The sequence below is a fragment of the Gopherus flavomarginatus genome, chromosome 1 (genome assembly GCF_025201925.1).
Source record: "Gopherus flavomarginatus isolate rGopFla2 chromosome 1, rGopFla2.mat.asm, whole genome shotgun sequence".
NCBI lineage: Eukaryota > Metazoa > Chordata > Testudines > Testudinidae > Gopherus > Gopherus flavomarginatus.
The window spans coordinates 158,439,712-158,566,345 of NC_066617.1; the positions used below are offsets into that span (position 1 = coordinate 158,439,712).

The window sequence follows — 126,634 nt, forward strand, 5'->3', positions numbered from 1 at the left end:
GTGTTTAGGGCATCTAAAGGTCTTAATCTGGCCCTGGGTGGATTCACAAACCTGGTAACTCATGGTCATGTTATGAAAAAGCTACGATGTGGGTACAAGTTAACCACATTTGTTGCAACCAGGTCAGCTGTGTGTCTCACAAACTGGTTATCGAACCAGGGTTTTACTTGTACTGTGGATGGAGTCTTCGAAAATCAGAAGCTGCTCTCTCTGCAGCCTTCTAATGTGGCTAAAATTAATTTTCTGGCATTTAGTCATATATTATTTTTAGTTTGCCTTTGTTACACACAGGTGGGTCTGTACCTTCCATATGAATAATGTGAAATGTGCAAAGACGAGAGTGCACATTTCAATTAACTCAATGTTTGCACCAGATAGAATTATACTGCTGCACTTGATTGAAAATTCAGGGAACACTTGACGGATGTTAGTTCCTGAACTGCAAGTCCTAGTATTTAACATGAGCCAGGAAAAAGACCTTTTTGGCAAGAAAACTGCTGCTGCTCAGACTGTTAATGCATCTTAATCCTCAACAGAAAATGAAATCACATTGGATTGCTGCCAAACAATACAATGACTTTTCTCTGACTTCAGGGAGGAGTTCTTCTTAAGCAGCCTTTCTAACACGAAGTAAAATTTAAACTGCTAGGACTTGATTCTGCTCTCACTTTACATCAGTTCTATACTGGTGTGACTTCAGTGGATTTACTCCAGATTTACAGAGGGAAGGGAGAGCTGAGTCACTGTTATTTAGTGTCTGTGTTATGGTTCAGGCCTCACATTCTCCATTGCTGAACCTGGGCTTTATGTTTGCAGATGAAAAGGACATTTTTCTCCCCTCCTGTTTGGGCTTTTTAACTTAATTACTTCTCATCTGCATCACTTGCTGATCCATTGATAGTGCTGCTTGCAGGGAAAAACATCTATTGCAAGCAGGGGTGCTAGAACAATTTGTGTAGTGGGGGGTGCTGAGAGCCATCGAACCAAACTGTAAAGTTTGTATATGATGGAAACTACTTCAAGCCCAGGGGTGCAGCAGGACCCCCAGAACCCTAGTTTCCGCACCTGTGCTTGCAAGGCAGAAGGCCTGCTGCAGTTGCTAAGGCACTAAAACCAATCAGAGACATGCAGCTCAAGCTCATCACCTCGACTTTACTACGTTCAAGTTACGACGAATGGCACTTATGACCTTTATAAATTGACATCCTGTTTCCACTTTACAACGTCGATTTCGACTTTGACGCTCAAGTCGACATTGTTCCTATGGGAAAATCTAGTTATGACGTTTCAACTTAAGATGTGATTTTCAGGAACCAATTGTGTCATAAGTCCGAGGACTGCCTGTATTTGTAAATAAAATTACAGACAGCTGCCATGTCATCCACAAACCCCATCTTTACAGTGGGGATAACAGCACTTCCCTGCCTCCCAGGGGTATTGTGAGGGTAAATTATATTAAAGATTGTGAGGCACTCAGCCACTATGGTAATGGGACTATATAAATACTCACGGTATAGTTTCTGGGCCATTTCAAACATGTTCTGTGCACCATGCAGACACACTTCATTGGTGTCTCCTCTCAGAGCATAATTATTCAGTTCCACTCTCCCAATGAGGATGGAAAGTAAGGAGTAGGCCGGGGGCGGGCATACTTTTTGGCCTGAGGACCGCATCAGGTTTCATAAATTGTATGGAGGGTCAGTTAGGGGAGGGGTTCATGGCCCGGCCCCCACCTCCTATCTGCCCCTGCCGCCCCCAGGACCCCTGCCCCATCCACACACCCCTGCTCCCTGTCCCCTGACTCCCCCCAGACCTCCTGCCCCTCACTGTCCCCTTCCGCCCCATCCAACCTCCCCTCTCATTCGTGACAGCCCCCCCCAGGACCCCTGCCCCATCCAACCACCTCTTCTCCCTGTCTTCTGACTGCCCCTGCCTGCCCCCTGCCACCCCATACAACTCCTCCTCCTTCCTGACTGCCCCCCAGGACCCCGGCCCCCATTCAACCCCTGTTTCCCCCCTGACCATCATCCACATCCCAGCCCCCTGACCACCACCCTGAACTCTCCTGCCCTCTATCCAATGCCCCCTGCTCCCTGCCCCCTTACCGTGCTGCCTGGAGCGCTGGTGGCTGGCGGCACTACAGCTGTGCCACCAGGCTGGAGCTGGGCCACGCTGCTGCCACCACCACCATACAGCACAGAGCACCGGGTTAGGCTGGGCTCTGCCGCTGCACTGCCCCAGGAGCTCACAGCCCCACCACCCAGAGCATTGCACAGTGGCGGAGCGAGCAAGCTGAGGCTGTGGGGGAGGGGGAACAGCAGGGGAGGGTCCGGGGGTAGCCTCCTGGGACAGGAGCTCGGGGGCCGGGCAGGACAGTTGTGCAGGCCAGATGTGGTCCGCAGGCTGTAGTTTGCCCACCCCTGGAGGAGGCTATAGAGACATGCTGCAGCCAAGTGGGCAGACACAGGGGGCTGGACCAGCCAAGAAAAGTGGTCAACGTCATCCAGACTGCTGTGGAGGTCCTGGAAGAGCACTTGGTAGTTGAAGGGGCAAAAGACAGTTCTGACACCTCAAGACATCACGTGTCTCACTGGGAAGGTGGCGTGTTCACAAAGTCCTGAGTGGCTGGGACGGAGTGTCTCCACAAAGCAGCACATCTTGCTCACACGTTCCTTATATGAAGGAGGAGTACCCACATAACTCTGCTTCCCTGAAAGGGCCCCTTCAGCCTGGGATTCCTAGCCACTCCCGGTCTCTGAGCCTGTGAACACTAGTGTTGTCTAGATACCATTGACTTCAATGGAGCTGTGATATTTACATCTGGTATAGGCTCTGAGCAGCATTCACTCTTGTCTCTCCCCTTCCACAGGCAATATTCTTGGCACAGCCACCCAGAACCTGCATCAGCTTTCTAGATGCCCTTCACCTGCAGGGAGCAGAACATGGCCATGCTCGTTCCCAATATATCTGTCCTGTGCTTTCTGATTAAGATAAAGCAGTTGACTAAGGAGACCAAATACATGGCCATTGGATTGTTAATCACAAGTGAGGGGCCTCACCTTAACTTGTGATATTGACCAAAAACCCCTCATACCTCCATTGAGAGCATATGCAACACAGCAGAGTCCCGTGGCACCTTATAGACTAAAAGAAGTATTGGAGCGTGAGCTTTCGTGTGTGAATACCCACTTCGTCTGCGTGGGTATTCACCCACGAAAGCCCACACTCCTATACTTCTTTTAGTCTATACAGGGGTCAGCAACCTTTCAGAAGTGGTGTGCCAAGTCTTCATTTATTCACTCTAATTTAAGGTTTTGCGTGCTGGTAATACATTTTAATGTTTTTTAGAAGGTCTCTCTCTACAAGTCTATATATTATATAACTAAACTAGTGTTGTATTGTAAAATAAACAAGGTTTTCAAAATGTTTAAGAAGTTTCATTTAAAATTAAATTAAAATGTTCATCTTACGCCGCTGGCCCGCTCAGCCCGCTGCTGGTCTGGGGTTCTGTTCACCTAGGCCGGCAGTGGGCTGAGTGGGGCCTGCGGCTGGGACCCCGACTGGGAAGGGTCTGGGAGCCAGAACCCCAGACTGGCAGCAGGCTGTGCAGGGCCGGCAGCCAGGACCCCAGACCGGCAGTGGGCTGAGCGGCTCAACCCACTGCCGCTCAGGGATTCCATCCTCCTGCTCCTGCCAGCCGGGATCCCAGCTGCTGGACTTGCTCAGCCCAGTGCCGGTCTGGGGTCACAGCCCTGCCCACATATGGTGGGTACCTACCTTCTCCCTGGTTCTGGCCCATTCTCTTCCTCTCTCTGCACTGAGCTGAGGGTGGGAGTGCACTGAGCACAGGGCTGGGGGTGAAGGGTCTGACCAGGAGCTAGAATGAGGGAGGGGACTCAGGGTTGGGGCAGGAGGTTTGGGTGTAGGGGCACTTACCTGGGCAGCTCCCATTTGGCGTGAGGGGTGCAGGTGAGAATGTAGGAGCTCTTGTTTGGTGCTCAGGGTGGGGATGGGGATGTGGGGGGGATGGGGATGTGGGGAGCGCAAGAGTCAGGGCAGAGGGCTGGGGGCATGTGAGGGGGGTTCAGGTGTCAGGGTAGAGGGGCTGGGTATTGTGGGGGTGCCAGAGTCAGGGCTGGGGTCATGGGAGGGGGTAAAGGAGTCAGAGGGCTGGGTGGTACAGGGCTCAGGGCAGGGGCCTGGGGGTGTGTGGGGCTGCAGGGCTCAGGGCAGAGGGCTGGGTGACTGCCCCCCCCAGAACCCCCAACCCCCCCGGCTCCTTGTCCCAACTACCCCCTCCTGGGACCCCACCCCCTATCTAAGCCTCCCTGCCCCTTGTCCCCTGACTGCCCCCCTAGAACCCTACCCCCTACCTGTCCCCTGACTTCCCCAACCCTTATCCCCACCCCCGCACCCAGACAGAACCCCCTGGACTCCCATGCCTATCTAACCGCTCCCCAGCCCCTGACAGGACCCCCAGAACTCTGGACCCATACAACGCCCCCCTGTTGCCTGCTTGCCCAACCCCTCTTCACACCCCTGCATCCTGACAGCCCCCCTAGAACTCCCGACTCATCTAACCCCCCCAGTTCCTTGCCCCTGACTACCCCCTCCAGAGACCCCCCCCACCTTAACTGCTCCCCCAGGACCCTCCTTGCTCCCTGTCCTCTGACTGCCCTGACCCCTATCCATCCCCCACCCCCTAACAGACCCTGGGACTCCCATGCCCCATCCAACCCCCTCCCGCTCCCTGACTGCCTCCTCCAGAGACCTCTGCCCCTAACCACCCCCCTGGGATCCCACCTCCCCATCCAACGCACCCTGCTCCCTGTCCCCTGACTGCCCCAACCCCTTATCCAACCCCCTCACTGTACCCGGACCCCTCACCACGAGGCTCACCACTGATCCGGAGCCCCACCACTGCGTGTGCAGCGCTCTGAGGAGCGGGGCGGAGCTGCACGTGGCGGTAGGGCTCCGGATGAGCAGGGAGTATCTTTCCCTCCCCACGGAGTCAAATGCTGCCCCACGGGAGCATGCAGCCCCAACCCCCAGAGCACTGTGCGTGGTGGCAGCGCGGCAGGGCTCTGGGGGGAGGCAGGGGAGGGGCTGATGGCTTGCTGCACTGGGCCCAGCGCTCCAGCCCAGGAGCGCAAACCCTGCAGCTAGCCGCGTCGGCAGGATTTTTAATGACACACTGGGGTCTTGGCAGGCCCCAGAGTGCCATTAAAAATTGGCTCATGTGCCATCTTTGGCACGCGTGCCATAGGTTGCCGACCCCTGGTCTATAAGGTGCCACAGGACTTTTTGCTGCTTTTACAGATCCAGACTAACACAGCTACCTCTCTGATACTATGCAACACAATTACTTTGATAGCCTTGGGTTTTTCATCTTAACTTGCACATTGAATCACATGGCTGCCTTGTAATATCATGCTGACTGCTTGTTCCTGCAGTAATTCTTGTAATTGTCCTGCCACTTACAGTCTCCCCATCCCTAGGCCCAGATTAACCAATATGCACTTCCACAAAGCTCCTTTCCTTAGGGGAGTTCCTGATACCACCAGGAAAAAAAACCCCATACCTCTGCCAACTCAAATCACCAATACACATGCATCATGTTTACTTGCATTTTAATAAAAATCATAACCTAGGACATTCTGCTATATTCATTTTGTCACAAAGCTTTCAAGCCCCTTAACCTTTCTACCTTGGAAGCTGCTATGGTTTGTTTAACCTTAACGTACATAACTGCATATAGTGCACATCACACACACACACACACACACACACACACACACACACACACACACACACACACACACACACACACACACACACACACACACACACACACACAGAGAGAGGCATGTACACTATAGGTAAGTTCATTTATTAATTTTATGTAAGAAAAGGCAAGTTGGAAATACATGAGCAGCTCCTCTAAATGAAAATTAATTTAAAATAGGAACTGTGGGATAGAGTTACTTAGCAAAGAACTGAAACTGAACAATTTTGTAAATCAACTGGTAACTCATAGGGATGGTGCAGTTGAGAGAATGCCAAGTTTAGCCTGTGATGCTGTAGAAGGCCCAGTACAGTCTGAAGCAGAACCAGTTGAAGGCTCCCTTTCCCCCCAGCCACAGATATCCGAGACTGAGATGGATATTAGTAAGCTAATCACACAAGATATTGTTTCGCAATCACCTTTATCATCTTTATTGTTACATCTGTCTGAACAGCAGGTAATTGATGATAATGTCTAAAAGTACGGCATTGATCAGGGCCCTTTGTCAAAGTCACAATGCAGATTTCAAAACATCTGAATGGCAGTACAAACACATGGGTGGTCAGTCTTACAGTTGTTATCCTTCCAAAGTTATTTTCACTCAAAAGTCAGTCAACAGAGAAACAGTCACATGGGAATGGTTGTTGTACTCAGCTTCAACTGGCGCTGTGTTCTGTTTCACGAGCAAGCTTTTTCGGACAGACACCATGTTTGTGGTGGATTTAGTGATGAGATTACAGTTTGAATTAAGAGGTATGAGAGTAGCACTGATCACTTATGTTAACGTGTGATAAGTTAATCAGTGTACTGATACCTGAACTGTCAAGTTAATCAGTTTCTAAAGGAGACACAGTACTGGTGAGAGGTGCTAAAGTGAACTGTGAAGGTAATCACATTTCTTGCTGAAAGAAGGTTCTTGCTTTGTGAGGATGATGAAAAAATGGATCTATTTACAATGGGAATATTTGGGGGATTTTATAGCTAATTTTCAAATCTGATAAATTTCTCAGAAATCATATTGTGAAGTTCAGTATTGCTGGGCATGGTAAACCATCATATATTTCCTCCATTATCTGCAATGAGGTTTTGCAACTGAGGGGGAAGAAAGTTCTATCAGCAATACAGCCAAGTATTACTGTTCAGTTGACAGTATTCCCACAGTTTCTCATGTTCATCAGCTGGCATGCACTGTTCATTTTGTTAATAAAAGCAGAAATTGCATCAAATGTTTTTTGAAATTTGTGCCCATTTACTGTCATTCTAGTGAAAGTCTTGCAGAGAACGTGCTGTGTACTCTAAATGAGCTATGATAACGTTGCCAACATGTCAAGAAAGTATGCCGGATTTCAGACACATATTAGGCCGATTAATTCTTTAGCAGATTATGTTCCTTGTGCTGCATATTCTCTGAACCTCTGGATACCATAGTTACCGATGTGCTACCTGCAAGCAGTACCTTTTTTTTTGGCTTCCTCCAGCAACTCCATGCCTCACTGCTGGATAATCCTTACAGAGAGGCTTAAAGGAAATGAAAATAATTGTCTTTCGTTTCTGAAATCTCTGACTAGCACCTGTAGATCCTGCCCCCCAATCCACAAAAGCCCTGTGCCATGATTGTTTAAATATATGAGAAGCTCTGGATAAAATCAGCAAAGACATCACTGAATATGGAACTACACAAACAGAAGCTCATTTCTTGTGAGACAAGATGGGTTTTCTGGAAACTGCATTTATGCAGTGCTATGGAATCATATCTTCTAGCAATTTCAGTCAACAAGTTCCACACTTTAAAAAGCAAAGCCTGGTTCTGCTGTTCAACTCCTGCAGTCACTGGCTGATTTTGGGTTTGGTTTTATCGCACCTGAGGGATCAGATTGATGACATGGACGCTCTTGCAAAGTCAAAGACATCGACTGTATCTCAAACCTACTACAGTGAAACTCATCAAGTCCCAAAACATAAACAGCAGGCATGTGAATCCAATACACCAAATGTGGAGCTGCGAGGGCCAGAAACAGTTAGAGTAGAAACTTTTAATTTCATAGTTGATCATTTGCAAATGTCTCTGCAAAATCACCTGGAAACTTATATTTGTTTATATAAAGGATTTGGGCTTCATAACCAATTTTAACACTGTGCCCCACTCTGAGATTCATTCTGGGCTTGAATTGCAAAATATCCTTGAGATTTTGAGGCAAATTGAGTTTGAAGTGTTCTGTTCTTTTACAACAAATGAAAATTGTAAATTGCCTTTCAAAACAGCGGAAGGCTCTCTACTTGGAATCCACTTTTCCAGACCTAGATATCGCTCTTTGCATTTATCTCCCATTACTGTTTGCAAATACTGATGCACAACTGTCATTCTCCAGAATGAGCAGAATTAAAAGCTATGACCACTCAATGATGGGGCAGTCCACAATGAATGCCCTTGCCTTCATGTCCACAGAGTATCTTGACACGAAGCCTGGACTATAGTGACATAATTGAATTGATCACTGGACTGGAAGTTGGTGGTTGCCTAGGAACCAGTGAGCGTGACTTGATTACATTCAGTGTGGGCAGAGGATAGTCCCAACCAGTGATGCATATATTTGGTGCTCCAAAAGGGCTAATATCCCCCAAATAAGGAAAATTATGAGTGAAATTGATTGGGCCTGCAGCCTGATGGCCAGGAATCTGAGCAGCCTCTTGAACATGTTTGTCCTCCTTCAGTCTCCAATTATGCTCAAGGAACCATGCCACCATTCTCTCCTTCAGTAGGGCTGTCTCCCTCTGAGCTTTCTGCTCCTCCTTCCTTCTCTGGTACTGCAGCCAGGGCCGGCTCCAGGCCACAGCGTGCCAGGCACATGCTTGGGGCGGAAGGCTGCGGGGGGCGCTCTGCCGGTTGGTGGACCTCCCGCAGGCATGCCTGCGGAGGGTGCTGGTCCCATGGCGGTCCACCGGAGCCACGGGACCAGCGGACCCTCCACAGGGATGCCTGCGGGAGGTCCACTGGAGTCGTGGGACCGGCGAGCGGCAGAGCATCCCCAGTGGCGTGCCGCCATGCTTGGGACGGCGAAATGGCTAGAGCCGGCCCTGACTGCAGCTGATCTACCTTGCCCACAACGTCCTGTAGCATTTAGTCCCTGAGCCTGTTCCTTCTCATACACTGGGAAGCACACACTCCCCAAGAGTCCTGGGTAGATTCCTCAGTCCATCTGAGGTGGAAGGGCCTACCAAGGCAATGAAAGAGCACACTGAGGAAAGAAAAGGAAAGAAGGAAGAAAGAAAACCTCCCCACCTGACTCCTTTTGTGTTCAGCATCATGGCTATAGGTTGATATTTATCATCTTGTTGTTTTTTTTTAATTCGTTTTTTATATTAGTCTGTTAAGAAGCTCTGGCCAATCACATTGCCAGCCCAGACACATTATAGTAAGAATTACATTTTTTAAATTGTTTAATAAAAATCAGCCCTTGGCTTGGGGGCAGTGGGGGATATGGTGGAGGGAGGGAAGAGGAGCTTCCTTCAAAGAGCCTGTTACTAGTTTGGTTTTCATGTTATTGCAGGCAGGACAAGCTTTAGAAGACAAATTTGCTAGAGGTGCCAGACTGGAAAGAGGGACTCCTGTCTCAGGCCAGCCGAGGAACACCAACTCTATGCAAAGGAACTTTTTTGGTATCTGGTGACTGAATGGCATATCAGTGAATGGAAGGGGCTAGTGAACTAGAGGAAGCTGTTATAAGTCAGCTCTGCCCTGGAATCTGACCCACCATCTAGAGTTTTTATTGCTTGAAAACTTTTCAAGCATCACCAGCCAGGAGCAGGTGAACATTTGGGCAAATATAAGATGCTGAACTAGGATGCAGACATTTACCAGCTGTGGAACCGACCCTTCTCCCTCCCTCCCCACACCCTTGACAGCACAGGCATCCTGGACAGCATGCCACAACCAGAAGCCCAGCAAACGAACTGTAGTCACCCACAAGGACCTCTGTTTGCCTGCCCCAGCCATTGGGATATATAATCCTGACAGCTTGAAAAATGCAAGCAACAGTGAAACTCAATACAGAGTTCTGGCATGACACAGTTAGAAACAGAGCATTATATGCAGAAATGTGCACTTGTGCTTGCTGAGGCTGTGACCCTAATCCCCTTTTCGAAGAAGAAGCATGCATTTAGAAGAAAATAATTGATAGCTGTCTGTCTGAATCCTCCCCTGGTCCCTCTTGCTTGGAATCCATCTTGGACCCCAAGTGGCATGGGGCCAGGAAATAGCTTGGCTTCAGCCCTTAACAGAAGCGAAATACAGCCTCCTGCATGTCATTTCTTCACAAACAATAATTGCATTGGTCAGAGCCCAGCAAATTCTCCCATTAATGCTGTGATTCCAAAAACTAAATATAGCAGGTGCCACTTATCAGGATCTAGGTCCTGCTGCATTGCCACATCCTCACCAGCCCCATCCCTAAACAGGTCTTCTGAATATGGGCCCCCAGCCAATCTGCCCACATGGCCTGGGGTCCACTCCTGAACCTCCAGCCTCTTTGCCACTAGGTTCTCCTCTGGTGGTGTCCCAGTTCTTTCTGCCTCTGCTCTGAAAAAAAATACTGTCCCAACTCAGGAGATGGTCACACCTGACTGGGCTCTATGCTGGGGGCAGTTGCCAGCATCTGGCTGAATTCCTCATAGTAGGGCAGGTAGCTGGGAAGTTCCCAGACTTACCATTCCCATTCTTTGCCCTGTGATAGGTGGCACTGAGGTGTTTAATCCTCTCCCTGCACCACCCAGCAGTTTTGTTGATCTCCAACACTGCTGGGCTCTTGGAGATTGTCATAGAAATGCAGGTTTCTGCTGATTCTACCAAAAGTCTGTGGAGATTAAAACAGACTGATTCACATTTAGCTCCCGTGGAATTAAGGGATAGATCCACTCTTCCTGTGCCTCTGTGGTTAACACAAAGGCAGTGATGGTGGCATTGGTAATTGAATATGAAAAATTTACCAGCCTCCACCAATCCTGATGTCTTTGCTCAAAAGGAGTAGTGGAATTTTCCCAGAGAGCTTTTCTTATCTCTACCTTTTAAACCTTCTCTAATAAGTTTGTAGCTACTCCTAGGACGCAGTACTGTGCCTGGATACATAAAAGGGCCATGGATACATTTGACTGCAACACATTGAGAGCATTAACGATGTGAAGATGGTCTACCTGTTGCACCTATAACCAGCCAGGTAATACGTTTGCTATCTTGTATTCCTTAATGCTGAGCTGATTGAAAGAAGTGGTTAAGGGATGCAATAAGGGATGCAATAAGAAGGCCATATCTTGACCTGTCGCCCCAATTTTACTTGCTAGAACCTCTTTACTTATGGTGTTTAAGACACTCAATCCTGTGCCCACCAGTCCTAGAATGGTAGCTACTGTATCCCTCCTCTGATATTTGGGCTGCTTTGGGAGTACACTATCTAGCCAAGCATACTACCCAGCATGTAATGTGAATACATAAGATGCACATTTGGGCTGCACTAATGACAAATCTAACCGCAGAGGCATAATAACCTTTTTCAAGGCATACCTGGGATTTACCATTAACAACTTTTTCACATCACTTTTTACCACTACAGGCCCAGTAATACTTTTCTATGGTTAAGGAACCATTACAATTTCTTTGACTATTGTAGTCCCATATAGACTTGTAACTGTCCAGTTACCAATGTCATTAACATTAACATTGATTTTAACATTTCCAGTACACTTTACATGAAATGTGACATTTTTTCTGTCACAAAACTGGTTTAACCCTTTTCAATTACCTAAACAAGTTGTATTATGCATTACACATTGCAACTCACTTTCATGGCTCTTAGTGAGGTTGACCAAATTAATTTCAATAGATTCCAAGTAATACTGCAGGCCCATTACTACACTGATATTTCTGGCTTCTACCCGAATCCATTGACCAACCTTTGGAGGAGTTTGCTGTCATTGTCACAATAGTGCAATTATTCATAACATTGTCATTGAGGAACCAAATACATTCAGCATCAGATTTTTGGATAAAGGGGAATACCTCTTCATTACCCTCTGACACAGTTACATTTTGTTCCTCTTCTTTCTCCGTAAAGTAAAGTGGGCGCTTTTTTTTTTTTGGCTTAATTGGCTTGAGAGTTGCTTGTTGGCTAGTTTTTGGATTGTAGCTTATTGCTTGTTTGGCTTGTAGCTTGTTGCTTTTTTTTTTATTATTGGCTCCCAGCAAGCAGGGGCAAAGGGGGGCAAGCAGGGGCAAGAGGAGGAGAGAGTCAGGGGTGCACAGCAGGCCCACCACAGTCCCAGACTGCACACCAGGGGGATCTCGTCATATAGAGTGTTGGGGTTCTTAGGAATTGGCTTGTTTTGAAATGGGATTAGCTTGATTTTTGGCTTATTGTGAAAGTTGGGGTGCTTATTTACTGCATGAAAGTTGGCAACTGTGCCTTAGATCCCTGCTTTAAGCAATCATCCTGTCACAGCAGTGAAATCAAAACAAGAAACATTTATTGACAACAGTACTTGTATTACAACATCATACACGGTATACTCTATGCTATATTCTATGCTCAGGTTAATGTCACAAGGCCCGAAGTCTGGACCCAAATTACCCCACCAAGGGCCACAAACCTTAACAATAACAAGGATTTCTACCACTTTATTTCTGTGTGGGATACCAGGAACAGAAGCCAGACAACAGGAACCAGGACTGGAACTGGACCCTCAGGAATTAGGAACACAGGCAGCACCAATAGGAGCCAGCAGCCAAGAAGTTGCCAACAGGACCAAAGATCATCTGGAACAGGTAAGTCTTCATCTGTGTCTTGATCAGGTGAGCGGAGATGGTGCACAGGCATTGCCTGCCACAAAGATGGACAGCACGGAGCAACATGTGCTGAGTCCTTATATGCACTTTCTGTTACCAGGCAGATTACATGCTCAGGTCACATGATGTTTCCCGCCTTTTGGGTTGCCAGGCAGACTACAACTGTCTCTGAGCATTTTTCAAAAGCTTTTCGCCAACTAAACATTAGCACCAAAAAGAGCGCCAACCATGGCAACAAGAAGGAAGTCCACGATGGACTATGAACTGACTGCAGCCTAAACAAAATTGCTAAACCAGGTGACACCTATCCCATGGATGAGCCAGGAAGCCCATGTCCTAAGGACATACAGGCAAGTGTCTGAGGACTGTAAGTATGGATGGAAGATCATGGAGGATAGGAGGTGGAGATTGGAGCCTAAATTGTGTCAGACCCAGGGCCGGATTTTCAATTAGGCACAGTAGGTACACGCCTAGGGGTGCCTAAAAATTAAATGTGGGTTAAAAGTTAAAAAGTCAATACATACAGTTACCCTGCGGGCGGCCAGGCTCCTGGCGCAGGTTGGTGCCCACTCAGCACGTGGGGCTGGAGATGGGTGAGCATCTGAGTCAGCCTGCCTGGGGGCACTGTGAGCCAGATCTAGGTGGGGTGGGTGCTGAAGGGGCTGGGAGCATCCCAGCCCCTTCCCAATTTCTGCCACCTCCCTGCATCCGCCCCATGCTGGGGAGGGAGAGGAAGGGGCATGGCCGGTGCCCCATTCACTTGCATGGGCAGAGCTGGAGCATGGCTGCCATGCCAGGTTGCAGGAGGGATGGAAGGTACCCAGGGACTGCTCATGTAGGGAGAAGTACAGTCCCCACCTTGCACCTCACCTATGACAGGTGGGCTGCGCCGCAGCTCTGGGTGGGACTGCTGTGCATGGTGAAGGGTCTTGTGCCTTCCTGGGGAGGCTGTGTTTATATTTCTTTTCATTTAATGTTTTTACAGAAAACATGAAGGTCAGCTGTAGGGAGGGGTGGCACTGAAGATGCTGTGCCTAGTGGCACATAAGTTGTAAATCCGCCTCTGGTCAGACCCACACTGTAGACATACCTGAGAGCAAAGTCAGTGTGTTTAAGAAATTTGTTTGCTAAGCCTGTGTTCTCTGCTTTCCTGTCACATTGTCCTCAAAGGGTTTTAACTAGAAGCCCAGGTGCCAGCAGCCTAGGTGGAACTCTAGGGGAGCATGATTAAGTAACTGGGGGACTTGGGAGGTCTGAGACACTAGTTTTGGCATGTAGGGTGGCTGGACAGCAGCATCTCACATCTCAAGGAAAGGTGTCAGACAAGAAATCTGAGCCTGAGAGTGCCTTAGAGTTCCAGAGCTAGAAACAGTGGCTAGACTCTACATGGACCCAGTTGGCTTGGACACATGTGGGACCCAGCAGTTGGGTCCACTTGCAACAAGCTGGTGATCTTACAAAATGGGGTATTTGGCCAGTGGTGAATTCTCCATCCCTTGCTGTCTTCAGATTAAGACTGGATGCCTTTCTGGATGATGCGTTAGTCAAGCACAGGTTACTGGGCTCAATACAGGAATAGCTGGGCTTAAGGAGAAGTTTAGGAAAATATGAAATGTCAGTCAATAGAGATAGTCAAGATGTCCTGGCCTCCTGGTTCTCAGTGCGGTGCATGTTCCAGTTAGCCAAAAAAATTATTTTGAATATATATTTGAGGGAGACAGGGTGGATGGGCAAAGAACCTACCATGTAGTCCATCAGCAAGTCTTACTGTGTCCCATTTGGAGTTTGAGCTCCATGGGAAGTGCTAGAGCGAGCCACAAAGGCAGTACATGCACAGTGCTATTGAACTGTAAAGATCTAGTGACATGCTGCCAAGACTACAAGCTATCCTCTGCAAGGCAGAGATGGGGAGCGGAGATTTTTGACATTGTGTAGTTCAGCCCAATCTGAGTAGATTTTTATGAGACCACCCAAAGGTACCCTCTCTGCCAAATTTCAGTCTTGATGCAAGTCAGGAAGTCTCAGAGGTTTGGGGGGTTGTTTTTTTAAAACAACAAAAAAAGTCATAAGAATTTTTAATCAAAGGAATGTGTTAGGAAGTGACCGACTAAGTTGCCAACTCCCCTGTAAAAACAGAGGCGCTTGAAAATGGTCAACTGAGTTGTGTTCATACGCCACCAAAAAAGAGTCATATGGAAGGAGCGCACAACAATCAGTACATTCCGTCAGTAATCCACAATCCAAAGGTAATTGGTTTTAGTGCAAGTTAATCAAACTATAGAAATTCATGAAGGGCCCAGCACATGGAGTTTCACTTCCGCCCAGATTCCAGAAGTAAACAGTCCAAATCTTCAGGCTGCTGCCCACCCTCACACTCCCAAAAGTGTGGCTTTCAGCTCAGGCTTCAGTCTCTCCTGATAGCCTCACAAAGAGACCTACTCACTCTCAGTCCATCCACCCACATGCTTCCCCTTCAACATCTGATCCCTTTTGTCTCTGCCACATCCTGATTGTCTCTTGAGCAATGAAAGAGGTGTTAACTGTTTCCCTGCCAGCCCAGACTTGGGTCTGTGCACCTCATCATGCTACTATAAGGGGAAAAATCATCTTTGGTATATCTGACCACTGAGGCCTTAACTGTTGCACTAGAGTCACTTAAACTTGATCATTAAACATGTAAAGGAGAAGGGAGACAATCATTAGAATGAATTTGTACTATGGAAGCTAGAGAAAAACAGGAAATGGAGCAAAATATCTATGAAAAAAGACACAGGAAATACATCAATTAATCAAAAATACAAAGGGAACATAATTTATTAGTTGAATAGTCCTTGTGATCTCAGATGATTTATCACAAAATGTTACTTTGTGATTGGTTACTATGAGTCAGCATTTCTGTTGGAAAAATGGGATTAATTGCACAGGCAATATTCATTCAGGCATTACCTAACTTTGGAATGCTAGTCTTTTGCAGACTTAATGTTCTGTTAACACTGTTTTTTATATCTGTTTTCCTAGGTTATTAAAATATGCAAATTATCTCATGCAACTGTAGCAACCCACCACATGCCTCATCAGCAGGTTTGAACAGGACCTTCCTCACTACAACACAGATCTCTACCACTTCCTCTGAGGGGCTAATCCCATTACCTGGCTACAGCAGTAGACTGTTATCCTCTGTAGACCAGCTATTAGTGGGAGATACTGTACACAGCACATAAACCAGTGAGTTATATCCACAGAAATTACCCCTTTTTCAGGCATCATTCCTAAGCATAAAGGTTTGGAAGGTTCTTTCTAGGAGCTGGTGTCCCAGATCCACATAAGAACTCAGGTGCCTAAACCCAGTTTTAGGCACCACTGCGATCCACAAAAACCCAGCTTGGCTGCTGCCTAACTTGTAGGCATCTAAACTCACTGTGTGCCTACATTTTTCCAGCACAGGCTCTCTGGGCACCTATGTTTCTGCCCCTGAGCATGTGCACTGCTGCCTCACTCTAGGCATCTAGATTCCTATCTCATAGTGCAAGCCACAGACCAGGGGAAGATAGGTGGAGGAGCACCTGTCTTGTCTGCAAGACACTATCTGGTAGCTGTGTTCTGAACATGCCTATCAGACTGGGTCCCATTCAAAATCCAGCTGGAGGAGGCATTTCCTTTATAACATTTAGCCCAGTGGTTAGCATGCTCACTAAGGATGTAGAAGACCCACGTTCAATTTGCTTCTCTGCCTGATGGGGAGAGAGGATGTGAACAGGGTTCTTCTACCTCTCAAGAGAGTGCTTTTGCCACTGAACTATGTGTGGAACTCCCTCAAACTCTTCTGTTGAAGCTGTCCCACATTTTATAAATATTTAAATAGTCACTGGGGCACAGAGTAAGAGAACGAACCTATAGTCTGCTGTTTAGGGTGCCCACGTTGGAGCTGGGAGATAGTGGGTATGTCTATACTGCAGCTGGAAGCATGCCTCCCAGCTTGGGTGAATGGGCTTGTGCACCTCAGTTCAGACCCACTTGACCCCCTGGGTTTGAGCTCGGGAGGCTAGTCTGAACCTCTGCCTGCGCCACGACATCCACTATTTTTAGTGAGCTAACACATGTCTGTCACCTGGGTTGGGAGGTATGCGCCAGCTGCAGTGTAGATACCCAATGTTTCCCACCTCCCAGCTAGGTCCCCTCAGGCTCCAGTCCCCCCTGCTCCACTGACTCTATTTATACAAAGTGGAACAGCTTCAGCAGGACAGATTAGGGGACATCCACATCAAGTTTGGCAGTTAGAAGGAATTGAAAATGGGATTATAATAGGGAGTGCCCAGCAACTTCGATGTAGGGCACTACACCTGTAGTGATGTTTATTAAGGAAGTTACTATTCCTGCTGAGTCAGTGCTGTTTGATGCATGAATACCCCCAGGTTATTATTATGATGGAGAGGTAGCAAAACCATAGCTAAGGTTGTCAGATAATTGTGTTTAACAGATTCCCTGACCCCTTCCCTTCGCTGCTCCCGGCCCTCCCAGCTCCCGAGTCCTCCACAGACACACTCTCAAGAAGTAATTCTGCCTCAATGTTGCAGAGGTTGCCCTTGTAGACAGTGTGAAAGCAGCAAGGAATGCAGGAGATTTCCCTTGTAACTTGTGGTTTCTATACTTTTAAGATTTTGAACTGAAGGGGTGCCTTGGTGCAACCTGTCTGTCTCTAAAGGCAGGTTTTGTTTGTGTTAAGGCTGCATTCCCACTATGGTTCACATTAGTTGTCATTTTCCATCAGGAAGGGTCACCAGAGGACAGTACAGAAAATCTACCGCTATTCTGAAGGATAGACACTCCTCTGTCTTTAGAGAGCTCATTACACCTATTACACAGTTCACTCTTGGTATATTTCCATGCACAAAGAGTAATGTATTTTCATTCTAAAATAACTTATTTTATATGAGAGAAAGTCAGTAATAAGAAAGAGTAAAAATAAAATCTCCCTGAGAGAGAGAGCAAGAGAGAGAGCTCATGGAGTGTGTGCATCACCACACCACTGTACCAACTTGCAGCCACTCTGAGGAAAAAGGGGCTTGATCCAAAGCCCATCGAAGTCAAACTTCAGTGGGTTTTAGCTCAGGCCCAAAACAACTGAGCCGTAAAGGTACAGTGCACAGAAAACAATGGCAACACGGTTTCAATAGCGATATACTGACTTCTACACAGAGGACTGCCTAGTAAGCACCTTCTACACCTTTAGAGGTTCTGCAATCTCATGGTTATATAAAGACCATTGTTACTCCAGGCAAGTCCACACTACAGCGCTATGTCGGCCCAGCTACTTGCCGACAGGAGAGCACTCTCCCATCGGCATAATTACTCCACCAGGGCGAGAAGTGGACGCTATGTTGGCTGGAGAGCATCTCCTGTCAACATAGTACCAGTGTGGACAGTGCGAAACTTGCATCCCTCAGGAGATGGGGAGGTTCACGCTCCTGAGCATCGTAAGTTAGTGTAGACCTACTCTCAGTGTCAAGTGCATCAGCAAATGTAATAAATATTCTACATGTGAGAACATGTCCCACCCCTCCCACTCCCCTATAGTCTGACATCAATTACAGTTAAGAAATCCTGTAGGGTGGGTCAATTACATAGGAAGGATTAGAAATAGAAACAGAAATAAAAAGAATTATCTAATTTTCTTCCTTCGATCACAAAAAAGGGACTTTTATGTGAACAAGAAAAGCAGGCAGAGACAACATACAGCTGTGTGTATTGACTCAATGGAACTTATCTGTATCCTGTGAATTAGGGAACAATACTCCGTTTTGCCATTTTAAAAGAAAGCTGGCAACTTTTTTTATTGCGAAACTTGAGTGTCCTCGTGCTTCGGAAGATGAGCTTGAAAATTGGCAGTGAGATGGCTTTTGTATCAGGGATGTGTTTTTTGCCAAATTATAAGCCTTTATCTTATAACTTGGATATTAGGAAAAACTATTTCACCAGGAGGGTGGTGGCGCACTGGAATGGGTTACCTAGAGACGTGGTGGAATCTCCATCTTTAGAAGTTTTTAAGGTCAGGCTTGACAAAAACCTGGCTGGGATGATTTAGTTGGGGTTGGTCCTGCTTTGAGCAGGAGATTGGACTAGATGACCTCCAGAGGTCTCTTCCAACCCTAATCTTCTATGATTCTATCTCAGTTCACACATGCTCAGTAGAGACTTCTTTGAGTTTAGCAGCTAAAATCTCTGAAGATTTTGTCTTCACTGAGCATGTTCCAACCGCTCATAGCTCCTACATCTACCTGGATTGCTCATGCACCATCCCCACAGAGCCACTGAGTGTGTTCAAGTCCCAGGCAACAGGGGCAAAGCAGGACTTTCCCTATAATGGCTGTGCACAAGCTGCTCCTGGTCACAGTGAGGTTGGGCACTGGCCCTGAGAACAAGTAGTCTGTCTCTCCTCCGCTCTCAATAACCCCATATTTGCTCTCAGACAGCATGGAGGAGGAAGCTGTCTGATTTGAAGGGGACAAGAGCCGGACCTGTGGGGAATGGAGAGAAGTAGATTTGGGCACAGAGTTAGGTGAAGCTGGGACAGGAAATGGGTAAAAAAAAACCCACTGTGATTAGAAAAGTGGTGTGGGGAGAGACTAGGCAAGGAGACTGGAACTGGGAACCAGTGGGGTGGAAATGGGGTGGTGGGTGGAAAAATACATCCAGCAAGGAGCTGTAATGCAGAAGAACTGTTGCTGGCTGGACTAAGAGCCAGAGAAGGGGTGGGTGGATGGGAGACTGAGATTGGATGAGGAGGCCATGGAGGGAGATTTGAACTAGGAGCCAGTAAAGGGGGAGGAGGGGGAAAACACGGGTAAGGCGGGGATGAGGGTCCAGGGGAACAGAGAGTTAACTTAGACAAGTAGCCCGGAGTGGGGATACTGGGACTGGCTGGGCTGAAAGAATAGGGACAAGGAGTAAAGGACAGGGAGAACAGGGACTGGCTGGGTTTGGAGACTAGGATTGGAGAGGGAGACTGGGACTCAGACAGGGAGCCTGGAGGGGGAGCCGAGGACTGGCTGAGCAAGGGGACTAGGATGAGAAACCTGAGGAGTAGAAACTGGGCCTAGGTAGAGAGAGATAATGGGACTGGGATGAGGAGCCAGCAGTGAAGAGGAGACAAAACTGGGACAGGGATAGTTTGGAGGGGACAGGGCAGAAACGATCAAGTTTGTGAGGAAGAGGCAAAAGCATCTGTGGTCACCAAAGCACACTCCTCTCCCAAGCCTGGAATGGAAATCAAGATTCCTGTCTCCTCTGCTGCCAGCAGCTATTTGTGAAACCCACTGGCAGACCGTGTCTCATCTAGTGCTGTTCCATACAGAGGATGACAACCTACTATTGCTATCCCTTACTCAGGTAGCTCAAGTGGCAGAGGTCTGTGTGGTGGATCTAAAGGTTCCAACCCTGATGATGACATATGAGGAAAATTACTCCGGGAAATTACAATACTGTGTTTAAAGAACATTGTTAAGTTTTCAAAGTCAAGCACTCCAAAGCTATGAAATAACAGAATTAAGGTTGCCTGTGCAACTTCTATTCAGCCTCCTCGTGTGTATGTATTGTAATACAGGATCACGTACTATGTTTTCCACAGGTACTCCAGATCAGATATTACTATTCCAGCTTTCCTTTCTCTTTCTTTGTCTTCTTCATGGGCGATTTGTCTCCTTCTAACCTACACACTCATCTTCCATACTGTACGGTATGTCAGAGGATTCTGTGTTTCCATATCGTGGACTAAATAACAAACTGTTACCAAGCCAGCCTGTAACACTTGTGATTACAGCATGCCCTCTGCTGTCTTGTTAGTTGTTTAGGTTAGTCCAGTGTTTGAGCTTTATGAAAGCTTGAGGAAAATTAAAAGAAATGTAACCCCTTCCCCCCACACAACCCCATCATGTGTTGTTAAAGGCCTACTCTTCGTAATGGATGCGCTTTCCATGCTCCTGTAGCAGGCACTTCTTGCCCCCTACACTGAGAAATGCTGGTGTTTAGCTCTTCCTGATATGACACTTCCTCTTCTTCTTGATATGCTGTGATGAGCAGTGAAATAGTTAACCTTTCCACTTCAAGCATCATTACTGGCACCCACTGAAATGAATGAGGCAGATTCCACCTCAGCTGTTGTTTTAGACTCTGCAAATTCAGGCAGAGGTCTCCACATCAATTATACTCCCTTAACATTCTGATTTTTCCATCTTTACTCACATTGGTAGTCCTGAATGAGTTCAGTGGGGATTAACAGGACCACTCATGTAGATACTACTCAGCATGAGTGAGGGGGGCAGGATCAGGGCCTTGGTTTGTTTTTATAAGGACTAGTGATTAAAATCAATTTTTAAAAAATGAAAATTGCAAAGAGAAAAGCAGCACTTTGGATAGATCATGTGCAATCTTCAATACACAGGTACTCATCTGTTAACTACTCTCTTGGTTCACTCAATATCACATGTCTGCTTGTGGACAGATAAAGCCTTTTTCATCCTTCACTTCCCTTGACTCTTATTATCGTTACCCATCCAGAACAGTCTTTGATATATTCCACTATATGTGAATTGTTAGTTTATCTGCCTTAGTCTGGCATGGTATTACTCAAACATCACGTTTTCTTCTTTTGTTTTTCCTCTGCTCTTGCTTTTTCTTTGCCATGATCTAATCTCTCTCCCTGGGCTTCCTATATCACTGTTTAAATTTCATTGAACTGACAACTGATCTATGGCCTGCTTAGCGGAGTATCTCATCCATTCAAAAAAGACTTCAATAAGTTGGCATTCTTAACAGCAAGGGAAAGGTCACTGTTGCTTTGTGGAAACCACCTGATCTTCATTCTGGCTTTGAACAATACAGCTAAAATGTTTTTAATTTTATTTACTGTTGCAATGTCTTGTTGCAGGGGATGGATGAACCAGATATATCCCTGGAGAGGAAAGCAAATGAGCCACGTGAAGCACTGTAACATTATTCTTTAGATAAACAGTCAGTTTTTCCTGTCTTCAACTTACCAATGCATGAAAAAGGGTTGGGACCTGTAACCCTGTTCTCTTCATACCATGTTCATTGCATGAGGAAAACAATCCGTGAGAATTTATGTGTCTGGGTGTGGTGGGCTATATCTTAATCCACTATTAATGAGCCAAAACACAGTGAAGGAATTTAAATAATAAAATTAATGCAGTTATTCATGTGTTTGGAGGAAACATTTTTGGTTACTTTGAGGCTGTTTAGACTGCAGAACACTTACAGTGTCAGGGCCTTAATGTGCAGTTTTAGGATCAGTTGTAAATAAACAGAGCATACTTCCTTTTAGGATGTGAGCCTGTGAGCTTTCCACTGACTGTCTTAAGGGAACACGGTTAGTTTTGTTTACAGAAATTGACAAAATAGATCACATTTCATGAGCCCTTGAACTGACCTTTAAGGCCTGAAAATCCTGCATCCTTGACCTACACTGTAGAGACCTGCCGGTGGAAAAGCTGATCTGCTCTTTCCCCGAGAAAAGATTTCAAGCCCTTTGTGGCAAAGAGGGTATGTCTACACTGAAAAAAAACAACCAAACAAAAAACACCAAACAAACACAGCAGCAAGTCCCAGAGCCCAGATCTACAAACTCAGGCTCGTGCTATGGCACTAAAAATAACAATATAGACATTCCCACTCAGGCTGGAGTTTGGACTTTGAGGTCCACCCCTCTTGCCAAGTTTCACAGCCCAGGCTCCAGCCTATGTAGAAACATCTACACTTCTAGCGCTGCAGCTCAAGCCCCACAAGCCCGAGTCTGTAGACCGGAGCTTTGAAACTCATTACCATGGGTGTTTCTTTGCATTGTAAACATACCTGTAAGGCCTTGAAAATATAACTTAATTGCCGGCATGGAAGGTTTAACATTGTGATTTTTTGGGTAAAGCTCAAAAGTTGCAGCCTCTTACAGATGTCCAGGACAGGCTATTGAAGCCCAGGAAATCCACAGTCACTGGCCACGTGAATTTTGAGGGAACTGCAGACTACTTAGCAGGTGTGGAGAATAGAATGATGCTACCTGGGTTACTATTAATTATATCAATGGGCACTGGATCAGAGCTCCAGGCAAACGTCCCTCCTCAAAGTGATCCTGACCAAGAGAATCAGATTAAAAAAGGAAGCTATGAATTGTTTTTATTTCCTTCTTATTGAATTGCATATTTGAAGCAGACTGCACCTTAACTCCAGACATACAAATTAATCCCCTGAGTATGTTTTTACTTTCAACATTTAATATGCCTGGATATTCGTTAATGCATATAGTTCACTGATCATTAGTTTCAAGATTAAAAATACAGGCTTAAATAAGTCCAGTCAAGCCATTAGTTTAAATTGTGGAAACCTGCCCTTTCTTTTTCCTTTTCAGCCAAAGTCCCAGAGTACTTTGCAAACATGCATTAAGGCATCACAAATTCCCTGTGAGGCAGTGTGACGGGGTGTGTCTACCTCACACTGGCCCCACAGGGGTTAACTGTGCATTGCCAGTTGAGGAAGCCATGCCCCTCTGTCCCTGCTGGGCATGCTTAGCCTGGAGACAGAGTATTAAGGGAAGCAGCCCAGCTTAGTTGGGCTGGACTGCCAAGGAGGACAGACTGTATTGTGAGCTCCTTCCACAGAGCTGTGGGAGCCCCAGTACGCTGAGGCCAGGCATGCCAAACCCTAGGTGGACACCAGATGGCCAGTGGAGACCTGGGAAGAGAGTGAATCACTGCAGACCTTGCCAGCAGATGACCCCAGCGAGCCAGAGGACCCATGGATTGCTGCACTGGGAGACGAGGTAGGATCCTTTAATCTGCCCCATGCACATTCTACTGTCATTCTGCACTTGCTGAGCCTGTTGTTGAAGCGCTCCTTGCTGCTGTCAAGGTTTCTGGTGTAAGGCTTCATGAGGCACGGGAGTAAAGGGTAGGCTGGGTCTCCCAGGATCACTATGAGCATTTCAGTATCCCCCACTAGCATCTTTTGGTCTGGAAAGAAACTCCCTGAATGCAGCTTTCTATACAGGTCAGTGTTCGTGAAGATGCGTGCGTCATGCGCCTTCCCTAACCACCCCACATTGATGTCAGTGAGACAACATCAGTGATCCACCAGCACCTGCAATACCACAGGGAAGAAGCCCTTTCTCTTGATGTACTCCATCACAAGATGATCTAGGACCAAAATGGGGATATGCGTCCCATCTATTGCCCTGACGCAGTTAGGGAATCCCATTTCTGCAACACCATCCACTATTTCCCACATATTGCCCAGAGGCACCATCCTTCTTAGCAGGAGATGGCCCTGCACACTTGCATCACTGCAACCCCCACAGTGGACTTCCCAACTCCAAACTGATTTGCGACTGACCAGTAGCAGGCTGGAGTTTCCAGCTTCCACACAGTGATCGCCACTCGCTTCTCCACCATTAGGGCAGCTCTCATTCTGGTGTCCTTGCCCTGCAGGGAAGAGGCAAGCTGCACAGAGTACAAGGAAGCTGGCTTTATGCATATGAAAGTTCTGCAGCAACTGCTTGTCATCCCATACCTGCATCACAATTGGATCCCACCACTCGGTGCTTGTTTCCTGAGCCCAACAGTGAAGGTCCACCATGTGCAGCTGCTCCTTGAATGCCATCATCTATGTTGAATTGTTCCTTTCCATGGCCCACAGCATGGCAGGCAGCACAAATTCCTATTCAGATTTGTAGCTCATGAAATACTGCAGCATCAGCCACCTTGTGTTCATAACGCTTATCACAAGACTGATGAGCAGTGAAGGATCCATACTTTCAGGCAGAGATGGCAGGCGCAAAGTTTACAGAGGCAGTTGAAAAATGGCACAAAACACAGTCAGAAGCCCTTGGAATGATGGGATGGAGAAAACTGCATCATGGGGTGATGATTCCACCCCCATGATGCACTGCGATCCATTCCCTGTACTCCTAGGAGAAGGTGGCGAGTAGCACAGTGGGATAGCTACTCACCATGCTCTGCTTTCTCTGCTAAAGCATGAACTGTGGACACATCCCATTGACAGAAGGAGCGTTGTGTGAACATGCATGAGTGAGGTAATTACAGTGGGTTATTATCATTGATGTAACTTAAGTCGACTTAACTCTGTAGAGTAGATGTGGCCTTAGTTCGTTTGTACTTAAACTGATTCCTAATCAATTTAGGCTAAACTGACCTGGTTTAAACTGAAATGTCCTCACAGGGGCTTGCACTGCTTTAATTAAATGGGTTTAAAAATCACACCTTTAGTTAAATTGGTGCAACTTTCTCATGTGCATAAATTTCCATGTGGAATCTGGGTGGGAGGTAATACTGCTGCTGTGAAGTTGAGCAGGGGTCAGCCAATGGCTGTGTGGCTTCCTTTGTAACCATGCTACTAGTGGAAAGGGAATGCTCTGATGCTCTGTAGTTGTTTTCTGTTTCTAGCCCAAAGTCTGTAAGGAAGAGGGGTGGGAAGGGGTGCTCCAAAATCCGTTTCACCCCAAAATAATCCTTTCAGCAGAGAGCATGTTTCAAGGAAAACTCAGAAGGGAATCTTACAGAATTGCCTTCCCCTCCCCAGACCTCTCCTGCAGGTTTTCCACAAGAGAGGGCAATCTGGCCCTAAAAGAGCAAGGAGTCATTTGATCTCACCAATTATAAATAAGTCTGATGAGAGCGGAACAAGTGCTCTGTTGTGGTAGATACAGCAGTGCTAATTATCAGTCACAATTGTCCCCAATCACGCTAGTGTATTTTGTGCAGTATAATCATACCGCTAAGCAGAACTGATATGCAGTTTCAAAGAATATACAATGTATTCATGTGAGTGCCAGCTTCCCTCGAGTAACTTTTCCAACTGTTACCTTGGAAGAAGAACTCAGCAGTTTGGGTGGTCTTGCCTACATTTTGCAGTACAAGCCTTGCGAGCAGCCTAGAAAAGGGTCTCTCTGACCAGATCACTGGCTCCTTTTCTCAGCCTGTGATCACAGAAGCCTCTGGAAAATGGATTGGAGGACTAGAGGCAGTCTTGGTAATGGGAAACATCTGAAGTATTTGAGCGCCTGTTTGCAGTCTAGACTAAATGCTGCCTCATTTAGAAAAAAACAACAGAACTACAACTTTCATTCATTTTGTTAAATGAACATACACAATTTCCTTTGTGGCAGCAGGGCCAGGTTTGCTGCTGTTAGGGCTGGGTAGCCCCAGCCTGTGGCATAAATGGGTTAAAGGTACATATATGCTATTTTAAGTTTGTGACTTCCAGTTGTTGACAAATGGTTTAGTCGATTGCTTAACCACACTTTGGTTCATTATGAAATATATTCAAGAGATGAAATAACCAATATCAGTCAGGTTTATTGCAATAAGCCAATAATAATATAGTACAGGAAAAAGGTTCTATATGATGTCAGTCTCCGGGAAGCCATCTTGTTCAGCAATGTTACATTCACCTTACGCAGAAAGTGAGCTCCCAAAGTTACAGAATTCAGTTAGGACTAGTTATAAGATATTTGACAAGTTATAAAACTCTTTATGCATCACTAAAACACAACCCATCTGTGCATCCCAGGTCCCTGACTTGCTGCTCTGTTCCTTTCCTTATCTTTGTTTTAGATCACGCCTACACAACTTGTAAAGCGGCGAGGGCCATATTACTCCAAAGAAAAAAACTGAGGGCCGAACCCCCCCAGCCCTGCTGAACCCCCCCAACACAACACCCCCCCAGCACCGCCCAGCCCCCCCTGAAAGAAACCCCCTCACCCCCAGCACTGCCTGCCCCGCGAAAACAAACCCTCCTTCCCCAGCGCCACCCCACTGAAACAGCAGGGAAGGAGGGTTTGATTGAACCTTGATAATATGTTATAGTGGGCCCCTAAGGTAGTAAAATTAAGGTAAAAGAAAAATGTCTTTTTGCTAGAAGTAGAATAAGATTTTCTCCCAACGTTGTAATCAATTGCCCTGTTGAATGAATGAGGTGTGACTGAGGAAGGTGTGGAAGGTAGGCACCTCCAGACAGCTGCAACCCTTGGAGAGGGGATGGGAGCCAGACCAGATCAGTTGAACAGGTCAGCCACTGACTCCTCGCTCGCCTCCTCAGACACCTCCCCGCACGCCTACTCAGTCCCTGCCACTGCCTGCCCACTCGCCTACTCAGACCCCCACCCCTGCCACCGGCTCATCTGCCCCCCTCCCCACTGCCCGCCCACTTTTTCAGCCCCCCTCCCTCCCCACTGCTTGCCTACTCATTCCATGTGGGCCGCACAGTGAGCCCATGCGGGTGCATGTTGTGCAGGCCTGTTTTAGATACTAGCACTGCAGGTTCTGTCTGTGAAGGTACCACACTAGCTTGTGCTAAGACAGAAAAAATGTATCTTGGTTTTTGCAAGTTTCCTATTTGTTTGTGCCAAATGCTGAGCTGTACTACTGCAGGGTATTGTGGGTTGTAGTTTAGCATGAGTGAACAGAACTCTAGGAAGAACATAGGCCAATTCAGCTCTTATAACTCCCAGACATTTGTATAATGTGTTATATACTAACCTAACATACGTTTTGGGTAACAGGTCCCCAGTTGTCACTCTATTATTATATCAGGGTGACACCTTTGCTAAATTCTTATATATGAAGCAGAGATAAGAACATTTGTTTGGAAGTTATACTCTTTTAGCAAAATGTGTAAGAAGCTGTATGTAATTAGTACAATTAAAACGAATATTTTTTGTAAGATAAGCAAAGCTTTAAATGCAACTTCTATCCACATATGGTAAATTATTTTGAATTTTGGATTTATTTTGAGAAAGTGGATTAAGCATTATTATAGTCTTACCCATAATGCTACCTAAATGAGGAGTGAAACAGAAATTAGTGACATTACAAGCGAGGTCTTTATATGTAAATTTCTTGTAATTAGTAACTACACAGGTCTAACCATATTATAGGTTACCCTTACTGCTGGTTGTCACCAGCTAGTAAGCTTCGCCAGGCAGGAGACAGGAGCAGCTAGCTTCTGTGTCTCGTACTAGTCTGAGTCATTGTGGCCACACACTGGAGTCTCTGTGTTGTAAGTATCACATTGGCCTACATATCAATATCCCTTAATGGAACATCAAACCATGTGTGGTATCCTTTAGGTTTGCATTGTTGAGTGATACACCAGTAGCTGAGGTAGATCCCAACATTCCTTGGAGATGCTATCCATTTGGTAGCAATTAAACATAAGTTAAATATTTGAAAGCATGAATTGTAATAACCAATACCTCTTTTTTAAACATAGCACAAAGGAAAAGAGTATAAAATTAAAGCAAAATAAAATTTAAATGTAGGTTTATGCAAATACTTGAAGGGTAATAAACTTTCATGACATTTGCTTGTGCTTGTCAGTATTCTGGACAGTCTATGTCCCCTGGCTGACAGTCCAAACCAATTATGGCTTCTCACCTTCTGGGAGTAGAGGACAATGGTGAATGCCAACAATAGTTAAAACCTAGACTTGGGGCTGTTATCAAGGTAGATGGTTCATCTTGTACAGAAATATATGACTGTGGATCTAGCTGGCGCGGCTCTATGTATTTTGCTGCCCCAAGCATGGCAGTCAGGCGGCTTTCGGCGGCATGCCTGCGAGAGGTCCACCGGTCCCACGTCTCCAGCATACCCACCGCCGAATTGCCTCCAAAGCTGCAGGACCGGCAGGCCTCCCGCAGACATGCCACCAAAGACAGCCTGACTGCCATCCTCACGGTGACCAGCAGGCCACCCACCACGGCTTGCCACCCCAAGCACGCACTTGCTGCGCTGGTGCCTAGAGCCACCCCTGGATCTGGCCAACTAAAGTTAGATATGAGCTTGTGCAAGGTGAAAGACTCAGACATCTGGGTCTCGTCAGTGGGGACGCAGTTTATTCACAGCGCAATTATGTCCTAATTTTTCTGGGCACTAAAGGGGCCTGTTACTATTAGCTAAAGGACATTGCTGTAGTAGAAAATCATGGTACAGCCTGTTGAACAGTGTACTTATTGGAGGTGTGTCCCCTCATGGCTGGGCATGGTGTAGTGACTCTCATCCTGCTTTGGCAACCTCTGCTGACTGATGCTCCGGCCCCATGGTGGTCTGCCTCTTCCTGTGTCTTGGCCCTCCAGCCTGGTCACTCTGTGGCAAGTGACTTGGGCTAAGGGGCTGTTTAACTGCGGTGTAGACTTCCAGGCCTGGGCTGGAGTCCAGGCTCCAGGACCCTGTGGGGTTGGAGATCCCAGAGTTCAGGCTTCAGCGCCAGCCCAGAAGTCTACACTGCAATGAAGCAGCCCCACAGCTGGAGCCCCGCGAGACTGAATCAGCTGCCATGGGCCAGCCCTGGGGTTTTCTTTGCTCTGTAGACATATCGTTTTAGTCCGGCCTCTTCCAGGGAAACTTGAGTCCAACACACTACTGGCCTGGCAGCACCATAGCAGGGTTTGGTCCAACCTCAGGCTTTTGGGCCTGCCAACCACTGGCTTCAGGGTCTTCACACCCCAGCCCTAGCGGCCAGTAGGGGAACCCAGATCAGCCATCTACACTGAGTTCCAGCCCAGGGACCCTGTATGAAGCAGAGGAGATCTGTTTGTTCAGACCCTCTGCTGGATCCTTGGTCTGCTTCCTACTGTGGCTGGCAGCTAGGCCTTCCTCACAGTCTCTTCCCCAGCTGACTCTTCTAATTAGTCCCAAAACAAAGGGGATCCGGACTAGTTAAGAGAAAAAACAAAGCGGCTGCACAAGGCCTACCTGTCCCAAGGAGGCTCTGACCCTTAGGAATCTCTAGTTAGGCCCTGCCCCAGCTGATCCTTCCTCCCAGGCAGCTTCAAGCAGTCTCTGGTTAGACTCTGGCCCCAACCAGGCCTTCCTTCACAGGGCTGTCCACAAGGTCTTTCTCTCCCAGTCAGTCACCATTGACCTGGGTTTTCCTCTTTTATCTCCTCCCCCAGGTGTGACACTTTACACATGTGTAATGGCATGGGCCTGACAGGATCTCATTAACCCCTTCTTGGTCAGTGTAAGTCTGTATACCCCATCTTCAGACATTTCAGTAAAGACAGAGACTCAAGTTCAATGAACCCTGTGTTCACTTTCTGTGCTATGGGGCTAGAACCTGTGAGTTCAGATGAAGTTCTACAGTTGGATCTAGAAAAGGGAGCGTTGCACTTCTACTGCAAATAGTTGCCCTACCTCAGCCTTCCAACAATTGTTAGGCCCCATCCCAATTTTACCTCTGTAACCTGTCTGCCTTCCTTTTCAGCCCTCCTCTTGGGAGGGCTCTTTCATTATTGCCTTTCACTCCTGTTTTCCTTCCTCCTCTCTTCCAATCTGTTTAGCTGTCAGAAACGTTACCTCTCCTCTCCCTCGTCTAGTTGTCATATGCTTCCTGGAACATCGTGCTGACCCTGCATTGTGAGCGTCATATTAGAAGTCCCCTTCCTGCAATGCCTATTCTCTGATGGCAACTTGTCCAATTTGGAACTGCAGCTCCTCATCTGTATTACGTCCTGTCACCAGTGTTTCCAATCCAAGATGCTGGCTGCAACATCTTCATTTTCTTCCACAGTTGGAAGCTGTGATATTTTTTTCTTTTACAGATATTTGCTCTGCTCTCGAGTTTAAATGCTCAACAAAATCTGTGACTGTCCAGTCTGATTGATCAGTCTGACTGTAATAAACAAAGGCCACCAATTTCAAATGGGGGCTGTCTAAAGTTTGACTCTTCATCCATTCTTAGCCCCCTAAATAAGTGGCCTGATTCCAGATGTGCTAAGCACCTATGGTTCCCAGTCCCTTTAGTGGGAATTGAGGGGGATCAGCATCCCACAGGATGAGACCCTAAATAACCTTTCTGACAGCACCAAAGAAATTCCTTCAGGGATCTTAAGTTTGCAACTGTACCTCTCTATGGAAAAAGAGGAAGTGATATATAAACCTTTGGCTTTCACTGACCTACATGGTGTTGGAAGGAAACATTATGCTTTCCTAGAACTGCTGAGCAATGACAGATACTTGTCTCTTGGGTGAGCTGTGTTCACGCACACATTTCCCTGATTAGCAGTGGCCAGTTACCTGAACATTTTATAACTGTTAATGTGCTAATACACACAGTCCTAGACTCATGTAGAGGAGTCCTTGGGTTTCAGTGCTAATGGTTCTGGGTTCTGCTGATAATCCATGGGAGGGCTGCGGACAGTTATCATACGTGCACAGTTAAACAACAGGCAGTGGGGAGCCTAGAGCAGTGGTCCCCAACCTTTTTGTGGCCAGTAGCACATTCATGTTTTCAGAAGAGTGTGGGGGCGCCAACAATTTTTCAAGGCTTATTTTGTATTTGTACATTAAATAATACAAAAAATGTCATATTTAATATTACATAATATATGAATCCATAAGATAGAAAGGGTAATTTTACATGTAAAAGTTATTAATTCAATTATTTGGCAATTACTCTTTCACCTTAGCATGTGAATTTGCTCTTTTTTATCTGTAAGAAAAATTAAGGAGTTTTTACAAAATAAATATCATAAACAGTTTTCATCTTATTTATTTTAAAAAAGTAAAACATTGTTGAACTGCTGGTCCAAATATATTTATTATTCTTACTTTAACATAGAATGAAGCCTGCAGCCCTGGAGTTATCGGTTCCCGGCAGGTGTGGGGCCGCAGCTTCTCTCCCCTGCTGGACACTACGCGGGCGCACATAAATGCCCCGGCGGACGCCACGGCACCCGCGGGCACTGCGATGGGAACCACTGGCCTAGAGTAACAGTCACGGAAGCTCATTCTGACAGTAGTGGTAGGTGTAACAGTAGCTGGGACTTGTTACAAATGTTCGATCTTTGTGTAGTTTCTTTTTTGGCTTGTTTTTCATCATTATATACAGTTCCCTCATGCAGTCAGTTTGAGAAAGTTAACTTCCCTTGGCCAAACTATCACCATTATACCATGGCCCTGCCCCTCCTCTCAGTCTGCGCTTCACTCCAAGGCCCCACCCCCAGCCCTCCATGCAGCTTCTTCCCCCTGAGGCCCTGCCACTGCTCACTCCTTTCTGACTCCTCCCCACCTTGCCTCCCCGCCCACTCCTCTCTGCCTCCTTCTCCCCACGTGCTGCTTGCTTCTCTCTGACTCCTGCCCCCTGTGTGGGAGCAGAGCACAGGTTACGTGGTTATGGGACCTCAGGGCAGAGCAGGAGGTGGGACCATGGTCCAGGCGCTGGGGCCCACAAAAGGTTAACTGAGCCATGCCAATAGCATAGGAGTCTCAACATGTCATTTGAAGCAATAACCTCAGGAGGGTTTCTTTGCAGCTCTGCAGCAGCAGCACTGGATGAGCACCTCCTCCACAGAGCACTCAGGGCATGTCTGTGCTGCAATGTAAGCGCAGGGTTAGTAAAATTTGAGCGAGCAGACACTGGGTTTGTTCACCTAGGGCTTGAACATCTATACTCATTTGTAACCCCAGGTTAGGAGTTGTTGAATCTCAACCTGAGGCTCCAGTGTCTATATTGCATTTTGCAAGCCGGAGTCAAATCAGCCAGATCCCAGGCTTCCTAGCGCTCTCCCAAAATGTAGTTGCTCTAGCCCTTTTTTTGTGGGGCAGTATGGGAAAACTTGACAGTTCACCAAACCTGACTGTCCCGAGGACAACTAAAATTGGCCAGTGGAATACTTCTGGCAGACTCCCAGAGCACAAGTCCAGTGGGGCTGCATCTGCTCTGCAAAGCAAAAGGACTTGAACCCTGGGGTCATCTCATGGCAAAAGCTCAGACCCTCCATCCCCACAGGATGCTGGGAGACTAAATCCAAATCCTGGGTTAGTGCAGTTTCCACGTAGATGGGAAAGGGATTTAGACTTGAACCTGAGTTCAAACCCTGGGGTTACATTGCAATGTAGACATACCCTCAAACAGCACTTCAGCTGTGGCTGCAAGCGGCATTGAAGTGGCACAAATGGAGTAGTGATGCCATGGGAAGTGAACGTGCCCAGATTGTTGGGGGCAGGAGAAAATTAGACCATTTTGGCAGGTGGCAGCTCATGGTGAGTGAGAGCAGCATCACATAGCATATTCACAGCAGTTTGGCTTTTCGTTTCAGAGACAGACTACACTAGACCTTGGGGTGGCTGAAGTCTTTGGCAAAGCTGCTTTGCTCAATGCACAATCTTGTGTTAGTTGCCGGCAGAGCCATTTTGCTTTTGTTACTGTGCTCACCAAGCTCTTGCATTCTCTACAAGGACAAATGTACAAGCCCACACTTCACCCAACTAGCTCTCTGACACAGCATCTCAAAGCCACAAGCACCTATAGCAGAGCCATTAGCAACAACCTTTATCTGGTTAAGGGGGTTATTTTTCCCTTTTGTAACACAACAGGAGGTCAGACTTTGGCATCTTCCATCAGGATGCATAACTATTCCGCTGACCATACCTTTCAAAGGGCAAATGTGACAGCAGAAGTTGGCAGGTGTGATACAGGACAGATATATGGAACATTTGTATTTTGTTGCAGATCACACCACAACTGATAAGTTATAATACGTTTAAAATCTGTTTTAAATGATGTTTTCTTGTTGTATGAATTAAATAAATCAGCTGTTTTAAAAGAACACTGGACAAACCAGAAATTTTATTATATGCAATCATAAAGATGGCTACATGGGTTCACATCAGGATTTGAACCCCTCACCCCTATCACAGACCCCTTCTGCTTGTGCCAAAGGAGGGATTTTTACCATATATGAGAACCACAATTTGTCCGTGTGTTATACAATTATTTGCTAGTTAGCAATACAATGTTGGGAATAAGGATTCCTGGGATCTACTCCTGCCCCTGGAAGGGGAATGTGGTATAGTGGTTAAAACAATCTTTATATACAGGCGAGCTAAGTACATCATTTTAGCATACTTACTGTGAGAGGCTCGGTGGGTCAAACTTGGGCTTGTCCTAATAGAATCTTGGAATCTAATCTGCTAGAAATGACCTTATGCAACCTCTCAATTAACTTATTTGTAAAATGAGCAAGTGTGGGAAATGATACTGATCTGCCTCAGGGAGGAGTATAAAGTCATGTTTAATAAAAAGTGCTATGAAGTACACAAAAATATGAACAGCAATGTGTGGAAGAGGTGAGCTTAAAGCTTCTCACTGCCGGCATAGAAACCCTTTTGACAGGGGCAGCTCCAGGCACCAGCAAAGCAAGCAGTGGCTTGGGGCAACCCATCTTCAGGGGCGGCAGCCAGCAGGGTTCCAGCCTGAGAACTGAGAACAAACAGGGGGCCCTGGGAGCTGTAGTTCCTTGGTTAGCTCCCTGCCTATAGAGCCAGCCCTGGAGCAGGGAAAGAACTACATTTTCCAGCATTCCCTTGGCTGCTATCAACAGGAAAGGGAGGGGGAGGGAGTATAGTAGCTGAAACCTCAGGCTGCAGCTTGCTGTGAATAGAGAGCTCACTGCTAGAGCCGGGTAGTACTGTGAATGGGGAACAAGTGTGCCCAAGGAGTAGAAGGCTTTGTCCCCTTCAGAAGACATCCCTAGACTGGATTAGGGTTACTGGTGTGACCTCACCTTGCAGCCCCAAAGAAGGAATTGGGTGGACTAAATGGACAGTGCCCCTCTCTATCTGAAGCCAGCAAGGGAGGTACGTGGATTCTGACTCGTTTAGAATTTAAAAGGGAAAGTAAGGGAGGGGAGGCTCTACTGGACTTGGGCAGCTTTAGATACAGTACCAGGCACGTAGGAGAATTTCCGCTTCTGAGTCACGGAAGCAGAAATTGACTTTTCCTTTCCAAATTTAGCTAATATTCAGAAAGGGAATCTAGCACCTGCCTTCCAGATTTGAACACCTCAAAATTCAGGAGTGCTCAAGCTCAGTTTGGGCAGCTGTTACTTCATTTCTCCCAAATCAAATATGCTGATCCACTGTAATTTGCTGTAGAAGAAGTAGGATAAAATTGAGCAAGAAATGCTTCCCGGTGGTTTTTAGGACTGGAATTGCTATTTTCAACAGCCATTGCTTTTTTTTTTTTTTTTAGTTTTATTTGTTTAAAAGGAAGACAGTGATATTGCATTGGCAAATTCCCCATAGAAACAAGGAGTGGAACAAAAGAATAATAAAGGCACCTCAACCTTTCCTCATTTATGGAGGACAGTCTTATAATATGCACCCAGATATCCTCCAGTCACACAAGCTGAAACTTGTTCCACTTTACTGCAGTTCTGTAACCATATGGGAACCAATCCTGTCTGTGTTCTGTGCACATCCAAAATTCCTGCTGAATGACCCACCCTGGGACCAAGTTACCAGTGACCCAGGGCTGGGGCAGAAGGAGGGTGCAGGTGTGTCGGGGGGAGAGCCCAGGGCTAGGGCAGCAGGGGGTGTGTGGGTGAGGAGGGCACTGGCGGCGGGGGAAGGGAAGAGGCCAGAGCTGGGGCAGAATGGGGTGTGGGGGGGGAGAGCCCAGGGATGGGGTTGCAGGGAGTGCAGGTGGAGGGGGCAGCGGCAGGGGGTGGGTGTGTGGGTGGGGGGCACTGGTGGAGGGGAAGAGGGGAGCCCAGAGCTGGGACAGCATGGGGTAGGGGGGAGAGCCCACGACTAGGATGGCAGGGGGGTGCGGGTGCAGGGGGGAGAGCCCAGGGCTGGGGCAGCAGGGAGTTGGGGTGGGGACAGCCAAAAATTTTTTTGCTTGGGGCAGCAAAAAACCTAGAGCTGGCCCTGCCTTTTGATAACCTATTTTGTGTGAAAAAGGGGAACAAATGAATATACATCCACGCCTGAAACATGGAATGTTACACAAAATCTGGAACACTTGAGGAGTTTGCTGCTGACTATCTGTAGCAACCAGAGCAGGTAGATGTCATTAGCTCCAGCTGAGGCATATAAAAGGCTGGGAGTCTTTCAGAGGTTAAAGACTAAACTCTAAGAACAGTCAGCTCAGAAGGGAAGTTGGAGATAAAGTGCCAGATTTTTAAAGGTATTTAGGTGCCTAAAGATGCAGCAAGGTGCCTAGTGGGAGTTTTGAAAGTATCAGTGAGTCAGTCAAATGTATTAACCACTAATGAATGCATTTTACATGGACCACATTACTTGCAGTGCCAGAGTGGTAATAAAAGGGCAGACAATACCCCCAATAAAACCTATTAAAATGAAGACATCTGCTGTGCACAGAAAAACAATCACACAGTCTTGTTGAAAAGAATAGATTGTGCATGCACTGAAGTACAGCATTAGGACACCACAATCAGTACAACTGCTATAGCTGGGGCAGGAGAAGGGTCTGGAGAAGACACAGTGAGGAGGAAAATTAAAAGATGCTGGAAATGATGCAAAAAATTAAACTGGAAAGGAGGAAAAAAAAGTTATATTTAACCACATCTTGAAAGATGACCTAACTTCAGGAAAGTGATATTAGTTACAGAAAGAAATACACTATAGAAGGGGGATGTAAATAGTCTAGACTCCATGGTATGTCTTCATTGCAGAGTTAACCCAGGCTCTGATCTGGTTTTACTCCTAAGTCCCCTATCATCCACACAAAAACCTCTGCCCTGGGTTTGGAAATGCTTTAAACCCAGAGTTGCTGGGGACATACATTAACACCCAGATTCCACTTAAACTCTTAACATCCACTTTGCAGAGTGGATGCAGGCTATTTAACTCAGGGGCCCTATTTTTCTGCCCTTCTACCTACTTCTTTGTGCACCAGCAGTCACCTACCAGTTTATGTACCCTGGTCGGTGTTTAAACCCCATATTCCATGCAAATTGCTACAGTTCTACCCAGTACTTGAACAGAGATGCCATTTGGGAAATCATCCTCCCAGCATGTTGCCAGCTCACCAGAGGTTGACATGAAGGCTCTTGTGAACATCTCAGGTGAGATCAGTAAGAAGCTTCATTTGGGAAGATACATTGGAAATCATCACGTCTAAGCTGGCAGAGGAGGGGATTCAGGGACATCAGTCCCTGCAGAGAAAGAATCAAAAACCTAAAGAGCACATACCACAAGGTGTCATAAATAGATAGTTAAGGGTTAATGTCTCTTTTACCTGTAAAGGGTTAACAAACAGGGAACCAAACACCTGACCAGGGGACCAATCAGGAGACAAGATACTTTCAAATTTCGGTGGAGGGAAGCCTTTGTTTGGGGTTTGGCTTTGTTCTCTCTGCATCCTGGAAGGGACTAGACATGCAACTAGGTTTCTTGCCAATCTCCGTGCTACAGTCCCTTATATATTCAGAATATGAGTATTTAGTAAGAAAGGCGGTTATAGTCTTTTGATTGTTTCTGTATTTGCAAATGTGTGTTTGTCTGGAAGTATTTTAAATTGTATTTCTGCTGGAGAAGGCTTTTTCTCCAGTTTCTATAAGCTGACAGACCCTGTAACTTTTACCGTCTAAAGTACAGAGATAACTTTTACTCTTTTTCTTTCTTTTTATTAAAAGTTTTGCTTTTAAGACCTGTCTGATTTTTCCCCTTGTTGAGGCTCAAGGGAATTGAGTCTGTACTTAACAGGGAGGGAGGGGAGAAGGGAGAATCCCTTTGTTTTAGATTCATGGAGCTTGAATCTGTTTTGCCTCTGGGTGAAGGAGACGGGGGGGGGGGGGCGGGAAAGGGACATTCCTCCCTGTTTTAAGATTCAAGGAGTTTGAATCATGGTAATCTTCCAGGGTAACCCAGGGAGGGAAATCCTAGGAGAGGCACGGGTGAGGGAAAGAGTTTACTTTCCTTGTGTTAAGATCCAGGGGGTCTGGGTCTTGGGGGTCCCCAGGGAAGGTTTTGGGGGGACCAGAGTGTACCAGGCACTGGAATTCCTGATTGGTGGCAGCTTATCAGATCTTAGCAGGTAATTAAGCTTAGAGGAATTCATGCTGGTACCCCAACTTTTGGACTCTAAGGTTCAGATTGGGGAAAGATACTATGACACAAGGCCAAAGACTCTAATGGACAGTCCAACAACTATCGACCTGCCCCTACCATAAGGAGTTTGACCAGGTACTTTGTGCTGCTCTGGAGCCCCATGCTGTGCTAGACAGGCTTTTGAAAGCAGTTGGTGTTATTACTGGACTAGGGGCTGGTGAATGAGAGGAGCCAGAAGAGGCCCCGAGGGAAGATAATCCAGAGGAGATGGGATAGATCCATGGGACAGATGAACTAGAGGAGATGGGACAGATACTTACTCCTTTGGGGCACAGCCATTATGAACTTGGCCCAGAGTCCTAGAAACTTTTTGGGATGGAGGCAGAACACTAACCAGGAGAGGAAGCAGCAAAGGAACCAGCATCACAACAGTTGGGTAAGATGCAACTGCCATCATTGTTATGGGAAATATTATAACAGAGAGAGGCTAATTTGGTCATAAACCAGCAAATCTCATTACTGTTATGGGGGGTGTTACATGCTGTGGGTGGTTTTGCCTCACTTGAGGGTGGGGAAGAACCTCCATTTCCCTGTCCCCTTCTCCTTTCCCCTGGCCCCTTCCTTGGCCACATGTGATCCAAGAGGGCTTCTAAGTGTGTGTGTGCATGGAGGGGGAGAATTTAAACACGTAAGCAGTGATTTATTGTGGCACACACTACTATATGCATGCAAAGCAGAGATTATTAGTGGAAGCCAAGCAATGCCTGCAGATGCAGGGATATGGGTCAGCATAAGTTTTTATATCATATATATGATGTGTGTGTGTGTGTGTGTGCTTGTGACACCCTGCCCCTTATGTTCATCCTTATAATATGATTGTGTGGTATTCAATGCAAAGTTTGTCATGTCGGGTATCTTTGGAAGGCTCATGATGCACTAAGCATTGTTGTTATAGTAATGTTATAGGCTGTAATTTCATGTATGTAGTTATGATGCTGAAAATGTGTCCTCACAGCTTAAAACAAGCCCAGGCAAAACTCTCCAGGAACAGAGGGGTAGTTTATACCTCATGAGGGCATGTGTGGGACAGACCTAGCCCAGCTTCACAGGAACAAGGGACATTGGCCTAGGCAGCAACAAAGGATCTGTTGGACTCTCAAGTGGAGTCACCCCTTGGTCAGTTTGGGAGTGCAATGAGGTAATGCTCACCTGACCCTGAAGGTGGAGGGGGGAGGGCAAAGCCAAGAGGGAAGAAAGAACATGTTAAAAGGGAGAGACATTTTCCATGCTCTCTCTCTTCCACCTCCATCTACAGACACCACCACCAAGTGACTGAAGCGCTGATCAAAGGGGACAGCCTGGCTGAAGGGTAACCGCCAGCCTGTGCTGAGAAGCATCTAAGTTTGTAAAGACATTGAAAGTGTTAAGATTAGCTTAGAATGCTTTTGTTTTTACTTCATTTGATGAAATCTGACTTGTTGTGCTTTGACTTATACTCACTTAAAATCTATCTTTTGTAATTAATAAATATGTTTGTTTATTCTACCTGAAGCAGTGCGTTTGGTTTGAAGCATGTCAGAGATTCCCCTTGGAATACAAGCCTGCTACATATCAATTTCTTTACTAAACTGATGAACTTGCAGTGTCCAGCAGGCATAACTGGACACTGCAAGATGGAGATTCCTAGGATTGTGTCTGGGACCGGTAATATTGGTTAGTGTCATTCGGTTGCACAATCCAAGCAGTGGCTGGCCAAAAGTGCTCACTCACGTAGCTGGGAGCAGCTTACATGCTGTACATGAACAGCCAAGGAGTGGGATTTCTCACAGCAGAGTGGGGTAAGGCTGGCTCCCAGAGTCAAGGATTGGTGTGACCTAGCAGATAACACCAGGGGTCCAGACAACACAAGGGGAATGTCACAGTGCTGCAGCGTGTCTTTTTTTCTCATACTTGGGGAAATATATACATAATTTGTGCTCCTTTGTGACTCAGATACTATAGATGTAAGAAGGAGGTGGATTAATAGCAGCAGTGATTGGAAATACCGATGTATGTAATTTTATTTCTGTACAGGGAATAGCTTTCCTCTTACTAGTGCTTCTGATCTAAACTCTTTGTTGTATATACAATACATAAACCACAAGGATTCCTGACTGATTATGTTTTTGCATAGTTAGCTGTTATGTGCCCCTCACTCATGGCCAGCACTGTTAAATGTTAAGTTTTGAATTTTCAGCTATAGAAGTGAAAAGTATATCAGACAGTGTGCTATAGTCAGTTATGTCACTGGTATGTATGTGTTTTCTGTATACAGCAGTTTTAAATCTTTAAGGATTCTGCTGTCTATGGAGGCCATCAGCCATTTTGTGTTCTTTCTGTGCAGACTGTGACAGAGAGATGCACACTGTACTCTCAGTGAGTTTACTTTTGTTCTTTTTTTTTTGTTCTCTTAATCTAAAGCAAATGTCATTCGGACTGAATATATATGGCTGGTCTGTGTGTATAGAAAAACATGATAGTACCATTATTTATTCTTGAAACATTATTGAGAGCCACAGTAGAGTGTTGAGGGACTTTGCATTTTTCATACACACCGCTACACCTCCAGACACTCAAGGCCCAAATCACAACCACCATCTTTCCACTATGTTGTCTCTGTTAAGTCAAAACGTAAAGGAAGCAGAGAGAAGGAGGCCATGGCTGGCACTTACTGCACCCCAGGGGTGTAGGCACAGGTGGGCCCGGGTAGTCCACATTCTCCCCACAATTACCACCAAGGCCCACCCAAAGCTGAGCCTGTGAGCCTGCAGCATCACCACCACCATCGCAACTACTGATTCCTCCCTGGAGGAGTCACCACCTCCACTGAGTCAACACTCAGCTCCCATTGGTTCCTGTGGGCACACAGCATAAGGCAGGAAGGGGCTTGAGGGCAGCCAGGGGCTGATGCCAGGTTTGTGCCCCAGAGGCTCGAGACACCTGCACCAGAGCAGCCGTGCTCCCACTATGTGTCAGAGTGATGTGTGGGCTGAGCCACACCAGCCACGGGGCCTCAGAGCCACCAGCACCACCATGTTCCTGGAGAGATCCTGAGCAGCCATGCTGAGTCCAGTCCCTCCTCAACACATGCAGATGAGACATGTGCTGCTCCCTCAGCCTGGCTGCTGCTGTCACGTGGAGACCTGCACCCAGGGTGTGAGCAGCGCCAGCAGGTGAGTGGCAGCCTTTGCCTGTGGTGGGGCGTTGTAGCCGTTTGCAGCGGTGGAACCTGTGAAGCTGTTTTGCCACAGGTTGGAAAGGAGGCTAGCATGTGGCACTGGGCTTGGGAGGTGGGAGGGCACTGCATCTTGGAGCTAGGGTTGCCCATTTTGATTGGTCGTGTTCCTGGAGGTTTCATTATATGACGTAACTCATACTACAATTTCTGGAGACTCCAGAATAAACCCTGGTGGGTTGGCAATCCTACTGAGAGCCCCCACCACAAGAGCTCCTGCACCTCTGGGTCTAGCCCCAGAGCCTCTTACTTGCAGGGCGGGTGTGAGTGCCCCTCTGCCAACCAGGGAGCCAGTAGGTGCCTCTGTGCCCCTGGGGCACCTCACACACGGTGGGGCCAGCTAGCGTGACTGCCCGTCTACCAGAAGTTGGGGCCCACCCAAAATTCAACTCTTAAGCTATATCACTGCTGCACCACCTCCACTCTCTCCCTTTGTGCAGCTCCCACCCACCCAGATTGGAGTAGTCTCTTTTCAGTGCTGGGGGAGACACCGGATAGGGCTCATCCCCACCCACCCTCTCCTTTCTTCCCCCTTCCAGCTGCTAGGCAATTCCCCCCTCCCCCAACGAGAGAGCCCCTTCCTCTCCTTGTAGGGTTGCCAGTTTTGGCTGGACATATTCCTGGAGGTCTCATCACATGACATAATCTTTAATTAAAGAGTCATCTTTAATTCCTAGAGACTCCCGGCCCGTCTTGGAGGGTTGGCACGGCTGACTCCTTGGCACAGCCGGTTTTCCCCCGGAGGGGCTGGCAGGCTCGGTAGGGCCTGTGCCTGCACGTGGTCGGGATGGATGGAAACCCTCGGCTCCTAGCCCCATAGCAGCGCTGGGTCCCTCCCACCTAGGGAGTCGGAGCGGGAGGAGGCAGCGCTGCCTCACACACGCTGCTGGCCCCGGGTTAGCAGCAGCCGGGGAGGAGGAGCGGGTGAAGGGGGCCGGGGGAGGCTGGCTGGGAGGGGCGGAGCTGGAGGCAGATGTGGGGGAAGCGCTTCTCTCCCGAGCCCTGATCAAATTTCCAGAAAAAGAAGAAGGGGAAAGCAGCAAAGGGCCCGGCTCCGCTTCTCTCCAGCCTGCCCCGCTCGCGCCCCTCTGCCCGAGCCAGGAGCAACATGGTGAGCGGGGCTGCGGCTGGGGAGGGAGAGGCTGGTGCTAGGAGGGGACCTCAGAAGAGGGGAGCCCGAGGAAGTTTTCCTGGGCGCCTCCTCCTTTCCCTGCCCCCCTCACACGCATCTTTCTTCCTCTCTCTTTCTTTTGCAGCTTTGGAAAAGTCTGGCCCTCTTCGCCCTTGTGGCCATCGCCCGGCTGCACGCTGAGGTATGTGAGGGGCTCCGGGCTCCCCCGGGCACTTTTTGCCATGACTAGATTTCCAGCTCGCACACATACACGGCATATTATTAAGTGTAGCTGCAAACACAGGCGAGAGAGCCCGGGGATATTTGGGGTGGTTCGTGCTCGTAGTCCCATGAATCGTGAGCAGCTTTGATCTCCTGCAAAGTTGGAACCTGAAATCTAGGCAGCGGATGAGCATGAAAGCAAATGTATGTCTTTACCGGAGGAGACAAAGCATCCAAAGCAGGGGGATTTGGGGAAATACTGGATCGCAAGGGTGGGTATTTGGAGGAAATAATGGATATCATCTGGGGGTTTCAGAAAAGCGCCCTTGATGATTTACACTTTCTTTCGAGCAATTTAAACAATTAACAGTTTCTCCCTCCAAAGCTTTCAAACAGTTTCAGTTGGTGAAAAATACACCCACAGTTGGGAAAAATAATCTTTTTTCTTGGGGTAAAAGTTTCAGCATATAAGTGTGAATGGAGATGTATCCCTTTGGGTAGCTAAAGTTACATCTGCCTGGTTTACTGTTAGTGCCTTCTTGTATTTTAAAAAGCATAACAGTATTTTGTTCCCATGCGCTATATTAGATCTGTAAATCCTCTGCTAAAGTCCTGTTGTGTGATCAAGCTTTAAAGTGAGACTGTACTTTCTCTGAAGATTTCCTTTTTTACTGCATTGACCTTCTTCAGGAATTAGAAGTTATTAACTCCAAACTCATAAACCCAAAAGTCTGTTGATAGAAAATAAGCGGAGTCTGAATTCCTGGTGCTACAGTCTTTGTGAAAGTGAGGTCTGAAACAAACTATTTTATAATTAACGCAGGAAAATGTGGAAGTGATTTAAAGAAAATGAACTCAAGCTGTACTAGGGAGAGAAACAGAATGTGCATTTATGAAGAAAAGAGATCCCTGGGGGAGGATCTTTCTTTCCACTTGCGTTTTATCCCCCTTCACATTTGTTACAGATGGCTAGCCACACCCTGAAGCATCACAATTTGGCTCTGCCTAAAAATGTATAAACACTTATGATTTCCTACAAAACAGCTCATTTTTCTGCCTCCCACCCATTGTCCTCACTACCATGGTTATGGCAGAGACAGGATTTAGAATAATACAAAAGATTAAAAAAAAAACAAAGAAACTAAAGCTCTCCAGTACACTCCCCCAGATATCAGCATCTTGCTGAGGAGATGAAAAATTCAGAGTACTGTGGCATGCCAGTAATGGAGGTGAGATGGAGAGGTGATGGGGGGTCAATGCCAAACCGGCCTTAGTGCAGTGTCTATGAAAACTGAGGGGGAGTGGATTTGTGCTATAGCATGTATTAACATTTCACATTTTTATGTGCATAATAATACAGTAATACTAGCCTTCTCTTAACGCCTGACATCTTACACAGTCAGTATTTCCATACATCAAGAAGCTGGAATTCAAACGGGAAGCAGTGTTATCCATCTTCTTAGGCACATCTACACGTGGAGCTGGGGTGTGCGATTCCCTGCTCATGTAGCCAGACTTGCACTAGCTCTCATCAAGTTAGTGTGCTCAAAATAGTCTAGCTGTGGCAGCACAGGCCGTGGCAATCAGCAGCATAGACTATTTGGCTTGAGTACAAACCTACCCGGATCCCACAGGTGCATACTTGGGGAAGCAAATGTGTGCCGCTACTGCAGCTGCCCGTGCTACTGCAGCTACGCTATTGTTTTTAATGCACTAACTTGATGAGAGCTGGTACAAGCATGTCTACGTGAGCTGGGAATCACGCCCCCATCTTCCAGTGGAGATGCAGGCACAGGATAGGTCAACACTAAGGCTATGACTACACTACTGTGGTAAGTTGACCTACGCTGTGAATAACGTAGCTTGAGTCGATGTGCCTTAGGTCGAATTACTGCAGGGTCTACACCCATCAATTTACTTTACTTTTCTCGTTGGTTTGAGTACAGGTGTCCACTGGAGAGTGATCTGCTGTCAATTTGGCAGGTCTTCACTAGAGCCTCTAAATTGACCGCCGGTGGATCAATCTCAGAGTGTCAATCCCAGCTGCAGTGTAGACATAGCCTTAGAGTGGCATATACAGTAGAGATAATGCATGCCCAGATAGCGTGGGTATAAATAGCAGGGTAGACGGTGAGGCGCTGCTTAGGTGAGTAGCACAGAGTGACCCCCAGGGTATATATTCTACATGATTCTCTAGAGTCTAAACCCCCAAGAATTGCTTCCCAAGTCTACACTGCCTTTTTTAGCAGTGTCTTCTCCCGCTGCCGGAGCCTTTTTTCACTGCCTCCCAGGCTGGAGCCCTCCACATGTAGGTACACACCACAGTGAGTGTGGACTCAGTCTGCCTCTGTCACTATGGCATAATTAATTCTGGTCAATGTATAAGACAAAATCTCTTTTTAAGAAGATGTGTATTGGTACAACTGCAATATAAATGTTAAATAATAACCTTGACAGTGGTCTGCGCACAAGAGTAGGAGCTCGTGGATTTGGATCAGGGATGAATTTGTACCCTGATGCTAGCTGTGTTACTAGTATTCTGGTTAGCCCAGGGGTTCTCAAACTGGGGGTCAGGGCCCCTCAGGGGGTCGCAGAGTTATTATGTAGGGGGGTCGCAAGCTGTCAGCCTCCACTCCAAGGCCCATTTTGCTGCCAACATTTATAATGGTGTTAAATATATTAAAGAAGGGTTTCTAATTTATAAGGAGGGTCACACCCAGAGGCTTGCTTTGTGGAAGGATTTGTAGGTGCCTTAATTTTTTTTTATGCCCAAATTTAGGCACAATAATATCTCTATGCCTTAATCTTTCCATCTATAAAATTGGAATAATAAAAACTTAACAGCCAAGATTTTCAAAACCAGGTTTAAAGTTAGGTTTTTCAGTGTGGATTTAGGTATCTGAATAGATGGTTTGATTTTTCAAAAGTGCAAAGCACCTTACATTTCCATTTCAGTCTATGGAAGCTGGTGAGTGCTCAGCTCTTTTGAAAGTCAAACCATTTAGATTCCTAAATATCCCTGGCACATGCTGTGGGAAATCCTGGCCTACCTGTCTTATGAAGCTGGTTGTGTTTGAAGGCTAACTAGTTAGTGTTTAGAAAACATTGTGAAGTTTAAACCCCTTATCTAAGTGCTGTGTATTATTGCTATATGTCAGTGCAATGATTTTGTATAAATATAAGTATGTCTTGTTTGCAGTTAAGTACACATCATAGAAACATATTGTGTGCCTCTTTTAGATTTCAGAGATGATAACCTCTCTAGTTGTTATCTGCTTTTGGTGGATTCTGTGTTCTGTATATTCAGAAAATTAACACTGGGCATTGAACCTGTAGTCCCTATGTAGGGAAAATTGCTACTAAGCTCCACTGGAGTATCTCTCTCTCTCTCTACCTGTCTAGATTTTTATCCTGCACTCACCCCAGTGCTACTGTTAGGCCCATTAGTAATCTTTCTTGAGAAGAAACTGCTTCAAAAAAGGTTCCTGCAGTTCTTTTGTGAAGACTGGAAACTTGTAGACTTGCCAAACCATGGGAGCTTTTCTTGGCCAAGCTCAGTAACAATCACAAGAGCAATAGACCCTGAGCCCTACCACCCAGATGGAATCCAGCCATCACGCTCATGTAGTTCTATTTATCTTTCTCCCCTGGGGTCAGCATCTGGAATCCCCCTCCTGCCCTCTGGTCATGTTGGATGATTCAGTTGGAGGGATCAGGATCTCAGTGCAAGATTTGTGTGCTAGTGTCGCAGGTCTGCCATGAAGATGGGACTGTTTGTGTTCATAGCTGGCCTTTCTCTGGGTACAAGGGTTGATTCTTGGAAGCAGAGTTTATAGTGAGGTGACTGGATGGGATTCATAGATTCATAGACTCTAGGACTGGAAGGGACCTCGAGAGGTCATTGAGTCCAGTCCCCTGCCCTCATGGCAGGACCAAATACTGTCTAGGTCATCCCTGATAGACATTTATCTAACCTACTCTTAAATATCTCCAGAGATGGAGATTCCACAACCTCCCTAGGCAATTTATTCCAGTGTTTAACTACCCTGACAGTTGGGAACTTTTTCCTAATGTCCAACCTAAATCTCCCTTGCTGCAGTTTAAGCCCATTGCTTCTTGTTCTATCATTAGAGGCTAAGGTGAACAAGTTTTCTCCCTCCTCCTGATGACACCCTTTTAGATACCTGAAAACTGCTATCATGTCCCCTCTCAGTCTTCTCTTTTCCAAACTAAATAAACTCAATTCTTTCAGCCGTCCTTCATAGGTCATGTTCTCAAGACCTTTAATCATTCTTGTTGCTCTTCTCTGGACCCTCTCCAGTTTCTCCACATCTTTCTTGAAATGCGGTGCCCAGAACTGGACACAATACTCCAGTTGAGGCCTAACCAGCGCAGAGTAGAGCGGAAGAATAACTTCTCGTGTCTTGTTTACAGCACACCTGTTAATGCATCCCAGAATCACGTTTGCTTTTTTTGCAACAGTATCACACTTTTGACTCATTTAGCTTGTTGTCCACTATGACCCCTAGATCTCTTTCTGCCATACTCCTTCCTAGACAGTCTCTTCCCATTCTGTATGGGATAGAAGAGAGGAAAGCGAGACTCAAAATGTCTTTTACCTTCTCCATATCCTCTCCCATGGGAAAGAAAATGAGTGCTAAGAGGTGAAAACATTATCTAAAAGTTAATCTTTAAGCCTCTAAATCTCCTATATAGTGCACATCTCGTCCCTGGGTACTGAAGGAATAGTATGTAAATACCCAATTAACAGAAAAGGAATATAGATACTGTTCAGTTGTCTTTACGAGGTCAGAGGACTTGTATATATGAGAAAGTTTTACCAGTTTTGTACACATAACTATGACATGTTAAAACCCTATTGTAGACAGGAACATTTATATTTAAACATGTGTTAGCTGGCAGGGGTCAACCCTAGTAGTTTACCTTGACCAGCTAACGTGTGTCAAAACTACAGCACTGGTATAGACATGGATTCAAGCTAATGGGAATGGTGCCATTGACTTCACTGGAAGCAATATCAGACTCAACATTACTTTGAATTTTGTCCTGTCTGATATTTGTGCTCTGACACCATCCACCACCTTGGAATCCTGCCTTTGCATCTCTGCTTGGCAGGTGGTTGGACCTGCATGTCCATGGTGATAGGCACGTTATAAATGCATTAGACAGAAAGAGAGAAGTGACTTAGCTAATGCCACACAGCAAGTGCTCAGGCCTGCAGGGTGTTGAATCCTTTGGCCCAATCCAGCAAAACACTTAAGCTTATGCTTAACTTTACGTGCTGTGCTGTATTAGGCCAGAGAGCTGAGCACCTTGCAGGACTGAGGGCTAAATCAGTAGGTGAATCAGCACTAGAACCTCGGAGCTCTGTCCCAAGAACCCAGTGCTATACTCTAACCCCTACACCACACTGCTTATACATAGGAATGTTACCAACGATGAATTCAGCAGCCTGGGCTGGTTGGGTGGATATTGCAAGCTTCAGAATATGACAATATGTAGGGTCTGTAATGCATGAGTGTATGTGACTCTGTAGCATGCCTCTGCAAACAAAGCTGCTGTTTACTGACAAGTCTGGGCTGTGCAAATTCACCAGCATGCAGCGAGGGCCTTCATCTGCCAGAGCACAAATTCTTTGCCTGTGATTAACAGGGAGCTGCTGGTGAGAGGAAGCATAGTGTGCAGATCCCCTCCCCACACAAGACGAGGGGAGTGATTGAAACTCATAGTGTTGCCTACTGTTATTGGAGCAGCTGCTTCCCCATCAGGAGGGACTGGGGGCACCTTTGATCTTTCTTGTGTGGTGTTACATGTCGAGGAACATTTTTCTTTGTACAGATGAAAGTTTATGACAAAACTCTGCCAGATGCATCCTTCCAAAGTAATGAGACTCCTGTTAACCAGACTTTGTTTTCACATTCCATCCCAGGAGCCAGATGAGATTCCTAGAAGTGCCTTGTTCAGCCAGATTGTGTCTGTCTCCACGGGAGCCTCTGTTATAGACATTTCTGCTATATTCCAGCTGATCTAAGAACAAAGTGAATGTTCTTTATAAAGGTTTATCCCTCAGGCTGGTGTCTTTGGTGTTATCAAAAGAAAAGACTAAAACTGTTAATACTCTGGTTTATTTTAGAGATGGGTCTGAACAATAGAATTGGACCTAGATCTAAACTTTTGCAGAGTTTGTGGGTGCTCTGAGCTATGGTTATGGGTTCTGATGTATTCTATGTCATCCTGTGTGTCCTATCAGTTATGAGCTCTCTGGAGCTGAAACTGTCCTCTTTGTACATATCTGTACGTAGCCCAGCACAATGGGACCCTGATCCTTGATTGCAGTTCCTAGGCCAGGGGTGGGCAAACTACAGCCCATGGACCAGATCCGACCCCTCAGAGCTTTGGATCCGGCCCACGGGATTGCCACCCTGCACCACATCCCTGCGGCTCCTGGGGTCAGGAGCGGGGCAGACGGCTCCGTGCAGTGCCGTTGCCTGTGGATACCTCCCCCGAACCTCTCATTGGCCGGGAATGGGGAACTGTGTCCAATGGGAGCTTTGGAGGAGGCACCCACAGGCAAGGGCAGCTTCCTGAGGGGCCGCAGGAACGTGGTTCTGGCTGCTTCCTGAAGCGCTGTGGGGCCTGGTGAACAGAGAGAGTGCTCAGCCACGCGTATGGCTGTTTCCATCGCTTCACACTGGTTCAGCAGATATAACAGTGACGCATAGAGTGACAATCCTGGAATCTTTTTATGTAGATAATGAAGAAGGTGCTGGATTGCCAGGCCTAGAGGCTTATGTCCTGTATTTAAGCAAGCTTCTCCTGTCACTCCATCAGTGTGTCTCAATCCTGACCTCCTTCAGTGGTCAGAGGGGAGTTCCAGCCTGTGACCCATTCAGTCCTTGATCTCTCTGCTGGAGCTGCCAGTTTAGATACCAAGGTGCTCCAAACGCATGATGACGGGCACCATATAAGGCTGCTGATAATCATTGTCATTTATGCTGGCACTGATGGCAATAAGAGCTCCTAACAATTCTGAAGTGGGCTGAGACCAGTGATTCATCTCACCTAGGCTACTGAGCAGACATCAGATAGTAATAATTGATTATTATTTGCTTGGTCTGCAACTCTAACCAGCTACTTAGAGGTCAATGTCTGTAGAGCCTATTCCCAATCCCCTGAGCCCTGTGAAGTCTGATTTCCTATTCCACTCCCTAATTCCCTAATTCCTGCAGTAAATACTTGGAGGCCCAGATGTTGTTGCTGATTCCTGTTAGTTACTGTACAGTTAAATTAAAGAATAGCCTTTGTGACCAGTCAGTCACAGCAAAGATATTGGGACTCACTGGGCTGGGAGTCAGGCTGAAGGCTCCTTTGTGATGAACTGGCTAGGAAGGGGTCGGGTGTCAGGTGGATTTGCAGGGAAAGGGATCTCATGTCTCCTTAGCTCAGCTGTGTCTGGATCCTTCAATCCCACTTTCAAGCAGCCGAGCAAATGTGGGGGTGAAGCAGACTAAAGGCTGATTTGAAAGCAGGAGCTGGCTTAGTGGCTTTTGTATCATTGGGGGATAAATGACTCCTCCCTTGCTCTCAGAAACACGCCCAGAATGCAACCAGACAGCCAAGACATAGGAGTGACAGGCGGAAAAGATCTGTTAGGACCCATCCAGTCCATCTACTGCTGAGTAGCACAGGGTGGTTCCCCATAGTGCTCCGGGGCTGTACCCAGTCCACTTTTGTCCCAAATGGTATGATGTCCACCATTTCCTTGAAACACTATTATACTGTCTAATGTTCTCACAGGTAGCAAGTTGTTCCTGCTAGTCAGCCTACATTTTCGTTTGCTTATTTCATCCCATTATTCCAAGTAATACCACCCTAAAACTGTAAGCTCTCTGGCTTGCAGATTAACTTTTGTTTATGCGTGTGTACAGTGCCTAACCTAGTGAGGCCTTGATCCCTGACCTGGATCTCTAGGTAGGTGCTGCTGCAATCCTAATAGAGAGAGAGGAATCAGTGCAGACAGAGGATTTGAAAGACTAGGTAACATGACAAGAGAAAGGGGCAGGTTTCAGAGTAGGAATGCAGGGTGACCGTGCATGCCTCATGCTCCACCACAGCTGTCCCAAGCTAGGCTAGGGCAGGGTTTGGAGCAGGCCAGAGGAGGGGCTGAGGTGTGGCCAGGGAGTCCATGGACTTTAAAGCATCTTCATCCATTGACAGGAGATCATCAGCCACCATCGCCAGTGCAGTGTCTGCACAGCTCCCAGACCAGAACCCCAACTGAACAGGTCAGAGACGTTTGGACTCTAACTCAGGGGTGGGCAAACTGGCCCTTGAGCTTCTACTGGGGAGCAGGGTCTGGGGCTTTCCCCGCTCTGGCACTCCAGCCGGGATGCAGGGTTGGGGGCTGCTCCATATGGTTTCTGGAAGCAGCGACATGGCCCCCCTCCGGCTCCTACGCGCTCCACTGGCCTCACTCCAATGGCCCCCTCTGGCGCTCCAATGGGAGCTGCAGAGGCAGTGCCTGTGAAAGGGGGCTCTGCATGCTGCCCCGGACTGTGCCTCCGTGTAGGAGCCGGAGAAAGGACATGCTGCAGCTTCCGGGAACTGCTTGAGGTAAGTACCACCTGGAGCCTGCACCCCTGAGCCTCTCCCCTTGCCCCAACCCCCTGCCCCAGCCCTAATCCCCCTCCGAACTCCTCTGTCCCAGCCCAGAGCACCCTCCTGCACCCCAAACTCCTCATCCCCAGCCTCGCCCCAGAGCCCACACCCCCATCTGGAGCCTGCATGCCTTCCCATACCCCAACCACTTGCCCTGATCCCCTTCCACATCCTGAACTCCTCATTTCTGGCCCCACCCCAGAGCCCGCACCCCCAGCCAAAATCCTCACCCCCTCCCATACCCCAACCCCAATTTTGTGAGCATTCATGGCCTGCCATACAATTTCTAGTCCCAGATGTGGCCCTTGGGCCAAAAAGTTTGCCCATCCCTGCTCTAGATGCTGCTGGAGTTATCTTGTTCTTGATGATTTTCCCCAGAAATTGGCATTTCAAGATATGCTGATAGCTGAAAAGATTATCTACAGCCAGAGGTGGTTTCTTTGTAATTTTACACTAGGTCACACAGAATCTTTGACAGAGCTAAGACTTGAAGCCAAAATCTTGATGATCTAGCCAGTAGGTGGGGCTTGCTCCCACATCGCTCCCTGCAGATTGCCTGTAATTTGTGAGAGTATTTCTTTAACTGGCCTTCATTGGTAAATATTGGTAAGAACTCAAAGCCATAAGCCTTCATCACAAAGCTCCATTTACTGTTGATTTCATAGTTAAGTCTTCTCAGGTGCCAGTGGAGATTCAGAATGTCAGTTGGAGTGGGAGGTAGAGTAGCTTGATTTGTGACTGAAGCCCAGAGAGAAATGTGCCGATCTAAGAAATCTGTCCATACTTAGGACACAGTATGGGACAATAAATCTTCATCTATCACAGTGGCCTAACAAACTGCAACCTCAAGGCCAAGTCTGGCTCGCAGGATCCTGTAATACAGCACTTGGCTAGTCCCTCCTTGTAACTGCTGCACAAGGATAAAGCTGATTAGCTCCTAAGACTTCAGGTGAAAAATGAGGAGTTTCTATGCGTCCATCAGGAGAGAGACAAATGAGGCAGAACTCTCAAGTTGCTGGCACATTGCCAGCATGGCCCTCAGTGGTGCACAGTTTGGATGTTGCTCCAGGTGTACAGTCTGGGGCTGTTTACTCAATGACTAATCAGTCTGGAATGCAATTCCTAGAGGCCTTTCTGTGCCACTGGGACCCCTGCCATTAGAGCACAGGTAATTGTAGCCCGAAGCCAACTGCTTTCCTGCTGCATGATGTAACTCTTCGCAGATATGCCAAGCTACCTTTGGGCTTTCTTCTTCAGCCTTATCTTTGGCTGCTCTTTTCCTTTATAGTTGAGGAAAGGGCACTGCATATGAGGAACTGGTTTCCAGCCCTCAAAGCTCAGGGGTCATGTTAGCCTGGAATCCAGGAGTATGGACAGCTTAGATAGTGAAACTGGATCATTCATCTTTAGGTCACTGATCTGAATTTGGCCTGCATCAGCAGAAACTGTAGTATCTTACTGACAGGCAGACCAGTGTGTCAAGATAAACCTTTTATTATGAGCAGGGACTATGTATAGCAATGAGGTAACAGACTTTCTACTACCCTGTGTACTGTAGCTTGTGACTGCCCTGACCTGGGCTGCTTTGTTTCTGACCCAGCAGGAAGTATGTCCCAGGAAACCCAGACGGCATGAAGGGTGTACAGGAACTCTTGTAAGTGCATTACTACACTTCCTGGAGGACATAGGCCTTGTCTACATTGCAGAGACTCCAGTTGTATAGCTAGGTCGATGTAGCAATGCTGGCATAACTCTGTAGATATAGCCTACTGTGATGGAAGAGGGTTTTCCATCAGTGTAGGAACATCACTTCCTCAAATGACAGTAGGTAGGTTGACAGAAACGTTCGTACATCACCTTGGCTGTATCTACACCAGGGGTTAGGTTGACTTAACTACAGCACTCCTGGGTGAATTTGTCACATGCGAGTGCTGTAGCCTCACTGACCTAAGTTTTACATGTATACCAGGCCTGACTCAGTAGGAGAGAAACTGCAAGTCTGATGGCTGTTTGGTGGCTCCATGTGATGTGAGCTGGTGAACTCATTCCTGTCCCTAGAGGAGGAGGAGGTGGTGGTGTGAGGAATAATAAAATAACCTTCCATATAGGGTACTCATGGGGGCCGTCTCAGAAGAGAGGCCAGGGATTGAATTGCCACAGAGACTCCATTTTTCTTTTGTCCCTGCAGGTGAGGCTCCAGCTGGTGCTAAGTCACGTCACTAGGGGGTAGTGTGAGGGAAGCTTGTTCTGCCACTGCCCAGGCTGCACCTATTCTGTGGCCAACGAAAGGACTTCAGTGTTCAGGTTGTCAGCTACAGCACTATATCCACCCAGATAAAAGCAGCTTCGCCTGGCAAGAGGTGATTATTCTTATCTTGTGAAAACAACACTGTGGTCCACTATCACTGAGTGTCCCAGCTCAGTGTGTGTGTGTTGGGAGAGAGGGGGTCTTGCCAGCCCCTTGCTAGTCTAGTAACAGTTAATAGACATTCATTTCAAAAATGGCCACTGGACTCTTAACTCCACGTAGCAGAGTGTGGCAGGGCCCCCTTGGCTTCTGCCTCTGCTCGGTTCACAAAGCCACTCAGAGACCCTTGGTTTAGTAACCACTGGTGCACTTTATTCTTAGGCTTATTCCCACCACTGTTTCACCACGTACAAGTAACCCTTCACCATCTGCAGGGAGAGGACAGCTACCTCCCTGCTTCCATTCCCTGCCTTTTCCCTTTCATCCTGCTCTCCCCGGCTTCCTTCTCCTGAGGCTTTTAAGCCGCCCTAGGCTAATTAGGTAGCAGCTGTCTCTGCCTCCCCAGTTAGGGCCAGGTTACCTCCAGCCCACTCTAATTTGTTCTCCTAACAAGGAGTCGGTGTGGCAGGGCTGAATCTGCCACCCTTTCCCAGCACCCTGTCACACTCCACAACAGAGAAAGTTTGTCACACTTTTTAATTGAAGATGCAGCCAGATTGTAAGGCCATGACGTGGGGCTGGGTGTTCTGGGTTAGGTCCAGTGAGCTTCTCTCCTGCCCCAACACCACCAAGCACCCCCTCTTAGGAGAAACAGGCAAACCTTTTTATGTCACCGAAGGAGTCTGGAATGCTAATGCCTGATGGAAGTGCTTGGAGACCTAAGTTCACTGCCTGTCTTCCCCAGGTGACACTGTTCTTTGGGCCAGTGTTTCAGGGCGGGGGCACCTCCAGCACAGGGCAGAGAAGAGGTATAGTACAGTAACTCCCCACTTAATGTTGTAGTTATGTTCCTGAAAAATGCAACTTTAAGTGAAACGATGTTAAGTGAATCCAATTTCCCCATAAGAATTAATGTAAATGGGTGGGGTGTTAGGTTCCAGGGCACCTTCCCCTACACTGCGAGCACCAGGGGCAGGGGGCTCAACTCTCAGCCCGCCCACTCCACCCCTTCCCCCAAGCCCCCACCCTTGACCTGTCTCTTCTCCCCCCCACCTCCTCCCCCTTTACTTTGCATGCTGCGTCCTGGCTCCTCCCCTCCTTTCTAAATGCTGCAAGCCAGCTTATTGCCGTGTTCGGGGGACAGGGGAGGGAGGAGGGAGGCACATTGAGTCCTCGCTCTCCCCCTCTCTCCTGCCCAGGGCAATCAGCTGGCTTGCCGCGTTCGGGAGGCAGGGGAGTGAGGGGGAGGCTGCGCACCGAGTCCTCACTCCTCCCCCTCCCTCCTGCCTCCAGAACACGGCAAGCCAGCTGATTGCTGCGGGCAGGAGGCGAGGGGAGGAGAGGGAAGGCGCTAATCCTTGGGGTCTGCCGGTGGGCGGGAGGCACTGGAGGGGGCGTAGGGAGGCTGCCAGCTGTGGAGACAGCAGGCAGCCAAACAACATAAGAGTGGAGCATTGCTCAACTTTAAATGAGCATGTTCCCTAATTGATCAGCAATGTAACAATGAAACAATGTTAAGTGGGACGACTTTAAGTGAGGAGTTACTGTACGCCTCGTCACACTGTTACACATCCCTGACTCACTCGCGCTGTCTGTATTGTGCTTTTGAAAGAATGCTTGTGGAGGTCTCTGTGTTGACTATGCTGAAGAGTCAGGACTCTACGGTTACAAAATAATGGTGTGTAGATAAGCACACTCTCTGTCATGCAGAATTGCTCCCTACAATGCACTTATTAAGCCATACATTTCAAATGTGGCTACTGCCCAACCTGAGACACTTTAAAGGGGCCTGAGATTCAGAATTTGCCAAGCACCCATCTGCTGCAAAACTGACCCTTTTACAGTGTCTCAAGTTGGTGCCAAGAATCAGTCGTCACTTTTGCAACTCCTGGTCATTAGTGTCTTAGCCAGTCTAGCTTTTTATGTCCCATATTATGCTGCCTCCTTCCTATTCTTTGCAGAGACAATGTCACAACCTAATATCTCTCCAAGTCAACCAGTTTTTCTTTATATTTTTCTTAAATAAATAAGGTAAATACATATTCCCTTTCCTTATTTCATTCCATTAGTTTTAGTTATAGCCCTATGTTCATGAATACATAATTCCCCTACCACCTCATTTCCACCCTTCAGATATTACAAACCTACGTTGCCTCCACTGCTCCATGTTTAGCTCTTTAATGTCCTCATAGCACATTCCCTGCCAAAGAATGGTCACTCTTTCAAGTGTCTCCAATTTGGCCATGTCGTTTTGGTAACATGGTGCCCAGAACTGAACATATAGTGGCCTCTCCAAACACTGTGGAGGAAAGTGATTGGAGGTGCAGTTAGTCATGGGGCAGTGGGGATGACATGTCAATCAGATGCCTGCATGGCAATGAAGTACAATGGGATCCTCCCCGCTAACTCTGTTATCTAATGTTTTGCCATTGACTGAAAGATCTCAGATGCTCTAACAGCCTAGGAGTGTATGAGACACAAGCACAGAGTCCTTGGAGAGGTGAATTAGTTGGGGTCATCATGATTTTATCAGGATAGTTTTACATCCTGTGCACAGTATTAAATTATATGGAGACCCTCTGCTGAAGCCTGTAGCTAGAACTTGCCCAGAGTCACAAATGCATTACTATCAGTGAAGCTTTTTGAGACCCTTGGATGGAAGGTGCTGTGGACATGCAAAGAACTATTATTACTTTTTTTATATTTATCAGAGGGGTAGCCGTGTTAGTCTGCATCTGTAAAAGCAGCGAAGAGTCCTGTGGCACCTTCTAGACTTACAGACGTTTTGGAGCATCCGACGAAGTGGTTATTCACCCACGGAAAGGTCATGCTCCAAAACGTCTGTTAGTCTATAAAGTGCCTCAGAATTCTTCGCTGCTTTGTTTTATATTGTCTGTTGTTATAGTAATAACATTTTTCCAGCCACACTGCGGGCTGAATTATTGAAAAATGAACAGATGCACATGGGGAGTAACAATGAAATCGAGTTCTAAAATGGGGACCCCCCTCATTTGGGATGGGGTACACTTGAATGCTGTCCACTGACCCAGAGATAGAGACAGACATCCATGGAGGCAGAGTAGTGTATAGAGGCGGGGAGGGTGCGTTTTCAAAACTCGCTTCCTCTCTGAGGGGAGCAGGAAGTGGCTTTCATGGCTTATCACTTATTCATGGCTTTTGTTTGTAGCACAGAGATAACAAATGGAGACATGCTGTAGGGATGGCACTTGGCATTATGATAATGTAGATTCTCTATTAATTTAATGTTGTAGTTCGGCAGCAGCTCTATGAACAGGGCAGAATTGCTCACTTTCCCTGACAGGCCTATCTAAGGTTGACAAGGAGAAGAAGATGGGTTAGCGATTCCCATTAGTTGCTATGGCAACCACCAGAAATTACTTTCCTTCCTCCACTTTTTTCCTTCCCCTCTCCCCCAGCAGTGAAGATGTTAAAACAACAAGGTAACATTTTTTAAATATTTCAGCTGCTGTCTTCTGATTTTAAAATGTATGTTATTAATATTTTTATAGCAAAGTCTTTATGTATAGGAAAGTAGAGACTATAGACTAGTGATTAGAGAGGGGTAGGCAACCTATGGCACGTGTGCCAAAGGCGGCACGCGAGCTGATTTTCAGTGGCACTCGCCCTGCCCGGGTCCTGGTCACCGGTCCGGGCGGCTCTGCATTTTAATTTAATTTTAAATGAAGCTTCTTAAACATTTTAAAAACCTTATTTACTTTACATACAACAATAGTTTAGTTATATATTATAGACTTATAGAAAGAGATCTTCTAAAAATGTTAAAATGTATGACTGGCACGTGAAACCTTAAATCAGAGTGACTAAATGAAGACTCGGCACAGCACTTCTGAAAGGTTGCCGACCCCTGGATTAGAGCAAGCAACTACTTTTCAGAGACTCTGTTCCATGCCTGGCTCTGCTACCGTTTCACTGTATGACCATCTACAAGTCTCTTGCTTCCAAATTTTCAAACTTGGAGGCCTAAAAGAAGGCATGAAAAACCATGCTTAGGCACCAAGTAAAAATGGTCTGACTTTTTTAAATGTGCTGCAGATCATAGAATCATAGAATATCAGGGTTGGAAGGGACCATGGGAGGTCATCTAGTCCAACCCCCTGCTCAAAGCAGGACCAATCTCCAACTAGATCATCCTAGCCAGATGATTAGTACTTCTGAAAAATTTCCACGTGTAAGAAAGGGTAATACTAATACTTGCGTACTGCACAGTAGATTTTGAGGATTAATAAATTGATTGTAAAATGAGAAATTCAGATTAAAAACACTAGCAAAATACAAAGTGTTTTTATTACTGTTTAATGTAAATACACCTCTTCCTCGATATAACGCGACCCGCTATAACACAAATTTGGATATAATGTGGCAAAGGAGTGCTTCGGGGAGGTGGGGCTGCGCACTCCGGTGGATCAAAGCAAGTTCGATATAACATGATTTCACCTATAATGCGGTAAGGTTTTTTGGCTCCCGAGGACAGTGTTATATTGAGGTAGAGGTGTAAATATATAATCCCACCACTAAAAACAGAAGTAATGCTATGCAGAAAAGTAACTGTAGAAGTAGTACTTTTATATTTGTACACTACTACTATCTGTGCTGTCTATGAGATTCCAGAAGTAATCTGCTAAATTTAAATGCAAAAACCCTCTGCTAATGTAATATTGAGACTACATACATAAACGCTCAAAACTCAAGAAATGCAAACGCTGACATTTTCCTAATAATGTGAACTCATCCATCTTGCACATATATACTATTTTCATATTAGTTAGGTCCTACAAATCATATCACAGTATGTGTGACTTTAAGCAGATGTGTTTTCCCATTAAAGACAATAGGAATAGTCACATGCTTAAAGTTAAACAGATCTGTAATTGTAGGACTGGGTCCTTAAAACTATTAAAAGCTACCTTTACTAATGCCAGTGACCCCTTATTCACACAAACAGTTGAAGCACAATCTAGCCCAAGATGAACACCTATATATATTGTTGTCCCTCTTCTGACCTTAGTATCCCATTTGTTACATCATGTTGCCCCTCTACTGACTGGTGGCAAAGTTCTGGGGCCCTACAGATTGGCTTCCCAGGACCATGGAGTCTGGGTATATTCTAAGTGTAACTTTGTTTTATTTACACACATGCACTAGTCCTCCTGGAATAGAGGTGATCACAAATAGCATACAGACAGTCCCCTCTTCCAGAAATCTCAGTGCAGCACCAATGACAGATTCCTACCAACCTGCGCTGGCTCCCAGATTGACTCTAATTAGCAAGATTAAGGTAGAGAGCAAATTCTCGTGCTGCTCCCCAATACTTTCAAAGGATTCTTTTATAACCAAACTAACAACAATACAAGCATTTCTTCTAAGACTGAAAACCTGCTTGCATGCTGAGACAAATAACTTGAAAGGCTATGTATGACAGTGCCACATGAGGACACCTACCACAACAATATACAGTATCTGCAATGTGAGCAAATGAATAATCTCTTCAGGGCATGGATCTTATCTTCAGATATGTTTATATAGTGCCTGGCACAATGGGGCCCTGATCTAGATTGGGGCCTCTGGGTACTATTAGCATGTAGATATGTAATGCAGATACTAATGTCATAGAATCATAGAATATCAGGGTTGGAAGGGACCTCAGGAGGTCATCTAGTCCAACCCCTTCCTCAAAGCAGGACCAGTTCCCAACTAAATCATCCCAGCCAGGGCTTTGTCAAGCCTGACCTTAAAAACCTCTGAGGAAGGAGATTCTACCACCTCCCTAGGTAACCCATTCCAGTGCTTCACCACCCTCCTAGTGAAATTTTTTTCCCTAATATCCAACCTAAACCTCCCCCACTGCAACTTAAGACCATTACTCCTTGTTCTATCATCTGCTACCACTGAGAACAGACTAGCTCCATCCTCTTTGGAACCCCCTTTCAGGTAGTTGAAAGCAGCTATCAAATTCCCCCTCATTCTTCTATTCTGCAGACTACACAAGCCCAGTTCCCTCAGCCTCTCCTCATAAGTCATGTGTTCCAGCCCCCTAATCATTTTTGTTGCCCTCCGCTGGACTCTCTCCAGTTTTTCCACATCCTTCTTGTAGTGTGGGGCCCAAAACTGGACACAGTACTCCAGATGAGGCCTCATCAGTGCTGAATAGAGGGGAATGATCATGTCCCTCGATCTGCTGGCAATGCCCCTACTTATACAGCCCAAAATGCAGTTAGCCTTCTTGGCAACAAGGGCACACTGTTGACTAATATCCAGTTTCTCGTCCACTGTAACCCCTAGGTCCTTTACTGCAGAACTGTTGCCTAGCCACTCAGTCCCTAGTCTGTAACAGTGAATGGGATTCTTCTGTCCTAAGGGCAGGACTCTGCACTTGTCCTTGTTGAACTTCATTAGATTTCTTTTGGCCCAATCCTCTAATCTGACTAGGTATATAGTAGGCTCACCCTTTTCTTTCAAACATTGCAAGGTCATGTTTAATGTATTTCTACATGCTGTTAGGCTTTAGTTTTTGCCTTCCCTGACTTTGTGTTTAAATGTGTAACTTTAATCCTGTACCATCTTAGGGTTTGGCATTTAATTACCTTGTTTTTCCTTTTAAAGAAAGCAAAGGTAGAAAAGAGAAATTGCCCGTGCATGTTAGCATTCAGATGGACCCTGTTGGGTTCTCTGAGGGGAATAGGGTGGCATGACAGTGCATTCCCCCCTTTATTGCTACTTTTTTTGGTTGGCATCATCTTTATGCAAGGCTAGGTTAACAGGACAGTCAAGGAGCAGATCACAAGTAACATAAAGCGATGTCTTTTTTACGTTTTTCTTACTAGTGGTGGCATGAATTGTTTGAACTGGGGAGCCTCTCATTTCTGGTTATGAAGCAGCATTTTCAATATATGCTCTGGTGTGAGCTCAAGACCCAGGATGTGAGTTCCTAATGCATATTGGGAAGAGAGGGCTGAGGCCTGGTCCTCAGAGGGACTTAGGCATTGCTAGGCTGAGCATCATGGTGCCTAACTTTTAGGCACCTAGAAAATCACAAGAACAACCCTGTGATCAATAAAGTGTGAGACAGACACCTAGACTCCTATACAATACATGAGGAGAGACATGCGCCTTTGCTTAGAATGCAATCTACAAAAGCCAGCACACTAGGCAGGGAGACACCTAAACTACCCAGTGAGAGATGCTGATGACAGAGGTGTGTCCTTAGGGGCTGAACTCCATGAAAAGGGCAGGGCTATCTCCAGGCTGCAGGGGGGCACCTAGTCCTGCTAGCGATCCACAGTCAGGACCTCTTCTCCAGGAGCCAGGCAACTTAGTTGTCCAAGTTGTTTCTTGTGAGAATGAGTGAGTCACCTTCCTCTCTCCACACAAAACAGCTGGAGAAGGGGGCGGTCGTGCTGGTAACTTTTAGCCCACTGGTTAGAGTGCTGCGTGGGATCCAGGTTCAATTAACCCTTCTGCCTGAGGAGGAGAGAGGATTTGAACAGGGGGGTCTACCCCCTTTCAGTCATTGGACCAGAGAGAGAGGGAGAGAGAATGACTCTCCAATCCAGTGATTAGGGCACCCGTGTGGGAGGATGGAGACCCAGAGTTCAGTTCCCTTTCTCCAATGACTATTTAAGTATTTATCCACAGAGGAACAGGACAGCCTGAGGGAATCCACCCTCAGACTAGCCCATGGCTCACTGGTTAGAGCACACTCCTCGGAGGGGAGACTCCCTTGTTCAAATCCTTTCTCTCCTCAGGCAGAGGGGAAAATTGAACCTGGGTCTCCCACATTCCAGTTGACTGTTCTAACCACTGGGATAAAATTTACTAGGTGAGTGGTAGCACCACCACCACCTCATCTGGCCAGATTTTGAATGTTTCCCAGTCTGCTGGTAGGTGGCCTCTGAGCACACCTACCTGGTGGGGCCCTCACCATGAGATAGGCAGATGAATGCTTATTTTCCCCTGGTTTGTGGATCACTCTGGGACTTATCCAGCAGGTAGGCCCCCAGATGCCTAGTGGGGCAGCAAGATACATGCACTAGAGGGGCTTTTACTGCACAAACTTAGGCACCAAGTGAGTGTGGGCGCCTACAGGGTTCGGCAGCAGCCTAGTGGGAATTGTGTGAATTGCAGTGGAGCCTAAAACAGAGACTTAGGCACCTAAGTCCCTTTGTGGATCTGGGCAGGGTCTGAAGTGCTGTCACTGTGACAGCCATTTCCAAACTGTGGGACCAAAGATTCTTCTCTGACTTCTGGCCAAAACAGAACTGGGACCCAGCACCAAGAGCGCTGATTCAAGCTCTGTCACTGACTGTCTGTATGACCCTGGGCAGATCACTTAACTGCTCTATGCCTTGGTTTCTGCTTCTGTACAATGAAGATAGTATCACTTTTCTACTTCACTGGTGGGATTGCAGGGCTAAATTACCTAATATTTATGCGGTGCTTTGAGATCTGTGGAGGGAAGGTGCTTCAGATCCAATGAATTGCGGTCTTTATCAGCTGCCCTTTTCCTTCAGAATAGAGTTTGGGTGTTGTCTGTACTGTTGTTGTTCTAATAAATGGTGCTTATAAGAAAATAAGAGCCCCAGTTCTTGTCACAGTGAAGAGTCTGACCTCATAGTCTGACCCTCCCTCCTTGTCCTCTGGCAGCTTAAGCCCAGCATACAGGAAACTGTTTTAGAAATGAGTCCATTTACCTATAGAAACGACCTATTTGTGGACATTGAACATAGATTCAGATTGTTTGGCTGGCCCCTGCTACTCCTCTACCCTCTGTGTGTCCCAACCCTCCCCAGACTCCTTGAAGTGAGGTTAGTTAGTCTAGACAGTTTCTGCTGAGTCCTACATTCCTTCCATGCAAACAGCTCAGTCCAGCCATCTGAACGCCCTTCTGTTTCCCCCATACAGTGAAACTGCAGCATAGGCATGGGTCTCCCAGAGAAGCTGGGACTGATCTTGGGTTTGCCTATGATACTGAGGGGGGTTAGTAGTAGCTCTGCTACTGGTAAAATGAGAGAATAATCTTCCCACACACACCTGGGTAGGAACAGAGCGAGGTTGGCCTCCACTGAGTTTACAGCAATCTCTGAGGCAAGCTGGCAGGCCTCATTTTCTCAGCAGGGGAAGGCTAAGGTAATAATTGAAAAACCTGGAGATTGCAGGGGGGCACATTGAACCTACTGGCTTAGCCCAGCTCAAAGAGATGTAATAATTTGGTGATCGATGCTCAACCCCTTCTGTAAAGAATGACATGTAGCTGTGCTGCCGTAGGGAAAGCCCTGAGAGTTGTCACCTCCAAGACGCAGAAAAACCAGCCAAGCCCCCTGACCAACCAAAAGGGTCCTTGTGTCGACTCTAGCTAATTACTCAGAAAATGTTTTAGAGAATCATTTGACACAAAAAATAACACAACCTGTGTATTTTTATGTTGGTCTATCATTTTTCTTCCCTTATCCTAACATGGCTCTGCAGTCTGGACTATAGGGATGTGTACTGTGGAGACCTCTGATGTGTCCCAGTGGGAAAAAAAGCCAGCATGTTAAATCTGTTCACTGGCAAGGCAATACGGAAACCAGGGAGGCCAGTTAAAAATCTGCCAGTGGCAACCCTAGGAGTCCTGGGATTGTGCCTCAGTTATGACTTAGGGAGTTGCTGCCCCACAGCACATCACTAACCTATGCTCCTCATTTCCTGATGAGGTCATAGGGCAGCAGTGGTTTGCATCAGCTTGGGATTTGCCATCATGCTCTTTGTCACTGGCTTGCACTCCCCATCACCCTCAACACTGGAGGCTGTAGCAGCCCTGGCTACGCAAGAGCAGGGCTACAACAATCCAGAATCCTTGAATTCTCACTAAGCTGCCTGAACTAGTGAAAGTGCAACCAGGTGGGCTTTTTCCAGACACTTTCCAACAGTGCTCATCCTGACCCCCGGCCCATCAGCACAGGATGTAACCAGAATGACACCACCAGGCTCTTGGGAAAGGGCTACAAGGGTTTCAGCAGCTTTAACTGCCCTGCGAGTGTCCTGCCTCCCTAAGCCCAGCAAGCAGATGCTGAGTTTAATTAGGGGACATGAGAAGCATATCCAGAATAGTCTCAGGCTTTGCAGCAGCACGTCCTGGCGTTGATCCAAAGAACATTGACTCACCCATGGAGCAATTTGATCAGCACAGTGCAACGTTTTGAGAACCCCCTAGAGCAGGGCTTGGAAGGGTCCATGAGAAGATCCTCATGATGCTTTCTGAAGAATGAAACAGCAGGGAAGCCAGGGATTTCCTTCCTTCCTTCCCCTTTAACCTCTTTCTGTTTCCTTCTTACCATGACATACAAAGAATCCAGACGCATAAATAATCCTAGAGGTGGAGCCAATCCCTCTGCACTGCCTGGAGCAAATTTATTCATTCCACACACAAACTCCACATTGTGCATTTCCCAGTCTAGGTGATTTATTCCATATTCAGGAAAATCACAAAGAAAGAACAAACATAAAGGGCCTGGTTCTCCAGTGCTTTGCACTTTGTCTCATCAGATATACCTGTGCAAAATGAGTGTACAATGTTATCAGTGATGCACGTGTGAGAGGAAGGATGGTCCAGTGGTTTGGGCTGTAGCCTGGGACTTGCGAGGCCTAGGATTTAGTCCCTGATCCACTACAGACTTCCTGTATGACAAGTCACTTAACCTCTTTGTGCCTCAGTTCTCCATCTGTAAAATGGGATAGTAGCACTTCCCTATCCTACAGGGGTGTTGTGAGGATAAATTGTGGGTGGGAGGGAAGGATAGCTCAGTGGTTTGAGCATTGGCCTGCTAAACCCAGGGTTGTGAGTTCAATCCTTGAGGGGGCCACTTAGGGAGCTGGGGCAAAAATCAGTACTTGGTCCTGCTAGCGAAGGCAGGGGGCTGGACTCAATGACCTTTCAAGGTCCCTTCCAGCTCTAGGAGATAGGTATATCTCCAATTATATTAAAAAAAGTATATTACAGCTTGTGTGGTGCTCAGATATTATGGTAATGGGGACCATATAAGTATCTAAAATCAAATTCTGATTGGGTAATACTTCATTCAAGTGTAAATGAAAAGGTATAAAACAAGAGTCAGGCCCTATGTCTCTGGCTGCCATGCTCCTGTTCCAGATTTGGACTGGTTATGCACATGGGCGGCAGGTATAATAGGCCAGGGGAGGCTAAGTCTCCCCTGGCACAGCTGCTGCTGACCCTGCCACCGGATGCCTGTGCTGTGGTGGCCCCGCTTCTTCCCCTCCCTGCTGGGAATGGGCTTCTGCCAGAAGTTTTTGCTTATTTATTATGTGCCGTGCTGGTTCCCAGGTGGCTGCGGAGGTGGTATCTGCTACTCAGCTTCCTGGGTCCCTTGGACCCCGCAGGGAGATTGCTGATGAACCCGGGAAGCTCAGTAGCAGATACCGCCTGCTCAGCTGCCGGGAAACTTGCATGGCGCATAGAAAAGCTCAATGTTCTCTGCCCGCCGCTGCCTGGCTTCTCTCCAGCACTCAGCCCCCCCCTCCAGAGGTCCCCGACGCCACTCACCAGTTACTCCTCTCCTCCCCACTCAGCCTCCTCCTCGCTTGGCTCTCTCGCCATATGCGTCCCTCCTCTCCTTGCCCCTCTCCCCGTTCGCACCCTTGCCACTCACTGCACTCCTCTCCTTCCCTACTCAGGCTCCCCCTCCCCCCTGGCCCTCAAGCAGGGGGAGGAGAGGAAGGACAAATGCAGCGAGTGGTGGTGGAGGGACCTAGTAGGGGAAGAGAGGAGGGATGCACGTGGCAAGCGTGGAGGGGTGGGGAAGAAGAGGAGGGACACACGGTGTGAGGCCTGGGGCAGAGCAGGGGTGGAGTGTGGGTGGGGGTGCAGGTGGAAGAGGCTAGTCTCCCCGAGGGGAAGCTTCACCCACCACCCACAATTACACAGAGCTTGTTTATAACACCAGATGTATTCATCAACATCCTTTAATGCTCTGCCAGGTATGACTGAGGTTCCTTTAAATAAGGTGTTTTGCACACAGTGTCACCTAGTGGCCAAACAGTATAATACAGTTTAGCATTCCATTACATGTCTCCCTTTAAGTTCTACATTCCTACCATTTACAATATTTACACTGTCAGGCAGTTTTTGATGTTCAGTACATATATGTCTGTTAAGTGTCGGTGAATTGTACTGGTTTTGTAATTACATAACCCAAACACATAACACTTGGTAAGCTGGCTGTCCAGTAGTTGTAACGACTGACTGTGGTTCATCTGGAATCTTTTTTGTCTGATTTAGCTACTCTCTTCACTTCTGGCCACAATGGAAATATGTTCTTTTCCATAGTTTGATCAGTAGTTCTGAGTTGTCTTCCCATCAGGAGTCATGTTGGACTATATCCAATAGCCACCATTGTTGTTGATCTGTAACTCAGAAGAGCAAGGAATGGATGTAGGATTTTCTTGCTGTCTGTACATCTCTCTCAGCCTCTCCATTCACTTTTAGGTATTGTGGGTTGCTAATAATATGACCAAAATCATATTTTTGGGGGGAATGACTTAAATTCTGCTGCAGTGAATTGTGGTCTGTTGTCCGTCATTAGTTGTTCTGGATCAAAAGTTCACTTCAGTTTCTCAATAACACTATGATATGTTATGTTCTTCAAGTTCATTATTTCTAAATACCTGTAAAAATAGTCCTCTGCGACCAGGTAATGATGTCTTCTGAATTCACATAAATCTGCAGCTAGTCTATTTCAAGGTCTTTCTGGTAGGGGTGTTTGTACATTGTACGTTGTATTGTTCAGCACTGTCTCTTAAGTTGATTTGTACTGGATCTCATTTCAAAATTCCAACTTCATCAAATTCTCCATCAAGTTCTTCCACCTTTCTCATTAAACCCATCATGGCTGCAACATTGCGGCAGGGAACACTGTTGGTCTGTGATCTTTTGATCACATACACTCTGAATGCATAGCTTTTGTCTTTGTAAGTTATTGCTGTGATGAACTGGCCCATGCAGTTCAGAATACCTCCAGGGCTAGTCAGAGCTGTGTCAGGTGACTTCAGCTCAGGTAGGGGTTCAAGGTGATTGCAAGTCTCTTCTGAGTTGACTGTGATGTCAGCTCCTCGGTCAGTTTTAAAGTCAGTAGTCTTGCCATGAATATTCAGTTTCACTCTCCAGGCAGACTCTGTCTTCATAAGTGATAGATCCCCAAAACAATGGCTCTTGATTGTAATATGAGCCAACTCCATGACTACTTTGGTGCAGAAAACAGCTGCAAAATGTCTGCATTTTATGCAGGTGGTACACTGTGTGCCTCTGGCTGGACATGTATCATCTGTTGGGATATTATTTTTTCCATACCTTGGGCAGGCAGGCTAGAATTTATCCCTCTTAGGGCTTGTCTACACTAAGGCCATGTCTACATCTAAAATTTTACAGCGCTGGTTGTTACAGCTGTATTAGTACAGCTGTATAGGGCCAGCGCTGCAGAGTGGCCACACTTACAGCAACCAGCGCTGCAAGTGGTGTTAGATGTGGCCACACTGCAGCGCTGTTGGGCGGCTTCAAGGGAGGTTCGGGGAACGCGAGAGCAAACCGCGGCGAAGCTGGTCTCCTTCTCCGGTTTGCTCTCTCGTTCCCCGAACCCCCGAGCAAGCAGGTCTCCTTCCCCGCGGTTTGCAGGGTGGTTCGGGGAACGCGAGAGCAAACCGCGGCGAAGCTGGTCTCCTTTCCCGGTTTGCTCTCGCGTTCCCGAACCACCCTGCAAACCGCAGGGAAGGAGACCTGCTTGCTCGGGGTTCGGGGAACGCGAGAGCAAACCGGGAAAGGAGACCCGCTTCGCCGCGGTTTGCTCTCGCGTTCCCGGAGCCACCCAGCAAACCGCAGGGAAGGAGATCTGCTTGCTCTGGGCTCCGGGAACGCGAGAGCAAACCGGGAAAGGAGACCCGCTTCGCCGCGGTTTGCTCTCTCGTTCCCGGAGCCACCCAGCAAACCGCAGGGAAGGAGATCTGCTTGCTCTGGGCTCCGGGAACGAGAGAGCAAACCGGGAAAGGAGACCCGCTTCGCCGCGGTTTGCTCTCGCGTTCCCGGAGCCACCCAGCAAACCGCAGGGAAGGAGATCTGCTTGCTCTGGGCTCCGGGAACGAGAGAGCAAACCGGGAAAGGAGACCCGCTTCGCCGCGGTTTGCTCTCGCGTTCCCGGAGCCACCCAGCAAACCGCAGGGAAGGAGATCTGCTTGCTCTGGGCTCCGGGGACGAGAGAGCAAACCGGGAAAGGAGACCCGCTTCGCCGCGGTTTGCTCTCGCGTTCCCGGAGCCACCCAGCAAACCGCAGGGAAGGAGATCTGCTTGCTCTGGGCTCCGGGAACGCGAGAGCAAACCGGGAAAGGAGACCCGCTTCGCCGCGGTTTGCTCTCTCGTTCCCGGAGCCACCCAGCAAACCGCAGGGAAGGAGATCTGCTTGCTCTGGGCTCCGGGAACGAGAGAGCAAACCGGGAAAGGAGACCCGCTTCGCCGCGGTTTGCTCTCGCGTTCCCGGAGCCACCCAGCAAACCGCAGGGAAGGAGATCTGCTTGCTCTGGGCTCCGGGAACGCGAGAGCAAACCGGGAAAGGAGACCCGCTTCGCCGCGGTTTGCTCTCTCGTTCCCGGAGCCACCCAGCAAACCGCAGGGAAGGAGACCAGCTTGATTACCAGAGGCTTCCTCCTTCCACGGAGGTCAAGAAAAGCGCTGGTAAGTGTCTACATTGGATTACCAGCGCTGGATCACCAGCGCTGGATCCTCTACACCCGAGACAAAACGGGAGTACGGCCAGCGCTGCAAACAGGGAGTTGCAGCGCTGGTGGTGCCCTGCAGATGTGTACACCTTCAAAGTTGCAGCGCTGTAACTCCCTCACCAGCGCTGCAACTTTCTGATGTAGACAAGCCCTTACAGTGCTGCACTGCTGTAATGCTCAGTGAAGACACTACTTACACTGATGGGAGAGCTTCTCCTGTTGGTGTAGGTACTCCACCTACCTGAAAGCCTTAGCTCTATTGATGGGAGAAGACCTCCCGTCGACATAGCGCTGTCTACAACAGAAGTTAGGTCTGTAGAAATGCATCGCTCAGAGGTGTGGATTTTCCACACCTGGGAGTTCTCTCTCCTTTCCTCAGGGGTTTTATGGTGATGACTTTTAACACTCATGTATCTGTCTGTTTGTAGCTTCTAAGCTGGTTTCAAGTTTTTCAATTGCTCCTGCCTTTTGTTTTGTTGTTTGATTAATTCTGACTGTTTCGCTATCTGTACAAGCTGTGGTTAGGGTTAAATCTCTCTTCAGTCATAGCTGTTATGAAAGGTTTTTATCTTTTATCAATAACCAGCCCCAGTCTGTGATGTTTTCATGTTTTGTATTTCCAAAATCACAGTTTTCAGCCAATATATGCAGGGCTCTTATAAAACATTCAGCATTTTCCTCAGGTTCTTGAATTCTCTGAAAACATGTTCTTTTGTAATCCACATTTCTCTGAGGTATAATATATGCATCAAACATAGCCAGAATCCTTTCATAGTCATCTTTGTGACTGTCTTCAATAAAGTCAGAGGAGTTAAAGATATGCTCTGCCTGTTTCCCCATAGCATATATTAAAAACGATACCTGTATATCTCCAGTTTCTTTGTGCAGCTTGGTAGCAATGTGAAATCTTGCAAAATATTGTGTCCAATCTGCCCATTCTGAATATTGAAGTTCTCTGGGGCATTGAGGAGCAGCATGTTGATGAGACTCTGCCATGTTTGTTGCTGTTCCTTCTGTCTGCAACCTGTAGTTTGTTCCTTCTATTTCTGTTCTTGTTTACTCCTGACCCCGTGTCATATACCAGAAATGGACTGGTTACACAGAGCTTGGTTATACACATCAGATGTCTTCATTGTAAGATCCTTTAATGCTCACTCAGGCATAATGTGCCTGAGGGTCATTTTAAAAAAAGGTATTTTACACACAGTGCCGCCTAGTGGCTGAACTGTATAGTGCAGTTTGACATTCCGTTACACCAGGGCAGGCCTGCACAACTTGTAAAGTGGCCAGGGCCACCTTACTCCACAGTAAACAGCTGAGGGCCGAAACGCACCGCCCAGCCCTGCAGAAACAAACCCTCCTTCCCCAGCGCTGCCCCACCAAAACAACTGTGGGCCAAAAAGGAAGGTTGGGGGTGGGGATGTGATACTTGATTTTAAATCAACCAGGGGCTCCCAGCTGAAGAGGTGGCTAGGAGCCCTCAGGGGCAAATTAAAGGGCCCGGGCTCCAGTGGCTGGGGGAACCCGGAGCTTTCCGGGGCTGGGGCAGGGATTTAAAGGGCCCCGAGCTCCTGCCGCTGAGGGGAACCGAAGCCCTTTAAATCTCAGCCCCAGCCCATCCTCTGGAGCTGCGTCCGGGATTCAAGGGGCTCTGGGCTGCCCGCAGCGGTGGGGAGCCCTGAGCCCTTTAAATCTCAGCCACGGCCGGGAATCTCTTTGAGCAGCCCAGAGCCCTTTGCCTCCCGACTGCGGCTGAGATTTAAAGAGCTCTGGGCTGCCCACAGAGCACTGTGTGTGGGGGATTTAGAATCCCTCCACGGGCCGCTCAGTGAGCCTCCGCGGGCCGTATGTTGTGCAGGCCTGCACCAGGGGTTCTCAGACTTCATTGCACAGCAACCCCCTTCTGACAACAAAATTTACTACATGACCCCAAGAGGGGGGACTGAAGCCTGCGCCTGCCCAAGCCCCACTGCCCCAGGGAAGGGGGCCAAAGCCCAAGCCTCAGTGCTCTGGGCAGAAGGGGCAAAGCTGAAGCTCAAGTGCTCCGGCTTTGGCCCTGGGCAGTGGGTCTTGGGCTTCAGCCTTGGGCTCCAGCAATTCTAAGCCAGCCCTGGTGACCCCATTCAAGTGGGTTGCAACCCATTTGGGATCCTGACACACAATTTGAGAACCACTGCATTACAGTATCCCAGAGAGAGTGAGCACACTGTGATTGTCTCTGTGCTATTCTGCATTGGAACGGCAACATGAAATGACATCACACCTGCCACTGCAGCAGACAGTGACACGTCTCTACATTTAGAGGAGCTGTACACAGAAAATAGAAAGCTATTTCCTTTCAGTTACATAGCTACAGTGTAACTATACCTCCACCTTAATTTTGTTTTATTGGTGGGTTTTCCTTATGTGTCACTTGAAGGGTTTCATACCTTTGTCTTTTATATAAAATATAAAACCAAGATCTTCAGACATTTTTTGCAATGCTAATACAGTCCTGATCACATTATAGCTCAGTTATTTCCATGCAGTCTCCCTAAATTCCTCCTCACTTCCTGTCCTACATTTTTGTATAGTTTTGGGCAGGATGGGAGAACTTTCCACCCCAGAGATGGCTTCATATCAATGGTGGGTGAAATGATCCTTGGGTATTTGGTTTGTTGAGAACTTTGGAATTTCTGGAGGAGAGGGACTCTCCATATGCCAGTCATTATTATTCATGGTGTTGAGCAATAGATTGTCTGGCACCCCACATGCTGCTGGCTGCCTTCCCAGTGTTAGTGTCACTTGATCCCTCTGCGCTGTAGGGTTTCAAGAAAATGACAATGACTTGGCTCAAGTGGGGTAGAAAACTAGGAAAAAGGCAGAGAAATATAATACTGTAAATTCCAGCACTGAAGTGTGTAGGAGATTAGTGTCTGTTTCTTGGAGTGTTGCTTAGTACATTTGCTGGGGGATTAGGAGAGCAGAGAGGGGTCCAACTAACTGCTTACACTGCTGTGCATTGAAAGAGCCTGCATTCTGTGGCACTGATACTGTGGTTTGTCAGAACACGTTAGGCATTTAAAGCTTGGTGGATTTTTGCTCAGGCTGAGCACTCATCTTATCCTGCAAACACTTACCGCTGAGAGTAGCCTTTACTCATGCAGCAGTCCCATAGTGTCAAAGGGGCTACTTGCATAAATAAGAAATGTTTGCATGATGAAGGGTTTGGCAGATTGTTTGTTTGCTAAATTAATATCATAGTCAACATACCAAATTGAAAGTTTTCAGCATATCCAAACAGATTCTCTGTGCTTTTCTACTGTGAAAGATATAGGATCTGCAGTAAGGAGCTTCTTTTCTTTCCTTTTTTTTTTTTTTTTTAAGAAATAGCACAAATTTATTTTAAATCACCCAGAGTTAAGGATGACTGGGCTCAAGAGGCCAAAGTTAAGATAAGTTGGATTCTGGAGACTCTGATCTGAGTGAACAGGACTTGAGAAGCCTGCTCAAGGGTAGCTAGGTTTGGAAGGCTTGAAATCAAATCACGCCAAAATGATAAAACTTACATTCTTTATAAGTGACTGTCTTTGTTTTCTTGTGGAAAACCAAGCAAACAAGGATATCGCTAGCAAAGAAGGTTATGTTACTGCCCATTCTAAAGTCAGGCAATGTCAAAAGCTACAGCTGTCCACACAACCTCAGCTCTGCCCCATTATGGTTCCATCTGTAATGACTGTAATTATACTATTTCTCAAATCACATTACGGGTAACAGATATATTGCCCTGCAAACTTACATACACGTGTACCGATTTGTATTACTCTGCACAACCGTGTGTATGTAACACAGAGTATGAAAATGATTGCTGTGAAGAATGTACTCAAGCAGTGTCAAAACCTCAGTATTCAAAGGGTTACTACCGAATATCCTAGCTCTGTTGGTTCACAGCCAGTTCCAGAAACGTATTTTAATAGATGCTTTGTGTGTGTGTTTCCGTGTTTGGGGTGGGGGTGGGGTTAATATGTATGTTGGGGGAGGGAGGGAGAACCTATTGTACCTCCTGAGATTCCTGGCTCAGGTTCTTTAAAACTGCATGAACACACTAAAAACTCCCTTGCCCCAGAAAACTTGACATGATGGAGTAGAGGATGTACTGAGTTAGATTTAAAAAAAACACTGTTTATCTGTTCAGTTGATCACAGAGTGTATAAAACCAAGTGCCAGAAATTAGAGGGCACTTTTGAAAATACAGGCCTTGTGGCCAAATTCTCCCCTTGGGTTTGTGCACTTGCACTGGAGTCCGTGAAAGATGCTCATTCACAACCAAGGGTAAAATTTGGGCCCTCAGCTTATAATTAGAATTTATAGTTACAAAGTGCTTTACAAACAGAGATCCCTTGTCACAGTTACTGGGCTAACAGCCTCTGACCCTTCCTAGTCTCTTCAGGTACATCCCCCTCAGGCACTAGCTGTCACCTCTCTTAGGGTGGAATCATGCAATTCTCCCACTCTCAGCGCAGGCCGTAGGTTGTACTCCTTGTTCAACTGTGATTACCTCGGCAGTTCATTTCCCTCAGGGACAATGACAGTGATACCCAGTGACCAAACAGCCTTCTTAAAGCAAAGTATTATTTATTTAGAACAAAAGCATTCAAGAGAAAACAGATCTTACAACAATAAACAGACTGCGTGCATGTCTCACTTACCAGGTGTCTGTCCATCTTCCATAGGGCATTCCTGGTAGGTCTAAGCTTGCTATAGACCTCCCAAGACAGCGAGGGTCTGGGTGATATAATCTGTTCCTATAGCTCATAAACCAGTTCTCTTGCCAGTGTTGAGAGAATATCCTTTAAAAGCTACTTAGTCCTTTTGATCAGCCCCAGTGTATTTCAAGTGTGTGCCAAGATGTTCTTATCTGGGGAGCCATTGTGTGACTACCCTATTTGTTCTGCCAACAGCTCTCATTGAATTAAAGCGGTAAAAGTCTGTAATAAATGTGCCCCCCCCCATATAAGTTATACAGTCTATCTCTGTAACTAGGATACATATCAATATGCTTAGATTATTACATAGCAGATCCATGCCTGTCAGAGTCCAATTCTCCTATTGAACACTATGGCAAAACTCCCATTGGCTTCAGTGGATGCAAGATCGGATCGGATCTTCTCACAGGAGTTCCTTCACCTGCCACTGAAATGCATCTACTTCTGTGACAGAACACAGCAGCTTTTAACAGTGTGATGTAACACTGCACACAGTTTAGGACAGAAAGTAGAGTATCCTGATTTAGCTGAAACTGCAGGAAAGATTTAGGAAAGTAGATGTAATTAGTAGAGGTGGAATGTGACCAGACCATGCCAGTACTGCACAAAAAAGCCTGGTGTTTTGTTAATAGCTGCAAGTGGTTAGGGCCTTAGTTTTAGGTCTCATCCCACAGTACAGGAGAAGGTATGCCATAGGCACTGTGGGGTCTTGGCATACTGCAGCTGCGTGTCACTCACAGCATTGCTGCCATATTGCAAAAATAGAGTGGACTCTTCTCATATTTATTTGTCATGGTCATTTAATGGGAAGTTTTCTCTTCTCTGTCAAATATCAAAATTTATACTACATTAAACACTAAGAACTTGCCAAATATTTTACGCTTGTTAACTTAAAATACGTCCAAACTTTTTTTTTTTAACTCTTTGATTTGATCTCAGCATGAACTATGTAAATGCTGAGTTTCAGCCTGGAGCAAATATTTCCATGGCAGTTATAAAACTCCACAAACAGGGGATTGGAACAGAAATATTAACTGAACCATTACTATAACCTGCTTAGGCTTTATGGAACTGAGTGCTCTGAAATGTAGGGGGAAATTTCCAATTTTAGGTTGTCACAGGTGGCCTGATTTGCAGAGATGATTGATACCCACATCTCCTATTGACATCAGTGGGAATTATAGGTGCTCAGCATCTCTGAAAATCAGGTTGTTTAAGGGAAAATCCTTACCTAGCAGCAGAACCAGTATGGCTCCACTGAGTAAGGAGAGACATGATTTGTGGGGTTCTTGCAAGATTGTATACAGTGAGCTAGAAGTGAGAGGGTAAAGGGCTGTCGCATTGTCAATCGTCCAGTCCATGACATGGGTACTTAAGGGGAATGGAAGGCTATTTCAGCCAATAAGCAAGGCAACATCAGGTGCTGGGAAGAATGGTACATGATAGCTTTGTTAACTATGTTGTGGCCACAAACCATGGCCCTAACTGCTTTTAATCTTTGTTTAAAGCAGCCTAAGACAGCTCCCATTCATTGCTGCCTACACTAGGAAACTGAAAAGCCCCCACTGCCACCTTTTTCCTCCTTGTCACTAGGGAAAGTAAATTGATGTGGAATAAACAATTTTAAAAAACAGAAGGTGAAAATAATATTTCCTGTAGTATAAGTGAAGCTGGGTAGAGGTCAAGCTCAGTAATTCAAGAGCTATTGTCTTTGCAGAAGCCAGCTCTGTTCAAAGTGCCATTGAAAGTCCTAAGATTTCAATTCCCTGTAAGCCAGAGGCAGTGACCAGCATGGCCACCCATTCACTCTGATTGCGTGGACAATGTGATCTGCTGTGTAAATGTTGTAAACACCCATGTAAGCCAAGGATCTGTCACCATCTTACTCCATCTCCCCCACCCTGCCTTGGATGCCGCTTGTGGCACTGTGACATACTCCAGAGTTCCATGACAGACATGAGCTGCAGCTGCTTTTTCATGAAAAACGCATTTCTTCTGGGAGTTGTACACAGTTGAGGTATGACTTGTTTGGTGGTTGCTGTTTATGTAGCTGGGGCACAGGAGTGAATTGCTTCTAACGAACAAAGCCTGGCTGCCCAAATAGACCCTGAGCCCTAGAGACAGCAGTGCAGAACTGTGGGCCAGGGGAAACTGTCATCGTAGAAAGACAGGTGAATGGACCATCAAGAGGGCAAAGATCCCAGAGAAGAGACTCAGGGATGCTGCAATACAACTGTATTTTGTATAGTATCCTTCATACACATGCCATCCCCAAAGGCGTTAAGTGACACAATAACAGAAACAAACAGTTGTGATTATACTTTGCCTTCCAGAACACCTTCCACCTGAGCGTCTCAAAGCACTTTGCAAACTAGTTAATTAAGCCTCATCCCAACCTCTATAAGGTAGGTTAGCCTTAAACCCTTTTTACCGTTGAGGAACACAAGGGACAAATATGTGAAGTGACCTTTCCAAGGTCAGAAAACAGGTTTGGTAGAAAGCTCGAATGAGATTGTTAGTCTCTGTTCTGCCTACTAAACTGCACTTCTCTTCTAGAGATGTGAACAGAACCCTACAGTCCAGACTCCCAGTCTCCCCTTTTCAAACCCTGAAACAACACTTTCTTTCAAAGAAATACATGGAGAACAATAGCAGAGGGGGAGAGAGTAGCATCACAGTTATTTTGGCAGAGAGAATTGCTGGGCCAGGGATGCTGTAAAAATTCCTAAGACATCCCCTGCCTCCTTCAGTTCACAGCATAGATGGGGCTCACTGCATGAGATGCTAGTTTGCTTTTTCCTTACTGTTCAAGGTGTGGCCTCACTTATTGTACACGATTCAAACCCTGATCTGAAGACAGAATTATTCATTTCTTTGTGGATTTTTCTATAGCACTCATTGCTTTTTATGAGTATTTGAATGCTTCATGAACATTAGTTAGTTTATCTTCACCACGCTCCTGCGAGGTGCAGGGTTTCATTGTCCCCATTTTACAAATAGGAAACAGATACAAAGAAATTAAGGTCTGAATATCCTCACCTAATCTGGGTGCCCAATTTGAGATAGCTAAAGCCTGATTTTTTCAGAGTATTTAGCGTTATATAGTACTTTACAAGTTCAAAGCACAACTCCCGTTGACTTCATTGCTATGAGCACTCAGCACATCTGCAAATCAGACCCCAGAGTCATGAGTTGAGCATCCAGAAAATGAAGAACACACAGTTAGTTTGGTTTAGTCTAGGTTTTTTAAAAAGCACACTGAAAAACAGAAATGCGTGTGACATCACATTGACATCCACAAGAATCATCAGCAGGGTTTGGACCTTTAGATCCACAGCACAGACTTCTGCCGCTTGAGCTGTCAGAGAGTTACTGGTAGCAGTAGTAAGTTGTCGTCCTCTATGTGGAGCAGCACTAGAGGGGGATGAGATACTCTGCCGGTGGGTTTCACAGCTATTTGCTGGCAGCAGAGGAATGAGGAGACACCAGAATCTTGGAGGGGAGTGAGCTTTATCTCTTCCGCCCTGTCCCCTCCAGCCTTTCATTGACCCAGGCCTGTCTTTTCTATCCCCCTCCAACCTTGACTCTTCATCCCAGTCCCAATCTCCCTGACCTGCCAGTCCCATCTTTCCCTCCTAGTTTCCTGTCAGAGATCCAGTCTCCCTGCACCCCTCTTGCTACTTATCCAGTCTCCCACCCCTAAATAGCTCCCAGTCCCTTACTGCTTCTGTTCCTCTTGGTACCACAAGTTCCTGGCCTAGCCAGCTCCATTCTCTCCTGCCAGTCCTAGCTCCTCATTCAATTTCAGTCTCTCCAATGATCCCTGGTTCCAGCCCCCACCTTTGGCTCCCTATCCCAGTTTTCTTGCCCAGCTGGTGCCAGTCTCCCCTGCCCCTCCAACTCCCAGTCCCACTCTCCACCCCACCACCCTGTCTGCCTTAGAACTGGACTCATCTCCTGCAGCCATGAGGATGTTTCATAAATGTTGAATACTAAGAACATAATGATTGGCTTTGGCTTTATGGATTTCTCTTTTGTGAACTTTATCAGAATTAACTCTCTCTTTTGGCAGACATGATGATTATTGGAAAATATTAACAAAATAATTGCAGAGAAATGCTATAAAAATACCCTCTGGAAATATATTCTTTATTACATTAAGACATGATGAGATTGTAAGTGTATGGATGTGTTTGCATTCCATTCCTCTTCCTTCTGCTTATTGTCCAGGCTTGGTTTCCTGGCCTATATTTCATGGTAAAAGTGTGCATTGTTCTTAGGAAAGGAGTCCAACTAGAAAGTGCTGGACACTGTAGTACAACCTTCCCCTGCATCACTCTAGTCCATATCCCTCTGGAGGCACTACTTCTACAGCTCAAAGGGAGATTCAGTCTCCACAGCCCATTCAAGTCTTGGCTTCTCTTCTGTGGTTGCCAGCCAAGGGGTCAGATGGTGCCAATGAGTTCAATGCCATGAATCAGCCCGCACATGGATATGACTTCTGGTTTCCAGTGACCTGGGCCACATTTGAAAACTATGACCTTAAAGCTTAAAGGATGCATAACTCAAGCCATTGTGACAACTACCTTTTGCATATCCTTGACCTTTTTCCACGTATTTCTAAACACTGTAGATCTTTGTGTAGGAGCACATCTCCTATTAGAGTTCATCGTGTCCTTCTGTCTGTTCATGCAAAATACTCACACTCACTGTGTCAAGGACAACATTGCCTAGATTTAATATTATAGGATTTGCCCTGGGAAATCATATAAAAAAATTTATAACAAAGCCATTATGTTGTCAAAATTTTCCATTTCTCTTGCATTATCCAGCAGTGATGGCTAGGGAAGGAAAGTGATTAGTTTTAAAATTTTCACTAGCAAGAAAAATGAGATGGAAAGAAAATGAATCTATGATTAAATGGATTTATTAGCAGGTTGGATTGATGGAGGTTTTCTGGTTGCTGCTGCTGGGTGTTTTGTTTTGTTTTTAACTTAGCGAATTTAGTGCCAGATTGGCAACCATGGAGACTAAAGTCCATTATTTCCCCAAAGAACAGACACAAGACAGGCATCGGTAATGCAAGCTTCCCTGACACTATTCCCAAAATATTCCTCAACTCCTGATCTGAAAGGGTCATCTCAAATGGGGAGAGGGAAATTCAGATTCCATGGTCCATTCTCCCTCTCTGCTAAGTGCGCCAACAAGGGCAAGTGATTTGCACAAGGTCACATAGCAAGTCAGTGACAGAGCTGGGAATGGAACCCAAATCTTCTGACTCCCAATCCCAGGACTATAATGCCCCTCTAGATAGCAGCACTTTGTGGGGAGGGGCAGGACTTGGATCCATTTTCACTTGGCCAATTTTGTAAGTATTACCTGGGGAGCTGTTGGGGTTGAGGTCACCACGGCTGTTGTGGGAATGTAGAGAATGACTATATGTCTAGCTGATTTCAAATGGTTAGTAAAAAACTTCCTTTCTGTGGGAGTTAGGAAGCAAAGTGTGAAAGCCAGATGTGAACTAGTCTGTGGCAGCTTGTATCCCTTCCCTCCCCCCCCCCCCCGCCCCATCCTAAGGAATTGTTCTGGAGTCTTGAACACATTCCATCGGTATGGGCCTGTGAGCTTAAATATGTGAAGAAATCCCAGGCCGCAGCAGCAATTACTGCATGCAGAATGGTGATTTTAATTGCAGGATGTGTAACTCTGGTCTTTAGGGAGGGGAAACAATGTTGGTAAATGTTGCTTTTCTTCTTTTGGCTACTGACTGAGATCATGGGGTGACTAACAGTGGATACTCACTTGCAAAAAGAAGAGAAATTTGTTGTGGTGGAGTGCTAGTCCTTCACAGTTTATGGCGGAGGCTCGCTTCCCAGTATAAACCCTATTTCTAATCACTCCCATAATAATGTCATCAAAACCAAACCAATCCCCCTGAAATTTTACATACTGCTTCTTGTTTCAGGGTAGGATTTTTTGCTTGGAAAATTTGGGCCAAATAAGAAATTTGGGGGATATGGTTGATTGCAGTCTTGATTTATTCTTCACTTTTGAAATTTTGGCCAAACTTTTTTTTGGTGTTGCTTGTTGTAGGTTTAAAATGGCTTAATCTGGAAATTTTCAAACCTGATTTATATTATGGTCCCTTACTAACAGCCATGCCTTTGACTGATATGGATGGGTTTTGGATAACAATTATTTCTATATTTAAAGGTGTTACCAGGTAAAAAGCATAACACAGATGGTCCTGAACATAAGAACAGACATACTGGGTCATACCAATGGTTCATCTAACCCAGTATACTGTCTTCCAACTGTGGCCAATGCCAGATGCTTCAGAGGGAATGTACAGAACCGGGTAATTATCGGGTGATCCATCTCCTGTTGGCCAGTCCCAGCAGCTGGCAGCCAAAGTCCTAGGTACACCCAGTGCATGGGGTTGCATCCCTGACCATGTTATCTAATTCTTTTTTTAATCCAGTTATAGGTTTGGCCTTCACAACATCCTCTGGCAATGAGTTCCATGGGTTGACTGTGTGTTGTGTGAAGAATTACTTCCTTATGTATGTTTTAAATCTGTTGCCTATTCATTTCATTAGGTGACCCCTGGTTCTTGCATTGTGTAAAGGGATAAATAACACTTCCTTATTTGCTTTCTCCATACCAGTCATGATTTTATAGACTTCTCTGATATCCCCCCTTAGTGACAAGATTATGGCGATCAACAGATGGCTCAGGCAGTGGTGCTATAAGGAGGGCTTTGGGATGTACGGCCATTGGGAAGCATTTACGGACAGAAGACTGTTTTCTCGGGATGGACTTCACCTGAGCAAGGAGGGAAATAGACTTCTAGGATGGAGGCTCGCTGACCTGATTAAGAGAGCTTTAAACTAGAAATTTGGGGGAGATGGTTGGGAGATGTTCGGGAGATCTCCACGCCGGAATGTAACTTTGAGAGGGAAGTAAACAACATAAGAGGGGATACAGCCGTGGACATAAGAATTGACATAAGGAAGAAGGGTAGTGTAGATAACAGACTAACAGGTGATGTTGGTGGTAGAATGTCTGTGCCTAACAGAGTACGGAATGTGAGTGAAGCCAAACGGCAAAAATTAAGATGTCTGTACACTAATGCGAGGAGCTTAGGGAACAAAATGGAGGAACTAGAGCTACTGGTGCAGGAAGTGATACCGGATATTATAGGGATAACAGAAACATGGTGGAATAGTAGTCATGACTGGAGTACGGGTATTGAAGGCTATGTGCTGTTTAGGAAAGATAGAAATAAAGGCAAAGGTGGTGGAGTAGCATTGTACATCAATGAGAAACTTAACTGTAAAGAAATAAGAAGTGATGGAACGGACAAGACAGAGTCTATCTGGGCAAAAATCACACTGGGAAAGAAAGCTACTAGAGCCTCCCCTGAGATAGTGCTTGGGGTGTGCTACAGACCGCCGGGATCTGATTTGGAGATGGATAGAGACCTCTTTAATGTTTTTAAGGAAGTAAACACTAATGGGAAATGTGTGATCATGGGAGACTTTAACTTCCCAGATATAGACTGGAGGACAAGTGCTAGCAAGAATAGTAAGGCTCAGATTTTTCTGGATGTGATAGCGGATGGATTCCTTCACCAAGTAGTTGAAGAACCGACAAGAGGGGATGCCATTTTAAATTTGGTTTTGGTGAGCAGTGAGGACCTCATAGAAGAAATAGTTGTAGGGGACAACCTTGGCTCGAGTGATCATGAGCTAATTCAGTTCAAACTAGATGGAAGGATAAACAAAAATAGATTTGGGACTACGGTTTTTGATTTCAAAAGGGCTAACTTTAAAGAATTAAGGAAATTAGTTGGGGAAGTGGATTGGACTGAAGAACTTGTGGATCTAAAGGCGGAAGAGGCCTGGAATTACTTTAAGTCGCAGCTGCAGAAACTATCGGAAGCCTGCATCCCAAGAAAGGGGCAAAAAACCATAGGCAGGAGTTGTAGACCAAGCTGGATGAGCAAGCATCTCAGGGAGGTGATTAAGAAAAAGCAGAAAGCCTGCCAGGAGTGGAAGAAGGGTGGGATTAGCAAGGAAAGCTATCTTAGTGAGGTCAGAACATGTAGGGATAAAGTGAGAAAAGCTAAAAGCCAAGCAGAGTTGAACCTTGCAAAGGGAATTAAAACCAATAGTAAAAAGTTCTATAGCCATATAAATAAGAAGAAAACAAAGAAAGAAGAAGTGGGACTGCTACACACTGAGGATGGAAAGCAGGTTAAGGATAACCTAGGAATGGCCCAATATCTAAATAAGTACTTTGCCTCAGTCTTTAATAAGGCTAATGGGGAGCTTAGGGGTAATGGAAGGATGACAAACGGGAATGAGGATATGGAAGTGGACATAACCACATTTGAGGTAGAAGCCATACTTGAACAGCTTAATGGGACAAAATCGGAGGGCCCGGACAGTCTTCATCCGAGAATATTAAAGGAACTGGTGCATGAAATTGCAAGCCTGTTAGCGAGAATTTTTAATGAATCGGTAAACTCAGGGGTTGTACCATACAGCTGGAGAATTGCTAACGTAGTTCCTATCTTTAAGAAAGGGAGAAAGAGTGATCCGAGTAACTATAGGCCTGTTAGTTTGACATCTGTAGTATGTAAGGTCTTGGAAAAAATTTTGAAGGAGAAAGTAGTTAAGGACATTGAGGTCAATGGTAATTGGGACAAAGTACAACATGGCTTTACTAAAAGTATATCGTGCCAAACCAACCTGATCTCCTTCTTTGAGAAGGTAACAGACTATTTAGACAAAGGAAATGTGGTAGACCTACTTTACCTCGATTTCAGTAAGGCATTTGACACGGTTCCACATGCGGAATTATTAGTCAAATTGGAAAAGATGGGGATCAATATGAAAATTGAAAGGTGGATAAGGAACTGGTTAAAGGGGAGACTACAACGGGTCGTACTGAAGGGTGAACTGTCAGGCTGGAAGGAGGTTACTAATGGAGTTCCTCAAGGATCAGTTCTGGGACCAATCTTATTTAACCTTTTTATTACTGACCTTGGCACAAAAAGTGGGAATGTGCTAATAAAGTTTGCGGATGACACGAAGCTGGGGGGTATTGTTAACATGGAGAAGGACCGGGATATCATACAGGAAGATCTGGACGACCTTGTAAACTGGAGTAATAGTAATAGGATGAAATTTAATAGTGAAAAGTGCAAGGTCATGCACTTAGGGATTAATAATAAGAACTTTAGATATAGATTGGGGATGCATCATTTGGAAGCAACAGAGGAGGAGAAGGACCTTGAGGTATTGGTAGATCACAGGATGACTATGAGACGCCAATGTGATATAGCTGTTAAAAAAGCTAATGCGGTTTTAGGATGCATCAGGCGAGGTATTTTCAGCAAAGATAAGAAGGTGTTAGTACCGTTATATAAGGCGCTGGTGAGACCCCACCTGGAATACTGTGTGCAGTTCTGGACTCCCATGTTTAAGAAGGATGAATTCAGACTGGAACAGGTTCAGAGACGGGCTACTAGGATGATCCGAGGAATGGAAAATCTGCCTTATGAAAGGAGACTTAAGGAGCTTGGCTTGTTTAGCCTAGCCAAAAGAAGGCTGAGGGGGTATATGCTTGCTCTTTATAAATATATCAGAGGGATTAATATTAGAGAGAGAGAGGAATTATTTAAGCTTAGTACCAATGTAGATACAAGAACGAATGGGTATAAACTGGACACTAGGAAGTTTAGACTTGAAATTAGACGAAGGTTTCTAACCATTAGAGGAGTGAAGTTCTGAAACAGCCTTCCAAGGGGAGTAGTGGGGGCAAAAGACATATCTGGCTTTAAGATTAAGCTTGATAAGTTTATGGAAGGGATGGTATGACGGGAGAGCCTAATTTTGGCAATTGATCTTTGACTATCGCCAGATAAGTATGCCCAGTGGTTGGTGATGGGATGTTGGATGGGATGGGATCTGAGTTACTGCAGAGAATTCTTTTCTGAGTGCTGGCTGGTGAACCTTGCCCACATACTCAGGGTTTAGCTGATCACCATATTTGGGGTCAGGAAGGAATTTTCCTCCGGGGCAGATTGGCAGAGGCCTTGGAGTTTTTTTGCCTTTCCCTGCAGCGTGGGGCATGGGTCGCTTGCTGGTGGATTCTCTGCAGCCTGAGGTCTTCAAACCACAACTTGAAGACTTCAATAACTCAGACATAGGTTAGGGGTTTGTTATAGAAGTGGATGGGTAGGGTTCTGTGGCCTGCTTTGTGCAGGGGGTCGAACTAGATGATCACATTGGTCCCTTCTGACCCTAGAATTTATGAATCTATGAATCTAGTTGTCTCCTTTCCAAGCTGAATAGTCCCAGTCTTTTTAATCTCTCCTCATATGGTAGCTGCCGAAAACAATAGGGTAAGAAAAACATCGGAGTAGACCAAACTCTCCAAACTGGATGTAACTCTGCCACCACACACATCACTAAAAGGGCCCCGTAATACTAGTCCAGTGGCATAAAGGGACTGCTGCAGGGCTAGCATAAGCTGTTTTATGCTGCTCTACTCTTCCTCAAAGCTTCCAGCCCAGGAGAGTGCTGAGGGCAGGAAAAGGAATGGCCAGAGTGCTCTGTATCCCGGAATATCAGGCTGTAAGGCAGCCTCCAGGCAGCCTGGAAAAGGCTGCTGTAAGCAGCAGTGATTCTCAACCTTTCCAGACGACTGTACCCCTTTTGGGAGTCTGATTTGTCTTGTGTACCCCAAGTTTCACCTCACTTAAAAACTACTTGCTTACACCATCAGACATCAAAATACAACAGTGTCACAGCACGCTGTTACGGAAAAATTGCTTCCTTTCTCATTGTGTCTGTATGAAATTTTAGTTTGTACTGACTTCACTCTTGCTTTTTATGAAGCCTGTTGGAAACCTAGGCATATATCTAAATGAGTTGATGTACTGCCTGGAAGACCTCCGTGTACCTCCCTGGGCTACAGGTACCCCTGGTTGAGAACCACTGCCTTATAGCAATGTCTAGAGCTGTTCTGATTTGTGCCAGGGAATGGAACAGCCACGGGAGCAGCCCAGAATTTGGGAGTTACAAAGGTGGCATAAAATAACTCCACCCCCTCCTGCACTGTGATTTTTGTACTGCACCCCTCATAGGTACACCACCGAATCAGGCCCTTTGACTCCTTAACATACCCTAACATTACTCTAACCAAGTGCTGTAGCTGGCACAGGGAAACTGAGGTTGCATCAGCAGGGGGAAGGAATCTTGATCTTAAGGAGTGGTCCAGAAAGAGCCGCTGCATGACCGGATCTGAAAAAGCTTCCCTGCATAGGGAGAAGGGCTTTGGAGCTGGGCTCTGGCTCCACCGCAGCTCTACTGCTCCGGAGCTACTCTGTGCTCCAGCTCCAGGCTCCATTCCAAAGCCCTGGTAGGGAGGCTGTTATAATAACCTGAGTGTATGGTGTGCAGCCTCTATAGAAATACAGATTTTAGTGCGTGAAGCTTCACAGAGAGAATGCACAATGAGCCAAAAGCTCCTCTCTGCTGAGCTGACTTCAGTGGAGTTCCACTCGTGGGCCTTAAGGGAGAACTTGGCTTTATCGCTGTTGTTTTACACATAAAATACAATGATACTTTACAGCACATCACACACAGTCAGAACCACACTTCTCCCGGGATAGACTGACCCCTCACACAGAAAAAAATTCAGGCTGGAAATAAGGCGCAAATTTTTAGCGCTGAGCGTATTTAGCCATTGGACTAATTTACCAAGCGTTGTAGTGGATTCTCCATCACTGACCATTTGTAAATCAAGATTGGATGTTTTTCTAAATGTTCTGCTCTAGGAATTATTTTAGGGATGTTCTATGGCCTGTGTTATGCAGGAGGTCAGACTATGAAATCAGCAGCTGGGGGAGAGTGACCAGGAAACTGTGTATTCCCTTGACAGTTTCTAAGGCTATGTCTACACTAGAGATCTTACGGCGGCACAGCTGTACCAATGTAGCTGCGTAGCTGTAAGATTTCTTGAGTAGCTGTTCTGTGGCAATGGGGGAGAGCTCTCCCAGCATAATTAAACCACCTCTAATGAGTGGCAGTAGGTACGTCAGCTGGAGACGCTCTCCTGCCAACATAGCGCTGTGCACACTACTGCTTATGCCAGCAAAGCGTATGTTGCTCGAGGGGTGGTTTTTTTCACACCCTTGAGCAACATAAAGTTTTGCCAACGTAAGCGGTAGTGTAGCCATGGCCTAAGTAATCATACCTCCAACTGGGAGGAGCTTACAAGTGCTAAGCAATAAGAAGACATGTCCCCGCTATCCCCACCCCCACAGTTCCTCGGTGAAATCTTGGATTGCTCTGCATGCTGTTTTTTCTAGCATGTTAGTAATCCCCTGTCTTCATTTGTGAGGGGGAAGGCTGTTGTAAACAAGCAGGTTCAGCATCGTGATCTGAAGTCGGCCAGGCTTTTGTTCACTCTTATCTCTGCCAGAAACTTGTTCCACGGACAAGTTCCTCAAGAACAATCTCTGGCTCTCATGAGCTTGATCCTAAACTGTGTTAACTGCATTCTGCCAGAGGAGCAGAGCTGTTTCAGAGATCATGGAGGTGATCTCTGATGTGGAGGTGGTCAGAGAGGTCCATTCCATTGATGACTTTGAAAGTTAAGACCAAGACCTTAAAATGGCATTGGGGGCTTTCTATAAAGTACACAAGACATTTTTTGGTGTCTCCACTAACCTCTTGTAACACTTTGTAACAATGAAACAAACATGCAAAATTAAGCCCCCCTTTTCCGCCCTCTGCCCCTGATGTATTACAGAATTTGTGGATAGCCCCTTGGAGGTGAAGTGGGAACCAGGGGAGTGTCGGCACATTTGTGTGAAATCCTGCAAAATGCTTCAGAAATTCCCCTTGTGTGCAGAGATGGGCTTGAACTACAAAATTTGGAACCAGAATGAGATCTGGATTTGAGTTCTGGATTTCCTGGAAGCGTTTGGATTCAGGGTTCTGATTTGGCCCATTACTGAGCTGGGCTCCGGATTTGAATTATGGACTAGTAATTGAATTTGAGCTTTGCTAGTGTTCAGGGGTGTTCATTCTCAAAGTTCTGGTGTAACCCAAGTCTTGAAATGTAGATTCAGGTCTCAAAACTCTGTTTGGGGCTCATCCATAATTTTCATATACACCTCTACACCGATATAGCGTGGTCCTCGGAAGCCAAAATATCTCACCGCCTTATAGGGTGGTCCAGTACAGCCTATCGGCAAGAGCTGGTACGCTGTGCCAGACTGGACCGGCTTCCCTGGCAGTGATTAAAAGGGCCCGGTGCTCCAGCCGCTGCAGGGAGCCCTGGGCCCTTTAAATCACCCGCCAGAGCTCCAGCAGCGGGGCTAGGGTAGTGATTTAAAGGGCCCGGGGTGCCACATGAATTCGGATATAACACGGTAAAGCAGCAAGGCTCGGGTTGTGCTTTTAAGGGCCCGGGGCTCCCCGCTGCTTTACCGTGTTATATCTGAATTCGTGTTATATCGGGTCGTGTTCTGTCGGAGTAGAGGTGTACAAAAGGAAAAGCAGCAAGGATTTTTGGGAGTGCCAACATTTTCAGTGCCGGTTTAATGGAGGTGGTTGGGCAGACACCTATCACAATTCATCCCAAAGGCAGCATTTCATTGGAAGGCAAGTCATGATACATACACACATAGTCTGTGAAGCGCTTTGGGAACCTTGGGGACAAAAGAAATAGAAATGTAAATGACTGTTAGGTAAGATTGCTTGCAATGAGCACCATGCCTTGGACATTTCTGTGCATGGTCTCTTTAAGGCCATTCCAGTCCTCAGACAAAGTAGAGAGCAATGTTTTCTGCTCCATTAGTTCAGCCAGCAGGTCCCAGGGGGTCGCTGCAGTTTTAAAGCAGGACTTTCAACTCCAGCCTTGTAGAGTACCTGGCATACTCTGATTGGTCAGCCTCTCGGAGATGCTGAAATCTGATTGGGCCGCATGGTTTCTTTTCCTCCTCCAGCTGTGCATTTGCAGCTGTTTCAGGGAAAGTATGTGAGAGAAGAATGTGTAAGGAGGATGGAATCTGCATAAGACCTTTTATCTTTGAAACAGCGTCTGGCCAGGCCCTGGGGCAGAAAGTAAAAACGGCAGGAAAAGTTTAAGAAACATTAGGGAATACTTTGTGCATTTGGGCCTTACTGAAGCATTTGTCCAGTGATCTCCTTGCAGGGAATGAGGGGATCATGAGCTACAGGAGAAGTTAAGTGGCTTGGGGCATTGGTAAGGGAACTCCGGGCCTTTTTTCTATAGGTCACTGCCTCAAATCCAGTGCAAGTTAATAGAGTAAAAATCATTAGTGTCTGATGGCCATTCTGTGACCAGTATGAAAAAAGAGAGGTTGGTGATCTCCTTTTGTGCAAGTATCCATATCGCAAAAATAACCATCACAACCAGCACCAATTGGTTCCCTTGATTGGCAGTCTCAGCAGAGATGTCAAGGTTTGAATGGGCCATTGAGGTGCTGAGCCCATTTCTCTGGTTGACATCAGTGGGAACTGCTGGGTGCTCTGCATCTTTGCAATTCAAGCCACCTATCTAGGTGCCTACATATGGATATAAGAGTCAAACTTTAGGCAAGATAGAAAATTCTGGTCAGAGTGGATCACTGAAAGTCGCACAACAGAGAATGGAAAAGCTGGGAATAGAACCCAGGAGTCCTGACTCTGTCTTCTGATCTAACCTCTAGACCAGGGGTCAGCAACCTTTCAGGAGTGGTGTGCCGAGTATTCATTTATTCACTCTAATTTACGGTTTCACGTGCCAGTAATACATTTTAACATTTTTAGAAGATCTCTTTCTATAAGTCTATAATGTATAACTAAACTATTGTTGTATGTAACGTAAATAAGGTTTTTTAAATGTTTAAGAAACTTCATTTAAAATTAAAATAAAATGCAGAGCCCCCTGGACTGGTGGCCAGAACCCAGGCAGTGTGAGTGCCACTGAAAATCAGCTCGTGTGCTGCCTTCGTCATGCGTGCCATAGGTTGCCTACCTCTGCTCTAGACATACTATCTCTTAGCAGACAAACTTAATGTCATCCCTAAATAAATGGCAGTGTGATATCCTTGTTGCAGGACAATGCCAAACAAAGCAACTCCTCCCTTTTTTCTCAAAGCAACTAGCACAGGCTTCTAAGGAAACTGGGCATGGGAGAATTGGGGGGTGGGGTATGAATGTTTAGGAGGGGGTTGTGATGGAGGAGAAGATGGGGGCCTTGCAGCCGAGACGGAATTATGACAGAGAGTTGCATGGTTATAACAGTGTTGTACACTTAACTGGAGTGAGTCAGAGGAGAACTGGTCCCATTGCAGCGCAATTGAGTTTGTTTGTTTGTTAAAGAGAACCATGGGAATGGGCATCAGAATTCTTCCTAAGTGGCTAATAGACATTCCAAAGCCTGTGATAAGAGAGAGATGCTAGAGTCCTAGATTAGTTATTATTAGTTACATACCCACTATGTGGAAAGGCCCAGATTGCAGGGGCAGAAGGAATAGGGGAAGAATATCTCCACTTCAAACACAAAGTGGTGATGATTTAGAAGTTATTAGAGGTCAGTAAACCCTAGGTTTATTCCTTAAACAATCACAAAACTCCTGCTCTTGAGCTCCCAGGCCTACACAGTCCCGTGCTTCATGCTCTCAGTGACACATAATCCACATAGGATGGTTCTACAGATGTTAGAGCAGGGAAATAAATGCTATTCCCAGTCCTGTGAGGGATTTTGACTGAGGGGAGAGAGCAGGGGGCTGGGAATCAGGACTTCTGGGGTTTACTGCAAAAGAAACTCCCCCAAAAATCCCTCTTTCTAATTAACACCCAGAACAATGTAGTTGGCATCCTTTGGGCACGTTTCTGCTCCCGCTTACATTTTCTGGTATTCCTGGAGTAACTCCTGGGAAATCAATAGAGACATGCCAGGGTAAATCAGGGCAGAATCCAGCCCTTTATGTTTCCATTGAGCTCATTGTTCGCCGCCTCCCCTGGCAAAAAAAATAGGCTTTATTTTAAAAAATTGCTTCATTCTGCAGGTCTTAAGAGCTGGGTCCTGAAGTTCTCATGCAAGCTCTGTTCCCATGAGGCTAAATCCTCTGATCGTTTCTCTGTTGCTGCTCAGCCCTCACGCTGAAGTGTGTCCTCTGGGGAGTGCTTGTCTACACTTACGGAGCAATGATCGATGCAGCGGTGATTGATTTAGTGGGTCTAGTGAATGAGTTAATACTCATAATTCTGTAGAAATCCTTTCAGTGACTCACCATAAGCTCTTCTCATTCTTGCAATGCAAAGTGCCCAGACCTCCCAATGATCTGTACTTCAGATTTAGCAGGTCTAGTGAAGACCCGCTAAATCAACCGCAGATCGCTCTCCTGTCGACTCCTGTACTCCACTGAATTTAGAAGAGATGGGGGAGTTGATGAGAGATGCTCTCCTGTCACATAGTGTGGATCTCTCAGTAAGTAGATCTAAACTACATCAATTTGTGGTAAGCTATTCGCGTAACTCAAATTGTGTAGCTTAGATCGAATTTCCCCTGTAGTGTAGACAGAGTAGTTTGCCTGAGTAAGGTCCTCAGGATTTAACCCAATATTCAGCTTGAGAGAGTCCTGTCTGGTGCAGTCTGTGGCTGTAGAGATCAGGGAAAAAGGTGAAGGGGATCATGGTGCCCATGTGTGGTTCGTGACCCCACCCGACTCTCATATCCATAGGCATTTCCTGGGAAGACTAGAACCTTTCCCTTTGACCAGCAGTTGCCATAGTTCCAGAGTGCAGGAGCACATTTCATTCCATCTGCCTTCTTCCACTGGATGTCCCCCGGCAGTCACCATAGGCTCAGTGATTAATCACGATTAATTTTTTTTGAGTTAATCACATCAGTTAACTGCGATTAATTGACAGCCCTACTTTACACTGAGATCACCAATTTTCTGCTCCTCTTCCCTGCCAGATTCTTCACCCTATCACAGCTCCCCTGTTGTCAGTGTCAGCAAAGAAGCCAAGGATCACATGGGACGCAAAGATTTAACTCCTCACTCACTGGTAGACGGGCCCCCTCCTGGTTAGAGGAGAGCAACAATGGTCTGTCTCCAAGGCTGTCAGTTTGGCAGCATTAACTGAAGGAAAATAACCAGTAGTAACTCAGGGTTCACAGTTCCTCTTATGCTGGTCCCCAAACGGTGCAATTTTGCTATTCAGGGAAATCAGCTGCCTTTTAAAATTGGGGGATCAGCTTGCCACTGGTTTGCTGTTTCTAGACCCTTGTGAGAAAAGGAGAGTGTCCCTCTCTGAAGCATTGTATCCTTGGGAAGCCCCCTCTGCTCTTCTTGTACTGATTCTTCACTTCACTGAGCTCTTATAGCTGGGTTTTAACTCCACTCCCTCTTCCTTCCAGACCCACACATTCATTTGCTCCCCAGTTGTCAGGACCTCAGTAGGAAAAATATCACATTGTAAAAGCAAAGAGAGCCTCCTTCATTCCTGTCGTTACACAACTGCCTACCCCTCAAAAGTTGCCCCCCTTCCTTGGGGAGGTTAAATGGCAAAGCTTTGCAGCACTGACATCCCTGCCTGAAACCCCATATATCTGCAGACCTTTTCCCCTGCACGCCCCTTCTTAGCAAGCCCCACCTCTCAGCAGAGCCCTGTTCTTCCCCAGATCTTTGATCTTTGGCAGCCCCTCACCAGTGCCCTAACAGATCCTGTGTGTCTCCCCCAGACTCCCCCACTTTGGCAGATTGCTCTTACTCCATCCCTTTTCAGAACCTTCCCATAGGCTGTTCACACACCCCAGCCTCCAGCCTGGACACCCACACCCCTTAAAGTGAGTGCCACCCATTGGAGACTGCAGTTGTAGAAGAGAGTTAAGACCAGATAACCCCAACTCCTGATGTTATTTCCCATATGTTTTCTTTCCTTCTGAAGGAAATAGCAAAGGGGGAAGACGGGAGGAGCTAAGAGAGTTCCTTGGGTCCCTTAAAGATAGTCTGGGAGCTATTCCCTAGGCTACCACTAACTCACTCTGTGACCTTAGGCAAGTTACTTCACCTCTTCGTACTTTAGTTTCCACCTTGTAAAATGGAGATAGTGATCTGGATTCTCCATCCTGCCCTGACCCCTGTGCTGTGCCCCGGAGTATTGAGGGGCAGTAGTGGGCTCTCATGAGTAGTCCTGGTGGAAGGGGACTGCCTGCGTGGCAAAGAGTTGCCAGAATGTTTTTTTGCTGCCCCACTGGCAGAAGGAACATTTCAAAGCAGGGAAGAGGACAAGGCAGGCAGGAGGGAGCCACTGCTGCGTCAACTCCCTGTCCTTACCCGCCAAACCCAGAGAAATTACAGCCTCATGGACTCCCATGAGTGTGAATGAACTAGCCCTAAGGGGTGAGTTCCTACCGCTCTCTCAAGCAGCCAAGGGCTTGATCTGGCAGCAGTTAAGGTTGTCAGTTAAGCTCTCGCCAGCTCAGGCACCCGCCCATGTGCAAAAATTCCCGTGTCAGAAGTCATGGATATTTTTTTTAAAAGCAAACAAACAGGACGTGAAAATCATAGATTCCATAACCCCAGCCATGACAACACGGGGCCTTCCTCATAAACAATGGCTCTGGGAACTAGAATCGCCACCCACTAAGAGCAGAGAAACATGTCAGATTATTGTCCTTTGGGTATGAAAGGCAGGCATCTGGTCTTGCCACTGGTTCAGGGCACTGAATATCTTTGTTCTGTTCCCAGCTCTGCCTAGTCACAGTGTGACATTGAGCAAGTCACTTCACCTCTGTGCCTCTGTTTCCCTATCTGTAACAGGGGTATTATGGCCTAATAAAAACAGGACTGTGAGGCTAAATTAATGCCCGTAAAGTGCTTTAGATTCTCAGATTGACGTGCCAGATGTTTTTGATTAAATGCAATACAAAATAAAACATGCTACGTGTCCCTCCCCACAGTATTCAAGCACATGATTATGGCCAGCAAAGTGACTCTTCAGCAGTGGTATCTTGTTGTCTCATAGCTCTTCCCTTCCTTCTGGGATCAAATCTGCAACCTCCACAGCTGAGACTGCAAGCTCAGCTTGGTGTCTGCAAATCAATTTCTGCTCTCACTGTCCAGTGCCTTGTCCCTAACCAGCACTGACAAGGAAGTTCCTGCAGTGAGGGTTGGCTGGCAATTTTGTTGCATAGAGAGACACAGTGCAGGCCAGCTCCCTGCTCTGTAGATGCTGCAGTGCCAGCTGGAGGAAAGGAAAACCAGTACCGTGGTTTTGGCCATTAAATTGCAGTTACTATGGTTCAAAGAGGTTCCCAGGAGAGAGATGAGCAGACCCAGGGGTAGCAGGGAGAGTGGTGCTGACGGAATCATTCTCTTCCTTCTTTTCCAGATCAGTTTTTATTAGCCTAGGAATGGCCTCCTGCAGGGCGGAAACAAGAAACAAGAAATATTCCTAAGAATTTCAGGCCAATTCTTCCCTGGCCCATCTGCCTCCTCTTCTAGGCTGGGTACTTGATTCAAATGCCTTGATCTCCAGCATAGTCAGAAATGCTTGCCTTTATTTTCCATTAGCGAAACCTAGCCTAGCCTCAGTTAAATATTCATATTTTAAGCATTAAAAATCTTCTAGGGGCCGCATTTTATTGTGTGATTCATTTATAACAAATGAACCAATCCCCTGGTGTTAGCTGAGAACAGGAGCTGCAGGAAGAGATTAAGGAGGCTCACATGCATTGTTGCAGTTGGATTGATGGATTTGGAGCACAGGCATCTCTGCAGTTGGGGCTTCCCCAAGGAAGGGCTTCCATTCCTGGAACCGTGGCATACCGGCTGTTAGCAGCCTCTCTGCGTTGCCAAGCAGAGATCCACGTCTGTGGAACTTTGCTGATCAGTGAAGAATGAAATGAAATGTTTTGACAATGGAGGTGCTGTTAGAGGCAGATTAAGTAGGTTTGCCAACTTTCTAATCACACAAAAACGAACATCTCTGCCCTTTCCCTGAGGCCCCATCCCTGTCCTGTCCCTTCTCCGAAGCCCCGCTCCCGCCATCCCCCTTCCCTAAGTTACTTGCTCTCCCCACCGTCACTTGCTTTCACCGGGCTGGGGCAGGGGGTTGGGATGCAGGAGGAGATGAGGGCTCCAGCTGGGGGTGCAAGCTCTGTGGTGGGGCCAGGATGAGGGGCTTTGGGTGCAGGAGCGGGCTCCAGGCTGGGTTGGGGTGCAGTGGGGTATGGGCTCTGGGCTTGGGGTGTGGGCTCTGGGTGGGGCCAGGGATAAGGGGTTTGGGTTGCAGGAGTGGGCTCCAGGCAGGGGCAGGGATTGGGTTGTGGGGGAAGGTGAGGACTCTGGCTGGGGGGTGCAGGCAGGAGGGGTCTCCAGGCTGGGGCAGGTGGTTGGGATGCAAGGGGGTGAGGGTTCTGTCTGAGGAGGTGGACTCTGGGGTGGGACCGGGGATGAGGGGTTTGGGTGTAGGAGGAGGCTCAGGGCTGGGGCAGGGTATTGTAGGGGGTTGCGGACTCCGGGAGGGAGTTTGGGTGCAGGAGGGGACTCTAGGTTGGGGCAGGGAGTTGGAGTGCGAGATGGGGTGCTGGGTCCCAACAGCTCTTACTGTGGCTCTCAGGAAGCATCAGCCAGGTCTCTGCTGCCCCTAGGCAGAGACACAGCCAGGCAGCTCTGCACGATGCACGATGTCCTCTTGCCCACAGATGCTGCCCCTGCACCTCCCATTGGTTGCAGTTCCTGGCCAATGGGAGCAGCGGAGTCAGCAGTAGGAGCGGGGGCAGCACATGGAGCCTCCTGGGCCGACATGGGGCCACAGAGACCTGGCAGCCACTTCCAGGAGTCACACAGAGCTAGGGCAGATAGTGAGTCTGCCTTAGCCCCTGGACCCCTGCTGCGCTGCCGACTGGACTTGTAACAACCCAGTCAGTGGTGCCAACTGGAGCCACCAAGTCTGTTCCAGGTGTTCCGGTGAAAAACTGGACGCCAAGCAACCTTAAAATTAAGATGGGAGACTGAGGCTTCCTGTAGATGAGGGGAAAATGTGGAGGAAGGATAAGAGTGGAGTGGGTTTAAAGGGCCTTGAAAGTGTAGTTCCCTAGGGCCATCCAGCCTCCATCCAGATATCTGCAGCTCCATGTTATGTATGTGCCCCTTCTCAAGCTCCATAATGGGTAAAGGCCCAGGACTTAGAGGAGATCTGGATTCTTTTTCTGGATCAGTCTCTTTGATCCAATGATTCCATCTCTAAGGATCTGTTTGCAGTGAGAGGAAACTGTTAGAGGCATCAGTTGGAAGAAATGTTTGATTCCCTCGCATGTCCTTGAGATGGTTTAGCAACTGCACAGAGCACAGCTTACAAATGTGGATGTGCTAGTGCATTCTGGGACTCCTGATTCATATCATTGTGCTCATCGGCACTGGTGGAAGTGTCTTTTGAGTACTTTCCAAACACAAAGCACTGCTTTGTGAGAAGGGGAAGGAGGACTGGCTGACCCAACATAGCTGCAATGCTTATTTTCTCCTGTCTGTCTCAGGAGACTGTGGTAAGTTGCACCTATATTGTGACTTTGTCCCAGGTGTTGCAACCAATGGATGCAACCACCTGTGGACTCAAGGGGCTGCATAAACTTTATAAACACGGTGTTCCAACCAACTTTTTGTTGCAGCTTCCTTTTGTCTAGCATATGCAGGGGCTTCTGTGCCTCATTTTTCCCCTTGTAAAATGGACGTAATGAACTGCTTCCCAGGCAGGCTTTGTACATTAACATCTGTAAAGCACTTTGATCTCCTTGGATAATGAGCAGGACAGAAATGCAGTCTTGTTACTACAGTGAACAGTATGGAGCCTAGTATAAGGGGGTCTGGGAATTTTACTAAATTCTGTAACTAATTTTGGCAGACAGGAGAAAAAGAAAAGAGCCCGAACCTACTTTCACTACAGTCAGTGTCACAGCTACCTGTTCATGTCAATGGCTGCAGGATTGGGTCCCAATTGAATAGCATGAATTCCCTTCCCGTTGCAGCCAGGACTGTAGGTAAGGGGGTAAGGAGAAGAGAGACGATTTTATGGTGTATATATCTACACCAAATGACCTGAGTGGTTTGTTTCCTAGCTTGTTGTTAAGCCCCCCAATGTAACGTGTTGGTTTCCTTGCCAATTTCTCATAGCGTGTGTGCCATTGGGAATAGCTGCCTCACCACAGGACAGGTTTTCAGGGGAGCAGAGTGGACATATGGTCACCTGCACTGTACCGTTTGTACCCACCGTTCTCCTCCGTACAGCTGTTTTTGTTGTAGAACTGGTCACATTTCTGCCTTCCCCAGATAGTCACATTCATCTTGGGAAAATCCCGACATCTGATTTGGAAGTTTGTAAAGTAAAAGCCACTAATGTGGCCCAGCTCCCAGCGCAGGTGTGAGCACCAGGCAAAGCAAGGAAAGGTGCAGTGCATATAGGCTTCCCTGGACTAACATGCAAGGCTAATACTGCCCGTATCTTGAGATAGTTGCCTGTCTTTAATATGCAACTATAGCGCCTCCTGCAGACTTATCCTCATGTACACACGCACCTATGCTCACTGACAGGCTCATGTACACACATATGTGCACCCTTGCATGCCATTCCTACACAGAGAGAGAGAGACACAGATATGGTTCCCCTCCCTCCGTACTTGAGAGAGAGGCCCTGAAATGCTCCCATAGAAATCCCCTGTGCTTCAGACACTTTCATCACTTACAGTTTGTACTGAAGAAGAAATGCCAAAATATAAACCCAGCTGCCTAATTTTAGAAATCCACCTTGAAGCCTGACATTGTCTGTTGCCATGGCGATTCCTTGTAGCAGCACATGCCTGATGAGCACCATTGCCTAAGTACCTGGTAGATGTCTCTTCCCTGCCCACTCACTCTCTGCAGCTTGGAAGCGTTATCTGAGGAAGGAGGCGTTTTGTGTGTCTCGCTGCAGGTCTTCCTCTGCAGTTCCAGACCCTGTGCCCAACGCAGCACTGCCCTCCCGACTGAACCATTCTTAGACCCCCCCTTGCAAGAGTGCTTGCTAAATGCTCTTTAAATAGAGCTTGTTCCCATCCACACTGACCAGCCTTCTTTGAAACCAGCTGGATAGGTATGGTTCCCAGCCCAGCGTCAATAGTCTGGGCTGTGTGTGAAGCTGACCAGGACATGGCTGCTTTGGGTTTTGTCCCACCCAATCCGTATACACTGATGGTAGTAGCAAGCAGCCTTCCCCAGGATCTCTGAGACAATAGCTAGTGAGTTTATGGCCACTACAGCTTTAGCAGGGAGAGACCGAGAGTCCTGGATCCCGCTGCCCAGAAACACTGGGGGACTGTACTCCGTGGAGAATGAGAATCCAGAGAAATTTCAGTCCTCGTGCTGGGCTCCTTCCTGCTTCCTCCTGAGTCTGAAAAGGAAAACTGGCTTTTTATGAGTATCCTTGTAAATGTCACCACACAGCAGTTACCTGCCCTTTTCTTTCTCTCTATCCAAGCACTTTCTAGACATTAATTAGACTTCATAAACCCACTGTGACAGATGAGGAAACTGAGGCACAGAGAGGCCGCAGTGTCACCAATCCCAAGTGTTCAGAAATCACTAGTCAGGCCTACAAATATGAGATTAGGTTAACTATCATAACATTCCAAAAAATACATTCTGGGTCCTTTTTATTTGCCTTCTGGTGTTTGTGCCTTGACTGATCATGTTTTCAAGCTTTTTTCTGCAACCGTGTGGGCTAACTTTGTACTACTGAATAAAAGCTGAGATTCTCACTTATTCACATGACTCCAGGAGTTGGGGCTTTAAAACAAACACCAAATATCACCAGACTCAAGATACAACTATGAAAATTTATATCACTGGGAAAGTACTGGAAGCCTGTAACAGAGCCAGAGTAGAGCACAGAAATCCTAATTCCCATCTCTAAGCTGTAACCACTAACCCATTATTTACCTTCCCTTGAGTTGCTCCCCAGACTCCATTTAGGGGATCCATGCAGATGATAGCCCAGAATGTAGTCTGGGGTGCAACTGGCTGAGTGGAAGCTGGAGGAAGAATACATCACAGTAGTGGCTGGGCAGGCAAATCAGATTTTTTCAGTCATTCAGTAATTTCTACAAAGAAACTATTCTGTTTTCATTTTCAGCCTCACGCCCGAGGGGCCCCTCAGTCAGTGCAGCTGGGATTTAAATGCTGCTCCGAACCAGGGGTGTATGGACACAGGACTGGAAAGGGCCTTTTGGGTCTTGGTGTCTAGTCCCTAGCTATGAACAATGTGGGTTAATAGAAAACAAAACACAAAATATCTCACTTTGATTTAAAATTAAAATCAGAGCAACTGGATTTTGTATTCTGGCAACTGCATTTGAGAGGCAGGTTGTCCTTGGACAAGTTGCCTTAAAAGATCATTTCCTGCCATGTCATTCTGCCAACATTCCTGTCCCACGCCTGGCGAGCAGCCACCTTTCTCCTGGGGTACAAGGAAGGTGCTGCTACCAGAGGTGGGATATTGCCAGCCCACAGCGGGGTGGTTTGAGGAGGTTTGAGGATTCCAGCTAGCTTGGCTGTGCCCCCTCCAGGCGTCTATAGCTGTTCTAATGCTACTAAACCTCAGTTTAATGAGAACAGGAGACTGGGTTGAACTTCAGAGGAGGCACATACAGAGCACACATGCTGCAGCCCGTGGGAGAAGTGGCTAGGGAGAGGGAGGATACTGCCACCTGTTGCTAGACACTTGAATTGCAAATCTGGTTGATTTAATTTCAAAATAACATACAACTTTATTTCTTTTTGTTCTGGAATCTGGTCTTGTGTGCTCCTTAGTATGGTGCAGTGCTTGGCACTATATATAAAAACTTAAAGTAGATTATTAAGGATCTTACAGCATATTTTAGAAGAGTAGATACCCTACCCAAATTCCAACTTGGATGGCTCCATATTGCTCCCCTAACACCATTCCATCTATGCTGATGACAGATTCTGCTCAATAACAGTCCAAAGCAGTGTGGACTAATGCATGTTCCTTTTCATCGTATGAGTCAGAAGCCACCAGCAGAAGATTGATTTTCTTTTTTGGTGGATTGGATTCCTTAGTTTCCACATCAAAGTGTTGCTCTTTTTTAAGACTTCTGAAAGCATTCTCCACACCTCGTCCCTCTCAGATTTTGTAGGGCACTTCAGATTCTTAAATCTTGGATTGAGTGCTATAGCTATCTTTAGAAATGTCAGTAGGTGTTTTTTGCATGTTGTCAAATTTGCAGTGAAAGTGTTTTTAAAATGAACAACATGCGCTGGGTCATCGTCCGAAACTGCTATCACTTGAAATATGTGGCAGAATGTGGGTAAAAGAGATTTTGTCGTGGATATTTTTAGTAAAAGTCAGGGACAGGTCATGAGCAAGAAACAACAACAAAAAATCACGGAAGCTGTGACCTGTCCCTGACTTTTACTAAAATATCCATGACAAAACAGGGAGAGAGCACCCTGCCCTTCCCCCGCCTGCAGCAGCAGGGAGCTGCAGTTTCCATTGCCCTGTGGAGCGGGGCGGGGAGGGCGCGTTCCCAACCACCACCAGTTGGGGAGCTGTGGGGAGCTCCTTCCAGCAGCTGCTGAGCAGCTCCAGGATCTCTCTGCCTGCGGCGGACGGAGACCAGCTGCTCGTGGCGGGTGAGCAGCTGCAAGGGTGTGCCCTGGCAGCGGTGGCAGCTGGGGAGCTCAGGGGTCCCTGCTGGAGGCGGGTCAGTTGCGAGGGTTGCCCGTGGAGGCTGGGTTGCTGCAGGGGTCCCCCGCTGCTGGCTTCAGCAGATGTTACTGAGCATTTTCAGTTTTCACTTCGTGTGAGCATGGTCAGTACACCCTAAGTAGCACATTCAGTCAGATCGCAGTTTTTCACACTACAGAGTGGCTGGTCAGCTGTGGGGGCCCCCAGTGTCACAGAGGTCGCTGGAAGTCACGGATTCTGTGATTTCTGTGACATAATCATAGCCTTACTCATAACCTTTAATGTATTTATCCTCACAAAACCTCTTTGAAGTCAGGCTGGACTATTAAAAACCTAGAATGATATACAGTTAATATGGTACACATTAAATGGATTAAAAACTAGCTAACTGATGGTACTCAAAATGTAACTGTGAATGGGGAATCGTCATGGAGCAGGTCTGTTTCCAGTGGTATCCCACAGGGTCAGTTTTTGACCTTATGCTATTCAGCATTTTTATCAATGACCTGGAAGAAAACATAAAATTATCACTGATAAAGTTTGCAGATGACACGAAACTTAAGGCTGTGATAAATAATGAAGAGGGCCAGTCACTGATTCAGAGTGAAGTGGATCGCTTGGTAAACTGGGTCCAAGCAAACAATATTCATTTACATTTGGGTAAATGTATTCATCTAGGAACAAAGAATGTAAACCATACTTACAGGATGGTGGACTCTGTCCTGGGAATCAGAGACTCTGAAAAAGATTTGGGGATGTAGGGGATAGTCATCGGAACGTGAGCTCCCAGTGTGGACAAAAAAGCTAATGCAATCCTGGGATGCATAAACAGGGGAATCTCGAGTAGGAGTAGAAAGATTATTTTACCTCTGTATTTGACTCTAGACTACTATGTACTGTTCTGGTGCCCACAATTCAAGAAGGATTGGAGAGAGTTCAGAGAAGAGCCGCAAGGGTTAGAAAACATGCCTTATAGTGAAGGGTTAAGATTTTGTTACAAGTATTTTTAGTAAAAGTCATGGACAGGTCACGGGCAAAATTTCATGGAAAATTCACGGAAGCCTGTGAGACCTGTCTGTGACTTTAAAATGCCCAGAAGTGGCAGGGAGGACTTACTGGGAGCCTCACTGAGGGGGCTGACTGCCAGCCATTGATCCAACCCTGCTGCTGCCAGTAGAGTAGCTAGGGAGGGAACGAGGGGAGCGGCCGCTTCCCCACCAAGCACAAATGGCACCTTTTTAATTTTACTCATCTAGGAGCCTGGGTTCCAACTCACACCAATGGGGAGACCCTCTGCTGCCCCCTCCCCATTGGTCTATCCAAACTCTTCCCTTTCCCACCCCCTGCCACATGGGTGACCCTTTAAAGAACTTTACCTACACCTCCCTCCTTGCATCGAGTTGTAACATGAAGCAGCAGCTGATTGGTCAGAAGGCTCCCAAGTTATGATTTGATTGGCTGATACAGCACTGCTCTAGGACAGAATGGACTGCACCATGTGCTGGACAGGGGGAAGGGGTTAGCGGCACAATATGCAATCCCTGGAGAATGGGCGCAGGGGACGGGGTTGGGACTTCCCCACCTGGCGGCTGCTTGGGGGCACTCTTCTGGAAGCATTAGCCTTCCGGGGGTGGGGGAGCAGGGTCCCCTCCAGGGACCTGCAGCCTCACCCCACCCCCGAGATGGTACAGCCTGGCTCAGGGGTCCCCTGCTCAGCGTGCGCTGTGCTGAGTCTGGCCCGTCGACTCCGAATCTGCACTGCCCCCGAGGTGATGCTACTGCCCCTGATGGGAGCCCCCCAATGCTGGGATCCAGGGTCTCCCCTGCAGCATCCCCTCCCCATATGTTCCCCCCCACCCAAGCCACCCCGGTATGCGGGATCCCAGCACAGCAGGCGCTCTGGCCACCCTCTTCCTTCCATGTGCCTGATGATCTTCTCCTTTTTGCAGCTTGGGTGTAAACTGGGCGCCACCCGCTGCGGCGCTTTTACTGACGGGGCAGCACTCCGGGTCTTTGGCGGCACTTTGGCGGCAGGACCTTCACTCCCTCTGGGTGTCATCACCGAAATGCCGCCAAAGACCTGCGGAGCGAGTGAAGATTCCAACCCGGAGATGCCACCAAAGACCCGGAGCGCTGCCCCATCAGTAAAAGTGCCACAGTGGGTGGCACCTTTTTTTTTCCACTCTCCCTCTTACCTCCACATGGCTACGCCACTGGCTGCTGCCCCTGCACTGGGGGCTGACTGCTGGTTGCTGTGCCAGTCCTGCCGCTGCACAGGGCCTGCGGCTGCAGCAGGCTGAAGCTGAAGAAATCACGGTGGTCTGTTAAAGACACAGAATCTGAGATCTCTGTGACAGTCGTATCTTTACTTATAGTGACAGACTCAAAGCACTCAGTTTGTTTAGTTTAACAAAGGGAAAGTTAACAGGTGACTTGATCTCAGTCTGTAGGTGTCTACATAGGGAACAAATATTTAATAATAGGCACTTCAATCTAGCAGACAAAGGTATACCATGATCCAGTGCCTGGAAGCTGAAGCTAGATGAATTTAGACTGGAAATAAGGCATAGATTTTTAACTCTGACAGTAATTACCATTGGAACAACTTACCAAGTGTCGCAGTGGATACTCCAGCACTGACCATTTTTAAATCAAGATTGGATGTTTTTCTAAAACATCTGCTGTAGGAATTATTTTGGGGAATTTCTATGGCCTGTGTTCTACAGAAGGTCAGACTAGTGATCACAGTGGTCCCTTCTGGCCTTGGCATCTATGATCCCCTTTTACATATTGGAAACTGATCGACAAAGAAATTCAGTGACTTGCCTGAGGTCATTCAGGAAGTCTGTGGTAGAACAGGGAGCTGAACCTGTTCTACCACAGGGGACATCCAAGTTCCAATCTAGTGCCCTAACCAAGGAACCATCTTCCTCTCCTAGCACAAGAACAAGGGGTCCCTCAATGAAATTAAAAGGGAGAAAACTAAAAACTGATAAAGGCAAATACACTTTTACAGAGTGCATCATGAACCAGTGGCAACCATTGCCTCTAGTTGTCATTGAGTCCAAGAGCTTAACAGTATTCAGAAAAGGATTGGACACGTGTAATAGTAACAAGAATATTTGCAGTGACATTGGATAAGATAAAAATGTATTAGGCAAATAAACCTCATGCTTCAGGTCATAGGATAACTACTACCTGTCTGGGGCTAGGAAGAAATGTCCCCCATGGGAAAGTTATTGCATAGTTATCCATTACGAAATTTCTTCCAGTGACACATCTGATACTGAACTACTAGTGGAGGCAGGATACTGGGCTATATGTGCTGGTGTAGTATTGCAGAGAGACACTGGGACAACTGGGCCCGTTGGTCTTATCCATGGCCATTTCTCTGTTTCTGTCAGGATTGAACTCTAGAGTGTATACGCTCCAGGGCGCCGTCCAACTTTTAAGGCTCCCACACAAGAAAGCTTCCACCCCTTCCCTTGGGAGATGATTTCACAGCCTAACAGGTCTCACTGCCAGGAACGTATTCCTGGCAATCAGACTAGATCTTCTGCTCAGATTCATCTCATTCCTCGTTATATCCCCTTGCATCACTCTGAGCAGATCCTCCCTTCTTGGAATTTGCACCCTCTGGAGCGGTGTCAGGTTCTCACAAGCTCTCAGTCATTGGCTGGCTGAGCTGCACAGATAGATTGGTCATTTCCTTCTCATTCATCCACCTATGAGATGCCAGTCTGGGCAATTTGGTTCAGTCTAAAATGTGCATGAACTTTTCAAAAATCCAAGATCCACTGTGAGCTGAAGGTGGGGCTGTTTCCAGTAACACTGTCTCTGTTTCTCACTTTGTATCCTTCAGGAAGAGCCAAAGAGCAAATCCAAAATCTGTGCCAATGTTTTCTGTGGAGCCGGGCGGGAGTGTGCAGTGACGGAGAAGGGGGAGCCCAGCTGCCTCTGCATCGAGGTAGGTTGTAGAGCAACTTCCAGATGACCGGAGGTAGAGAGGAGATGGGAACTTCTTGAGGTCGAAGGGATCTAGATAAAATACACTAGGGCTTAGGCACTAGCCAATAGAGCTTCAATGGGAGTTGCTCTTAAGTAGCCCCAAACCAGGAGAGGCCCTTCAGTCTACAGCCCCTTTCCTTCCCAGCTCTCCGCTGCCAGTTCCTCCTCCCCAGTCACACACACTCTCTCCGCCTCTGTCATCCACTCTGATACTCTCCTCCTGCACGCACAGAACTGGCTCTGTTTTCTCCCCTCATGAGCCCTCAGTGCCCTGCCACAACCTGGTGCTCTCCTCTGGTGCATTGCAGCACAGATGCTGACTCACGCAGGGTAGTGCCAGTGTGGCTGAGCTGCCTATACCCTTGTCACTTATCCCACAGCCCAGAGTGTCAAACTACGCAGGGGAGAGCTGGCTGGAGCACTCCTCATGTAGGGAGGGTGTGGCAGGGTGTCAGCGCACAGTTGGACTGGTGGGGAGAGGGGCACATGCGCTCAGCAAGCCTGCTGTCAGTATAGCCAGCAGGAGCGGTGCCAGGGTTTCTGACGCCCTAGGCGGACGGCCATTTCGCCGCCCCCTGCGGGTCCGGTGGACCTACCGCAGTGATGCCGGCAGGCAGTCCGCTGGTCTAAAGGCTCCGGTGGACCTGCCGCAGGCATGACTGCGGTAGGTCCACCGGAGCCTTTAGACCAGTGCACCGTCCGCCGAAATGACTGCGGCAGCTCCACCGGAGCCTTTCCAGCAGCGGACTGTCCACCGGCATGACTGCGGTAGGTCCACCGGACCTGCGTGCCGCGCCCACGGCAAAATAGCGCCCCCCAAAAATTCTGGCGCCCTAGGCCATTGCCTAGGCCGCCTAAATGGTAGCACCGGCCCTGATAGCCAGTCTGCATGAGTTACAGAAACCAGCACTAAACACTTTTTTTTTTAAAATAAAAAAAAAATCTTTACAGGTATACTGAGATGGGCCTTGAAAGAAGGGACAGGTTTAGGGACATGGAACCTGCCCATTTTGCTGTTCTCTTCCCATTACAAAAAGCCATGCGTTCTTACACCAATGGAACACTGGTTTTTAAAGAACCCTCCCCCTCAGTGTTTGCAACCCAGAGGCTGACTCCCTGAGAACTGGAGAGTGAAAAGCGCTGTAAGCAAACTGACTGGGTTGATTACCTTTGCCCAGGCTAAGAGAAACATAGAAAGGAAACCCTCAGGTCAAACGTTGGCAATGCCAAATTGGTTCTCAGCTGCGAGCCTGCCTTCAGTTCCACAGCAGAAACCTTGAGCTTGTGTCTGCAGTCCTTGCAAACAGATCCACCCAAAGAAAGACTTACGCACGCACGCACGCACACACACACACACACACAGTCACTCAAAGACACACAGGTTTGTGCACACACACAAACACACACCCAGAGCAGAGACAAACATAGCATAGATACTGAAGAATGCAGAAATTAATCACTAGTAATTCTGCTTTCATTAAGTCACCTGTATGGTGGTAGTGCTGGAGGCTGGGGAGACAAATGTTTGTGGATGAGGGGTCCCCATTTTACAGACCACTCGGCTCCTGCACAAGATTTTACAGGTTCTGGGTAGTTAGTATCTCTCAGTCCCTACTTATGCTGAGGAAGATGTGCACAGTGCCCACAAGCTGGGCTGAGACTGGGGCTTACACACTGCCTCCCTCCAGCCATCCTGGGACCTGAGGCGTTGGGCAAAGCTCTTCTCTTTCTGGCTCTTTTTCAGCAATGCAAACCTCATAAGAGGCCTGTGTGTGGCAGCAATGGCAAGACGTACCTGAACCACTGCGAGTTGCATCGTGATGCCTGCCTTACTGGCTCCAAGATTCAGGTGGACTATGATGGCCACTGTAAAGGTAAAGCCAGCCCTGAGGGCTTTGGACCTACTGTCACTCAAACAAGACCACCCTGGGAGGAGGTGCAGTATAGGAGAAAACGATCTCGTGCCTCCTGTTCCCTCACAGAGATCACAGATGAGATCAAGGGGCACCCATAACATGGCTCCCAGCTGCCTCTTCCTTCCAACAACCAATACAATCAACATACCCTTTCCATCCACCTGTTGAGGAAGGTTCAGGTCCACTAAAAGATGTGTAGAATTGGCCAGTTCCAAAAGCCCTTCCTCAATCCTTGCTCAGACAGAACTCTCACTGACTCCAGAAGCCAGGATTCACTCTATGTCTACGCTACTGCAGTAAGTTGACCTAAATTACGCAAATCCAGCTACCTGAATAACATAGCTGGAGTGGATGTAGCTTAGGTCAACTTATTGAGGTGTCTTCACAGCGCTGGGTCGATGGGAGACACTGTCCCCTCGATTTACCGTACTCTTCTCGTTCGGGATGGAGTTCTGGGGTTGACCGGAGAGCCATCTGCGGTTGATTTGGTGGATCTTTACTAGACCCGCTAAATTGACCCCCAGTCCATCAATCCCCGGAGCATCAATCCAGCTGTAGTGTAGATGTAGCTTAGGATTTTGCCTGCTGGAGTGTTGCTCTCGGGCTTCTCGCCAGTTGCCTACGTGATCCTCTGTGTCACACAGGGTGGATGCCCCTGAGCTACAAGAAATCTGTGCCCATGTCCCATGTTCTGACATCACTTCCACCAAATGGGAACAAGAAGGGTCCTGACCTTTCCAAGGACTCACACGCTCTATGGTAACGCTGGTCTGTTAAAGGAGCAGCTCCAAAGGGGAATATGAAGGAATGTGCTAGGGAGCGCAGTCCAGAACTGCCTGATATCTCAGCAGGAAGGATAACCCCCTCCATCACCAAAAGTGCCCTGTTGCTAGGCGGTAACAGAGGTCTTCAGAGGCCGCAAACTCACAGAGCTGAATCCCTCCCCTCTCGCCGCCATTTGTTCCATGTGAGGGAGAGTCTCATGTCACTCTGATACAAAGTATCAAGATGTAAATGTAATGGTGAAACCATTTTTTTTCCTGCTCATTAACATCCTTTCCCATGTTTCCACTAACAGAGAAGAAGTCTGAGAATCCAGCTGCAAGCCCAGGTAAGAAACCATCTCCTCGCCCACCACACCTGAGAGCTCTGAATTCCTCCCAGCATATGTGCATAGTGGAAGAATGGGCAGTTTGACAGGGAACTGCATAGCTTTAAGGTGGAATGAATAGAAAAACGTGTCTGTTCCCAGAATGGGGACAGAATTTACCTGCAGACTTTCATATTACAGAGTCTGTGCCTGGCTAAGGGACAGGGATATTGAGAGGTACAATGTAGTGGGCTGAGCATAGGACTGGGAATCAGGAGTTTTCATGTCTATTCCTAGCTCTAATACTGATTCCCTGTGTGGCCTTGATCAAGACTCTTCACTTTCTTCTTCCTCAGCTTCTCTGTAAAATGGGGGTGATAATAATACTAATGGTGGTAAAGCACTTTGAGGATCAATGCACTTACATAATTGCTAATAATAGTAATAGATTGTTGTTTATTTTCAGATCGAAGATAGTTATTTTTTAACCTATGTAAAACTGGTCCCTCCTTACTCCACAGATGGGCTGCCTGGATGTAGCAGAGTCCAAGCTGTTGATTCTACTGACTGAAATATGATCTGGCTGCTTTTTACTCCTATTAGACATGCAGAGCTCTATGTTGGTGAGGTAATACCTTTTAATGGGATAACTTCTGCTGGTGAGAGAGATGAGCTTTTGAGCTTACACATAGCTCTCCTTCAGGGCTGAGAGAGGTGCTCACAGGATATATCTACAAAGCAAAGAAAGACCTGGGGCTGGCACATGGCAGCCGACTCAGGCTCGCAGGACTGAGGCTACAGGGCTGTTTGATTGCATCTGGGCTGCGGCTAGGCCTGAACTCTGGGATCCTCCCGCCCCACAGGGTCCTAGAGCCTGGACTCCAGCCCAAGCTCAGAAATCCACACAGCAGTGAAACAGTCTCTTAGCCCGAGCCTGAGTTGACTAGCATGGGCCAGCTGCGGATTCTTCTTTGCTGTGTAGACATACCCAGAGTGTCACAACTAGATACAAGGTGGAACAAATTATTTAGCATAAGTAGTTAACACTCATTTCAAAAAAGCTAGTGATGAGCATTTACCATCACCCTCAACCTTTTTTCCCCTCCTTTCCCCCCTATGACTGGAGAGGTGTTAACTGGCCACTTTACCTTGAAAGGTCCTTTTGAAATATGTGTTAACTGTGTATGCTAAAGTTGGGGTTCTCAAACTTCAATACACTGCAGCCCCCTTCAGATAACAAAAATTATTACGTGACCCCAGGAAGGGGGACCAAAGTCTGAGCCCACCCAAGCCCCGCCTCCCTGAGAGGGAGGGCCAAAGCGCTTCAGACACAGGCAGTGGGGCTCACGCTTTGGCCCCGGGTGGTGGGGCTTGGGCTTTGGCCCTGGGCCCCAGCAAGTCTAATGCCAGCCCTGGCGACCCATTAAAATGGGGTTGCAACCCACTTTGGGGTCCCAACATACAATTTGAAAACCATTGTGCTAAACAGTCTCTTTCACCTTGTACTTAGCTATGACTGAGTACATTCCCAGATCTGAGGGCAAGTCTACACTACAAAATTAAGTCAACCTAAATTATATTGACATACAGCCACTGCAGTAATTGAATTGGTTTTACACATCCACACTACGCTTCTTGTGTTGGCAGTGCACGGCCTCACCAGGAGCGAATGCACCGATTTAACTGTCAGTGTGGGGCATTGTGGGATGGCTTCTGAAAGGTAGCAAGAGTCGATGTAAGCAACCCAGTGTCTACACTGACACTGCATTGACCTAACAACACTGACCTAAGCACTACGTTTCCGGAGGAGGTAGAGTTGTTAAGTCGGTGTAGTGGGAGAGTTACATCGATGAGAGCTGCCTTATGTCAACCTAACTGTAGTGTAGACCAGGCCTGAGTGAGGAAGAGCTCTGTGTAAGCTTGAAAGCTTGTCTCTCTCACCAACAGCAGTTGGTCCATTAACAGCTATTACCTTACCCACTTTGTCACTCTAATATCCTGAGACCAACATGGCTACAACAACACTGCAAACAGAGCTCATACGGCCTTGGAAAGAGAGTTGGATTCTGTTGAAGCTTGTGCAGAATTGTTAGCATCAGCAGAATTGTTAACAAAGTTCCAATTGCAGAATCTTTAGTGTGAGGGGTACAGAGGCAGACTGCTCAACTGCACTTTCATGGTCAGAGTTACTGGTGATGATGCGCAAGATGAAAAGAACCCAGCTTGACTCTTAGGAACCAGGCTGAGTTGGTAGTGCTGATACATAAAGCACCATCCTGTTCCCTGAGCACACTTGATGTGGAGTCTTATACACAGTAAAACATGTAGTCCCATGTCCCATTTTTATGCAGACACTTTCCAAAGTATGCTTCAAGGATGGCTACATTATTGTGCTGGTGAAAGAGGGCAGCACTGTTTTGTGAATAGGGGACTGCACTGAGAGTCAGGAGACCTGGGTTCTCTTCTACCAACCTGCTGTGTGACTTTAGGGAAGTTTCTTAACCTCCCTGCACCCATTTCCCCTCCCACTCCTTGTTTTGTCTGTCTATACTGTAAGCTCTTCAAAACATGGACTGTCTTTTACTGTGTGTATACTGTATACAGTGCTTAATACAATAGAGTTGTGCTTTCAGTGAAGGCCTTTAGGAGCTGTCATAATACAAATAATAAATAATAATTAATAATCCTTATAAGACAAATCAATTCCTGAATGCAAACCTAAGGCAAAGGACCTTCTCAGGGCATGACAGTCATATCATAATGACCAAGGAATTCATAACTGACCTTACAAAACCCCCAGCTACTGTCTCCCTGTCTGTCTGGTTATTAGAGGTTTTCTTTTCAGCCATAAGGACTAGATCCTTAGGGCCAGATCCTCAGCTGGGGTAAACTGTCATAGCGCCCTTGACTTCAATGGAGATGTGACAATTAACACAAGTTGAGGGCCTGGCCCTAAGTTTTTGGGTTTTTTAAATAAAAGATTAGTTTCTGGTACATACAACTGCAGCCACCATGGGAGAGTGGTGGCTTAGCAAACAAACCCAGTTCCATCTTTGATGAGCACTAACTCCCTTCCTTTTTGTATGCAATGGTGTCACAGCCATGACAGACATAGTGGAGCAGCCTGGAAACTGAAATCCCTTCCCCTGAGAGACACTGGCAGAGGGTGTAGTAAGGGAAGTTTGCCCATCCCACACTATCCCTATACTGTGGATAGAGAACTTTATTGTCTCCATGGCTGCCAATCTGGGGCCTTTCACCAGTGCTAAATATGTTTGCTCTCCCCATGACAGCCAGTATGGTCAGCCTCCTTCCCTCCTCAGGCTGGGCGTTCTTTCGACCTATTGGAGGATAACATTGTGTGTGACCAGAGAGTAGTCGGCTCTGGATCCATCTTTGTCATCTTCCACATGCCGCATGACAGGAGGGAGAGGAAGTCACCGAAGCAATGGGGATTGAGAGGATTAAGTCGTTACCATTCTCCTGCCTTTCCACTGGATGTCACCCTCATCCCAAATATTGTTCACTGCTCAGCACCTCCAGCTGGGGTTGGAGATTGCTGATCTCCAGTTCGCACCCCTTCTGTGATAAAAGGAAACTCTATCACTTGTAACCTGGTGTTGGTTTTTCAATTGTTTCTTGATGTTCTTTCAATTGTATTTCTTCTTGGCTCACCCTTTCTTTCCTTTCTTCCTGAGCAGTTGTTTGCTACCAGTCTGACAGGGACGAGCTCCGGCGCCGCATTATCCAATGGCTCGAGGCCGAGATCGTCCCGGATGGCTGGTTCTCAAAGGGCAGCAATTACAGCGAAGTCCTGGACAAGTATTTCAAGGTAAAGAGGGCTGGGGAGGCCCTAGAGATGAGCTCTTGTTTCCTGCCTTACACTGTTATGCAGTGCTGCTGTCACTCTGCAGTGACATGTCAGGTGGCTACAGTAAGTGAAACCCCCTGCAGTGCGATTAGGGCCAGAGCATCTGGGGCGGTTCTTATGTAATATAAAGAGTGACCAAGTACGGGTGCGGGGCTGCCTGCAGCAGCACCTCCCTCCCCGACACGGGCAGCTGCCAACCCCTTCCCCCTCTTATCCCTCAGTTGAGGTACAGGAGCATCTTTCAAACTATGTAATTCATTAGGGAACGGGTGGGACCTGAATGTTGCATATTTGTTTCAGTGTTACAAAGTGTTACAAGGGGTGGGTGGGTCTTGAAAATCACCAAAAAATGTGTTATGTAATTTATGGGCAGCCTCACAGGAGCCAGAGCAGCTGAGAGGCAGCAAGAAGCTGGAGCCTCCTCCCATCTGAGGAGGGCTCCTTGCTCCAGCTGGCAGACATGCCCTGGAGGGGGTGGGGGACAGACCTGAATGGGGCAGGAAGAAGGGGACAGGTCTCTTGGGATAGGTGGGGCTGGGGAACTGCGGAGGGAAAACTGAGGAAAAAGGAAAGGAAGATGTAAGTGCTGAGCCTTCAGAGATAAGAAACCCAGAAGGGAAGCACAGGGAAGAGGCTGGGGATGGAGGGTGGCTTGGGGTGGTCCTAGCCCTTTGCCCCAATTCAGATTGGGATGGGAGGCGTGTGGGGGCTTTTCCTTGGGAGCCCAATCTCAAAGGATAAAGCCCCTGATGCGGCAGAGACTCGGCTCAAATCCCCAGCTGTGAAGAGAGAGAATAACCTCTTATGCTTCCCAGCTTTTTCATTCAGCGCCTTCCTTGGAGTCAGTAAATTCCCCTTCCCCCCTGTAAGTGGCAGATCACACACTCCCTGCTTGCTTCTGCCACCCTCAGCACATCTCTCCCTCCCCATCCTGGCATGGCCCAGAGCCTGCAGGGAGTTGGGGACCAGGTGGTTTAAATAAGGAGATGTTGACAGTGAGAGATTAATGTTACCTGACAGGAGTTAGCTCTGAAATTTGCCGTGGCAATGGGACCTGAGAAGCCAGCCAAGCTCTCAGCCTTTATAGCTATTAACACTGGTGCCTTTTATGGGAGCCCTCTAGTGATTCACTGCCTCAGGCTTACCCATCGGCACCTGCCATCGCCCCAAATGATGGGGTGACCTGCAGAGTAGAGCTACGCAATCCCTCCCCCCCACAAACACTGTCCCCAGCTCCTTCCTTAAAGGGCCACCCTGTGCCACAGGCTGTGATGTATTATCCAGAGCCAGCCATGTGCTCTCTCTGCTGATGTCAGCACTTTGAGGAGCACGCCCCCTGCTATGAGCCTAATGAAAACTGTGTCTGCAGCACAGAGGCAAACCAGCCCCTGCTGGGTTGATTGAGCATCTCACTGTTCCCCCTTTCCTTTGTCTGCTGATTCCAGCCTCAGGCTGGGGAATACTCCCATGACAAAGCCATAGCCTTTCTCCGCACAAAAGCAAAAGCTAACACCTTCCCCTCCCAGTTTATCCTGGGCATTTAATGACATCCACCAGGAATGTCCATTCCCCAGGGGCTTTACAGTATTTTGGGATGGAATTCAGTCTGTGGGTATGGCTACACTTGACATTTCAAAGCGCTGCCGGAAGTGTGAGTATAGCCGGAGCGCCAGCGCTGGGAGAGAGTTCAGCGCTGGGAGAACTCTCCCAGCGCTGCACGTAAACCACATCCCTTACGGGTGTAGCTTGCAGCGCTGGGAGCTCCCAGCGCTGCAGCACTGATTACACTGAGGCTTTACAGCGCTGTATCTTGCAGCGCTCAGGGGGGTGTTTTTTCACACCCCTGAGCACGAAAGTTGCAGCGCTGTAAAGTGCCAGTGTAGCCATGGCCTGTGTGAGAACTGGGGACTAACAAGGCAGATCTTAGTCAGGCATAATAAATTGTGGTGGAGATTGTGCAAATATTCCTCCATAGCTTGACAAATGCCTGCTAAACCCAGGGTTGTGAGTTCAATCCTTGAGGGGGCCACTTAGGGGTCTGGGGCAAAAATCAGTACTTGGTCCTGCTAGTGAAGGCAGGGGGCTGGACTCGATGACCTTTCAGGGTCCCTTCCAATCCTAGGAGATAGGATAGAAAATGCATCTCAATCCTGACCTGTAGGAATTCTACTGTACCCATGGGAACCTCACCCAGTATTGGCCAATGCCCCTCACTCCTGCCCTGTAGCCCTCTTTCCCCCCCAGGCTACTCCAGTCCTGGGCTCCCCACACAGCTCTGCCAATGCCCCTCACTCCTGCCCTACAGCTGTTCTTCCTCCCCGCCCCCTGCTATCCCGGTATTGGGTTCCCCAAACAGCTTGGCCAATGTACCTTAATCCTGACCTGCAGCACCACCTATTCATCCACTGTGGATACTGCAACCCATTTTTGTTCAATTCAATAGCAGGGACTATAGGAGGAAACTAGTTTCCTCTTCTTTTTGAACAGTGGTCAGCAGTTAGGGGGCTAAGCCATTTCCCTTATGAGACTCTGTCTTGTGAGATGCATTAATGTGACTCAAGTATGGGACATGAGCCACCAAAACCTCTACGTTCAAAGGGATTTGTGTCAAGTGCTATTAGGCCTCTTGATCTCGTACAGGGACCTCAGGGCAGCAGAGGGACATGCAGTGCTGGACAAAGCAGACTTCACTGAACCTGATTCTGTGGAAACTGTGGCCCTCCTTGTAAACAATGTTGTGGGACATAGGGTGTTCAGAGCCCATGGAGCTAGAGACACATTAGCAGGACAGTTATGCACTGGCTGCAGAGAGGATAATAATTTTCCCTGCCCTACCACTTTTCATCCGAGGGTCTGAAAGCAACCTACAGGAACTGATGAATGGAGCCTCAGGCACCAGAGGAGAGTAAGACACAAGGAGCAGAAATGTCTTGACCCAGCCACAGAGCAACATTTCTCCAGCACCTTTTATAGCATTCAGTAAACAGGATTCTTTTCTCCCACCTCTGCATTGCAACCACCTGAGTTGGGAAGGGACACAACAGCTACTGAAAAGTGCACTGCAACACTATGCACCAGTTTAGGATAGGAAGTGAAAAGGAATCCTGCATCTATGTGAAACTGCAGAAGGAATTTATGAAGATATTTACTGTCTTTGGAATTTAGCTAGGACACTGTGGCTAAACACTCCACTCTTGAATGACATGCGGCCTTCATGGCTACTGTGAAAATATCTGTTCTTTTCTTTAAATCTGTAGCTGGAACACAGGCATATGGGGGCTGAGGATGGTTCTAGACAGAAGCTCGGCAGTGAAGCAGAGACAGACAGAGCAACTTGAGGGATAATATTCGTTTCCTTATTTCTAATGAAGTCTCTTGTTCAGAGTTAGCAGAAAATTGACTCTTCCTATGATTCTTTGCCATTAGCACATGACAGTCAAGACCCTGGTTTTACACCTGTCTGAAAGTTTGCACCAACCCGGCACCTCTAAAACATAATTGGTCCATTTCATACCAGAGAATGGCTAAGGGCCACCTGGAACAAATGGAGGAAATGATCTGATCATGTTGCGGCCATAAAACAAGCAGCCAGAGGTGGATGAGAGTCAGTGCGAACTAGTGGCCAGTGCAGAGGAGTGGGAATCCTGCATTCTCATCTGAGCTCTAATACCAACTGCCTGGTTGGTATAGATAAGTCATTTCCTATCTATAAGCTTCGGTTTCCTTTTCTGCAGGATAGCGGGGAATGATGTCTGCCCCATAAAAGAGTAAGGATTGAAGATGCAAAATGCTACACAGCAAATAAAGCTGGGTGAAAATTTTTGGACCTCTAGTTTATTTGATGAAAATTGCAGTTTGGGGTGACCAGAACTGTTCAGAAATTTGACCTAAATAGTTTCGGCCATTGACAAAATGGCCAGAGGAAGAGATGGTGCTGCAGCTGCTGACACTTCCCCCTTCTTTCCTTCTCTCCCTTTCCATCTCCTTCACTTTGCTCCCCGCTCCACCCCCAACCTTTAGCCCAGTGAGAAGGGCACTCACTTGGGATGTGGGAATCCAGGCTGTAGAGCAGACCCCATTTCTGATTCGGTTCAGCCCACACCAAACTTTGTTTTTCCAATTTATTGGCACTGCCACTGAACTAAAGAATCGGTCATTCACCCAGCTCCATTTACAAGTGTATGTGGAAAAGGGAAAGGAATGGGAACAGGACAATGCCTCTGCTCTCTAGTGTCCATCTTCTCACCCCTACAGAGCTTCGATGGTGGGGATTCTCGCCTGGACTCCAATGAGTTCCTGAAGTTTGTGGAACAGAATGAAACTGCTATTAACATCACCGCCTATGTGGACCAAGAGACCAACAAGCTACTCAGGTAACCTGGGGCAGGGAGGCAAGCAGGAGGGGCAGCAGATTTGAAGGGAGAGCTAGCTGCTAATCATTAGTCAAACAACCATTGGGAAGTGACACTCAAAATGGCAAGAGAATTCACACCAACCTCAAGTATCAGAGGGGTAGCTGTGTTAGTCTGTATCCACAAAAACAATGAGGAGTTGGGTGGCACCTTAAAGACTAACAGATTTATTTGGGCACAAACTTTCATGGGTAAAATACTCACTTCTTCAGATACAGGGAGCAAAAATTACAGATACAGGCATAGATATACTGGCACATGAAGAGAAGGGAGTTACCTTACAAGTGGAGAACTAGCGTTGACCAGGCCAATTCAGTCAGGGTGGATGTGGTCCACTCCCAATAATTGATGAGGAGGTGTCAATACCAAGAGAGGGAAAATTGCTTTTGTAGTGAGCCAGCCACTCCCAGTCCCTATTCAAGCCCAAATTAATGATGTTAAATTTGCAAATGAATTGAACCTCTGCAGTTTCTCTTTGAAGTCTGTTTTTGAAGTTTTTTTGTTGAAGGACGGTTACTTTTAAATCTGTTACTGAATGTCCAGGGAGATTGAAGTATTATCTTACTGGCTTCAACCTCAGTATCTTGCAAATCCAGTCCTCCTTGCTTTCCAAAATGCCTGAAATAAAACAAAAATTGCATCAGGATTAAGCATTTAGTCTGACCTGAAATTTTTTCAACTTTTCTATTCACTAAAAATTGAGAAAAAAATGTGTTTTCAGTTTGACTCAAAAGGAAACACTTTTTTGATTTTTCAGACTTGCCAGCTAAATGAAAAATCCATTCTGGGCCCATCTCTACTGGGCTGCTGGTGGGGGACAGGGGGAAGGCAGATGTTCACAGCGATGCCTCCATTCTGCAGTAAAACTAACAATAAAATATTATTGATAAGGCTGAGCTGGAGATTTGCTTCTGCTACTACTTGTTCAGAATAACTCCCCAGCAAAGCAGCAATTGGATCCTGTTTCTCCTCTGCTGTATGTAGTAGATTCTATTACGACAGTCACTTTGCTGGCCTGGCACCGAGCTCTAGCACTTACTGCCCTGCACTTACTCGTCCAGATCCCTGCACTAGGAAGAGCAGGGGCCATAGGAGAGACAGCAACCTGAGCTCCATGCCCATTGTATCTATTTCCTTTCAGGGGACTCTGTGTGGATGCCCTCATTGAGCTGTCTGATGAGAATGCCGACTGGAAACTCAGCTTCAATGAGTTCCTCAAGTGCCTCACCCCGTCCTTCAACCCACCAGAGAAAAGTATGTTCTTCTCCCCTGCACAAAGGGCAGACAGAGGCTCCAGAAATGGGGGAGAGAATAGACGAGCTTAGAGCCAGACACAGGAGGCAGGCACTCTAAAACTCGTCCAATACACCTCACTCTTGCCCTGCAGCCCCCCCTGCTATTCCAGTGCTGGGCTGTCCACACAGCCCTGCCAATGCACCTCAGTCCTGCCCTGCAGCCCCACTGCTATTCTGGAGCTGGGCTCCCCACACACCCCTGCCAATGCCCTTCAGTCCTGCCCTGCAGCCTCCCCTTGTATTAGGGTGTATGGGATGTGGGTTTCAAAAAGGCAGGTCAGTGGGGAATGTATGTTTAGATGATCAAGTAAGGGATTCAGCAGTGGGGAAATGAGTCATGTGAGGAGAGTGCATATCTGAACAATTGAGGTGGCTGGGCACTGAGCAGGTCTCAGTCCAGAGAAAAGCCTTGCCTTGCTCTGGCTTTCAGTTACCAGATACCCTCCCTGGCAATCTTTCTGTAGCTCCTCAGCCTTCTGAACCCAATTTAGATTTACAATTTACGTGGAAACGGCTCAGCGTTCTAAGGGTTAAACATCATTTAGCAGCTGATCTAATTGTCTCACTAGGGAGTGTGCTCCCCAGTAGGCCAGGAGAGTCAGGGTTCATGTCCTACACAAAGGCTTAGTGTGATGATACAGTGAACTCAGTGGTGATGATACAGTGCAGGCCATGGTGATATTGCTAGTGGAACAGTAAACTGAACTCCCTCGTGCCCCTTCCAGTGGAAAGTCAGATACCCCACAAGCACTCCCTGAAAATGCTGTCCATGGTGCTCTTCGACAGAAGATGGGGCTTCAGGTCCTAGGGTGGGTGGGAGTGACAAATAGAGACTGTGGTGGCCCCTGCTGTATTAACTCACAAGTGCTTTGGGGAGACTTGAGGAAACAAAGAACTCCCAGAATCCAATTGCCTGTATCTGCCCTGTACATCAAAGCCAATTCTCCTTGTTCTTGCTCCTTCTAGAATGTGCCCTTGAAGATGAAACATATGAGGATGGAGCTGAGACCCAAGTGGAATGCAACCGCTGCGTCTGTGCCTGTGGGAACTGGGTGTGCACTGCCATGACCTGTGAGGGTAGGTACAACCTGCAAAGGGCTGGGGCAAGTAGGAAGTTACAGAGGAAGTTTTGTCTTCTGGTTGTTGCAAGGCGCTGGGTTTCTGGGCCTGTGACTTCTATTCCCAGCTCTTCAGAATCATAGAATATCAGGGTTGGAAGGGACCTCAAGAGATCATCTAGTCCAACCCCCTGCTCAAAGCAGGACCAATTCCCAAATCCCTAAATGGTCCTCTCAAGGATTGAACTCACAACCCTGGGTTTAGCAGGCCAATGCTCTTCCTTGCAGTCATTGTAAGACCTTGAGCAAGTCACTTCCCTCTATGTGCCTCAGTGTCCCCATCTTATGTAAAATAGGGATTATGATCCTGTCCTACTCCAGAGGGAGGTGAGGAGACTTAATTCATGACTGTTAGAGAAGTGCCTTGAGAGCCTTCAAATAAAAGCTCTTACAGAAGGAAAAATAATTATTATTTGTATGAAGGGAAGTATCCTTTATAATGAAACTTGACCGATCATCCATCTCTTGTCCCTTGGGATGTCTCGTCACACCAGTTTCAAGCTGTGACAGCCATGCTATAGATGGGGAAGCCCTAGTGGGTTTCTTAATTGGGCGCCTTACATCAGGATGATCAACTTATCTCACAGAGTTCATTGCGCATTTGGAAGCCAGTTGATCTCCCTGTGTAAGACTTTGGGAAATGCTTTATTCTCTTGATAAACAGCCAGCCCACCCTCATGGCGCTGCTCTGCATTCTTCTGGCCTCTCTGCTTCTTATGAAGGGCCTTTGCATGGAAACAGCACTTCTGTTTCTTAACATGTTACCTCTTAAGAGTGTCGGTAGCATGGTAGCTCCCACTGAGAGACACCAGCACCATGAACTGATGTGGAGATAGTAAAACAGTGACTAGTGTTAACAGAATTACTTCAAAAATTCATTTGGTGATAACACAGTAGAGGCCTCTGAACTGATTCACCCCAGTGAACCGTTTCCCTTTGCCCCTAGTAACAGGAATACCTGGTTCAGAGAAGATGCTGTTTTAATCCTGATACTGTTATCTAGGAAGTTGTGGATCCCTTTATGCTATGAGGCAGGCCCACGGGGTTGGGTGGCTGGGAGAGAGACTGTACCTGCTGTCTGCCAAGTGCTAGCATCAGAGGTGGCTGCAGGACACCCTGCATGGCCACCGAGCGTGGGTCATTGAAGTGGAGGGAGAGAACAAGTAGCGTGCAATGGGCTAACAATTCTCGCCCTTTCTGCCTGTGTCATAGCTATGGCGGGACCAAAGGCTGCTGTCAGAGGAGTAAGCAGACCAAAGTGGCATGAGTGTCAGGCAGATCTGAATACCAGTAAATGAGCAAAAAGCATCTCCATTAAGTGGAATTAAATATCCTTGGACTTCTGTATGTTCCCTGAGAGAGGTCCTGAATAAGCAGATGTGCCAATTAAATGGAGTGCATCATGCGTATTTCTATCTGCCTAAGATTTGTTTAGCCAGTGAAGGTGTTTAGTTGTGACTGGCTTTCTTTTGCAATAATAAGCAGGGAGGGCAGATCCTAGTTCATTTCTGATGTATTTATCTTTTTCTCTTGGGGGAGTTGCGTGGATACACACCTCATATACCCCAGGCGGAGGCAGGCTCCTCCCTCTTTCCTGACAGCAAAGGAGGAGGGGTCAGAACTCACCAGCTCTCATTTCTCCAGACAAAGCAAGCCCCAGTGAGCCTGAGATCTGTTGTGGCATGACACAGGCTGAACCTGCCCTGGCTCTCTCCTGGCCTCCCACCTCCATACCACCATCTGAGAGCTGTCATAACATCTGGGATGGCTCTAAACTTCACTTGTGTTTTCAGGGAAGAACCAGAAGGTGCCTGTAGGGGGGCAGCAACCCGAGGAGGAGCTGACTGAGGAGGAGCTGACCAGATACGTTCAAGAACTGCAAAAGCATCAGGTTAGGCTGGAATCTCTTTGTCCAGAATCTGTGTGGAAATTTCTCCTTGCTAGAGATCTCCTTCCTCTGTATCTCAGATATTTCCTGGCAAAGAAGGGGAGTACACTGGCTTTTGGGAGGGGGGAACTCCCTTTCTCCCTTTGGGATGGTCCCTCCATGGCAGGGGCGAAGCACATTTGACGGAGGTAGTTTGAGGGGTGAGGGTGGAATGCCGGGCCTGCTGCTGCCCGTGTTGTACCGTCCTATGTAGAAACAGAAGCCTTCAGTCTGCTGGCACCTCTCACTAGCACTAATGTGGAATCGCAGGGCCTCAATCTAATGCTCTCTCTCTGCAGGAGACGGCTGAGAAGACCAAGCGAATGAGCACCAAAGAGATGTAAGGGACCTCCTCACTGGAGGAGCCCAGGGAACAGGCCAGATCCGCTGTCCTGTCCTTCAGCGCCAAGCTCAATATGCACAAGTGTCTTCTACAGTCGCCCAGTCACAGATATTTACATTGTTTAGCGATGAGGTTTTTGTTTTGTTATTAAAAAAGGAAGCAGGGGAGGGGAGCACAGTCCACCTGGTTGGGGAAGTCACTGCTGGAGACTAGTGAGAACAGGAGGGAATTACAGCAGCCTCTAGGATATCCCTCACAGAGGACATCTTCTCTGCAGTCCAGGGCAAGGGCCCATTAAGGCAATGAGCAGGGAATTCTGTGCCAAAAGGAAAACCTGGGGAAGAGGGAGGTAAGTGCTGGGGGTGGGGGGGTTAACCTCCTGGGAATCTTCCAGTTTCTAGGGTTTAGGATGCACCCGCTTTGGCAGCAGGAACATGTAAGGGAATGTTCTGTGGCTGAGCATACATCCTGTGGGGCACAATCAGCCAGGGATGTGGCCTCAGGTCACCATCTTCTTGTCTTCCCTGTGCCTTTCTGCCTTCCCCCAACCTCCTTCTCTCCTGTTCTCCTTTCTGTCCTTTCCCCATCCTCCCTGTCCACCTGGCGCTGTCCTTCCCCCTCCAGCTTCCATGGGCCTCACCTCAGGCATCTCCCCTTGTGTTAATTGACTACTTGACTCCTGGAGTTCCTAGTGAGCTGCCCAGCATGCTCCTCCCTGCCTGCAGCCAGCCACTCCTAGCAACTCCTGCAATGCCTTGTGGGCCCCAAAGTCACACTATTCCCTTTGACATCTTCCTGGCCCCCTCTCTCCAGTCCCCTCACAAAGATTCTACGTTACAATATTTTCTCTTATCACACTCATACCCTTTTTGTTTTACAACTTTATTTTCTAGGGTAGCAACTGAGCTTTTGTATTTTTAGGCAGTAGCTTTAGATATTTTGCTATTGAAAGTGCTGCAAATCCTGTGCATGGTTTGCATTTGCCTGTATCCAGCACGTACGATCCGCACAACAGCTTCAGGGCACCTCTCAGCTTAGTGCTGCAGTGTCCCTCACAGTGGAGGGAGACAGGATTCGATATAGTAAATATAAAGGGGATTCTTTATTGAGGCTGCTGGACACAGACAGACCCTGTGGTTCTCTCTCTGACTCTCTAGTGTGCAGACTATCCCACCCTGTGCTGCCAGGTTTTACTGCAGGAGGTCTCCCTAAATCACATGAATGCCTGGAAGGAAGTGCAGGCTACACTAAACAAGGGACAGAGGGACTGTCCTTCTACCCAGATATAACGCGACCCGATATAACATGAATTCAGATATAACGTGGTAAAGCAGTGCTCCAGGAGGGCAGGGCTGCGCACTCCGGTGGATCAAAGCAAGTTCGATATAACGCAGTTTCTCCTATAACATGGCAAGATTTTTTGGCTCCTGAGGACAGTGTTATATCGGGGTAGAGGTGTATATCTATCAGCTGCAGCCTGCAATGTGAGTGATCATCTCTCTCCCTGTGTCCAATTTGAGGGTAAATCAGCCAGATTGTCTTTGGCCTGTATTCTGAGGTCCCACCTGAATTGGGTTAAGATCAGGGACGTGGGCACATCCCCCTGTGGCAGCCTGCCAAGCCTATATGTTCCGATCAGTCCATAGCTGACTGTTGTAGCTTCCCTTTCAGGATCATTTTCTTTTGGCCACTTTTTTTTTTTTTCTCTGAGCACTGGGCCTAGTTACAACTGTGATACTCTTTGAGGGAATGGTCTTTTGTCAGCGACCCTGTCCCTTCAAGCCCAATGGGTTCTCCTGTTATATTCAGCTTTACTTCATATATATACACACACACACACACGCCCAATTCCCTGTTCCAGTCGTGCCTTGATGCACATTCCCAGTCATTACGCGTAGGCTGAGTCAAGATGATTCTGGCTTCAGTCTTCTCCCTTTGAATAAGCTGAATGATCACCTCATGTCCTGCACTCTAGTGATTACTCAAGCAAACGTCCCATTGGCCTCAGTTAGAGTTAGTTCTGCTTGAAGCAAGATTAGCAAGGCTGAGCTGTAGCCTTCTCTTTATTGAAAGCGCTTTCCAGGCAGAGAAGGGGAAGAGTGAGTTAGTGTAGGGAAAGAAGAAAGCTTGAACTCTGGTGCAGTTATCAGCTAATTTCTTGTACTGTTGTCTTGGTCTTCATGTTGCCACTGTCTCCATACTATGGACTTCAGAGAGACAGGGTCAGACTCTGATCTCAGTTACACCTGTGTAACTCTAAGGTATCTCTATTGACTTAAAAAAAAAATTGGAGATATACCAATCTCCTAGAACTGGAAGGGACCTTGAAAGGTCATTGAGTCCAGCTTCCTGCTTTCACTAGCAGGACCAAGTACTGATTTTTGCCCTGGATCCCTAAGTGGCCCCCTCAAGGATTGAACTCATAACCCTGGGTTTAGCAGGCCAGTGCTCAAACCACTGAGCTATCCCTCCCCCTTACTTCAGAGCAGTTACTCCAGATTTACACCAGTTGGAGATCAGAATCTGCCCGTAATGCTTCAAGGCTTTGGAGTAATATGCCAGTGAGCTGATTCTGTGCTCATGTTGGTGTAAATCAGGAGTAATGTCAATGGCATTACACCAGGTTTACACTGCAGTAGGTGAGAGGTGAATTAGTCCCTAGAACTCGGGGGGGACCCAGTTTGAGGGGAAAAAACAATGCTTCTTGGGGAATTCAGAGTGAAATGATTGTTGTTCCCTCTCCCTCATTAGTGGTATCAGATGAATTGGTTGGTGAGATGGGAGTTCCCGATGGACATGCCCCCTATTCTTTCCACCTACTCTACAAATGGATGTATGGAGCACATTGGGTCTGGAGTCACTGGCACACTGTTTTAATTCTTTGCCTTAGTCTGAAATAGTGAAAGTAGCTCATACCTCCCACCTCCTCTCCTACCACCTTCTCCAGCTGAGACCACTTGCCCCATTAAAGTGCCTTAGGGAAAATGCAACAACATGCCTTAAAAAGCAAACATCTTCATCAGTGAAAGAACAGCTTATTTTCCAGCCAATAAGATCCCAAAGTAGGAAGGGTCAGCTGAGGAGCCAAGTATGTGCAGTTAGGGGGACGTCAAACCATAGCTGAAGGCATTATGCAGTTTTCAGAGTTTTATACAACATGGCCTGTGATAATCCTCCAATGTACTGTAGGTGTGTAGGCTGTGGAGACTACAGCTCCCAGCAGGCAATGCAGTTAGGCTGCTCAGGTCAACGTGGAGCATTGCATGCTGTGTGATCTGTAGTCTCAAGTGTGTGACCCTAATGAAACAGTAGCCACAATCTCCTCTGGTTTATGCAAAATATATGGTGCCCCTTGACAAGCCACAACAGTGATCCTTGGTGACGCAAAGTCTGGGCATGTGAGATTTCACTGCCACACAGATCAAGGCAGGACAACTGGGGCATAGTTAATTGCCCTCTGTAGAGACAGGGCTGCCTCCTACAGAAAGTTTTCATTTCCTTTGTTTCCCCTATGAAGAATATCATTTAAGATGTAACATGTTGAAAACATCGCTGGTTTCAAGGGCTATTGTACTCAAATGATGCATGAACATCCCTCAAGTCAAAGGGTGTGACCCCAGTATGTTATATAAGAAACAGTCCTACCCAGGCTGAGTGGTAAAAGACCATATCACACAACAGGCTTTTCTATCTCTAATTCCTAGGGTGTGATCTGGCAGGAGAGTCAGGAAAATGCTGAGCTCCAAAAACAGTTCTCTGGGATATTCGCTGTAGAGTCTGCAAGGGGCAAGAGAGTCATTTTTTACAAAAGCCAACATAAATTAACCCCTTCTCACTCTATTTCCCTTGTGTGTGAAATGTATCAGTATTCTGTAGGTTTCATTAGTGCACTTATTTTACTTGGTTTTGTATTTTTTTTGGGGAGGGAGTTGGATATAACTGCCAAATAAAACAAAATCATAATGTTTCCTTTGTTCCTTATTTTTGTTATAAGACCAAAGTAGAATCAGCTTTAGGATTTCTGAACTCCCTCTACAGTCCTCACAATCCCTCTAACTTTCTCAGCAATAAAAATAAGAGTGTTCATTATTTGCACTTACAGACCATAACTACTTTCCTACAAGGCTCAAAGCACTTTACACATTGCACCTTCATGGCACCCAATATAGGGCCCTGCCAACCTGCACCCTCTCAGTTCCTTCTTACCGCCAGAGACGGCTAGCTGGAACAACTGTCACTCTTGCATTCAAGCACTTTTGGCAGTGTCCACTTCAGTCTTTCATAGTTTTAAATAGTTTGTTAGTTTTTAGTCATAGTTAGTTGTTGTAGTTTTTGTGATTTCTTGGGGTTTCCCCCCAAACAATGTTTTCCCCAGTTCTGTGGTATGCCTTGGTCCCCAGAGTTCAAACTCTGTGGGGACTGTGGCAAGTTTATGCCAAAGAGTGACCCGCACTCTTCTCGTCTATGGTGCCTCGAGGAGGAGAGCCACCAGAAGGACAAGTGCAGGATCTGCATGAGATTTTGCCCTAGAACCCTTAAAGACTCAAAATCCTGCTAATAGAAGAGGCACTCCGATTGCAATCCGACCCGGGGTCAGCAGAACACACACTGAGCACTTCCTCATCAGTTAGCAGTGCTCCAGCCCCAGAACACACACTGAGCACTTCCTCATCAGTTAGCAGTGCTCTGGCCCCAACAGTGCACAAGCCGGTGCTGAGGAAGGACCCTAAGGACTCGTGGCTCCGCCCATAAGAAACCCTCTTCTGTCCGTTCTGTCCCCAGTGCCACAGAAGAAGAAAAGGCCGGATAGGGGTCGGTCTCCCCCAATAAAGAGCAAGGGGCCTGCGGTATCAAAGCACATTTCGAGTCAGGCCACCTTGTCTCTCCCGCCCTCCAGGGTCTCGTTGACTCCTGCCCCGTCTGGGGTACAGTTGAGTCCGAACCCTCAACAGTTCCCAGACCGCCAAGGTGATCGCCTCCAGCTCCCCTCAACGCCAGAGGCATTTGAGGCAGACCTTAAATGCCTCACGGCGCCATCCTCCCCGCAGAGAAGAGACAAAAGTCGCCGGTGATCGTGCAACCCCACTTTCAATCAAGGGGCAAACCAGCGATCATGGCGCGCCGATCCCCCTCTCCCTGGCCCGGCCTGGCCCACCCATATGGGGGATCTGCACCAGTCCCTGACCTCTCTGCACTGCTCTGTGATGGCACACAGTACCGCTCCTCCATGGTGGTCCTACTCAGAGACCTTGGAGGCAGCAGCGGAGTCCTATCGCTCAGGACCAGGACCAGGAGCAGGAGGTCCAGATCCCACTGCAACCACCAGCCCTACACAGCACCGTGGCCTCCACAGTGGCAACCTTCAACGCAGTGGCCCTTTTGGACACCCTGTGCATATCACCAGAGCCAAGAACAGATTCAGGGCTCAAGGTCCAGGTCAGCGTTGGTGTCCTCGGTGTCCTTCGTCCCCCCACAGGAATCACCAGCACCATCTGCAGCAGCACCACCAACAGAGGTGCTGCCAACACCGCTGTTGTCCCCTGCATGTTTGGCACCGACCCTCCCATCAGCGGCACCGTTGACAGCTGCAGCCTCGGTGCCACTAGCATTGACAATATCAGCACCACCAAAATCAACAACTTTACCACCACCTGCCTCAGCACTGATATTTCTGCCCCCAGCATCCCCTGCACTGCACACTTCAGACCTAGGGGCTCAACAGTACCACGTTCCGCAAGACCCATGGGGCGCTGAAAGGAGTAAACAGGGCCCGCTGCCAGGCCTCTCCTCCTCATCCTCCCCAGATGAAGCTGTGGCGGGAATGTCAACGGCCCCAGCTCTGGAGGATAACAGGGCCTCCAACAGCTGTTACATTGTGTTGCCCAGAACCTGGGCATAAAGGCAGAGGAGGTGGTGGAGGAATCCGACCCAGTTATCAACATCCTCGCACCCTCCGGTCCCTCTCGTATCACCTTGCCTTTAATAAGGATGATTACAGAGACAATGAAAACCCTATGGCAGACCTCTGTATCTCTGGTCCCTACAGCCAAGAGGAATGAGGGGGATATGAACATGTATACACCCACCCACCCTGACTCCCTGGTGGTTGATGCAGCCAATCAGCAAGAGTGCCAGGGCTACCAGGACCCCACCCCTAAGAATAGGGAAGCAAAAAACTTGACCTTTTTGGCAGGAAGCCCTATTCCACTGGGGGACTACAGTTCCGCATTGCGAACCGACAGGCCATCAGGAGCAGATACACACACAACACCTGCGCTGCAATGGCCAAGTTTGTGGAGCTATTGCCACAGGACTCTCGCGCAGAGTTCTCAACATCGGTGGAGGAGGGCAGACTAGTCTCCCGAGCATCCCTACAGGTGGCATTGGATGCAGCAGATGCAGCTGCACATACAATGGCCACGGGAGTTGTAATGAGTAGTGGCTCCTGGTTGAAGGTCTCTGGTCTGCCCCATGAGGTCCAGCAAACAATCCAGGACCTGTGCTTCGAGGGTTCAGCCCTCTTTATAAGACAGATAAGAGAGTCCAGAGTCTGAAAGACTCAAGGGTCACCCTCAGATCTTTGGGGCTCCATATACCAGCCACTCAACATAGGCATTTCCGGCCACAGCCTCCCTCTAGGTTTTACCAACCTCAAAACTGCCAGGACACTCCTCGTAGGAGGAATAGGAGTGGTAGAAGGAGGCAGAACCCCTCCTCAGGCAGGGCTTAGGCCAGCCTAAGCCACTGCCTAGCCCCAGACCAGCTTTTTGAGGGTGCGGTCCAGGACGGTGCACCAGTACTGGAACTGCATGCAACTGACATGCATCTGACGAAGTGGGTATTCACCCACGAAAGCTCATGCTCCGAAACGTCTATTAGTCTATAAGGTGCCACAGGATTCTTTGCTGCTAGTACTGGAACCGGATCCAATCTTACTTAGCTGTTTGTCCCGACTGTCCCTTTTCTACTCTGCATGGTCCTGTATCACCTCGGACCACTGCATGCTCCATATGATAGAGAGGGGATATTCTATCCAAATCTCTGCCCTCCCACCCTTCCACCCACCTTCCCATCCCTCTTCAGGGACCCCTCTCACAAGCAACTTCTTATTTGGAAAGTGCACTTGAGCCTCTCGGTAGGGGCAGTGGAAGAGATTCCTCAGGAGCAAGGGCTTCTACTCCCGGTATTTCCTAATACTGAAAGCCAAGGGTGGCCTCAAGCCCATCCTGGGCCTGCAGGAACTCAACAAATTAGTCAAAAAACTCAGGTTCCGCATGTCTCTTTGGCCTCCATTATCCCTTCACTGGATCCAGGGGACTGGTATGCCGCCCTTGGCTTGAAGGATGCATATTTCCACATAGCGATAATTCCACCTCACAGAAAATACCTCAGGTTTGTGGTGAACAACAGCCATTAACAGTTTATTGTCCCCCATTTTGGCCTGTCAGCAGCACCTCGTGTGTTCTCCAAGTGCATGGCAGTCATGGCGGCATTCCTGCACAAACAGCAGGTGCAGGTACTGTTGGGATATAGATATTCAGGCCTGTCTGCAAAGGCCTGTACTTTAAGAATGTAGGTGTATTCTTATCACTTAGCTAGTTATAGAGGTATAAAAGAAAGAATCAAAGATCACTGTCTGTGTAATGGCCTTCTCTTACTGTGACAGGCTAAGGCCTTCAGCTAAGATGTAGTTAGGCAGCCATAAGCTGGGAAGTGTATGGTCACATGCTCACATTCCAAACTAGTCACATTGAAATAAGGTGCTATTGGGCTATTAGGAATACAATCCTGTTCTGATATTCCTATCACCTCCAGAGAAAGAGAAGAGCCTAGACGATGTAAAAGGAAACTTGGTTTAATAGCATCCTGTCTGGCAAGAACTCACTTATCAATAGACACAGCTGGAAAACCCTTATGTCTGTATAGATGTAGTTGTGAAATCCTCACTTCTATATTGTTTTGTATGTTTATTTGCATGGTCTCTGTCTAGTTCTGTAATTGTTTCTGTCTGCTGTATAATTAATTTTGTTGGGTGTAAACCAATGAAGGTGGTGGAATATAATTGGTTAAATAACCATGTTACAATATGTTAGGATTGGTTAGTTAAATTTCAGTAAAATAATTGGTTAAGGAATAGCTAAGCA

General features: G+C 47.2%; 1 protein-coding gene across 1 annotated transcript; it reads left to right on the forward strand.

The window, feature by feature from the left end:
* Positions 1-41,745: 41,745 nt before the first annotated feature.
* Positions 41,746-120,060, forward strand: FSTL1 (follistatin like 1). The gene is made up of 11 exons (XM_050961057.1): positions 41,746-41,880; positions 42,026-42,082; positions 102,373-102,477; positions 104,263-104,392; positions 105,513-105,545; positions 109,226-109,356; positions 113,650-113,768; positions 114,949-115,061; positions 116,069-116,179; positions 118,014-118,111; positions 118,447-120,060. Exons 1-11 carry the CDS (start codon positions 41,878-41,880, stop codon positions 118,489-118,491), a joined length of 945 nt encoding a protein of 314 aa, XP_050817014.1. The 5' UTR covers positions 41,746-41,877; the 3' UTR covers positions 118,492-120,060.
* Positions 120,061-126,634: the final 6,574 nt, after the last annotated feature.

Coding starts and splice junctions, on each gene's coding strand:
- FSTL1 (XM_050961057.1), top strand. Junction 102,478..104,262: donor CCAGCTGCCTCTGCATCGAG/GTAGGTTGTAGA, acceptor GCTCTTTTTCAG/CAATGCAAACCTCATAAGAG. Junction 116,180..118,013: donor CACTGCCATGACCTGTGAGG/GTAGGTACAACC, acceptor TTGTGTTTTCAG/GGAAGAACCAGAAGGTGCCT.